The 144,179-nt window shown below is 45.1% G+C and overlaps 1 protein-coding gene across 6 annotated transcripts; it reads left to right on the forward strand.

Moving 5' to 3' along the window:
* Positions 1-43,287: 43,287 nt before the first annotated feature.
* Positions 43,288-118,052, forward strand: mtss1lb (MTSS I-BAR domain containing 2b). 6 transcript variants are annotated; one of them, XM_046349611.1, is made up of 16 exons: positions 43,288-43,842; positions 56,730-56,791; positions 56,997-57,070; positions 99,596-99,680; positions 101,344-101,435; positions 101,787-101,861; positions 102,805-102,813; positions 103,668-103,825; positions 104,297-104,404; positions 104,812-104,909; positions 109,524-109,743; positions 110,131-110,205; positions 110,686-110,835; positions 111,330-111,506; positions 111,933-112,098; positions 112,340-118,052. In XM_046349611.1, the coding sequence occupies exons 1-16, from the start codon at positions 43,774-43,776 to the stop codon at positions 113,113-113,115; spliced, it is 2,394 nt and encodes a 797-aa protein (XP_046205567.1). In that variant the 5' UTR covers positions 43,288-43,773; the 3' UTR covers positions 113,116-118,052. The 6 variants fall into 6 exon arrangements, with proteins under 6 accessions (XP_046205567.1, XP_046205569.1, XP_046205571.1 ...); XM_046349613.1 differs by having other exon boundaries at positions 109,611-109,743; XM_046349615.1 differs by lacking the exon at positions 110,686-110,835 and having other exon boundaries at positions 43,289-43,842.
* The last annotated feature ends 26,127 nt before the right edge of the window (positions 118,053-144,179 follow it).

Raw genomic sequence — 144,179 nt, forward strand, 5'->3', positions numbered from 1 at the left:
TACATATGTAGTGTACACTGCCATGTTGTTTCAATTTGAATAAATACACACACTACTGTATTTTTTACTCCACCTACACCATCTTCTCCAGGAATAATGAGTGTTTAGACATTGTCAATGTGATCCCCTAGTTTTATTCCCGAAAAGGATTCATGCATTGGCCAGGATTCGAACACGGTCCTTCTGGGTTTGAAAGTGCTCCAACTTGCCATTAGAAAGGTGTAGCAAGGTCATTGATGGCAACAAGAAGCGTATGTCTGCAATTATCTTGGCCAAAGGCTGTGCAACCAAATACTAGCTCCGGTGTGTCAATCATTTTGCCCATGCCTTTTCGTGTTATTATCTAAACTAAGATTGTAATCTTAAATTTACAAACAATAAAATAGGTTCTGCAGTGTTGAAAATCCAATAACAAGGTGTGATGACCCAAAGATCATTTTTATTTATGTTGTTTACTTCTTTTAGAAGAAATAGGGAATTATTAAAGAAAATTGCAATGGTGCCCATATAGTTGGCCGAAATTGTGTTATACATCTTTATTATGTTCCCGCCTCAAACATATTTCCATAAATGCATGGGTATGCAAAGTGTGTATTTGCATTCTGTAGGGTACAAGGGAAGGATGGCTGTGTTGTGGAAGTGCATTGCCCCTATCCCGGACCCTCAACTGTTTGTAAACTTCTGCTCTGGTAGGAAGCGGTGGGCTAAAGGTGTCAGAGTTCACTAGTGTCTTACTGCAGTTGAGAAAAGCATCCGCTAAATGATCGTGGGAATAAGGGCTCCGGTGGTGGGGGGCTCTGGCTCTGCACACTGGACAGGACAGGGAAGCTCAACAAAGGACTGTGGTGGGAGCTCTGCTCTCTCTCCCTGCCCCCTTCCCCCCCTCCTTCTCTCTCGCTCACATCTGATTTATGACTGTGTTTAGCAGGCCTGTATCTGTCTACTCTACTCTCTCTGCTCGCATTTCCTAAAGTGTCATCAGAGGTCTTTCAGACTGGACCTATTGTACCCACAGATAGAGAGTCCAGTTTTAAGAATTAACACCCTTCCTTACCCCTAGTCCTTACCTGTTGGTCCTGACCATCCCCTCTGTGGCCTTCGGTCATCCCTCCAGTCTAGACAGATGACAGATGACATAATTGCTGGTCAGAACGCATAGTATAGGGCTACAGGTGACGGATATTTTCACTATTGCCACTTATACATCTGCAGGTGATAGCACCTAGTGAAACGACTCGCTGGTCCAGGTTTGCTGTTTATCATAAGGGATCCTCAGGTTGAATTGTTTCATTATCACAGCAGCAAGGGAAACCATGTCAGGACCCTTAATAGTCTGATGTTTCCACCCTGACAGTGGACCAGCCTCTCCTTGTCTCTGCAGTGCTGGGCTGCTGTCTCCTGTTGTCCTCTCTGTTCATGGGGAGAGGGGGGGTGCATGGAGGTGGCCCCGGGGTGTGGTGAGGCTCACTCAGCAGTCCCAGTGTTCTCTTTTCAGGAGCACACACACACACACACACACACACACACACACACACACACACACACACACACACACACACACACACACACACACACACACACACACACACACACACACACACACATACGCATACGCATACGCATACACATACGCATACACATACACATACACATACACATACACATACACATACACATACACATACACTAATGGGCAATAATGGGCACTCAAATTCACTTCAGTGCACATGTCTAAACATACAGACACATCGTGAGCAATATTCAGTCCTCATCTGACAGACCTATCATTAAGCTCTTAAAGGCTGAGTAGTGCTAGGAGGGTTCCAAGAGACAGAGAGAGGGAGAGAAATATAGAGACAGAGATGTGGACACGCATGCTGATGATGGCCTCCGCATTCTTGCCAGTTGTCATGACGACACTGCACTGCCTCCTTGGCCTAGCTGCATGCCGTAGGATGTGTGTGTGTGTGTCAGGGTGAGAGGAAGTGCCTGGCTGCATGAGAGACACTGTGTTTGTTCTACGAGGGTCTGCTGGTTGGAATGTTAAACTGAGCACTGAGCAGCAGTGTTTCTGGTCTTTCATGGTGCAGACGAGTGTTGGTGTTCTTATGAAAGAAGTCACATCATCTCTGAGCTGATACAGAGACAGAGGGAGAGTGTGAAGGGAAGGAGGTGGATGAAAGGGAGAGGAGAGGAGAAGGAGGGGATGAGAGAGGCAGATGTAGCTGGGGTTGAAAGGAAATCCTGGCTTCAGCATTAAGCTGGTTGGCCTCCACCTCTCTTCCTGTCGGTTAGTAGAGGCTTTATGTCGTTTGTCACGTTCACCTCTAGGAGGTGTGTGTGTGTGTGTGCGCTTGCCTTCCCAGTAAAATGTGAGAAATATTAACTATCCAATAAAGAGAAACATTACCACGAAATGCAGAGGACTTATTAAAACATCATGGCCATAGAGGAAACTCTAAATATCTGTCAATCATTATTTCCCCATGGATCTCCCGAGAGCCATATTCTGTCTCTTTGTCCACATGGGTCTGAAAACAGTCACTCTCTCTCTGTCTCTCTCTCTCTCTCTCTCTCTCTCTCTCTCTCTCTCTCTCTCTCTCTCTCTCTCTCTCTCTCTCTCTCTCTCTCTCTCTCTCTCTCTCTCTCTCTCTCTCTCTCTCTCTCTCTCTCTCTCTCTCTCTCTCTCTCTCTCTCTCTCTCTCTCTCTCTCTCTCTCTCCACTTCAGATTGCTTTATTGGCATGAAATACAATTTGTAATACTGCCAAAGCAATATACACTCATAGAAATAAAGGTGCTATCTACAACCTAAAAGGGTTCTTTGGCTGTCCCCATAGGATAACTCTTTTGAGTTCCATGTAGACACTTCTACATGGAACCCAAACAAGTTATACCTTGAACCAAATAGGGTTCCACCTGGAGCCAAAAAGGGTTCCACCTGGAGCCAAAAAGGGTTCTCCTATGGGGACAGCCGAAGGACACTTTTGGAACCCTTTTTTATAAGAGTGTAGTGGTACAGCATTTCAGTATATATAGTATAATGCAATGCTGCAAATATTACTGCCAGATATGCATATGATTGCCATAGCCTGAGGGACTTCCCATGAAAGTGTCTACATTGTTACAAGTAATACAAGTAATAATAAAAAATTAAAAAATATATTTGCAAGCTATTTTTTTTTTTTATAATATCTTTCTTTAATTAAATGTATTGACTAAAGGTTTCACAATACAACAGCAGTAGTATTAATAATAATAATAATAATAGTACATATAATCATGTATACAGGTACAACACTACTGCTGTTGTATTGTGAAACCTTTAGTCAATACATTTAATTAAAGAAAAATATTATAAAAATAAAAAATAGCTTGCAAATATATATTTGTATTTTTTATTATTACTTGTATTACTTGTAAGTTATATACAATGTAGACACTTTAAGGAATGAATGGTCATGGGATGTCCCTCAGGCTATGGCAATCATATGTATATCTGGCAGTAATATTTGCAGCTTCTCCCTCAACCTGAATTATTCCCAGCTTTACGTCATTAGTCAATGCACATAAATTGGGATTTGACTGAGAGATTTTCTTGAAAAAATATGATCTTATTTGGGAGTATTTCTCACAGTAGAGGAAAAAGTGCATCTCTGTCTCTACCTCCCCTGTCGTACAGTGACCACATAAACGCACCTCTTTGGGTAGCAATGTCTTTTTGTGTCTTCCTTTTTCTACAGCCAATTGGTGGTCACTGAGCTATTTGGTCAGGATCTGTCTCTGCTTTATATCTCTGACTGAGTAAAGATATTATGCCAATTTGTATTCTCTTTTTGAGGGCAAAATAGACATTTAGTTAATTCTGTGTTTTTGTTTCATTTGACCAATTTGTCAAACAGGAGGTTTTCATTTTGTAACAATTTGATTGATTTCCTTTTGTGTTTGGATAATATGGTTGTTTTGTGTTTTTAGCAGCTGACATAGCAGACTCTTTCCAGGGTTCAGCTCTTGCGTTTCCAGCGCTTTGAATTATAAGGATGCATTATTTGGCACTGTCTTTTAGATATTTAGGATCATTCTGCCAAATTTTGTATGTAGATTTTCAATTGGGTTTTTCTTCCATAGCTTATAATTGCAATTACAGGTTGGGTCCCAAACCTTGCTTCCATATAGAGCACTATTGAATATTTTGGAATATTTATTTTTGAGAATTTTCTTCTTATGGAGTAAAATGCTTTGCAGGCTTTTTCTTTTTCTTTACGACATTAACTGCCAGACCAAATTCACCAGAGGCACATATTTTTTAGTCCCAGATAGTTTGGGCATGTTCGACCATGGTATTTCCTCATTTGAAGAAGTGTCTGCTGATCTGATTCCTGGCCTTTTTCTGGGAGATCACGACTTTGGTTTTCTGAAAGTTGATGTTGATTGCCCAGTTGATGCTGTATTCCCAAAGAATGTTACGTTGTTCCTGTAGACCTTGCTCTGTTGGTGCTCTCTCTCTCTCTCTCTCTCTCTCTCTCTCTCTCTCTCTCTCTCTCTCTCTCTCTCTCTCTCTCTCTCTCTCTCTCTCTCTCTCTCTCTCTCTCTCTCTCTCTCTCTCTCTCTCTCTCTCTCTCTCTCTCTCTCTCTCTCTCTCTCTCTCTCTCTCTCTCTCTCTCTCTCTCTCTCTCTCTCTCTCTCTCTCTCTCTCTCTCTCTCTCTCTCTCTCTCTCTCTCTCTCTCTCTCTCTCTCTCTCTCTCTCTCTCTCTCTCTCTCTCTCTCTCTCTCTCTCTCTCTCTCTCTCTCTCTCTCTCTCTCTCCAGAATCATATTTGTCCCCTGACTACAATCTGAGGGAAAATCCCCAGAAGAGGCTGCATGTTCTTTGACAGTGCACTGCTCTTCTCTGCAGGAAGTTGTTTTCAGCCTGTCACTGTCTGAATTGGCCTGTATCTCCATGGGATGTATCTCTCAGGTTTCATTTGGGGATGATCATCCCTTTTGTAGACCGTTTTTAACACCCCTCTACATTGTCTGTGGTGCAAAGTGCAGTAAACAGGTCTCACTCCTGCTAAATATTTGGACTCTGAGGTCAGCGTGACTTTGAGCAGAAATAGGAGACGTGGGTATGGGTAAACAGGAAAACCGCATGTCTCGAAATGTGAACACTTGATTAAGGACATATTTTCCCTCTTCCTAGTGGAGGCTTTGGATCTGATAGAGAGTTTGGTTAGTTTATTGAAGTCCTTATTCTTAAGTGGCATTTAGTGGCTTTTTTCACTCATGGGTTCTAGTATTTGATTTTTCTCCATTTCCACAGTGAATGTATCCAAAGACAGGCTTGAACCTTTCTTTCCCTGTACATACCCTATTTTATCCTAAGACCTGGTTCTTTCCATAGAACCAAATACTAATGTGATGAACGAGATTGTGAAGAGACCGGAAAGGGCAGGATGCATTCTTAAGCTCCTCCACCCCCTGACAGTCAGCAGACCACACCTCTCTCAGTTAAATAAAGCTTGCGGCTGCTGCCAAGGTTATGCTTCAAGGTTATGCTGTGCAATAAGAGACTTCAACTCCTATTGAGTCCTTTAATTAGATGTTTTTGACATTAGAAACTAAAGTTCATTTAATCTATTTCTCCAGGGGCACCTTCCATGTCCTCTAGGCATAGAGAGTTGCCCTAGCAGCCAGGTTAGTTAAGTCCCAGGCCAAAGCCTCCTCAGTCCTCAGTCTGTGTAACTTATTTTCCATGTTTTCTGCTTAGGGTTCGGAACCTTCAGTCACTCCCCGGCGTGGAGGGTGCGTTTCTGGATTGTGTGCATGGAGTGACATCATACTGGATGCTGTCTTACTAACAGTCATGTTGACTTGAGTTTGACCCTGAGTGGATCCAGGAGGAGTTAGTTGATGCTGTCATATAACCTGCTCCTCACCTGCATAACACCAGGACACTGGAGAAGCCAAAGGTCCATCACTGAGCCTTCCCTGGTATGTGGGCTCCATAAGCAAATCAATCAAGATGATGGATAAACTACTTCAAGATGAAATAGGACTCACCTATTCCTTTTCAGTGGAAAATGTCATAGAAATGTGTACCAGGAATTACATAGTTACTAAAGAAGGAATACATATTAGGCATGTTTTTTGGTGATGACATTGTCGCCATCTCTTTCTGTGCAGCTGTGTGTTTTAGCTGTGTCGTGCTGCTCCAGACTCTGAGCTTCTGATGGCAGTGAGGTGGAGGACGTTATTGTCACTCAGGGACACGGGGACTCTTGACTGGCAGATGGTGCCTCTCTGGATCTGGGCTACTGCATTAGCTCTGGCACATGCTACTCAGCACTGTGGGTTTGTATGTTCCTCTTTAAATTCAGGCATTGAGTTGGAGAACGACGGATCTAAGTGACAGAGACATACTGTAGTCATTCCCTGTTAGTGATTTATACCAGAGTTCCCCAACTGGCAGACAACGGGTGATTTAAGTAAAAAAAACAAGTAAAGAATTTTTTTTTTTTTTAACATTTCGGGGACATAAAAGACTGTAAAAACACCAGGAAATAATCTCCAAGTGATTTGAATCTGTGGAATCTGATCCCAAGTATCCCCACGCATTAATAGAGAGACACGTGATCATATACAGATGTAAGCAAGGTTTGAAATTATTATATTTTGTCAAATATTAAATGTGTTTGGCCTTCCTGCGGTCAATTTGCAGTCTACAAATGATTTGTAATTATATTCCAGACCCCCCGACCATCCGCTCAAGAACAAATCGGCCTCCGGCTGAATCTAGATGAGGATCCCTGATTTATACTTTCCATATTAGCAGGTAATGAGAATACAATAACACTGGTAAGTTATTAAAAAAGAGGGAAAAAGAGGACCCGCTCCTGCACTTTCTTGGCGTTGAGTCAGAACTGGGATAATCTGGTTCTACTCTGAAATATTTATTTATTTGATTTACTTCACCTTTATTTAACCAGGTAGGCAAGTTGAGAACAAGTTCTCATTTACAATGAGTTACAATTTACAATTACAAATAGATGTGTTCCACTAACTAAACTGTTTTTCCCTGTGTATTCCAGGGAATACAGGGTCTTTCCCTCTAGTCTCCTCTCTGGGATACACTGACAGAATAACGTTCTCTCTGTGGACCTACTTGGAGCAGCCTCCTCTTCCAGCCCTCAGGAAGTTAAATAGCGTTTCCTCTCCTGAGTGGACACTTAAAGAGGCTCCAGGTTTTCTCACACTAAGAGAGAGAGGGAGACTGAAGAGGATAGCCCAAGGTTGGAGGTTTGCTGCATTAAGATGCATATCATTTCTTAGTTGACTGAACAAGGAGGAAGGTCACAGGCCGTCAAGCTGGCCTCATTAACATGGCTGTGATGGACTGAGAGATGAAGGTGGGAAACACAAGTGAAACACTCTCCTTTTCCTCTGTCATGACGTTGGCCTGGGGGTAGATTTGGGGGTAAATACCTCTTCCCCCCTTTTACCTCTCTCTACCCTACTGATGTTACATTTGCAAAACCTTTGGTTAACAAAGAGATTCTGGGAACATCAGAAGGTGGGGGGAGATTAACTATATTCTGGTAATCTGACCAATTGAACATATGCAGTGGTACTTAATGAATATGATGTCAGTTCGGTTGTCATCTGAGACATTCTCATCAATGATAAGATGACATAAACTCTACAGTGGAAAGTCTACACATCAGAATTATCGGATTCACATGGATTTGCTGTTCAATTTAAATGTTTGAATATGAAATTATTTGTGATGGGATGAAATGTGATTTTAGCTTCTAAAATGTGAGATTTGGGTTTTTATAAGGTAAGGCTCTGCTCAATCAGTGGCCCGCCCCTGTGAAGGGACATGAGCTATATACCTCCTCTCCCTTCCTATATAAAGCCTTGACGACAATATAACCTGCTGTTCCGAGGACGTGAGCATGATGGTCCGATGTCAGAATGGTTCAGATAATAACTACAGAACGAAGCCAACATCAGCGTGAGCTTTGGTTGCGAATGGTATGAACTTTGAACTCTTATTCACTACAGAAGTGATACCTCCTAGCCGTTGAGTTAGCAATAGCAGCTGCATTCGCAGGTTAGGAAGGAACAGACAGAGTATCCCGTCTACCACACAACGACGTTACTACAACGTATTCAATTTACCAGAAGATACATTCTTCAAAGGACAAAGGACTCGGTTTGGCAACACGGCTTTGCATCTACCACCAACCTACTGAAGCACAGCTCAGAGTAAATATTTATTGCATTTTCCTTTTCCAAATGGACAGTAATTTAGATTGCATAATATACTGTATTTACGATAGCACAGCTTCGCCCTTTGTTCCTCAGTCTTCCCGCTCTTTCACTCAAACCCAGCCCTTTTCTTTTGTCTAACCAGCTGTCATATCTGTTCCGCCCGCTAGGGACATTTTCCTTTATGACGTAATTTGTAATCAAGTTATGATTTAATTATGTGTATGTGTAATTCTGTGTGATTAGTTAGGTATTAGGTATTAGGTATTAAGTAAATAAATAATTAAACCCAATGTTGTATTGCTGATTCAACTTTTTAGCCAGGGTTCGTGCAGATAACCAAAAATGGACAACTTTCAGATGAGACTGAATTAAGATGACGATTAATATGGACTGCTATTGATGTAAAATATTACTAGGTCTTTAAGAGTTTATTCGGAAGATAACAGCTCCATAAATATTATTGTGTGGTGCCCCGACTCTCTACTTAATTACATTTACATGATTAGCTCAATCAGGTAATATTAATTACGGAGAAATAATTATATAGAATAGCATGTCATATCACTTAATCCGGCATAGCCAAAGACACGACACCTCGAAACGCTTTGTTCCATACTTGAGAGCTCCTATTAAGTTGTGCTCAGGGATTGTAAAGTGTCCTCTTTACTCTTTTGCCTGTTGTTCTCTATGTCTCCCTGTTGCTCTCCCATTTCTCTCTCCCCCTTTCTCACTCTTAAGATGTTCCCTGCCTCTTTCAATTTCTGTCTACTTTTAATTTCTTTCTCACTCTATTTCTTTGCATGCTCTCTCTCTCTTTTCCTCTCTCTCTCTCAGAACACTTTGATCAGATCCCATGCTCCCATTTGATATCAAGAAGCAGAGATGTATCTAGGCCATGCTGCAGACATCTGAACAAGGTGTTTTTGCTTTTAATTCTACAGCCTTCTTGGAACTTGATACATTTCTGCATCACAACCCACACACTATCCCAAAATGGTGCTGGGGACGATAAGAAAAAAAAGAAGAAAAAAGGCTGTTATACAACGTTAGCTTTCTTAACTCTTCTATGTTCAATACTGTGGATTGGTTGAAAGTAATATGCCAATAGTGAAATGATGCTATGAGAGGCAGTATTGTTCAAATGCCTACAAAGCAGTGGGCATTTGTTTGTCAGTTACCCTCTCATCTCCTCTCATCACCATCTTATTCTCTCTGTCCTTGATCGCTACTCCTGTAACCAGTCCACTTCTATCCACCCTATTCCTCCTGTCTCAGAGACGGATTAGAGGATTATGTTTATATTTTCAATAAAGGTTGTAGACAAGATATAGTTGACATGTTGTCAACAATCTAAGCCAACCAGGTCAGTTTTTCCCCGTGTTGGTTTTGTGTGTGTGTGTGTGTGTGTGTGTGTGTGTGTGTGTGTGTGTGTGTGTGTGTGTGTGTGTGTGTGTGTGTGTGTGTGTGTGTGTGTGTGTGTGTGTGTGTGTGTGTGTGTGTGTGTGTGTGTGCATGCATGCGTGTGTAAGATGAGTTGTGAGGTTGGTACAGTAGGGGGTCTCCACTACTGTAATTCACTGCAAGGACCGTATGAAGTCAGAGCGTGATGTCAGGACAAGCTCCCAACGGCCATCTGAATAGGCCACAGGTCATAACATCTTAACATGTTCCCTCCATCGACAGGCCTACAGTATGTTGAGTCAACATACAGTACAGTACAGGAGACATGTGGAGAATCTATCAACGATACCGCAGAACTGACAGGATTTTCCTGGCATTAGTGAATGGGTTTTTTGGGAATGTGAACGACAACATTTAGTACGTACGTCTGATAATGTGAAACTGGAGAAGACTGTCATTAGATGTAATCGTTCTGGGAGCTTCACGTTAACAGGATATGGCTTCATGTGTGTGTGTTATATTATTTAACAGAGAGAATAACCATCTCAAAATATAACTATGTGTCAGAATTTGGGGGAGGATGAGGAGTGGGGGGGTGCAGTGTAGAAGCTTTGACACCTCTTACCCTTTAATCTGAGATGGCGGCGCATGGGAGCGGGTTGGGTGGGGGGGGGGGGTTGGCAGGCAGCGTATCCCATCTGAGAGGGATGAATCCCAGGAGAGATACCTCAGGAGTGGCCCATCCAGATTAGGGCTTTATCAAAGAAAGGAGCCCAGACAGCACTGCAACATAAAACAACTGACTGGGGGTTGGTTAAATAATTCAGAGTGAATGAAAGTGAAAGATTAATGAGTGCAGTTTCTCTGCAATGCTCCTCCTAGTCTTCTTCCCCCTTTATGTGTGTTGTCTCTGCATCCACTGACCCAAAGTGCTGTCTGTCTCCCTGACTCAAGCGCACTCACACTCCTTATGAGGTGGCTGTATGGAGCTAATGTTAGTAAATACTGTGTTGTTCCTGGCTCGGACATGGAGGCTCAACAGCAGATCTTCCTCTTCAACATTTCAACAACAGTCAGTGATGTGTATTGCAGTGAGCAAAGCCTCGGAGAGAGTGACGCATTCTGTAGCATTCAAGGAAATGTGTGGGTGATTTGCTTAAATAATGGTGCTGAATCACAGATGCCCGGAATATTCTGTGCTTTTGTGGAAAAGAGTGTATATTACATTTACATTTACATTTAAGTCATTTAGCAGACGCTCTTATCCATTCTCAGTATGTTCTTGTTGCTTAATTAAAGCCTAGGCAGATGGCTATTATTATACTTTAGCGTGATTGGTCTACCACTCTGAAATGTCTGCCCTCCGTCAATGCGCCTGAGAATAATTCTTTGGAGAGTCGTGTCCACATGGGCTGACCCTTTACCCAGTCCAATAATCAGTGACCTGAAAGTGAAAGAAACATCTATTTTCTGACCGAGGGGGACACATTCAGGTATCATGCATCATAACCCCATGACTCCTTCCCCAGACTAATTGGCTGGTCAGAAATACATGGTCCCTGTTTAGGTACCTGGACTGGACCAATCCAGACAGTCACACAAAGGGCCAAACCAGGACAGTGACCTGCAGAAAATAGAGGGATACATCCATATTATGTGGTATAGCTGAGTTTCAAAGCACCTGCCGGAGGTGTATTTCTGTGAAAACTCCTGGTTTGCCTGTCTCTTTCTGTTATGCAGGTGAATGAGGACCCAAAAGCGACTTAGCGAAAACAGAGTCTTTATTCCAGTAAATGGCAATAGTAATAATCCTGGTAAACTCAAGAAGAAAACAAAACAGGAAAAAACTTAAATCCACTCGTAGTAACGAGGACAGACTGGAGACTCGACCATTGACTGCAGGTTGCTTCGGGAAGGCACCGACCATAGCAGACTAAGACACCTGCTCACACGCAGCATCTGAAGGAGACAAGACACGACAGGGCGAGACAAGGACACAGCACAGCGAACATCATACAAGGATCCGACAAGGACAAAAGCGGAAAACAAGGGGAGAAATAGGGACTCTAATCAGAGGGCAAAATAGGGGACAGGTGTGAAAAGACTAAATGAGTGAGTTAGGAGAATGAGGAACAGCTGGGAGCAGGAACGGAACGATAGAGAGAAGAGAGAGAGGGAGGGGGAGAGAGAGGGATAGAAAAAGGGAACGAACCAAGTAAGACCAGCAGGGGGAAACGAACAGAAGGGAAAGCACAAGGACAAGACAATATATGACAAAACATGACAGTACCCCCCCCCACTCACCGAGCGCCTCCTGGCGCACTCGAGGAGGAATCCTGGCAGCAACGGAGGAAATCATCAATCAGCGAACGGTCCAGCACGTCCCGAGATGGAACCCAACTCCTCTCCTCAGGACCGTAACCCTCCCAATCCACTAAGTACTGGTGACCACGTCCCCGAGAACGCATGTCCATGATCCTACGTACCTTGTAAATAGGTGCGCCCTCGACAAGGACGGGGGGGGGGGCGAACGGGGGCGCGAAGAAAGGGCTTGACACAGGAGACATGGAAGACAGGATGGACGCAACGAAGATGTCGCGGAAGAAGCAGTCGCACAGCGACAGGATTGACGACCTGGGAGACACGGAACGGACCAATGAACCGCGGAGTCAACTTACGAGAAGCTGTCGTAAGGGGAAGGTTACGAGTGGAAAGCCACACTCTCTGGCCGCGACAATACCTAGGACTCTTAATCCTACGTTTATTGGCGGCTCTCACAGTCTGCGCCCTGTAACGGCAAAGTGCAGACCTCACCCTCCTCCAGGTGCGCTCACAACGTTGGACAAACGCCTGAGCGGAGGGAACGCTGGACTCGGCGAGCTGGGACGAGAACAGAGGAGGCTGGTAACCCAGACTACTCTGAAACGGAGATAGCCCGGTAGCAGACGAAGGAAGCGAGTTGTGAGCGTATTCTGCCCAGGGGAGCTGTTCTGCCCAGAACGCAGGGTTTCTAAAAGAAAGGCTGCGTAATATGCGACCAATCGTCTGATTGGCCCTTTCTGCTTGACCGTTAGACTGGGGATGAAAACCGGAAGAGAGACTGACGGAAGCACCAATCAAACGACAGAATTCCCTCCAAAACTGTGACGTGAATTGCGGACCTCTGTCTGAAACGGCGTCTAACGGGAGGCCATGAATTCTGAACACATTCTCAATGATGATTTGTGCCGTCTCCTTAGCGGAAGGAAGCTTAGCGAGGGGAATGAAATGTGCCGCCTTAGAGAACCTATCGACAACCGTAAGAATCACAGTCTTCCCCGCAGACGAAGGCAGACCGGTAATGAAGTCTAAGGCGATGTGAGACCATGGTGGAGAAGGAATGGGAAGCGGTCTGAGACGACCGGCAGGAGGAGAGTTACCTGACTTAGTCTGCGCGCAGTCCGAACAAGCAGCCACGAAACGGCGCATGTCACGCTCCTGAGTAGGCCACCAAAACCGCTGGCGAATAGAAGCAAGTGTACTTCGAACGCCGGGATGGCCAGCTAACTTGGCAGAGTGAGCCCACTGAAGAACAGCCAGACGACTAGAAACAGGAACGAAAAGAAGGTTACTAGGACAAGCGCGCGGCGACGCAGTGTGAGTGAGTGCTTGCTTAACCTGTCTCTCAATTCCCCAGACAGTCAACCCGACAACACGCCCATAAGGAAGAATCCCCTCGGGATCGGTAGAAGCCACAGAAGAACTAAAGAGACGGGATAAGGCATCAGGCTTGGTGTTCTTATTACCCGGGCGATAAGAAATCACAAACTCGAAACGAGCGAAAAACAACGCCCAATGAGCTTGACGTGCATTAAGTCGTTTGGCAGAACGGATGTACTCAAGGTTCTTATGGTCAGTCCAAACGACAAAAGGAACGGTCGCCCCCTCCAACCACTGTCGCCATTCGCCTAGGGCTAAGCGGATGGCGAGCAGTTCGCGGTTACCCACATCATAGTTGCGTTCCGATGGCGGCAGGCGATGAGAAAAATAAGCGCAAGGATGGACCTTATCGTCAGACTGGAAGCGCTGAGATAGAATGGCTCCCACGCCCACCTCTGAAGCGTCAACCTCGACAATGAATTGTTTAGTGACGTCAGGAGTAACGAGGATAGGAGCGGACGTAAAACGCTTCTTGAGGAGATCAAAAGCTCCCTGGGCGGAACCGGACCACTTAAAGCACGTCTTGACAGAAGTAAGAGCTGTGAGAGGGGCAGCAACTTGACCGAAATTACGAATGAAACGCCGATAGAAATTAGCGAAACCTAGAAAGCGCTGCAACTCGACACGTGACCTTGGAACGGGCCAATCACTGACAGCCTGGACCTTAGCGGGATCCATCTGAATGCCTTCAGCGGAAATAACAGAACCGAGAAATGTGACAGAGGAGACATGAAAGGCGCACTTCTCAGCATTCACGTAGAGACAATTCTCTAAAAGGCGTTGGAGTACACGTCGAACGTGCTGAACATGAATCTCGAGTGACGGTGAAAAAATCAGGATATCGTCAAGGTAGACAAAAACAAAGATGTTCAGCATGTCTCTCAGTACATCATTAACTAATGCCTGAAAAACAGCTGGAGCATTAGCGAGACCAAACGGCAGAACCCGGTACTCAAAACGCCGTTTTCCACTCGTCCCCCTCTCTGATGCGCACGAGATGGTAAGCATTACGAAGGTCCAACTTAGTAAAGAACCTGGCTCCCTGCAGAATCTCGAAGGCTGATGACATAAGGGGAAGCGGATAACGATTCTTAACCGTTATGTCATTCAGCCCTCGATAATCCACGCAGGGGCGCAGAGTACCGTCCTTCTTCTTAACAAAAAAAACCCCGCTCCGGCAGGAGAGGAAGAAGGCACTACGGTGCCGGCGTCAAGAGAAACAGACAAATAATCCTCGAGAGCCTTACGTTCGGGAGCTGACAGAGAGTATAGTCTACCCCGAGGGGGAGTGGTCCCCGGAAGGAGATCAATACTACAATCATACGACCGGTGAGGAGGAAGGGAGTTGGCTCTGGACCGACTGAAGACCGTGCGCAGATCATGATATTCCTCCTGCACTCCTGTCAAATCACCAGGTTCCTCCTGAGAAGAGGGGACAGAAGAAACAGGAGGGATAGCAGACATTAAACACTTCACATGACAAGAAACATTCCAGGATAGGATAGAATTACTAGACCAATTAATAGAAGGATTATGACATACTAGCCAGGGATGACCCAAAACAACAGCTGTAAAAGGTGAACGAAAAATCAAAAAGGAAATGGTCTCACTGTGGTTACCAGATACTGTGAGGGTTAAAGGTAGTGTCTCATATCTGATACTGGGGAGAAGACTACCATCTAAGGCGAACATGGGCGTGGGCTTCCCTAACTGTCTGAGAGGAATGTCATGTTTCCGAGCCCATGCTTCGTCCATAAAACAACCCTCAGCCCCAGAGTCTATCAAGGCACCGCATGAAGCAGCCGAACCGGTCCAGCGTAGATGGACCGACATAGTAGTACAGGATCTTGATGGAGAGACCTGAGTAGTAGCGCTCACCAGTAGCCCTCCGCTTACTGATGAGCTCTGGCTTTTACTGGACATGAATTGACAAAATGTCCAGCAGAACCGCAATAGAGGCAAAGGCGGTTGGTGATCCTCCGTTCCCTCTCCTTAGTCGAGATGCGAATACCTCCCAGCTGCATGGGCTCAGTCTCTGAGCCAGAGAGAGGAGATGGTTGCGATGCGGAGAGGGGGAACACCGTTAACGCGAGCTCTCTTCCACGAGCTCGGTGACGAAGATCTACCCGTCGTTCTATGCGGATGGCGAGTGCAATCAAAGAGTCCACACTGGAAGGAACCTCCCGGGAGAGAATCTCATCCTTAACCTCAACTTGGAGTCCCTCCAGAAAATGAGCGAGCAGCGCCGGCTCGTTCCAGTCACTAGAGGCAGCAAGAGTGCGAAACTCTATAGAGTAATCCGTTATGGATCGATCACCTTGACATAGGGAAGCCAAGGCCCTAGAAGCCTCCCTACCAAAAACTGAACGATCAAAAACCCGTATCATCTCCTCTTTAAAGTTCAGATAATTGTTAGAACACTCAGCCCTTGCCTCCCAGATAGCTGTGCCCCACTCTCGAGCCCGACCAGTAAGGAGTGAAATGACGTAAGCAATCCGAGCTCTCTCTCTTGAGTATGTGTTGGGTTGGAGAGAGAACACAATATCACACTGGGTGAGAAAGGAACAGCACTCAGTGGGCTGCCCAGAATAACATGGTGGGTTATTAACCCTAGGTTCCGGAGACTCGGAAGGCCTGGAAGTTGCTGGTGGCACGAGACGAAGACTCTGAAACTGTCCTGAGAGGTCGGAAACCTGAGCGGCCAGGGTCTCAACGGCATGACGAGCAGCAGACAATTCCTGCTCGTGTCTGCCGAGCATAGCTCCCTGGATCTCGACGGCAGTGTTACGAGAATCCGTAGTCGCTGGGTCCATTCTTGGTCGGATCCTTCTGTTATGCAGGTGAATAAGGACCCAAAAGCGACTTAGCGAAAACAGAGTCTTTATTCCAGTAAATGGCAAAAGTAATAATCCTGGTAAACTCAAGAAGAAAACAAAACAGGAAAAAACTTAAATCCACTCGTAGTAACGAGGACAGACTGGAGACTCGACCATTGACTGCAGGTTGCTTCGGGAAGGCACCGACCGTAGCAGACTAAGACACCTGCTCACACGCAGCATCTGAAGGAGACAAGACACGACAGGGCGAGACAAGGACACAGCACAGCGAACATCATACAAGGATCCGACAAGGACAGAAGCGGAAAACAAGGGGAGAAATAGGGACTCTAATCAGAGGGCAAAATAGGGGACAGGTGTGAAAAGACTAAATGAGTGAGTTAGGAGAATGAGGAACAGCTGGGAGCAGGAACGGAACGATAGAGAGAAGAGAGAGAGGGAGGGGGAGAGAGAGGGATAGAAAAAGGGAACGAACCTAATAAGACCAGCAGGGGGAAACGAACAGAAGGGAAAGCACAAGGACAAGACAATATATGACAAAACATGACACTTTCTATCACAGTTCAACAGCTATCTGTGTTTCCAGTACAGCTGCTCAGTAAAGGAGCTGCCTGCACTGTTGTATGTTTGACCATAGGCTCTATTTATGGCAAAATATGTACGTATCGTCCACATGAACATGCGCTATTGTCTTTGACACATTTGTTTTGTCTGACCGAACATCGTCTGTTTCCTTGTGTATGAGTGATTGTGTTGGGTCTCTGTGTGTGTCTATGAGACTTTATGTGCTGCTAGATGTGTGATATATGAATGAGTTTAGATGTGTACACAGGATGTTAAATTATTATATATTTGTGTCTGCTGCTTGTCTCTGTGTGTGTGTGTGTGTGTGTGTGTGTGTGTGTGTGTGTGTGTGTGTGTGTGTGTGTGTGTGTGTGTGTGTGTGTGTGTGTGTGTGTGTGTGTGTGTGTGTGTGTGTGTGTGTGTGTGTGTGTGTGTGTGTGTGTGTGTGTGTGTGTGTGGTCGCTGTGATACGTCAGTAACTGGGGCAGAACTGATTGCTGCTTATGGCTGTAGGCGAGCACAGACCTACATTCTGCAGAGGGATGGCGGGAGGGAGTGGAGATGGAGGGAGGGGGCAGAGAGAGTGTTTCCTACCTCTTTTCCACTCCTCCACACACTGTCTGACTGACTGTCCAAGGGGTTACTGTCAGAGGGACTTACTGTCGGACTTACTCAGCAGGCAGCGAGAGGGAGAGAGAGAGATGCACTCTTATGTCAATCACAGGGGACACAGACAAACCTATCTTTGCATCTCATATCAGACAGATTGGCAGTACTCCTCCATTTCCAGGGGCGCAACTTTGGTTCTAGAAGTGGGGGGGACATAATAAATAAATATATATTTTTATACAGACGGATAAACACTCTAAACAGCCTACCCGACGCTTGGAGGCGTATGCATGGCCCTAAAGCATACCGTTGCCTCGTTTTGTATCACATTCCAATGATAACACTGGGGGGGGCAAAAAATGCAATTTAAGAATGTGGGGGGGGGACATGTACCCTCCGTCTCCAGTGAAACTTGCGCCCCTGTCCATTTCCATTCTCAGAATTGATAAACAAAACTATGACTCACAGATGTAGCCTACGCATTAAAGATTAGGACAAACAGGAAAGCAGAAAACAGGAAATTTCAGATTCAGAGAACAACAGCTAGACGGTGTAGTTGATGCAAAGAAAAAGGTGTAATAAGAAATTAGCAAAGAAGGAGAGAGTTTATCTGTCCCGTTGTCCCAGGGGACTAGCCGTACGAAGGTGACTCTGCCTCCTGTCCTGTAGCAGGTGTTGTGTCTGTCACCCCCTGGGCTGAGGAAGTCTGTTCATTCTTCCTTGTACTCCTTTCCTTGTGAGTCCCTTCCAACCCAGCCCACGACAGGATGGAACCCATAGCGCCACCTCTCCTACGGTGATGTCACTTCCTGTCAGAGGTTATCTTAGAGGTCAGATGGACAGATGGTCAGCCATAGTAACTTACTTCAGTCTCTCTTGGTGTGTTTAGAGTACCACTCCCATCACTTTTAGATGTGTCAAATCATGTGATATCTTCCCCTCAGAGGAATTGTTAAGTCATGGGTTTTGTGGTCAGCTGGTCTCTGACCTTTCACCCCCAGTATCCTCACTTGCTGTTTGTGTCGCCCTATAATGACTCTGATGTGAGTTACAGATGTCAATACTAGGTCAGAGTTCAGAGAGTTAGTATAGAGATCAAAGTGCCAAAGGTGGTGAATTGGTGGTGAATTACTCTAACTGGCCAAGTTGGAGCCTTTCAAGGTCAATGAGGGGGTTTGTTGGTTGTCTGATTTTGGATATTTCAGGTCCAAATATCATGAATTGAATATCAATTTTCTGGTACAGACAGATTGTTTGAAGAGCTTTTGAACCTGACCGTGATCTCAAATCCATCATGTTTATTACATGGACATTTCTGAAGAATGCATTTGTGACTCACTGTAGCAAAATGTGTAATGGTGTGTTTTTTACATTGGATAAAAGAACAGACTCAGAGCTACAAAATGGAATATCATACACTGCTTTTTTGAGAAACAATGGGAAAGTAATTCTGCTTTGAAAGTTGATAAACTTGAAAACTCACTTTTGAGAAAATGGCCTTTGAATGTTTTGGTATCTAGTGAAGAGCTCTACTTTGTCTACACCCATTCAACATCGTAAACACCCTCTCTACACCCTCAACATCGTTCACACCCGCTTTAGCCCCACCCATCTAATTTCGCTCTTGGAGCGTTTAGAGAGCACACTTGACACTCTGGCGGATGATATGTTTACCTCTGGATAACATGAAAACAGCCTAACCAGCTCTGCTGGCAACAATTTCATTATGCTTTTTTTGTAGATGTTTACTGACACCGGCCATATTCGACACTTTATCTTAAGGAATGTAGCTAGCTCGGTAAACAAAGAACCTAGCTAGGTAAACAATGTGTAAATCACACACGTCACGTAAGCAAATGAGCCAGCCAGCTAACGTTGGCTAGTTAAACAACATTAAACAGTGCCAAATCATGTCTTTACTACCCTGCATGAATATGCTGGGAGCTAACCAACCAGGTTCGATGTTAGCTAGCTAACAGTAGGCTCTAACTAGAAAAGCAAATGGCTCTGGGATACGAATAATAACATCAGCTAGGGAGCCAGCCAGCTAGCGTTCGCTAGCTAGCTGACAGTACACTCTAGCTTAAGACATGTAGTTAGCTAGCTAGGTAAACAATGAACCTAGGTAGGTAACCAACATGTAATATCACACACATCACATAAGCTAACGAGTCTCCTAGCTAACGTGAGCTAGTTAAACAACAATGAACACAGTGCAAAACCAAGTCATTACTATACTGCATGAATATGCTGGGCTCTAACCAACCAGGTTCAATGTTAACGAGCTAACATTAGGCTCTAACTAGAAAAGCAAACGGCTCTGGGATACGAATAATAAGGTCGGCTAGGGAGACAGCCAGCAATCGTTAGCTAGCTAACTAACAATATATTTTAGCTTGAAATGAAAACACTTTCTGTCAAAATTAGAAACGTGTAATGTCAGAAAATGTAGCTAGCTAACCCTAAACTATCTTACCTGTATACATCCTCATGCATGATGGACGTGTCTCCCTGTCACGAATGCCACGGTTGACCTTAGTTTGAAGATGTAATCCGGAGACAAGTGTTTTCTCCGTCTCTTTAGCTATCATACTCTAATTCCACTGATTTGCAAACTTGATCCTCCAGATAGTGGACAGGATTAACAACACATACTGACCAGCTCAAATAGACAGAAGCCCTCCATATGGCAGATCAATCCAAACTCCTCTCTCTGCATGTTTAGCCCACTCATTATCTCAGCCAATCATGGCTAGTGGGAAAGTATTTTTCTGTGGCTTAACCAACATGGCTCGTAATTTAACAATTGTATTCATATTTACAGGTGGCATACAAGTTTGTTATTAAGGCACATGCAAGTTCACATGTTCGAGAAGGCATTTCTGCCCAAAAAACACATTTTGATTTCTTTTTAAATGTTCAAATGGCTCTCCTCTGAAGTTGTGACTTGCGACATACACCTAGTTTCCTGAATCGGGTCACATTTTGTTGACAACAGCATGATAACAAAGTAAAGAACCTGTGTCTTCATAAAGGAAATCTGAAGTGCTTACTTATCCAAAATAAAAATAAAACTAAATAATTCAGCGTTCCTGGCTGGCAGAGGGGAAGTGGGGGACTATATTTTCACAAAACATGTTTTGCTCCCATTTCGAAGAAAGACTTAATCCTTTTAGTGCCTTTTATCGTTCACTCTGTGGGACTAGCAGTGGTACTTGTTGAAACAGATATAGTACATCTCACAAGGTGTTGTAACACACCAAATAAATGAAAATATACACTCAAACAATTACACAAGGAACCTTTGACGTACTGTGTCATTTCACTCACAGTATTGACATAGGCCTGCACCTTCTGATGCGTACTGTGCAGCCGAGACATGCTGGTTGAGTGACTGACTGAGTTGTTAGAATAAGTGGTTGTCTTTATTTCATGGATGATTTTCCATAGCTGCCTAGTGTTGAGGAATAGGAAACAACTGGTTGTGGGTCAATGGGCTTTGGTCTAGTGAGATATAAACATTTGGTGTGCAGACTGTTACTCTGCATTTCTGGTGATGGCTTTCTGTATTGCTCCTGTTTTAACCCCCACCATCACTACCACCACCATCAAACAGGGTTCTGAGGCCCTGCAGGTCTGAGTTTGGAATGTACTAATGTACTGCAATTGTTGGAATTTGGGTGTTAGCAGTAAAGTAATATGGATGCAGTAGTGAAATAGTAACACCACTATTGTCATCCCTTATTTTGAACCATATCATTTACACCAGGTTGAGCATCCCCAGCTGATTTATATGTATACCTAAGACACTATCCTTTATGCATTTTTCTGATTGATTCCATTAGACAGTAAACATAGCGACTGTCACAATAGAGTGGTCCCTCTGTTGTGGGTTGTACTTGCCACTCTGAGTCTGGGGGCTGTGGATTGGTGTGTGTTGTCTGGCTGGCTCTCTAGTGCTGCCTCCTCCAGGGATCCACCAAGCCTTAGAGAGAGGAAAGGAGATGGGAGGGGAGAGGAGAGGGCTGGTTGGGTGACTCATCCTGACCCACTTAACACCGTGAGGTGGGTAAGCTGGGATAATGCTGAAATATGGTAATACAGCCTGTTTCCTACTCATGCAGAAAGAAGGAAAAGGAGTGCAACTGACTCACAACCATATTCTTTTACAATCATTTTCTTGTAAATGGGTGAATGGTTCGAATTTGAAGCCTTTCCTTCTTACCATTGGTTTTGCATATGATACTGTATGTCAGTGTATATCTGAAGCATTATTAAAGTTCCTTGAGGCCCCTTGCTGAATCAGCCTGTATCTTCGCCTCCCAGCAATAGGAATTCAAATGGAAACAGAGGAGAGACACGGAAGCAAGAGCAGAGCAAAGACCCTGTCAAAGTGCCATCTTACTGCTTTCTTCACTCAACCATAACCCCTAATAGGGTTGTGGTAAAACCAGGGAGCAAAAACCATTACATTATAACACATAAACTGCCTCATGAGGACAATAATAATATAATACAGTGCATTCTGAAAGTATTCAGACCCTTTGACTTTTTCCACATTTTGTTACGTTACAGCCTTATTCTAAAATGGATCACATAAAAACAAATCCTCATGAATCTACACACAATACCCCTCAATGACAAAGCAAAAACGTTTTTAGAAATGTTTGCAAATTTATAAAAGTAAAAAACAGTAATACCTTATTTACATAAATATTCAGACCCTTTGCTATGAGAAAGTGAAATTGAGCTCAAGTGCATCCTGTTTCCATTGATCATCCTTGAGATGTTTCTACAACTTGATTGGAGTCCACCTGTGGCAAATTCAATTGATTCAACATGATTTTGAAAGGCACACATCTGCCTATGTAAGGTCCAACAGTTGACAGCGCATGTGAGAACAAAATCCAAGACATGAGGTTGAAGGAATTGTCCATAAAGCGCCGAGACAGGATTGTGTCGAAGCACAGACCTTTGGCAGTGTATCAAAACATGTCTGCAGCATTGAAGGTCCCCCAAGAACACAGTGGCCTCCATCATTCTTAAATTGAAGACATTTGGAACCACCCAGACTCTTCCTAGAGCTGGCCGCCCGGCCAAACTGAGCAATCGGGGAGAAGGGCCTTGGTCAGGGAGGTGACCAAGAACCCGATGGTCACTCTGACAGAGCTCCAGAGTTCCTCTGTGGAGATGGGAGAACCTTCCAGAAGGACAACCATCTCTGCAGCACTCCACCAATCAGGCCTTTATGGTAGAGTGGCCAGACGGATGCAACTTCTCAGTAAAATGCACATGACCGCCCACTTGGAGATTGCCAAAAGGCACCTACAAGATCATGAGAAACAAGATTATCTGGTCTGATGAAACCAAGGCCTGAATACCAAGCATTACTTTTGGAGGAAATCTGGCACCATCCTTAGGGTGAAACATGGTGGTGGCAGCATCATGCTGTGGGGATGTTTTTCAGTGGCAGGGACTGGGAGACTAGTCAGCATTCTAGAAAAGATGCACGGAGCAAAGTACAGTGAGATCCTTGATGAAAACCTGTTCCGGAGCGCTCAGGACTCAGGTTCACCTTCCAACAGGACAACGACCCTAAGCACACAGCCAAGAGGACACAGGAGTGGCTTTGCGACAAGTCTCTAAGTGACCTTGAGTGCCCCAGCCAGAGCCCGGACTTGAACCCGATCAAACATCTTTGGAGAGACCTGAAAATTGTTGTGCATTGACGCTCCCCATCCATACTAACAGAGCTTGAGAGGATCTGCAGAGACGCATGGGATTAACTCTCAAAATACAGGTGGGCCAAGCTTGTAGCGTCATACCCAAGAAGACTTGAGTCTGTAATCACTGCCAAAGATGCTTCAACAAAGTATTAAGTAAAGGGTCTGAATATTTATGTAAATGTCATATTTTTTTTGCTTTGTCATTATGGGGTATTGTGTGTAGATTGATGAGGAAAAAAATATTTAATCAATTTTAGAATAAGGCTGTAACGTAACAAACTGTGGAAAAAGTCAAAGGGTCTGAGTACTTTCCAAATGCACTGTAAGTGTTGCTGGGAAATATCATGGGAGAGATTAATCATAGCTTGTGTGATATCATATTCCATAAATAGTCTGATTGCTAGAGGCCAGTCAGTGACCTGTCTGTGTAGTGTCACAAAGACTGTGGTAACGACCCTCAAAATGAGACTGAGGTTTGCTTTGGCTCACACACTTTGAACCATTTCCCAGAAATTCTTGACATATTAAATCGTTTAATTACTTTTCCCCATCCTTTTAATGCAGTCTTTTAACAGGTTAGGGACATTTGAGGTCTGGAGATGGTGTTTCTGCAGTCAGAATTGATCTGACTCAACTATGCAAAAACGTGTTTGTGTGTAAGTGAATATGTGTGATCGATGTGTATGAAAAGGAGTTGAGTTCATGGGATTTAACTAGATAAGTAGATTTCATGAAGTGATTGATTAGTTGATAGATGATTGGGAAGACACTTCAAGCAGTCTGTAGATCAATGTTTCTTAATCCTGGTCCCAGGAATTCAAAGGGGTGCACATTTTTTTTTTTACCTAGCACTAGACAGCCGATTTAAATTAACTCATCATCAAGCAAGATGCCCCCTCATGTCGTTTAACTGTATCAAGGCACAAGTCGAGACCCAAATGCAGACACAGGAGGCAGAAGATTGGAGTCTTACAATGTTTATTAATCCCAAGGGGTAGGCAAGAGATTGGTCGTGGACAGGCAAAAAGGTCAAACCAGATCAGAGTCCAAGAGGTACAGAGTGGCAGACAGGCTCGTGGTCAAGCCAGTCAGAATGGTCAGGCAGGCGGGTACACAGTCCAGAAAAAGGCAAGGGTCAAAACTGGGAGGACTAGAAAAAGGAAAATGCAAAAAGCAGGAGAACGGGAAAAACACTGGGTGACTTAGAAAACATACAAGACAAACTGGCACAGAGAGACAGGAAACACAGGGATAAATACACTGGGGAAAACAAGCAACACCTGGAGGGGGTGGAGACAATAACGAGGACAGGTGAAACTGATCAGGGTGTGACAAAGTTAAGTTGTGGCTCACCCATAGGCACCAATGCAATAGAAGCTGGGTCTTTTCTGCTTAGTTATTTTTCCACCTGAAAAAAAAGAGCGAGTGAGATGTTTGGCTTCAACTTCTGTTTCTGCATCAAGCTTTGATGATTTGAATCAGGTGTGTAGTGCTATGGCAACATAAAAGATGTGCACCTCTTTGACTTCCCAGGACGAGGATTTAAAAACACTGCTCTGGAAAATTGTCGCGCACGCACGCACATACGTACACACACACATAGCTTTTAATGAGATAGTGAGGTCAAATATATACACAATGTTTAAGTCTGAAACCTAAGACTGACATCTTTGATATTCTAGACATATCTATCTTAAGGGATCTCTATTTAAGAATCCAGAAATTGTTCAAAAAGCATTTTAAATAGACTCTTCATGCTGACAAAATTATATATATAAAATGATGATCATTTGATGGAGGAAAACTATTAAACAGTACAATGTTGCTTTGTTCTAATGTATTTTCCCTTCTTAAACCTAACTAGCAAGTGATTCATATTTCCAATATTTCACTATTGATATAAAGGTTAGGTGTCAGTTCCTGCCTGTTCCAGCACATTCCAACATATTTCTACCACTTGATTAAACATCCATTTAACATCTAGTCCAAATTCATTAGTCAAGTGCTCTCATATTCACCCAGAGCTGAGAGGAACTGGCCTTCCAGGAACTCAGCCTTTTAAAATGTCCAGACGAAGAAGCCAATTCACCGTAACAGAATTCAGAGAGACCTGTGAATATTGATTTATCACAGTGGGATATTGAGTGTGCTACCTGAAGTCTACTTTAACCCTCAAAGTTCTGGTGTTACATTCAGAAGAAAAGATTCCAGATGATGTGTGTTGCTGGCCATTTCCACCTATCATCTCCAACACATGTTCAGACCAGCAGACCAGCTGGCTGGAGTGTTTAAGGACATATTCAATCTTTCCCTATCCCAATATCTTGTATGATGTCCCCACTTGCTTGAAGATTTGTATTTATTTATTTGATTTATTTAACCTTTATTTAACCAGGTAGGCTAGTTGAGAACAAGTTCTCATTTACAACTGCGACCCGGACAAGATAGAATCAGCAGTTCGACACATACAACAACACAGAGTTACACATGAAATAAACAAACATACAGTCAATACTACAGTAGAAAAGTCTATATACAGTGTGTGCAAATGAGGTAAGATAAGGGAGGTAGAGGCAATAAATAGGCCATGGTGGCGAAGTAAATCTAATATACCAAATTAACACTGGAATTGTAGATGTGCAGAAGATGAATGTGCAAGTAGAGATACTGAGGTGCAAAGGAGCAAGATAAATAAATAAATACAGTATGGGGATGAGGTAGTTGGATGGGCTATTTACAGATGGGATATGTACAGGTGCAGTGATCTGTGAGCTGCTCTGACAGCTGGTGTTTAAAGCTAGTGAGGGAAATATGAGTCTCCGGCTGCAGTGATGTTTGACAATTATGAAGCGAGGGCCAGCCAACGAGAGCATACAGGTCACAGTGGTGGGTAGTATATATGGCGCTTTGGTGACCAAACGGATGGCACTGTGATAGACTGCATCCAATTTGTTGAATAGAGTGTTGGAGGCTATTTTGTAGATGACATAACCGAAGTCGAGGATCGGTAGAATGGTCCGTTTTATAAGGGAATGCTTGGCAGCATGAGTGAAGGATGCTTTGTTGCAAAATAGGAAGCCGATTCTAGATTTAATTTTGGATTGGAGATGCTTAATGTGGGTCTGGAAGGAGAGTTTACAGTCTAGCCTGACACCTAGGTATTTGTAGTTCTCCACATATTCTATGTCAGAACCGTCCAGAGTAGTGATGCTGGAGCAGTTGGAGGCCACGGAAGGAGAGTTGTATGGCATTGAAGCTCGTCTGGAGGTTAGTTAACACAGTGTCCAAAGATGTCTACCATTGTTCCTGTACCCAAGAAAGTGAATGTAACCAAACCAAATGACTATTGCCCCATAGCACACACTTCTGTCATCATGAAGTGATTTGAGAGGTTCATTAAGGATCATATCACAGTCACCTTACGCAACACACTATACTCAATACAATTTGCGTACCGCCCTAACAGATCCACGGATGACGCAATCCCCATTACACTGCACACTGCCCTGGCGGAGTGGTGCCAAGAAAATAAACTCTACCTCAACATCAACAAAACCAAGGAGCAAAGACTACAGGAGACAGCTGAAAGTGCCCGCCCCCATCCACATTGACGGGGCTACAGTGGAGAGGGTTAAGAGCTTCAGGTTCCTTGACGTGCACATCACTGAAGACCTGAAATGGTCCTTCCACACTGACAATGTGGTGAAAAACCTCAGGAGGCTGAAGAGATTTGGCTTGGCCCATAAGACCCTCATAAACTTCTATAGATGCACAGTCGAGAGCATTCTGTCATGCTGTATCACCGCCTGATACATATAAAGCACCCGATGTCACAGGAAGGCCAAAGAAATAGGACCTCAGCCACCCAAGCCACGGCCTGGTCACCCCGCTACCATCTAGAAGGCCGACACAGTACAGGTGCATCAATGGTCAGAAAATGTATCAAAACGTTATGAATCGTAGGTTCCAAATGTATTTTGCTCAAATTACTTTATTTCTACTTTCCGAAAATACCCCTCATGTAAGCATGCAATTATGTTAATTTTGCATGCCTAATAACCCCAGGCAATATCAGTAGCCTAGTCATACTGCATGCTGTGTGCAGCTATTCCTATTCCTGATCTGGCACTCTGTGTGTTACCTTCAGAATTCAAATGTTTGTAAAATGGCTTGCGCAATATTAAACTTTATTAGTTGAGTGGCATCCAATTTCATTTGCTAGGTTATGTTTATCAAAAATCTTTTGAAAATTGTGTTTTACTGGAATGAAAGTAGCCTAAGCTAGCGCTGGAGACACAACTCTAATCTGGCTATATACTGTAGGTAGGCTACATGCTACTGACATTGCATGGTTGAAGCGAAAGGAGAAGAGAAGTTCACTCCGATTCCATCAATTTCCAAATGGAATAAACCAGGTTTCCCAAACTGGGGTGCACGTTTTTCTTCGCATTTTCAAACAGTCCATTAATATTTTCCAATCTATACATTTGGGTGAGTTTTTTTTCTCTCACCTGAGTAGCATCGTTTCCCTGCCAAAAATAAAATCAAACCATCTAGTGTTCAGCAAAATAACAACACAATGTCAAATACAGATAGCCTAGTCAAATCATTTACATCTGATCACATTAACCGTTACTCTCTCGCGGGAATTCCACAAACTGTCCATATGTAGCCAAACGTAGCTGCTGCTCATGTTGGTATCTGTACAGATGGCGCAAAAGCCATGACAGGGAGACATAGTGGAGTGGTAACGCACATGCAAGCAGTTGCTCCCGACGCCCCTTGGGTACACTGCAGCATCCACTGAGAGGCTCTTGCCGCCAAGGGAATGCCTGACAGCTTGAAAGATGTTATGGACACTACAGTGAAAATGGTTAACATTGTTAAATCAAGGCCCCTGAACTCTTGTGTATTCTGCACTATGCAATGATATGGGCAGCAACTATGTAACACTTTTACAACATACAGAAGTCAGCAGGTTATCAAGGGGCAAAGTATTGACACATTTCTTTGACTTAAAGACAAAAACAAGCTTAAAGTTTTCTTTACTGGCCATAATTTTCACTTGTCTGATGAGTCTCACACGACTGGCCTATCTGGGTGATGTTTTTTCTCGCCTAAATGATCTGAATCTAGGACTACAGGGACTCTGCAACTATATTCAATGTGCGGAACAAAATTGAGGCTAAGATTAAGAAGTGGCAGCTCTTCTCTGTCTGCATTAACAAGGACAACATACAGGTATTTCCATCATTGTATGCTTTTTTGTGTGCAAATGAACTCAAGCTTACAGACAATGTAAAAGGTGATATAGCGAAGCACCTGAGTGAGGTGGGTGCGCAATTACGCAGGTACTTTCCCGAAACGGATGACACAAACAACTGAATTCGCTATCCCTTTCAATCCCTGTCTCCAGTCCACTTACCAATATCTGAACAATAGAGCCTCATCAAAATTGCAACAAGCGGTTCTGTGAAAATGTAATTTAATCAGAAGCCACTGCCAGATTTCTGGATTGGGCTGCGCTCAGAGTATCCTGCCTTGGCAAATCGCACTGTTAAGAGACTGATGCCTTTTGCAACCATGTACCTATGTGACAGTGGATTCTCGGCCCTCACTAGCATGACAACTGAATACAGGCACAGACTGTGTGTGGGAAATGATTTAAGACTGAGACTCTCCAATACAACCCAACATTGCAGAGTTATGTGCATCGTTTCAAACATACCCTTCTCATTAACCTCTGATTATTCAGCATTTTCGATGAACAAATAAGGTTTTATATTTAAGATGGCTAAATCAAATGATTGATTATTATTATATTATTATTTGAGCCCTGGTCCTGTAAGAGCTCTTTGTCACCTCCCACGAGTTGGTTTGTGACAAAAACTCACACTTATGTTTAATAAATGTATCGTATAGTGTGTGTGTGGCAGGCTTACAATGATGGCAAAAAACAACATTTGAGAGTGCACTGACCCTGCTGCTAGAGGGGGTACACAGCTGGAGGTTGAATGTTTGAAGTGGTACGGGACTATGAGAAGTTTGGGAAACACTGGTCTAAACCATTGATCCAGCCCATGATCTCCATCAGCAGCAGATTTTTCATTTACAATGGAAAAGGAATATGTTTACTCATCAAATTTTTGTGCATCGAATTGTATCGCATTGTACCAAATCGCATTGATTCGTTTCTCTTATCGAACCAAATCGCACCGAATCGTTTCAAACTAAAATGTATCGTTCCTGTGTCGTCTTGGAGCCCATATATCTAGATACGTATTGAATATTCTTGAAAGGGAGAGATGCACATACTGTCTATACACACCATTTTCATATACTCCAGACTCTGACATTGCTCGTTCTGATATTGCTTGTTCTGTTATTTCTTAATTTCTTGTTTTTTTTCCTTCAGGATTTTGGATTATGTGTGTATTGTCATTGTATTTCCAGATATTACTGTACTGCTGGTTAGAAACGTAAGCATTTCGCTGCACCTGCGATAACATCTGCAAATCTGTGTAAGCGATCGATACATTTTGATTCGATTTTCAGACAGGCTTAAGTTACAACTATTCTCCCTCTGAATCCCCTGAAGTCTCTATTTGGAGGATGTGACAGTTTTGTCGAAGTGTGCTCGTGTTAATTCCGGTCCTGACTGTGTAATGCTCCTGTGCTCGTGTCATCATCTGCTCAAAGGAACAGACATGAGGAAGGACGCTTCCTCTAACTCAAGGTTTACTGTGACACTGCATGATATCACAGGAACACTCTCCTTTCCGGTGCCATTCACCAGCTGCTCTGTTGGACTCCTCTATCTCTCTTTAGTTCAACATTATTTTTTACTCTTTGCTCTACAACCATTGATTAAGTTTAAACATGTTTACCTGCAGGTCTCACCATTGTACATGCCACAAATGAATGTGTATATACTGTAATTACACTATGAACCTGTAACTGTCTGATTTACCTATCATCCTACCTCTCCTTAAAGACATGCTCCGAACTTTGGCGACTATTAAGCATTTTTTAAACCTCTCACATTGGGCTGGATGTGTCAATGTGTAGTTCATACATGCATAATCTATGAGCAGAACTGCCGTTTTACCTCAATTAGCCACAAAATCCCTAGCTTTTCTTAAAGCTGTGCTGCGCCATTTTCCCTACATTTCCCCCCACGAGGCCAGACTCCTAGCAATTTGAGTTCTAGCCAATGAGCCTCAGCCCCTCACCATTTGAGTGACAGCTAGCAAGATGCACACACAGCAGAGCGAGAGAGCAATGACGTGGTGTACATATCTGCACATATGTTATAGTAGCAATTTTCAGGGACCACTTTTGGCTCGTGAGTGCTACTTTCAGAACTACTGGATAAAAGTGTTGGAGAATCTCTTTCATCTTAGGAGACAGCCTCGTCATACTTACAACAGACTGTGCACAGGCGGCCTGTGACAAGTCTTTACTCATAATTGTCACTTCCTCTCTCTCTCGCTCTCTGTCTGTCTGTTTGACTGTCATGGGTCCCTGGTGTGTGATCTGTTAGAAACTTCAATAGAATGTGCAGAATAGGTTATCACATTACCCTCCTCCCTGGCCCTGTGTTTTCCACCCTCTGTCCATCTGCTCCCCATAACCATTCAGGGTGGACCCGAAAGGAGGAGAGGAGCAGCACAATGGAAGACTGTAGAGAAAAATAGACTTGGAGAGATGAGAATAAAGCGAAGGGTCAAATTTATAAGAGACTAAATAAAAACAATAAGAAGTGAAGTAAGGACACGAAACAGGCCGAGCCATGCTTGAGCTGCTTGTATGGAGATGTGGACGTTGGATGCTGAAGCCTGGGTATTTAGGGCATACTGAGGAATGTGGCAGAGAGAGGAGAGAGAGCAGGAGGCAGAGAATGAGACCTGCCAGCTCATGGGAGAAGGGAGGTCTGTTGGCTCTCGGTGGACACCAGGACGGCCCCACCATCCCTGACTCCTGTCTGTCATTCAGAGTGAGGGCACTCAATAGTCATGACCCTGTCCTTTAACACTGTATCAGGGGCCCCAGCTTCTGCATACCATGGCTTTACAGCTTGACCGGTCATGGCCAGAGCTCATAATGGCGTATCTCATTACAATTTTGGCACTGAAATTAAATACAGTTGAAGTCGGAAGTTTATATACACCTTAGCCAAATACATTTAAACTCAGTTTTTCACAAATCCTGACATTTAATCCTAGTAAAAATTCCCGGTCTTAGGTCAGTTAGGATCACCACTTTATTTTAAGAATGTGAAATGTCAGAATAATAGTAGAGAGATGTCACGCCTTGGTCATAGTGTTTTGTGTTTCGTTATATATTTGGTCAGGCCAGAGTGTGACATGGGTTTATATGTTGTGTTTCGTATTGGGGTTTTGTATAGGGCATTGGGATTGCGGCTGAGTAGGGGTGTAGCTTAGGTTGGCTGCCTGAGGCGGTTCTCAATCAGAGTCAGGTGATTCTCGTTGTCTCTGATTGGGAACCATATTTAGGTAGCTGGGGTTTCACTGTGTATTTCGTGGGTGATTGTTCCTGTCTCTGTGTAGTGTTCACCAGATAGGCTGTAATTAGGTTTTCACGTTCTGTTTGTTGTTTTTCTAATTATTAAGTTATTTCATGTATCGTCATTTGTTTCATTAAAGACATGAGTAACCACCACGCTGCATTTCTGTCCGACTCTCTTTCGACAAACGAAGAACGCCGTTACAAGATAATTATTTATTTCAGCTTTTATTTCTTTCATCACATTCCCAGTGGGTCAGAAGTTTACATACACTTAATTAGTATTTGGTAGCATTGCCTTTAAATTGTTTACCTTGGGTCAAACGTTTCGGGTAGCCTTACACAAGCTTCCCACAATAAGTTGGGTGAATGTTGGCACATTTCTCCTGACAGAGCTGGTGCAACTGAGTCAGGTTTGTAGGACTCCTTGCTCACGCACACTTTTTCTGCCCACAAATTTTCTATAGGATTGAGGTCAGGGCTTTGTGATGGCCACCCCAATACCTTGACTTGTTGTCCTCAAGCCATTTTACCACAACTTTGGAAGTATGCTTGCGGTCATTGTCCACTTGGAAGACCCATTTGAGACCAAGCTTTAACTTCCTAACTGATGTCTTGAGATGTTGCTTCAATATATCCACATAATCTTACTGCCTTGATGCCATCTATTTTGTGAAGTGCACCAGTCCCTCCTGCAGCAAAGCATCCCCACAACATGATCCTGTCACCCCTGTGCTTCACGGTTGGGATGGTGTTCTTCGGCTTGCAAGCCTCCCCCTTTTTCCTCCAAACATAACAATGGTCATTATGGCCAAACAGTTCTATTTTTGTTTCATCAGACCAGAGGACATTTCTCCAAAAAGTACAATCTTTGTCCCCATGTGCAGTTGCAAACTGCAGTCTTGCTTTTTTTATGGTGGTTTTGGAGCAGTGGCTTCTTCCTTGCTAAGCAGCCTTTCAGGTTATGTCGATATAGGACTCATTTTACTGTTTCCTCCAGCATCTTCACAAGGTCCTTTGCTGCTGTTCTGGGATTGATTTGCACTTTTTTCCCCAAAGTACTCTCCTTCCCGAGCGGTATGACGGCTATGTGGTCCTATGGTGTTTAAAACTTGTTAGGGAAGTGCTCCCGCTGTGGGAACATCAATCAGTGGAAATCAGTGGAAATTTCAAGTGTGCCACATATAGATTTTGATAAAACTCAAACTTTCATTAAAATTGACATACAATATACTGAATTAAAGCTACACTCGTTGTGAATCTATCCACCAAGTCAGATTTGTAAAATGCTTTTCGGCGAAAGCATGAGAAGCTATTATCTGATACCATGCACCCTCAAAATACTGCAACGTCACCTAACACGACAGATTTTGCGTTAGCCGTCGCAAACCAAAACGCTGAAATAAAATATTAAACATTCATTACCTTTGACGAGCTTCTTTCTTGGCACTCCTAGATGTCCCATAAACATCATTTAGGGTCTTTTTTCGATTAACTCGGTCCATATATAGCCTAGATATCGATCTAAGAATACTGTGTGATAAACGGAAAAAAATAGCGTTTCATAACGTAACGTCATTTTTTAAAATTCAAAAAGTCGATGATAAACTTTCACAAAACACTTCGAAATACTGTTCTAATGCAACTTTAGGTATTAGTACACGTTAATAAGCGATAAAATTCATCAGGAGGCGATGTAATTTCTTTTGCTGTCCATGTATAAAACATGTCCGGAGAGAGCTCGATCAAAACATCCGGTCGGAGACCGGAGGGAAGGAGTTCCCTTGAACCGGTTAGACCAAGAATCAATTGCGAATCAAATGACAAGACTCTAGACAACGTGTGGAAGCTGTAGGCAGTGTAACCTCGGCCCTATTTAATTCGGTTCACTTTGAACAATTCCTTGAAGTCGCGGAAGGATATATTTTTCCATTTTCAGTAAATAGATTTCCCTGCACTTTTCGATGAAACGCACGTTCTGTTAAAGCCACAGCCGTGATTTAAACAGTTTTAGAAACATCTGAGTGTTTTCTATCCACACATACTAATCATATGCACATGACTGTAAGTCGCTTTGGATAAAAGCGTCTGCTAAATGGCATATATTATTATTATTATTATTATATGCATATACTATATTCCTGGCATGAATAGCAGGGCGCTGAAATGTTGCGCGATTTTTAACAAAAAGTTGCGAAAAGCTGCCTGAATTCTCTACTTCCTTAACAGGTTTTAAACTTGCGTACTATTGTTTGTACAGATGAACGTGGTTCCTTCAGGCGTTTGGAAATTGCTCCCAAGGATGAACGAGACTTGTGGAGGTCCACAATTGTTTTTCTAAAGGTCTTGGCTGATTTCTTTAGATTTTCCCATGATGTCAAGCAAAGAGGCGTTTGAAGGTAGGCCTTGAAATACATCCACAGATACACCTCCAATTGACTCAAATGATGTCAATTAGCCTATCAGAAGCTTCTAAAGCCATGACATCATTTTCTGGAATTTTCCAAGTTGTGTAAAGGCACAGTCAACTTAGTGTACAGTGAAATATAAGTGAAATAACCTGTCTACAAACAATTGTTGGAAAATTACTTGTGTCATACACAAAGTTGATGTCCTAACCAACTTGCCAAAACTATAGTTTGTTAACAAGAAATTTGTGGAGTGGTTGAAAAACAAGGTTTAATGGCTCAAACCAAAGTGTATGTAAAACTTCAGACTTCAACTGTATATAGGTCATAGACATAGGTGTAACTCTGAATTCATGGAACTGTTATAGCTTTGTGTTGTGTTGTTTAAAAGGCTATCCCCTTCAGCAAACCACTATACAACTATACCTCTAAATTAATATTTACTGTTCAATTCAATAGCAAAATGAGTGCTTAACTACCATGTATTTAAAATGTATGTTATTACATCCATTTTTATCACATCAATACATTTTAATATAATGGTGCCGGAGGGGATGGCTTCCGTTTTAAGGGCTCCTAACCAACTGTGCTATTCCATGTATTTTTTCCCAATGTTTGTAACTTTTTTGTACATAATGTTTCTGCTACAGTTGTTATGACCAAAAAGAGTTTCTGGACATCAGAACAGCAATTACTCACCATGGACAGGACACTTTTTAGTTGTTAATGAATCGGAGGCGAAAGATTTACAGCTCCTCCCGGACCAGGCCCAAATCCCAATCATTCGTATGAAGAGGAGGCGCTGATACAGGGGGCGCAGATCCAGGTGCTTGGTGAGAATTCATCAGCAGTGGATAGTATGTCTTTACCATCCGTCTTACTGGCTGTCATGACTGTACACGAGAATCCAAATAGGTCATATGATTCATGTCTCCCTCACCAACACTCATCAAAGGAATGCCCTTTGTTTCAAGAGATTTTTCCCGCCAAAATTCTAACATGTACAAAAGCGAATACTGGAACAATATTTAGAACATAGAATGTGGGGAATGGTCAGAGGGGATCTATAGAACACTAATGTCATTTTGTTTGTTATTTTGTGATGTAATTTGAACAATTATGAAAGTGTTTTTGTTAAGAGAGGGATGTGATTTGAGAAACTATAAGAGATAATTGTTTTTCATCACTTTGTAGAAGTGACAAGTCACACCACCGAGTGAGGTCAGAGAGCATGTCAGCCTGACAGAACCGCCCTTTCGAACAAACTGCATAAATTATGAGTCAAGAAATGAACATACTAGACTAGAAAAGTGTCAAGTTGCAGCTGCACGTTTAAAGTGGTTTGAACTTTGAATAACATCACGAGGTACAAATGATAAACTCACCTCCTGGACACTGGTATGGCTGTCCTAAGTAAAGTATCTTCAAAAGAGAATTTAAGTAGGACCTGCTCAAACTGTCATATTAAGCGACTCTCATCACCCAACTGGGAACCATCGATATGGCTGTCTGGCCTATCTTCAAAGAAACACCTTAAAGAGTGAATGGAAGGAAAATAAACATTGTAGTTCTGTTCAGGACTACACGACAAGTCACCGGATATCGGACAACTACAGAGATGAACAACAGTAGAATACTTTTTGTTGTTGTTTTTAAATATTTTTTTGCCCTATTTCGTGGTATCCAATAAGTAGCTGCAACTCCCGTACGGGCTCGGGAGAGACAAAGTTACGACAGAGCCTGGGCGTGAACCCAGAGTCTCTGGTGGTACAGCTGGGAGACCCAACAGTAGAAGACTTGTTGGAACCCTTTTGGACAATCAGCCTTACAAGCGTGCCCAACTCCCTTTCCAAGGCTGCCCTGTCCCCCTAGAGAGATCCGGCGAACCAAGCCATTTCAAGTAAATACATACATGATTTCTTATTCAAAGTGGGAGGTGGTTTGTGTGCAAAGTATATGGTTACTGTAAGTGAGAGTAGTTTCTGAAAGTACCAATGTTAAGGGTCTCTGTCCTTCTCCCTCCATCTCTTTTGTAACAAGCAACCACGTTGTTGTCATTCTGCTAGGGACCTGTTTTTAACGTATTAAGTGTGTATGTTTATTCTGTGTTCCCATTTAATAAGCTAGTAAATAAATCATTAAATACATTTGTGTAGTACTAAAACATAAGTAAGGCTTGTGTTTTTGCAGATGCAAGGAGGTTACGACCGTTTAGAATGATTGTCATGTTTGTCATTTATTATCATGTCTTGTCCCTGTGCTCCCCATGCTATTCGTTTCCCTCTGCTGGTCTTATTTGGTTCTTTCCCTCCTTCTATCCCTCTCTCTCCCCCTCCCTCTCTCACTCTCTCGCTCTCTCTTCTCTCTATCGTTCCGTCCCTGCTCCCAGCTGTTCCTATTCCCCTAATCATCATTTAGTCTTCCCACACCTGTTCCCGATCCTTTCCCCTGATTAGAGTCCCTATTTATTCCTTTGTGATCCGTTCCTGTCCCGTCGGTTCCTTGTATTGTATTCACCATGCTGTGATTGCGTTTCGCCCTGTCCTGTCGTGTTTTTGCCGTGATTGTGTATCACCCTGTCCTGTCGTGTTTTTGCCTTCATCAGATGCTGCGTGTGAGCAGGTGTCTCAGTCGACTACGGCCTGCGCCTACCCGAAGCGACCTGCAGTCTGTGGCCGCTTCTCCAGTTGTTTCCCCTCTACAAGTCTAGAGGATTTCTGTTATTCCGTTTTGGACTTTAATAAACTCTGTTTCTGTTAAGTCGCTTTTGGGTCCTCTTTCACCTGCATGACAGAAGGAACCGACCAAGGAATGGACCCAGCGACTTCAGACGCTCGTTACACTGCCGTCGAGATCCAAGGAGCCATGCTCGGCAGACACGAGCAGGAATTGTCTGCTGCTCGCCATGCCGTGGAGAACCTGGCTGCTCAGGTTTCCGACCTCTCTGGACAGTTCCAGAGTCTACGTCTCGTGCCACCTGTTACTTCCTGGCCTGCCGAGCCTCCAGAACCTAGGGTTAATAACCCACCTTGCTACTCCGGGCAGCCCACTGAGTGCCGCTCCTTTCTCACGCAGTGTGAGATTGTGTTCTCTCTCCAACCCAACACATACTCTAGAGAGAGAGCTCGGGTTGCTTACGTCATTTCACTCCTTACTGGCCGGGCTCGAGAATGGGGCACAGCTATCTGGGAGGCAAGGGCTGATTGCTCTAACAAATTCCAGAACTTTAAAGAGGAGATGATTCGGGTTTTTGACCGTTCAGTTTTTGGTGGGGAGGCTTCTAGGGCCCTGGCTTCCTTATGCCAAGGTGAACGGTCCATAACGGATTATTCCATTGAGTTTCGCACTCTTGCTGCCTCTAGCGAGTGGAACGAGCCGGCGCTGCTCGCTCGTTTTCTGGAGGGACTCCACGCAGTGGTTAAGGATGAGATTCTCTCCCGGGAGGTTCCATCAGATGTGGATTCTTTGATTGCTCTCGCCATCCGCATAGAACGACGGGTAGATCTTCGTCACCGGGCTCGTGGAAGAGAGCTCGCATCAACGGTGTTTCCCTGCTCCGCATCGCAACCATCTCCCCTCTCTGGCTTTGAGACTGAGCCCATGCAGCTGGGAGGGATTCGCATCTCGAATAAGGAGAGGGAACGGAGGATCACCAACCGCCTGTGCCTCTATTGCGGAGTTGCTGGACATTTTGTTAATTCATGTCCAGTAAGAGGCCAGAGCCCATCAGTAAGCGGAGGGCTACTGGTGAGCGCTACTACTCAGGTCCCTTCATCTAGATCTTGTACTACTATGTCGGTCCATCTACGCTGGACCGGTTCGGGTGCTACATGCAGTGCTTTGATTGACTCTGGGGCTGAGGGTTGTTTCATGGACGAAGCATGGGTTCGGAAACATAGCATTCCTTTCAGACCGTTAGACAGGCCTACGCCCATGTTTGCCTTAGATGGTAGTCATCTTCCCAGTATCAAATTTGAGACACTACCTTTAACTCTCACAGTATCTGGTAACCACAGTGAGACTATTTCTTTTTGATTTTCCGTTCACCGTTTACACCTGTTGTTTTGGGTCATCCCTGGCTAGTATGTCATAATCCTTCTATTAATTGGTCTAGTAATTCTATCCTATCCTGGAACGTTTCTTGTCATGTGAAGTGTTTAATGTCTGCCATCCCTCCCGTTTCTTCTGTCCCTACTTCTCAGGAGGAACCTGGCGATTTGACAGGAGTGCCGGAGGAATATCATGATCTGCGCACGGTCTTCAGTCGGTCCCGAGCCAACTCCCTTCCTCCTCACCGGTCGTATGATTGTAGTATTGATCTCCTTCCGGGGACCACTCCTCCTCGAGGTAGACTATACTCTCTGTCGGCTCCCGAACGTAAGGCTCTCGAGGATTATTTGTCTGTGTCTCTTGACGCCGGTACCATAGTGCCTTCTTCTTCTCCGGCCGGGGCGGGGTTCTTTTTGTTAAAAAGAAGGACGGTACTCTGCGCCCCTGCGTGGATTATCGAGGGCTGAATGACATAACGGTTAAGAATCGTTATCCGCTTCCCCTTATGTCATCAGCCTTCGAGATTCTGCAGGGAGCCAGGTGCTTTACTAAGTTGGACCTTCGTAACGCTTACCATCTCGTGCGCATCAGAGAGGGGGACGAGTGGAAAACGGCGTTTAACACTCCGTTAGGGCATTTTGAGTACCGGGTTCTGCCGTTCGGTCTCGCCAATGCGCCAGCTGTTTTTCAGGCATTAGTTAATGATGTTCTGAGAGACATGCTGAACATTTTTGTTTTTGTCTATCTTGACGATATCCTGATTTTTTCTCCGTCACTCGAGATTCATGTTCAGCACGTTCGACGTGTTCTACAGCGCCTTTTAGAGAATTGTCTCTACGTAAAGGCTGAGAAGTGCTCTTTTCATGTCTCCTCCGTTACTTTTCTCGGTTCCGTTATTTCCGCTGAAGGCATTCAGATGGATTCCGCTAAGGTCCAAGCTGTCAGTGATTGGCCCGTTCCAAGGTCACGTGTCGAGTTGCAGCGCTTTTTAGGTTTCGCTAATTTCTATCGGCGTTTCATTCGTAATTTCGGTCAAGTTGCTGCCCCTCTCACAGCTCTTACTTCTGTCAAGACGTGTTTTAAGTGGTCCGGTTCCGCCCAGGGAGCTTTTGATCTTCTAAAAGAACGTTTTACGTCCGCTCCTATCCTCGTTACTCCTGACGTCACTAGACAATTCATTGTCGAGGTTGACGCTTCAGAGGTAGGCGTGGGAGCCATTCTATCCCAGCGCTTCCAGTCTGACGATAAGGTTCATCCTTGCGCTTATTTTTCTCATCGCCTGTCGCCATCTGAGCGCAACTATGATGTGGGTAACCGTGAACTGCTCGCCATCCGCTTAGCCCTAGGCGAATGGCGACAGTGGTTGGAGGGGGCGACCGTTCCTTTTGTCGTTTGGACAGACCATAAGAACCTTGAGTACATCCGTTCTGCCAAACGACTTAATGCCCGTCAAGCTCGTTGGGCGTTGTTTTTCGCTCGTTTCGAGTTTGTGATTTCTTACCGTCCGGGTAGCAAGAACACCAAGCCTGATGCCTTATCCCGTCTGTTTAGTTCTTCTGTGGCTTCTACTGATCCCGAGGGGATTCTTCCTTATGGGCGTGTTGTCGGGTTAACAGTCTGGGGAATTGAAAGACAGGTTAAGCAAGCACTCACGCACACTGCGTCGCGCGCGCTTGTCCTAGTAACCTCCTTTTCGTTCCTGTTTCCACTCGTCTGGCTGTTCTTCAGTGGGCTCACTCTGCCAAGTTAGCGGGTCATCCCGGTGTTCGAGGCACTCTTGCGTCTATTCGCCAGCGCTTTTGGTGGCCGACTCAGGAGCGTGACACGCGCCGTTTCGTGGCTGCTTGTTCGGACTGCGCGCAGACTAAGTCGGGTAACTCTCCTCCTGCCGGTCGTCTCAGACCGCTCCCCATTCCTTCTCGACCATGGTCTCACATTGCCTTAGACTTCATTACCGGTCTGCCTTTGTCTGCGGGGAAGACTGTGATTCTGACGGTTGTCGATAGGTTCTCTAAGGCGGCACATTTCATTCCCCTCGCTAAACTTCCTTCCGCTAAGGAGACGGCACAAATCATTATTGAGAATGTATTCAGAATTCATGGCCTCCCGTTAGACGCCGTTTCAGACAGAGGCCCGCAATTCACGTCACAGTTTTGGAGGGAGTTCTGTCGTTTGATTGGTGCGTCCGTCAGTCTCTCTTCCGGGTTTCATCCCCAGTCTAACGGTCAAGCAGAGAGGGCCAATCAGACGATTGGTCGCATACTACGCAGCCTTTCTTTCAGAAACCCTGCGTCTTGGGCAGAACAGCTCCCCTGGGCAGAATACGCTCACAATTCGCTTCCTTCGTCTGCTACCGGGTTATCTCCGTTTCAGAGTAGTCTGGGTTACCAGCCTCCTCTGTTCTCATCCCAGCTTGCCGAGTCCAGCGTTCCCTCCGCTCAAGCGTTTGTCCAACGTTGTGAGCGCACCTGGAGGAGGGTGAGGTCTGCACTTTGCCGTTACAGGGCACAGACGGTGAGAGCCGCCAATAAACGCAGGATTAAGAGTCCAAGGTATTGTTGCGGCCAGAGAGTGTGGCTTTCCACTCGCAACCTTCCTCTTACGACAGCTTCTCGTAAGTTGACTCCGCGGTTCATTGGTCCGTTCCGTGTCTCCCAGGTCGTCAATCCTGTCGCTGTGCGACTGCTTCTTCCGCGACATCTTCGTCGCGTCCATCCTGTCTTCCATGTCTCCTGTGTTAAGCCCTTTCTTCGCACCCCCGTTCGTCTTCCCTCCCCCTCCCGTCCTTGTCGAGAGCGCACCTATTTACAAGGTACATAAGATTATGGACATGCGTTCTCGGGGACGGGGTCACCAATACCTAGTGGATTGGGAGGGTTACGGTCCTGAGGAGAGGAGTTGGGTTCCGTCTCGGGACGTGCTGGACCGTTCACTCATCGATGATTTCCTCCGTTGCCGCCAGGATTCCTCCTCGAGTGCGCCAGGAGGCGCTCGGTGAGTGGGGGTACTGTCATGTTTGTCATTTATTATCATGTCTTGTCCCTGTGCTCCCCATGCTATTCGTTTCCCTCTGCTGGTCTTATTTGGTTCTTTCCCTCCTTCTATCCCTCTCTCTCCCCCTCCCTCTCTCACTCTCTCGCTCTCTCTTCTCTCTATCGTTCCGTCCCTGCTCCCAGCTGTTCCTATTCCCCTAATCATCATTTAGTCTTCCCACACCTGTTCCCGATCCTTTCCCCTGATTAGAGTCCCTATTTATTCCTTTGTGATCCGTTCCTGTCCCGTCGGTTCCTTGTATTGTATTCACCATGCTGTGATTGCGTTTCGCCCTGTCCTGTCGTGTTTTTGCCGTGATTGTGTATCACCCTGTCCTGTCGTGTTTTTGCCTTCATCAGATGCTGCGTGTGAGCAGGTGTCTCAGTCGACTACGGCCTGCGCCTACCCGAAGCGACCTGCAGTCTGTGGCCGCTTCTCCAGTTGTTTCCCCTCTACAAGTCTAGAGGATTTCTGTTATTCCGTTTTGGACTTTAATAAACTCTGTTTCTGTTAAGTCGCTTTTGGGTCCTCTTTCACCTGCATGACAATGATGATATGATACGAGGTTGTGATTAATAAGTGGACTGTTTATAATGTGATAGGTAAATAACTTTTAGAGTTTAATTCGGGAGATGGTAACTCTTTAAATAACTGCTCTCGTGGTGCCCCAGATCCTAATGAGTTAATTGTTACATGATTAATTTAACTGGGTAACAATTAAACATAGTTAGGTAATTAGATAAATAACATTCTTCAAATGAATGTTAAAGTCAAGTCATGAGATGGCGAATGCGCAATCACTGGAGAATAAATTGGATGAGCTCCATTCAAGACTATCCTATTAATGGGACATTAATAACTGTAATATCTTATGTTTCACTGAGTCGTGGCTGAATGAGGACATGGATAATATACAGTTGGCTGGGTTTTCCGTGCATTGACAAGAAAGAACAGCAACCTCAGGAAAGACGAGTGATGGTGGTCTGTGTCTATTTGAGTGTGACCTCTAATATTAAGGAAGTCTCAAGGTTTTACTCACCTGAGGTAAAGCACCTCATGATAAGTTGTAGCCCATACTATTTACCAAGAGTTGTTATCTATATTTTTTGTAGCTGTCTATTTACCAACACTAGCCGATGCACGCACTAAGAGCACACTCAATGAGTTGTATAAGGACATAAGCAAACAAGAGAATGATCAACTAGAGGTGCTGCTCCTAGTGACGGGGACTGTAAAATGCAGGAAAACGTATATGCATTTGACCTCATTTCTACCAGCATGTCACATGTGCATCCAGAGGACACATACAAAGCTTGCCCTCCATTGGCAAATCTGACCATCATTCTATTGTCCTGATTCCTGCCTAGGACGCCAGCATCCCGGAGTTGCCTATTCACTGTTGATGTTGAGACTGGTGTTTTGCGGCTACTATTTCATGTATTTAATTTTTTTTTTTTTTTTTCATCAAACACTATAGAAAGCATATTTGTTGATCCTGTGGTGTTGTGTAATAGCCATATTGTGTGAAATGCTCTAATGAATTGATCCAAAGCAGCTGAGCCATCACAAAGCCTTTGTGCGCTGGGGAAAGGCTTTGTGATGGCTCAGTTGTTGTGGATCTATTAAAAAACAACAACAATGGGGCCTTGAGTAGCTTTTTGGATGATTAAAACTAAACAAACAAAAATATGCTATCTGTGACAAACCTGGTCGTTAGACCGTGATTAATTAGACTACAGTGTACTATCTGAATTCATATTCATACCACTGCATAACTATATTATAATCATCTCACCCGTTCTTGGATAGAGAACATTATCCGGTCATACAGTATGCACACAGTCAACCCTCCTCTGTATTAGAAATTATGTTTGCTCATTCCCTGTGCCTCATTCATTGACATTGTGGTAGGCATGCGCCCCCATGCCATTGTTTGATGGTATATACATCTATTTGATGTTTCTCTTCTATCGCACTGAAATATTTGATGGGCTCGTGTGTTATAGTGGGTCTGTGTGTGTGGGGGGGTCTGTCTGTGTGTGTGTGTGTGCGCGCGCGCGCGTTCCCCCGCACGCATAACCCCTCCCTCATAAACACCACCTCCAAGTGACAAGAGAGTTGTCCGGCCCCTTTCAATTCCCATAGATCGAATTACCGGCTCTGCTCACTCCGCAGCGCAGCCCCACTGCCTCTGCTCCAATCACGGGCAGCCTCGCGCTCCCCTGGTAGGTCTACTCACCAACCTACTGTCTCACATTTTGATAGATCACTCCGGAGCTATAAACGCGCATCAACACAACTCGATTTTTCCTTGCTACCCGAAGATGAGAGTGTCCATCGCGGTGCCCTCTGCATGCTTTACCTCCTAACTCGGGCTCTAGACCCGCAGCTGGGACGGGAGAGAGAGCAACCTCTCTTTTCTCTCATCATCACTAACTTGGTGTTCCAAGGACACGGGGAGCGAGCCGACAGTCGACGACAATAATTGTACGGTATTTGTGTATCCTTTCTCATTTAAGCAAACTTCCTCATCCTGTCTTTCACGCTGGGCACAGAAGCAGAGAGAAGAAGAAGGCTCCGCATCGCTATTTCTACCGTGGAAATACATTTTGGTGGGGTTTTGTGCCCTGTCCGTATTTGGTGAACCCTGGATATAGTGAACATGGAGACGGTGGAGAAGGAGTGCGGGGCGTTAGGTGGACTATTCCAGGCGATTGTCAATGATATGAAGGTAGGTCGGGCATCATTATCGCTCGCAACATGTATCTATTATTTTCAAAAGGGGATGATCTGCCAGCATTTGTGATCTGCTTGTTTTCACCCTCGAGGACATGGAACCGTTATTCTGTCACAGTGCGGCGATAGGCTACCTACCCAGCCAGCACATACTTGATAGTAACTTCCCCCAGCAAGGTTTGCGCATTTGTCGCGTCATTGCTTTGGAAATGTTGCTTTGACATCTACTATAATTGAATCCAATTGCTCGATCACCATTGCATGTGCTTTGTGTGTGTCAGAGCGTTGGTTTACTCTGCATAGATCAGGTTAAACCTAGTCATCGTGTAGGCTATGAATCCATGTGTGTGTGTGTTAGGGTAAGCATGTGTGTGTTAGGGTAAGCATGTGTGTGTTAGGGTAAGCATGTGTGTGTTAGGGTAAGCATGTGTGTGTGTGTTAGGGTAAGCATGTGTGTGTGTGTTAGGGTAAGCATGTGTGTGTGTGTTAGGGTAAGCATGTGTGTGTGTGTTAGGGTAAGCATGTGTGTGTGTGTTAGGGTAAGCATGTGTGTGTGTGTGTGTGTGTTAGGGTAAGCATGTGTGTGTGTGTGTGTGTGTGTGTTTTAGGGTAAGCGTGTGTGTGTGTTTTAGGGTAAGCGTGTGTGTGTGTTTTAGGGTAAGCGTGTGTGTGTGTGTGTGTGTGTGTTTTAGGGTAAGCGTGTGTGTGTGTGTGTGTGTTTTAGGGTAAGCGTGTGTGTGTGTGTGTGTGTGTGTTTTAGGGTAAGCGTGTGTGTGTGTGTGTGTGTGTGTTAGGGTAAGCATGTGTGTGTGTGTGTGTGTTAGGGTAAGCGTGTGTGTGTGTGTGTGTGTGTGTGTTAGGGTAAGCGTGTGTGTGTGTGTGTTAGGGTAAACATGTGTGTGTGTGTGTGTGTGTTAGGGTAAACGTGTGTGTTAGGGTAAACGTGTGTGTTAGGGTAAGCATGTGTGTGTGTGTGTGTGTGTTAGGGTAAGCATGTGTGTGTGTGTGTGTGTTAGGGTAAGCATGTGTGTGTGTGTGTGTGTTAGGGTAAACATGTGTGTGTGTGTGTGTTAGGGTAAGCATGTGCATTCGAAACACGATATGGATTATAACCATATGGATAATTTATGACTGAAAAAATGTGGATGTATTCAGCTTTTATTAACACAAAATAAATGTATGTTAAACTGTCAGATTTAACCATGCGATTTGTCACATGCCCCATGACCCCCCCCCCCTCCGTGCTGTAGATGAAAAACGGCTGTTATAGGCTGTGTGAGAAAGATAGCCGATGTTCTGCCTCTTGTAGAAAGCAGCACCATTGATTTTCTGCCAAGCTGATTTTTAAAGAGACCGTGTGAGCCAAGCATGAGATCCTCGACAGTCATCATGCGTCCAGCAGTGCACACCACTGTGTCTGTCTGAATGGCTCATGGTGAAGGCCTAGCCTGCTGTATGGTCTGGCCTTCTTCTCTGGGTAGTCTACTGGCTTCACTGCGAGCCAGACTCCTAGCTACACCCACTGTGACTAACCAACAGATTATTTGGCGTACTTAGTATGTGGACAGTATTACTCTTTGAACAGGAAATCGTAGCGCTGACTTGGGACCAGTAACACGACTACCGTTGTTGCCATCTCATCATCTGTGCCTTTCTTTCCACTGTGTGAGAGATCATGGGTTTGAAGCTACGTCCAGGGATTTCCACGTCATCCGAGTCCCAGTCTCATGTGAATAAGATTGAAGTGAAGCTGGTGTTCTGCATGGTTATTATTCCTGCACGGACCATCTATCTGTGTGAACATCACAGGGTTTTGAAGGAGCTGGGGACACGTCAAACGGCAACCTCGGATTAACAACATCCTAAACTAAGAACCCGTGACACCCCCTGGCCCCCACTCTCATGGTTGCATCGCTCTTTCTCTCCCCCACATCCCCCATTTTTCTGTCTCTCTCTCTCTCTGTCTCTCTCTGTCTCTGTCTCTCTCTCTGTCTCTGTCTCTCTCTCTCTGTCTCTCTCTGTCTCTGTCTCTCTCTCTCCTGGACACTTTCATCTCATGAATTATTTAAGACACATTTCCCATGGTCTTCATCTGATCTCTTACTCCATGATGGAGGATAATAAAATATGGGTCAAACAGTAACTTCAGCAGCATCCATCCTCCTTTGGTCACTTGGAGTCTCAGGTTGGCCATTGCAGTAGTCTTAAAATGTTTTTAATTGTTTATTTAACCAGACAAGTCAGTTAACAAATTCTTACCGGTTAACAGTGTGTTAACTGCCTTATTCAGGGGCAGAATGAAAGACTTTTACCTTGTCAGCTCGGGGATTTGATCCAGCAACCTTTCGGTTACTGGCCCAATGCTCTAACCACTAGGCTACCTGCCACTCCAATAGTCTTCAGTGGGTGTCCCCACAGCAGAGTGAGATGCCACATGGTAAGATCTAAGCTATTGGCTGACTGCCGTGTTCTCATGTAACCCCAGACAACCTCATGACAACCTCGTGACAACCTCGTGACAACCTCGTGACAACCTCGTGACAACCTCGTGACAACCTCGTGACAACCTCATGACAACCTCATGACAACCTCATGACAACCTCATGACAACCTCATGACAACCTCATGACAACCTCATGACAACCTCATGACAACCTCATGACAACCTCATGACAACCTCCAGACAACCTCATGACAACCTCATGACAACCTCCAGACAACCTCATGACAACCTCATGTTGTCACTAATGACCCACCTCTCAAAGGACTGCTGTTGTTGGTGGCAGACGAGAGGAAAACACACACACACACACACACACACACACACACACACACACACACACACACACACACACACACACACACACACACACACACACACACACACACACACACACACACACACACACACACACACACACACACACACACACACACACACACACACACACGAATGGAGACCCTAGGATGCCCTGTTGTTGGACAGAGATTGACATGCGAGGAGGGCCTCAGCTATTTGTGTCTTTATGGCTGGCTATGCTTAAGATGTTATTTGCACTAGACATACCAAAGTTTAGTGATGCTGTCACAGTAGTTAACAGTAAATTCAGTGCGGTCATGCTATCTCTGAACAATGATTATCCTCTCCAGCTGATATGTGCCCCCATGACGGACGAAGACAAAAACATCTCTTCACTGAGCAATGAAATGCAAATATGTTGAATGATGCACTATAGACTTAACTCATTGAGGAATGCAATTCCTTGTCATGTGTGATGGGTCATGTTTACGAACCCATGCAATTGATCCATGTCCGAGTAAAGTGTTTCAACTGGAGGATGTATCCCCTCCCTCTCTCCCTCACGGTCCCTTTGTTGCAGGGGGATTGACACCCCCATAGGGCACGCACAGTCACTTCTCATATGTGTCTCCTCTCCTAGAATCACTGGCTGTCTACCAGGCTTTCTCTTCGTTCACACTGCAGTAGACATGCCCAGTAAGTACCATAGCTGGCAACACAACTGCACTAAAGAGACAGTCAACAATATGTAGTCAGCCCACCTCTGAATTGTTTGGTACAGTGCAATACAGCACAGTGCCATGATGAGCGAGGCTGGAGGCCTCTCTGAAATTAGCATACAGTACAAGAGTCAGGTGTTTCACTGAAAGGAATGTACATTACAACCACAATGACATGAAAGAGACTCTCGTCTCACCCTCTGTTCTCCAGAGAGAGAGCCCCCCCCACCGTATGGTATAATGTGTAAGAGAGAATGTATAGGGGGGGGGGGGTGTAATCCCCCTTTAAGGAGACACAGACGAGTATATATGTGTGTGACTTACATACACAAGCTGGGGGGTGGGCTGTCTGGCAGTGTAGGCGACATCCCTCCGGGCTATGTGAGGTGATTTGATTTGAAAGCACAGGAGGTCACATTCTTGGTCAGCTTGTCTCTCTATAGGCTGGCCCGGTGTATGCTGACCACTCGCTCAGTGCAGTGCCAGTAGAGACAGACCGAGTTAGGGGGTACCTGGGACTAGAGTGAAGACAGGAGGCAGGAGAAGTCCATAACGTGGCCTGTTTGCCAGCTGGACTCATTGTAGATTATGCCTGTGGGACGGTTGAGCTAACGTAGGCTAATGTGATTAGCATGAGGTTGTAAGTAACAAACAAAATAATCTCAGGACATAGACAGATCTGGTATGGGCAGAATGCTTACATGCTTGTTAATCTAATTGCACTGTCCAATTTACAGTAGCTATTACAGTGAAGGAATACCATGCTATTGTTTTGAGGAGATTGCACAGTTATGAACATGTATTAATAAACCAATTAGGCATATTTGGGCAGTCTTGATACAACATTTTGAACAGATATGCATTGGTTCATTGGATCAGTCTAAGACTTTGCACATACGGGTACACTGCTGCCATCTAGTGGCCAAAATATAATTGCGCATGTGCTGGAATAATGCATTATGGCCTTTCTCTTGCATTTCAAAGATGATTGTACAAAAAAGTAAATAAACGCATGTTTTTTTTGTATTGTCTTTTACCAGATCTAATGTATTAATTTCACATTTCTACAAACTTCAAAGTGTTTATTTTCAAATGGTATCAAGAATATGCTTTGGTATGTCATTTTAGGTGAACAAAAAAAAATGTTTGGATCCTTAAACAGATGAATGTGGGATGAACCACAAAGCTTGTGCTTTCCAAAAGACATGCATAGTCTTGACAGTTTCTTCCTTTGACTTACAGGCACAATATGTGTGTGTGTGTGTTGTCTGGCTAACCTGTGGAGATCCCACAGCATTGCTCAGAGGGCTTGTTAACAGCTGCACATGTGACCCATTTCCGGACACCTTTGGGCCGAGAGGCAGAGGACCAGAGAGGACATCCATCCTCGTCCATCCTCGTGACTGTGTGTCCGTGCTCCCCCAAAACATTCATCCCTTTCGTAGGGGCCATTGATGCCACGACAACGTGCAGGGCCCTGGCTCAGGGCCCTGGCTCTCTAAATGAGCACCTGTTCTCTTGTCTCTCGTTAGGCTCATTAGAGACGAATCGACTGGTTTCAGATTGAGAAATCATATTGGGACAGTGCCAGGTGTTCGCAGTGCAGGCTTTGTCGGGCCTGTCAAACTCATCTCATCACAGTCATTTCTTGACTGTAAAGCCACTCAGCGCGTTGATATTCATGAACGGGGGAACGAAATAGTGTCAAATCAATATTTTTTTGACCGTAAAAAAAAGATCAAGCTACTGGAGGAACAAAATCCACTGTCCTCTCATGCAGAAGTATTTACTATGGTTTTCCATTCACTAGACACCTCGATTTTACTATGGGGCTTACTGACAATGTTTGGTTTGGGTCCAGGCAAAAAGGAGGATGATGCTTACCCATGTCCTCAAGGACACCCCAACCTCAAAGACACATCTGCATTCCTCACTGTCTCAGCATGATGGACAGCCATCGGTGAGCATCCCCACCAATGAGAGTGCTACAAAATGCTACCTGCTTTTCAATCACAGACCTGCCATGTATTTTAATGCCACTATATACAGTACCTCAGAGTGGTGGCAGTCAGTCACACAGAGAACCTCCAGTCAGGCGTCCCATCTCAATTAGGCTGAGTGGTGCGACCACAGCCACGACGCAAATACAACTGTGGAGACCTGGGACAACTAGACCGGGGATGGAGAGCGAGGTGGATGACTAGAACAAATAAGGGAGATGATAGTAAGAAAGATTGAGAGCATATGAGACAGATTGAGAGAGAATGAAAAGGCACAAAGTGAGAGAGACCGGCTGATATATTGAGAGAGACGGACATGGAGGAAGAAGCTGTGCCTCTCGTATTAAGTGATTTCCATGATTCATTTCTGCAAGGCTTCAGGTTGCTGTGGTAAAATGGTGAAGAGGGAGATTATTCTCCCCCCCCCCCCTCCATCATTCATTCATTCACACCAGTGAGTGAGATGTACTGTGTGGGTGGGGATATGAGATTGAACCAAACCTGCTATTTTTATCAAGAGCTTGGAAGGGGCTTGACACGACCTAGACACATTGAACAGCCCAGGCCCCAGCCAGTCAGACCCCTATAGGCATCAACCTCCACCGGCCATCCCTTTGGGTACCTTAACTCCCCCTCTAGGAACTAGAAATGAGTGGGAGCATTGGGTCTTACACTTCCCCAGACATCACAAACAGATAAGGTCAAGTTCAGGAAAATGTAGCAAATGTTTTCACATATTTTAAAATGCTCAAGACATCAACAGAGTCTATGATTAACCTTGTCCCATGGCAGAAAGGTTGGGCAGAAAGGCTGGGCAGGATAGTTTTGTTTTTATTACGATGTTTAGATTAGTAAGATCCTCTTCCTCATAAATTATGCAACACAGTCTTTCAACTTGCTGCCTGTATCCTAATGTCATTTGAGAGCAATGATTTGCCAACATGATGTAAAAGTAACCTAAGGTGCATATTTGTGTATCTATCCTCAGATAATGTCAATCTGGAGAGAACCCAGCAGTCTGCTTAGTTGGTGTGGAGCAGCAACGGTGGAAACCGAGTTGGTAGTATTCATGTACAGTTCAGGGGATGGAGAAGGCTGGATCCAGAGGTTATTTGTGACCGACCGGCTCGATTCGGTCTTGTGCAGTTGTTTTTTTACATTGGATAAAAGTAGACTCCGAGCTAGAAAATGGTATATCGTACACTATAGTTGAGGAACAATGGGAAAGGAATTCTACTTTGAAAGCTGATAAACTTGTAACTTCACTTTTGAGAAAATGGCCTTTGAATATTTTGGTATACCTACTGGAGAGTCCTTCTTTGTCTACACTCATTCAGCATCGTTCACACCCTGCTAAGCTATAGCCCTGCCCTTAAACTCAAGAGTTTTGTCAGATTGTCCGTTTTGTAAATTCAGAGCGTTTTGCTCTCTGAGCATTCCGAGCGCACACTGGACGCTCTGGCCGAGGAGTAGTGTTGATCTGAGCGATCTGAGCGTTCTGTCCTAACAGCAGTCAAGCACCCACGCTAACTGGCTAACGTTTGCTAGCTTGCTAGCTACTTCCAGACACAAATGAGAGAACAGCTCACTAACCATTTTTACTCTCCCCAGCAGAGCTGGGTATCCAGCAAGCAACTGTGCTGCTAGCAACAATTTAATTACGCTTTTTTGCCAACATTTACTGACATCGGCCATATTCAACGGGTGTTGAGCGTTTGTAAAGTCGTCAGTTATTCTGCGAGAGCGAATTTACCAGCTACGTCTATCAAGAGATGTTGCAGTGACATCATAAACATTCTATTGAAATGGTTACTTGCATAGTGGAGTCTTTTGTTGTTAAGATATGTGGCTAGCTACGGTCAAACGGCTCTCCTGCGAAGTAGTGACGCGCGACATACACCTATTTTCCTGAAACAAGTCACATATTTTGGCAATTCCACTGTAACGGAATTTTGCTTTAACTCAGAATTTTCACTTTAAATTGTATGCCAAACAAAAACCACCAATTTTCAAAGTTTAACAGACCATACCACTCTATGTACAAGGACTACTTTGAACAATTTACACAGAACATTTCACAAACATATTTACTGGAAGAAATGTGCAGAAGCAAAGGTCACCTTTAGTTTATGCAACCACGTTTTCCAAAAACTATATCGATATATAATTCCACACTGAGGTTTCAAAAATATTGTGAAAATTATGATAATGCCCTTTTAATGTAAGAGCTGTTTGAAAAGAGTGCCTGTAATGTTCTGTTTTGGTGGGATGGAGTTTTAGCCTACCTGATGACGTCACCAGGTGGCACATTTGTTAATTGACCAATAAGAAATATTGTTCTAAACCTCTGCCAATAACAGCTAGTTTTCAGTTTTGCCTTCCCCACTCCCAGACAGTCCTAGCTAAATTCTTGTTTGAGAAATTGGTCTTTGTTTTCAAAAAAAATGTAAAAAAATAAACAAAAAATCTTAACAATCACAGTAAGGTACTTAATTGTTATCCAGACGTTGATATTGAGATAATAAAAAAAGTTTGCATTGACCTTTTACATTTTCAAAGATTAAGATTCAAAGATGGCTGCAGTAAAATGAGGTGTCAGCTATGACATGACAGTTATTGAACTACAGTCAGCTATGACATGACAGTTATTGAACTACAGTCAGCTATGACATGACAGTTATTGAACTACAGTCAGCTATGACATGACAGTTATTGAACTACAGTCAGCTATGACATGACAGTTATTGAACTACAGTCAGCTATGACATGACAGTTATTGAACTACAGTCAGCTATGACATGACAGTTATTGAACTACAGTCAGCTATGACATGACAGTTATTGAACTACAGTCAGCTATGACATGACAGTTATTGAACTACAGTCAGCTATGACATGACAGTTATTGAACTACAGTCAGCTATGACATGACAGTTATTGAACTACAGTCAGCTATGACATGACAGTTATTGAACTACAGTCAGCTATTAATATGACAGTTATTGAACTACAGTCAGCTATGACCTGACAGTTATTGAACTACAGTCAGCTATGACCTGACAGTTATTGAACTACAGTCAGCTATGACCTGACAGTTATTGAACTACAGTCAGCTATGACCTGACAGTTATTGAACTACAGTCAGCTATGACCTGACAGTTATTGAACTACAGTCAGCTATGACCTGACAGTTATTGAACTACAGTCAGCTATGACCTAACCCCTTGAGTTATTGAACTACAGTCAGCTATGACCTAACCCCTTGAGTTATTGAACTACAGTAGGTGAAGTGGAATTACATCCAGTAACATAATTACTGTAGCGCAACTACATCATGGGTCCCTGATGTGTACTAAACACAAATGCATAATTATGGATATGAAAAGCATTTGCTTCATGGTGATGTATCCTGAATAGGTTTGGAAAGGTAGACATATGCAATATCCTGCTTTTGCATATATGGGTATTATTCTACACACGGGCTATTATTGTAATGAGCTCCGCCCCCAAACAAGACCACATTTGGTTGGTCCGGACCAGACCAAATCTGAAACTATCATAGACGTCCAAAATTGTGAAACATAGACATCACAGTAGAGCACAGCACAGAGTTCTGTACAGTAAAATAGGTATGTTCAGTACAATAGAGTACGTTATACTGTACTCTACCTTAGTGTGCTCTACTATACTGAACTGTACTGTACTGTTTTCCACTGTACTGCACTGTATTGTACTGTACTCTCCAAACTTGTGAAACACAGACATTTATGACTGGTTCAGATTTGGTCTAACATGAGGATCTAACATGAGGATCTAACATGAGTCCCATAAGAATAGCTCACAGGCATTTTGAGATTCTGTACAGTATCTATCCTCCGGTAATGTTGAAGTTACTGAGAACTTGCTCCAATCCAGTGTTTTCTGTTCCTATCAGTAGTGGAGACGTTATATTTAGTCCTGAAACGAGACATAACACTCAGGCTACTGAGGGGAGGATGACTCATAATAATGTCTGGAAAGGAGCTAATGGACTCAACCACATTGGAACCCAAGTGTTTGATACCGTTCCACTGATTCTGCTCCAGCCGGTACCACGAGCCCGTCCTCCCCAAGTCCGGTACCACGAGCCCGTCCTCCCCAAGTTAAGGTGCCACCAAGTTTGACTGAACATTTCCGTTCAAGCAAACGTATGTCATGCGCATTGCCTGCGTCCAGCACTCCAGCTGAACACTGATACACTAAAGCCCTGGGAGGAGTCTACTTTCCTGGATCTAAGTAGCAGGAGCTCCCCTGATCTGGAGATTATGAAACACCATGTAGTAGACTTACTTTTGTACGTGTAGCACTGCTTCCGATTACTTACTTAATTAAGCTTAGGCGTATGCATCTATTAACCCTTTGCCCTTGCCTGTCTGTGCCCTGTCCTTGTTCCGACAGCCTGTGAAGGGGCTTCTTAATAAGCTAGGGGCCCACTATTGGTTCCTTGTCTCATACAGTTGCTGTAGAGGGAATGTATACAGTATTCGTTGCAGCACATCCAAAATGGGAGCTATGCTTTTAGCGTAAAGAACTGTGAAATTAGCCTCTATTGCATGGATGTTTTATTTCTCGTTAAAAGTCTGAATTGGCCCGATTTTTTTTAAAGAGCTGAAATTGGACTAATCCACTCTTGAATCTGTGGTTCATGTCATCCTCCAGAGAACAAAGGAACAAAGTGATGAAGCTGTGAGCTTTTCATTCAATCAAGTAAATGTGTTTGGTTCGCTAAACACCAGAACATAATTCTAGTCCACTGAGCACAGATATTGGCCAATGGACTGTCAACTCACTGGAGTGTTCCACAGAGTCTAGCTAGCCCATCATGTAACCGATAACCTTTAACATTTTGAGGGGTTAGCGAGAGCTGGTGGAAGGGAAAGATGATGCGCTGCATGTCTAGGGGTAGTCAGGCATGACTACCCCTAGACATGCAGGGGTAGTCATGTGGAGTTTTCTGTGTGCTGTCACTACTGTGAGGATGTCTTTACGTGCAGAAGAGGAAGCGGTGATGCAATAGCATGTTATCAGTAGCTGAGTGGCCTTTGAGGAGAACACCGCTCCAGACTTCCAGCTCCAGATGATTATTATTATTATTATTATTATTTACTTTGTATTTTTTTCCCTCCCATTTTCTCCCCAATTTCGTATTATCCAATTGTTAGTAGTTACTATCTTGTCTCATCGCTACAACTCCCGTACGGGCTCGAGAGAGACGAAGGTCGAAAGCCATTGTCATCAGGGGAGCTCCGGTCAATGCTGTAATGTCATGCAATGTGGATCCTGAGTGGCACAGCGGTCTAAGGCACTGCAGTGCTAGAGGCATCACTACAGACCCAGGTTCAATCCCGGGCTGTATCACAACCAGCCGTGATCGCGAGTCCCGTAGGGCAGCGCACAATTGGCCCAGCGTCGTCCGGGTTAGGTGAGGGTTTGGCAGGGGTAGGCCGTCATTGTAAATAAGAATCTTAACTGACTTGCTTAGAAGAAAAATGATATTCCTTCCTTTTTTTTTGTCCTTACTCTGCATTATCAGTCTGCCTCTGGGTTGTTTTATTTCTTCTGATAATGCACCTTTAATGGCTCTGTTTTTCCGCTTGATTAAGCTAAAGGGAAAATAGCCTGCTCCCTTTACCTGGGAACCATCCAGGCGGATGGATGGATTGAGAGCGGTACTTATCCCATTGTTTGTGGGTCATGTTGCAAGTCGAGTAGGAGTGAGTGAGGAGGATGGGAAATAAAATATCCCCAGGCCTACAATGAACCTAATAAACAATCGTTACACAATCGGGCACCGCCAGGATCCCCTCTATTTGATTAGAATTCCCCAATATGTTAATGAGGGATGGGCTGGTGTGGTTGCAATGGAGAGGAGGCGTCGCCCGCTCCGTGTCTCACATTTATCTCCCAAGGCCTCTCCTGATAGACGTCAGGCTTGCAACATTGCAAGATTAGAGCACTTCAAACACAGACTGGGGACCGCAGGGAAATGCGGCTCTGATTTCAGACCAAATTAACGGACATCAAACACCAGGAATGAGACGTCAGATCAAAGAGCGAGACGCCCCCGTGACATCCCTGCTCCTCCGCTCCGGTTGGGTCCTTGCATCCTTGCTCCTCTCTTTCCCGTCTCCCTCTCTCCCATTCCCTTTCCACCGTATCCCCCTTTTTCTCCAGTCTCTTTTTTTTTGTCTTTTCCTCCCACGATCTCCTTGGTTCTTATCCCCTCTCGCCCTCTCTCTCCCTGGATGCTGGGGGTTTGGAGACGGCGGGGGGGGTACTTGCTTCTGGAGATCTCTAACTCCCCAGCTGTGCAGCTGTGCTGTGGAGTGAGGTTTATTTCAGCCCTATGATCTGCTGCTCTCAAGGCCGTAGCGTCTGATAACAAAAGGCAGAGAGCGGCACGGAGGGCTGGACACACACTCTGCCCTGCAGGTAGAAGGGATGTTATAGTCCACTTGTAACACCATGTACTCACAGGAGGTTGGTGGCACCGTTGTGGAGGACGGGTTCGTGGTAATGGCTGGAGTGGAATGGGTGGAATGGTATCAAATGCATGGTACACATGGTTTCCATGTTCCAGGTGTTATTATGAGCCATCCTTCAGCAGCCTCCACTGCATTTACTACTATTTACCTTGTGGATCATTTGCTTGTGATAATGGGGAAAGAGAAAGGACACCTATATAGGGGGCAAAAGAAGAAGAGAACTTGACACAGTCATTTTGGGGTAGAAATCTAGTGTTTGATTTGCGTTGCCATTCATTGCTTCCTTTGATATCTGCCGGTGCCAGGGGCTGGTGGAAACAGAGGATGTGTCGCCCAATCACAGACAGTGATGACTCAGACCAGGGAACATGGCAGACATTTTTGTCTTCCTGCCTGTTCACCGTAACATTATTTTACCTGGAATATTCTGCTCCTCATGGGAGGTGCAATGCTACACGTGAAGTGCTCATTTTATATTACGCTCTTTGAGAAAAGGGTACCAAAGGGGTTCTTCGGCTGTCCTCATAAGGAGAACCATTTTTGGTTCCAGCTAGAACCCATTTTGGTTCGAGGTAGACTTTTTTTAATCAAAAAGGGTTCTTCAATGGGTTCTCCTATGGGGACAGCTGAAGAACCCGTTTAGGTTCTAGACAGCACCTTATTGGAGATAGCACCTTTTTAGTGTCGTGCTCAAACGCAAGTCTAGAGCATGTAATGTTGACTGGTGTTGTGAGTGAAAACACAGAGGTCAGACCTGTCAGATATTTGTACAGACAATGCACTAGTCTTATTGCATAATGTCCTAAAATATAGATTCTAACGTGTCCCTTTTATTCCCAGTGTTCATACCCCGTGTGGGAGGACTTCAGTGCCAAGGCCACCAAACTGCACTCCCAGCTCCGGTAAGCCCCAGCCACTGTCCTGTGTGTACTAGAGCGGTACCCATCAATGAGTATCCCAGCCAGTGCCATTGATAACAATGTAATCCCCCGCTGTCTGTTCAGAGGCGCCAGATCTGCTGACTATGTTTGTTTATGTTGAAATGGCTGTGTTTTGTGAACTGGTGCCAATCATGTGTCTGTTCTGTCTGCTCTGCTCTGCTCTCAGGACCACAGTGCTGGCGGCAGTGGCCTTCCTGGATGCCTTTCAGAAGGTGGCGGACATGGCCACCAACACCAGAGGTACGTGAGCTTCCAGGTGTGTGTGTGTGTGTGTGTGTGTGTGTGTGTGTGTGTGTGTGTGTGTGTGTGTGTGTGTGTGTGTGTGTGTGTGTGTGTGTGTGTGTGTGTGTGTGTGTGTGTGTGTGTGTGTGTGTGTGTGTGTGAGCTCGCTCTGAGGATACGGGAGTTGATGTGTGTGTGTGTGTGTGTGTGTGTGTGTGTAGAGTAATGTACGTTTTGCATGAGTGTGGGGATGAGGGTATCCCAGATGATTTGGGTTAATCTTTTGGACGGCAGCCTTTCCAGAGGAGGATAGACAGACAGATTTGTGATTAGAGGATCACTCCTCCTGTTGTTGTGAACAGATTGTTGTGCATCCAGTTAAAGAATCCACATCAGCTCTACTTGGACATGCTTTAATACATTTGTTTACTGATTTAAAAAAAAGAGTTGCGTTTGATACTGTGCCTAAAGTTACATTCTCTAAGAACTTTGAAGAGGCTTCATCCCTGAATTAGCTGTGTTTAGGGAGCAGAGATGGAGATGAATAGAGCATCATCCCGCCGGGTAATGTGAGGAGTGGAGAACAAAGGCTTGGTTTATGGTACAAGAGAGAGAAGATATGGCAAGAGTCTGGGCAGCAGGGTTCTTTTTGGCTGGGGGCTCGGGGCAGTGTTAGGAGACTGTGCTGAGCTCCTTTCAGAAGACTTACTAGGGGGAACACTCAGCCTTGTTTTACGGCATGAGCAGATGGACAATACAGACTGTAGGTCTAATAGTGAAGTTACATTTTCTAGGGATATGGAATGCTGGATCTTATTGGGTGTGGCTGTTGTACTGTATGTGTGTATGGTGTGTGTGTGTGTTTGTATTTGCCTGTGCATGTGTGTTTGCCCCCCTTCGTGTGTGTGTGTGTGTGTGTGTGTGTGTGTGTGTGTGTGTGCGACCACACCAGGCTTTGGCATTTTTACTGAGCTGACAGGGTTGGGTGCTTCCTGTCTGGCCTGTAAAAGCAGTGAGGGGCACATCCTAATGATCCTACATCCTCCAGAGACCACAGGGGCCCACCTAGGGCAGGACACGCACACACACACACCGCCGGGGACAGAGGGAGGAAGTACATGATAGTGTAGGAGAGGAGCTGTAGGAAAGGAGAGCGAGAGAGATGGGAGGTTCTTCAAGGACACAACAAGATGGAACAATGTATTATGTCAGAGACGGGAGAGGAAGGAGATGGACGATAATGTCGTTTTTTAAAATCTTCTCTTTTTGTTGTAGTAGAAGAGTGTGCGGATTCAGCAGTAATGTATAGAGTTGAGAACTCTCCAGTGCGCGCGTGTCTGTTATTCCTTTGTGGGCGTGTCTGCATGGCTGCTCAGTTGTGGCCGTGACTGTGGCATTAGCTGTGATTATTGGAGACTTGTGGTGGGGACCGTGGGGGCACCGCTGTTGGTCAGAGACCTGTGGGCTCCACATGGCTCATCCATGACCCCCCCCCCACACACACACACACACACACACACACACACAGCAGACAGGCACATCTGTACAGTATGTTTATCTGCCACGTGGTCCAACACGCTGCAGTTCTCCTGGTGATGGAGGAGGTGTGTGGTAACCACAACATACAGTAGAGTAACCGTTCTCAATGCTGTGACTCTATACGAACGCACAATTATCCCTCTGACTGCCTTGTGTGTTCTGATAGGCCTTCCTCATGAATGAAACCAGTTCAATGGTGTGGTGTCTCTTAAGTAATTGTCTCATCTGGCCATTTAGAATGTGTGTGTGTGTGTGTGTGTGTGTGAGAGACATTACAGTAACAGGCTCTGTCTGTCTGTCTCAGCCCCACAGGGTGAAGACTCTCTCTTTCTCTCTCCCTCTCTCTCTCTCCCTCCCTCCCGTGCTCTGTTCTCAGACATACAGAACATAGAAATAGTTGGTTTGAGGTCCGTGTGACAGAACACCAGCCTCTTCTCTGAAGGAGTGGTGATGTTCTGCGGTGTTAGGTTCTATGACAAAGCAAAGAACAAGCCTGAGGTCCATGTGGAGCTGCTGAGGCCAGTTCCCTGCTCCATAGCCATGCTGGTGGCGTAGAGGCAGTTGCTTTGCTAAACCTGATTTTGATCCCCACAGGTCCAGCTGTAACACATCCAGATGTTCTGTAGAATCCTGTGTGTGTGGGCAGAACTGCTCAGATCCAGCTGGGATGCATATAGGTGTTCTGTAGAGTTGTTAGCCCCTGCTCGCTCCAATTGGTGCTGGAGCGAGCACGGGCTAACAGGCCCTTTGTAGGCTTCTTCTCTGAGGAGACTGACCGCCAACTAACAGACTGCAGGATCAAACAGGCTAGACTGGACCGCAGACAGGACCTAGAGGGAGGGAGATATGGAAGATATGGGTACTGGGTACTCTGCATGTTGAGAGTAGAGAGCGGCGATATGAGGCGAGAGAAGGAACTATGAGTGAAGGAAAAAGTGTCAACTCCCCGACAAGGGGCAAAGTTGCGGAGAGGAGTTTGTGTTTTTCAGATGTGCCCCTCTGCCCTCACTACCTCACACTTTCCCCAGAGCAAAACATTGGGGAGGGGAGGGAGGTGGGGGCAAACAAACAAACACAAACCAGGCTTTCATCTTGCTGGTGGGGGGGGCTGCTGTGGTCCGGGGTTGGTGGTTTGGGGTAGGGTAAAGGGGGGGGCATGCTTCCTGTCTCTAATAACCTGTCCTCTGCCTCTCATTGAGCAGCCTTTTACTCCTCATTCTCCTCCACCCAGCTGCTTTCCCCTTACACATTCACTGTTCTGTTCTCTTTCTCTCACACACAGGGGTTACCAATTATTTTGACTGCACAGTCTCTTTCTTTTCCAAAACAAATATAATTTGCCAAACCGTCTCGTGGAATGCTACTCATTGAGAGCTATAATAAGTACCAGGGTGAGACATGACCACTGAATGGCTGAATTATTGATGGCCACCACTGACATTGGATGCTGTGTGTAGAGTCCTTTTCGAAGCTGATAGCCTTTTTCTGTCACATAAAAAGCTTAATTCATTTCAGAGAATACAAATGACAAAAGCTTTTTTGGCTCATATTCTGTTCTCTTTCTCTCTCCATTCTTGGCCCCCACAGTAGAAGCATTAAAACCTGGGGCTATCCCAAAAGCCTCGCTACCCACAAAGTAGCCTGGTCATAAAGAGTCCACTCAGATGTGCTCTGCGCAAGATGAGCTCGTACACGACTTCATCTGGGTGTTTTACGGCCTGCTTGCATGAGTTGAATAGGAAGGCCTATAATGAACATCATAAATCTGATTCATACGCTAGGGGGCAAAAAGACTCCCCCTAGAAGGCAGAAAATACATGGCTGCCAGCTCAGCAAATGGTAGCGTGGAGCCTAATGGAGGGAATGAGGAGCAAAACGGTGTGTGTGACCTCTAAAGATTTTGTATTTGTTTTTATTTCTCTCTACCATATTAATATTATCTTCGACGCTAAATACAGGCTGACATTGGACAGTCACTCAGCTCGTGAGCATCTAGTCAAAGACATCACAAAATGTGGAACAGGGAGCGTTTTTGACTGCTTCAGCTGTTAGACATCTCATTTCAATGCCCAAAGCTGATACCCAGTGTAGCTAGGCACCATTATATCTTTCAATAGCGGCTTGGTGACTGGAATGCACTTAGACTGACGTGAAAATGAAGAACACATTAATTTGCAAAGAAAGGGATGATCACAAAAGGCACAGACTGGGTCTGTGTCATTTGGTTTTGAAGGGAGAAGGCATTTGTCTGCTGCTGTTGCTGCTGGCTCAGATCAAGACAGAGAAGGATATTGTGAAATTGTTTCTGGAGCGAAAGACTGGGAGAGAGAACAAGAACAGAACATTCTGTTGGCTGGAGTCAAGTTGAAGATGGGACCCTGGAGGGTGTTAGCCTGTGTGTGTGTTGACCCGGACATGGCATGGAGTGTGTGTGTGTGTCTTGACTGGGACATGGCATGGAGTGTGTGTGTGTGTCTTGACCGGGACATTGACCGTGTGTGTGTCCTCAGGCCATGTTAGAGCCCTGGTTGTCTGTTCCTTCAACACTCCACTCCCTGGGCTACACAAGGACCAGTTAATACTGCTGGCATGATCAGCTGTCCTGACTCAGCTCCTCCATGGCACCCCCCTCTAGGGAACATCGACTCCCTTGTGAGAGCCTGAGGCATCGATGCCTGAGGCATCGTCCTGGGCAGCTCACCCTATTATCACAGCACAATTAAGACGGAGACTAAACACGACCTTCTCACGGACCCACCAGGGATCATTGTCGCAGCACCCGGGTGAAGAAGAAACAACAGTGTTACACTGTGGGTGAGGACCGCTCTCTCATACAGACTAAATAAGCCTGTCGTAGATTGGTAGTGTATTAGTGTGTAGTACGGCTGTCAATGCAAAAAACACATTTCTTTCAGCTCTTTGACTCTTTTTTTGGACACATTGTAGCTATACTTTGCATTCTAATCGGTGGAACTGTATCAAATACATGGTTTCCATGGTTTCCATGTGTTTGATGCCATTCCATTCACTCCGTTTCAGCCATTATTATGAGCCGTACCCATTGGTTAGCAACTTATCCGAGGTTAGTGAGTGCTATGTTGAGGCGAGGAGGTGATGTGGATATTCTTTAGAGGCCATGATGACCTTTGACTCCTCGTGGGTCAGACCAGACATGCCCCCCCCCCAGAGGGCAGTAAAGGAATGAGCAAGAATCACAGGATTCTAAGGAAAGACCACTCTCCTGTCCCCATAGGTTGATTGACTCTGTGTTTCCTGGCTTTTGTTAGTGTGTAGCTGCCGTGAGAAGTGCTGATGGGTGTTAAATGTGGGGGGGGAGAACAACGTGTGCGTGTGTTTTTAAGATGGGTGTACACCACACGATTTCTGTTCCCTGATTTAGCTGTCCTAGACACGTTTTTCATACCGGAGACAAAATCCCCAATGTCGTTGCCTACTCTGGGGAGCACGACACTCGTTTTCTTTTAATGTGAGCGGGTCAGAGACTTAGGGTCACCGATCCTGATATTTTCAAACGTGTTTGATTTCACCGGCAACAGATCTGCGACGCTCTTGTAGTGTGAGATGTGCAACGACACGTTTTGAGAACGGTGGTTTCAAACCACCCAGGATGTGTCGACTCTCCAGCAGAGGCCATGCCTGCCACTCGTATGCGTTTGTACTTCATTAACCAAAGCCAAAGTGTCAAATCGTTACAGCTCTGTAGTTCACGAGCGAGATGTTGTTCAAGTCAAAATGTCTTTGCTCGATATTTCAACTCCGTGTGGCGACCGCGAATGTCTGCTGTGAGGCTGCTTCTGAGCCACAGATCGATCTAGCTACTTTTAACTACTTTTAACTATCTCATCACCTCGTTGCTTTCGTGGGACGGCATGGTGAAGAATCTTGTAGTGCGTGTCCCCCCGTCTGTGCCAGATCGTTTAGTGTGCTCACCACTGCGTTGGTAAGACAGGAAGAAGCTACAGGAACGCCGGTCGTGTAAGGCTCAGCAAGGTTAGGATTTTGAAAGTCGTGTAGTGTACACCCGGCCTTACTGTGTGTGTGTGTGTGTGTGTGTGTGTGTGTGTGTGTGTGTGTGTGTGTGTGTGTGTGTGTGTGTGTGTGTGTGTGTGTGTGTGTGTGTGTGTGTGTGTGTGTGTGTGTGTGTGTGTGTGTGTGTGTGTGTGTGTGTGTGTGTGTTTTAGTGGTCTTTCTCCATGGAGGAACAGTCTGCTGAGGTTGGTGGGATTTCAACCTCCAACGCTCCTCATAGAAACATAATGGAGACAGGAAGGAAGCCAAGCATGCATTGTGGTTGCAGCAGTGGGATATCTCTCTCTCTATCTCTCTATCTAACGATTTTGACAGAACAATATGGTCAGCATGCTTGCTATAATACATTAATCCCTGTCGGATAGGGGGAGGCGGGGCAAGGACTTGTCAATGGCAACTGAAACATGCCAATCCTTTACCAAGTGACAGATCTGGAGGATTACTGTCTCTTGTCGCTCGATTGAATTCAAGGGGCTTTATTGGCATGGGAAACGTGTTAACATTGCCAAAGCAAGTGAGGTAGATGATATACTATTAAAAAAAATATATAAAGACATTACAAATGTCATATTATGTATATATTCAGTGTTGTAACGATGTGCAAATGGTTAAAGTACAAAAGGGAAAATAAATAAACATAAATATAGGTTGTAGTTACAATGGTGTTTGTTCTTCACTGGTTGCCCTTTTTTTGTGGCAACAGGTCACAAATCTTGCTGCTGTGATGTCACACTGTGGTATTTCACCTAATGGATATGGGAGTTTCTCGCTCTCTGTGCTTTCAATCAACCAACCAGAGAAGAGGTGGATCGCAGGCCCAGTTGCCAAGCAACAGAGCGAGAGCGTGATGGCAGAAAAATAGCTGTGTTGCCAAGTGAGAGGAGTAATTTGAGAGATGACATCCACTATTTTACAATAGATAGGTCGGCCGTGGTGAAATGTAGAATTCTAAAGCGATATGAAATAGGGATTGTGAATGGTCGGTCTGAATAGAATGTTCTTGATTACTGGGTGTTTATGGATAGTAACCTCCAAGGCTCCAACCTCAGTGTGTACAACCTGCTTATAGCACCCTCTTATAGTCATTGGTTTTGGTTTAGTGCCTTTACTGATTTGAAAGCCAGACTGGAAGGCAGACTGGGGCTGAGCCTGGGGGCTGGTGAGGGGAGATGTGGGAGGAGGATGAGTGGCGTGTCCCAAACAGGTCGCTCTCTCCCTCTCTCTGTCTCTCTGTCTCCCAGCAGCAGTCTCTTCTCTCATTAAGAGGAGACTTGGCCTTGGCTTGGATGTGTTCTCTGCTTCCCACTTACATAGAGCTGGCCTTGTGCTGGCCGCCTGAGGGACAAAGGAGGACTGTGACACCAGGATGTGTCCTCACAGAGTGGCCGGAGGGAGGGAGTGAGGGAGAGCGAGATGACCATTGTTACTGTGGCTTCATTAAAGCCAATAATGTTGTTTTTGTACCACTCTCTCCAAAACAAAAGGCAATCTCAGGAAGGTGGAGATGGCCTACATAGAAGGGGGAGAGAGAGAGAGAGAGAGAAGACCGAGAGAGAATGGAAGAGTTGTTGTGTGTGAGGTGAGTTAGAGAGGGATAGAGCGAGGTTGTTTTGCTTGCTGTTAGCTAGTAGGCTTTGTGTTCCGGTCCGTGTGTTTTTGGCTGTCTCCCCGTGTGACAGTGTGTGTTATACAGCACGGCCCCAGGTTGAGCCGCCTTTAGGCTGGGGATGATTAGTTCACCGCTGGGCCTGGTTGATGCAGGCTGTTACCCCGTCAGGTTTTATAGGGTTGGTGCTGTTAGCTCCTCTCAGATCCACGGTTAATACAGGGCTGAAAGGGTCAAAGGCCATGTTTATTATCATGTCTTGACCTCTTTTAACCTCATTGACAACCGCTTGTTTTTAGGTTCCAGATCCTTTAATTGTTGTGTTCTGTCAACAAATGCTGAATAATGCCAATAGACACAATCCTAAGAAAATAATCAACTTGAATTGTATTTCGGATCAAGCCAATGAGGTCACGTGGTCATTGCGGAGAGAGACTGTCTATTGTGTTTGTGTTGCATGGACATTGCCTTATCGATCTGTCCTACATCCAGGTCAGCTTGATCAGTGGAATAGAAAGTGTTCAGTGTTCAGTCATGCCTGACTGCTGTGGGCCAGTGTCCCGTCTCCAGCCCAGCCCTGCCTAGTCCAGACCAGGCCAGTCAAACGGCAGCTTCCCAGCCTATGTGGGTTATGGTGGCTGGCTAGACAGGGGGTGGTGGTAGGGTGGGGGGTGAGGACAGTGTATGGATAGTAGGTTATGGTGGTGGCTGGCTGGACAGGGGGTGGTGGTAGGGCGGGGGTGAGGACAGTGTATGGATAGTAGGTTATGGTGGTGGCTGGCTGGACAGGGGGTGGTGGTAGGGCGGGGGTGAGGACAGTGTATGGATAGTAGGTTATGGTGGTGGCTGGCTGGACAGGGGGTGGTGGTAGGGTGGGGGGTGAGGACAGTGTATGGATAGTAGGTTATGGTGGTGGCTGGCTGGACAGGGGGTGGTGGTAGGGTGGGGGGTGAGGACAGTGTATGGATAGTAGGTTATGGTGGTGGCTGGCTGGACAGGGGGTGGAAGTGGTAGGGTGGGGGTTGAGGTGTGTGTGTGGATAGTAGGTTATGGTGGTGGCTGGCTGGACTGGGGGTGGAAGTAGGAGGTAGAGAGTGTATGTGTGTGTGTGAAGGATCAGACAGGCCAGGCCAGGCCAGTACCAGGGTAATCCAGGGTATTAAGTGTTAGTAATCATGCGTGATCTCCCTACTGCTGCTGCTACTGCTGGCTCAGCTGGTGCTATCATCACTCATTTCATTAACCCTGCTCTCTCTGGCTGCCTGCATTCTGTCTGTCTGTCCGTCCACCTGCCTGCCTGCCACACTCACTCCGCTCCTTTCTCCCTCTGTCTTTCTTCCCCACTCCTTACTTCCTGTTCGTTCGACACCACGCCTGTAACACACACACATACACCGTTTACACCTTCTATTTCTCTACTCCACGTTTTACACACAGAGGCTGGGTGTTGGTTCGGAGGCGCTCCTCTCTGCCCATAAAGGGAAATTTCGAGACCAAGGCCAGTTGTGCCTATCGTCCTTCACCCCAGCCAGTCCCCGAGGCCTCTGGGAAAGGGGGACCAGACCACACCAGCACAGAGCACTGTCCATAAATGTCTGAATACACTAAACAGTCTGAGCGATGGGCATCAGGTGTTTCTCTTAGGTGGCCACAGGGAGAGGAACTGGTTTCCGTAATGGGGGCTGTATTTTGGGGAGTGAAGGGATTAGTTGGTGGGTACAGTATGAAAGTGTTTAGACGGTGTGTAAAAAGGCGATCGTCGTATCTCCTTCTATAGCTCTGTCTCCGTCTGCCTCTCTCGTCTCTGTCCCTAAGGACAATATTTATAGCTGCTTGATCTCCTAAATGGCTGTCTGTTTTTCTCTGCTCCCCCTTCTTTTCAACCAACACTCCATCTTGGTCTCCATTCCTGCTATTTTCACCCTATCGTTCTTCCCCTCTGTTTCCCTTTCGTATCCACCCTTCTCTCCGTTCACCCCCCTCCCCTCCTTCCTCCCTCCCGCTCATTTTAAAGCCATTAGTGTGTGCTCACATCTACGTAGCTATTCCTCTGGTTGTGTTGACATGGCAACCGTGGCTTTATGTTATGATGCAGATGTAGCGGCTGGGTAGCACTCTGCCTCGCACGTCTTTCTGACGTCTCTCTTGGGAACCTTTGTTTCCATTTGTGACACAGCATTTGTCATAATACGCATTTGCTCTTTTGTTGTTGTGTGCACTGTGATTTGATTTTTGTCACTGTTTTTGTTGTTCTTACTGGTGAACCAAATACAACAGTAGGCCTTTCTTGTTCTCTTGTCTCTCTTGCCCTGTCTAAGCTCTGCATACCAGTCCTTAGTCATCATTGCAGAGGGCTAGTTAGTCTTCCTGCCCTTCATGCTCTAGTCCAGCCTGTCCTCTCTGGTCTGTGTGGAAAGGGAGCGAAGCAGACTCGCAGTGTGGGGGCTCTACTTTTACAGGGGACTGTTTTGATATGTGCCGGTTGTTTGGGAGGGAGATTTTAACTTCGCTGTGGAGGGGAGTGAGTCAGGGAGAGCGTTGGTGTCGGTAACCCCTCTCACACCCTCAGGGGAGTCGGGGAGCTCCTGAAGTGGAGATGAAGAGGAGTTGGGAGGCAATAGAAAGTCCTCCTCCAGGGGGGTAGGAGGCCTGGAAAGGCCCTCTTTTCTCACTACTGGTGTGTTGCCATTGTCCCGCAGTGCTTTAAACGCAGAACACGAAAGGTCAGAGGGAGCTGCTGTTCTTCAGGCCTGATGAAATGATTAGACTGGTCTGGAGAGCTAAACTGTTTCCCACAGCCTGTAGAAAGACTCTGGAGGGCGGCCAGCCAGGGGCTGCTTTAAGCCGGTCTGTTCTCAGGGACGCTGCCTGGCCCCCTGACCTATCACAGGGGAGCTGTGAGGGGGCGGAGCTAAGGGTTCTGTTCTGCTTGTTCTGCCTGTGTCTCTGACTGCTGGATGTTCTGGTGTGAACTGTTACTAAATCTATCCTCTCTCTCTGCTCTCTCTCATCTCTCTCCCCTGTGTGTGTGTGTGTGTGTGTGTGTGTGTGTGTGTGTGTGTGTGTGTGTGTGTGTGTGTGTGTGTGTGTGTGTGTGTGTGTGTGTGTGTGTGTGTGTGTGTGTGTGTGTGTGTGTGTGTGTGTGTGTGTGTGTGTGTGTGTGTGTGTGTGTGTGAGAGAGAGAGTCAGCTGAGATCTGATCCTGCTCGACTTACAGTTCCTTCGTCTACAATTTTCTAGTTAATTTTATCATTCCGTTCTCTCTCTTTCTCTCTCATCTATCTCTGCTCTGCCGAGAACAGCCTATCTCTGCTCCTTGTCCATGTTTGACAGGAAGAGTGATGGAGTCCCTAACCCAAACGTCCGTTCTGTCTCTCTCATCTTCATAAAATTCCCCAGTGCCCTGGCCACATTTTTGGTATGACGCATGCTGGATGCCTGGGGTGACACCAAGGGTCGCGAGGTCATGGGCCCACAGAGACATACACAGAGGACACAGGATGAAGACACTATCCGGGAAACCAGCAATTATTTGCTCTGCAGTGGATGATACAGCATAGTTTTGTTTATGTGTTTTGCTTATGTGTACGATAGTCCAGGTTTTGATTGTTTTGATAATTCACTGTGAGCCCCTCCCTACCCACACTCTCTGCACAACAGACCAAATGGGATTAGAGGACATTGCATGTTTCTATGATACAGATGGAAAAAGTGAAATGATGTCTCAAGCTCTGTTATCCAGCCTTATGCTGTGATGGTGAAACGAGATGTGTGTGTGTGTGTGTGTGTGTGTGTGTGTGTGTGTGTGTGTGTGTGTGTGTGTGTGTGTGTGTGTGTGTGTGTGTGTGTGTGTGTGTGTGTGTGTGTGTGTGTGTGTGTGTGTGTGTGTGTGTGTGTGTGTGTGTGTGTGTGTGTGCAGTGGAGGTGATATGTCAAAGATGTGCCAGTGAGTGTGGAAACGAATTGAAAGTTGGAGCGACAATGTTAGTATTGCTCCTTGGCACAGTGCCCCGTGTAAGAGCCTCCTTAGGCTCCGGCGTTGTATGTCCCTGACTTACATCCTGTATTAGCCTACTGTGTTAGCGCAGTCAGCAGAGTGTCTGGGCCCTGGGCCGGGTCAGCCAAACACCCACCCACCTACAGTACAGCCTCTCCTCCAGCCTCTCCTCTCAAATTGTGTGCGTGCACGTGTGTTTGTGTGTACCAGTCATGAACATGTGTGTGAATCCATGAGGCATTCAGGTATTGTTTGGGTCATGGAAAGATTTACATGAGGTTTATGGCAGATTATGAGAGTTAATGGTGGGATTTCCATAGCGCTAGGGTGGTAGTTGTAGTGAAGAGAGTGTGTGTGTGTGTATTGTTCGTATGTAATCCTCTTTCCGATTTTCCTTGTGTGGCCGCGGATCTGTTTGTGTGTGTGTGTGTGTGGTCTGGTTTCACTATCCTTGTGGGGACCAAATTTCTCACAGGGATAGGAACATTTGGATGGACCCCACAAGGGAAAAGGTTATTTTAGGCTTAGAGTTTAGGTTTAGGGTTACAATTAGGGTTAGATTTAAGGTTATGGTTAAGAGTTAAGGTTAGGTTTAATTTTAGGGTTTGGGGTTAAGGTTAGGGTGTAGGGTTTTTCGGGCCCCACAAGGATAGTAAAACAAACGTGTGTGTGTGTGTGTGTGTGTGTGGAGAGGGCGGGGCATCGTGCCTGTAAGCTGCTCTAGTCCTCCTGCTGGGCAGATGGCATGTTACCGTAGGAACCATCTGTACAGGTGTGTGTGTGTGTGTGTGTGTGTGTGTGTGTGTGCAAGCATGTGTACGTGATGTGGATGAACACGTATGTGCTACCGTCCATGAATAGAACACGCTACCTGTGTTTAACATGCAGAGCGTGAGGCCATTGTGCCATCATGAACAATCAGGTGTGTGTGTGTGTGTGTGTGTGTGTGTGTGTGGAGAGGGAAACATACAGAATGATGACACCAGAGAGGTAGACTGAAAGAGAGGCTAATAATGCATTGGATCTGATGTTGTCGTGGTGTGGTTTCTGCTTTAGGCAGACTTGCTGTACATTCATGTTCTGTTGCAGTACTAAGGCTAGGGAACAGTGCTCCACCCTTAGGGGCAACACATATAATGTCTAACGTTTAGTTATGCACTACATATGTAAATAATATAGACTTACTTGGACGTCTCGGCGGACTACCTCTTGGGAATGTTGACGTGTGTGAACGTTTTAATTGTGTTCGCCGTGGACTACCTCTTGGGGATGTTGACGTGTGTGTGTGTGTGTGAACGTTTTAATTGTGTTTGCCGCGGACTACCTCTTGGGGATGTTGACGTGTGTGTGTGTGAACATTTTAATTGTGTTCGCCGCAGACTACCTCTTGGGGATGTTGACGTGTGTGTGTGTGAACGTTTTAATTGTGTTCGCCAGCGGACTACCTCTTGGCTGTTGGCATGTGTGTGCGAACGTTTTAATTGTGTTCGCCAGCGGACTACCTCTTGGGGCTGTTGGCATGTGTGTGCGAACGTTTTAATTGTGTTCGCCAGCGGACTACCTCTTGGGGCTGTTGACGTGTGTGCGAACGTTTTAATTGTGTTCGACCGCGGACTACCTCTTGGGGATGTTGACGTGTGTGTGTGAACGTTTTAATTGTGTTCGCCAGCGCGAGCTAACGTTAGTAAACATTCACGCGCTCTTCCCCTTGTGAAACGTGCTTCAGGCTATAGCTTCCTGTCTGTGTCTGTTTTTGGTTTCCCACCCAACATTACATTTCTAAAACGTTTTGCACTCCTGTCCCTGATCTGGTCTGAGATCTCACGTGATATGCAGCGTGTTTGTCCCCAGCTCCTTACCTGCTCCGACAGAGAGCTCGCCCCGGCTTCACGCCACAGACTAGGTTAGCGTTGATTGAGTGGCATTAGCCAGGTAATACAAGTGTTCTTTTGCACCGCCAGAGGCTCGTGTCGCTCTCTGTGAAGGGCCATAGAGAACCGTTTTGACACTCTACTGGTTCTATTGGTCCTCAGCTGATCAACGTTCTTGTCCTCAAACGGTTTACATGTTTCATACAGATTGTCACCCTGGAAGTACATGTTAGCACTCAGTGGAGGGAGCGGGAGGGATACAGGCTTGTTTTTGTGATTTAGCTGTTATCTCCCTATTGGGTGGGGGGGGGGGCTCACTTTTTGTTCCCTTTATGTTTTATTAAGTAACTGTGAGTTAGCCGATTTGAGGCCCTTCATAAGGCTGGATTGGCTCTGCTCAGAACCAAGAACCACAGGACCAACCCACTGGACAAAAACTGGTTAAATCTACGTTGTTTCCACATCATTTCAGCCTCCCAAATCTGTGTGAAGATGTTGAATCAACGTGGAAAACTAATTGGATTTGTGAAGAATAATCAGCATAAGGGCATTTCATCTTTTTTTTCACAGAATTTTTTTTAACCTAAATCCAATGACATGGTGAAATGTCTTGTTGATTTCAGGTTAGTTGATAACTCAACCAAATGTAATTCAAAACTAGATGTTGAACTGACTGTCATTCTTATGAAGCCAGTGGGTTGTCATTCTTTTCCACACGGTCAGCACTTCTCTTCTCCAGGTGGTCTGGTTGCAGACAGATGTTTCCACCCCCTCCCAGCAGTCCCCCTGAGCAGCAACCTGGGAATCCTAGTGGAAGTCAAGTTCAAGGCCTGGATATCTGGAGAGACGACAGGACAGGAAAGCAGCCCCCCTTTTCCTGTTGGAGGCTTTTCTCCCCACCCACCCAACCTCAGGGACCTTGACAGGAGAGGAGAAAATAGGAGAGGAGGGGAGAGGAAAGGAGAAGAGAGGAGTACGAGGGAGGGCAGTAATGGGTGGAGATTTATCAAAGTAGCAGGACTAGAACTGCTGGTCTGTACAGGAAGTGGACAGGCTAATAATCAATCCCATGGGCTTCCCCTCAGAGCCGAGCAGTTTGTCTCTTGTGTGGCATTGCAGTGTGGATACTGAGACCAAGCCCGTCAGACCAGATTTTACTGGTCATGTTCCTTGGTGTCAATATATACCTTCCTGGTAATATAGGTCTAACTTATCAGAAAATTAATTTCCGGGTACTGACTACCGACTAAAACTCTGCTGCTCTAGTTAGTATTGTTAGTATTGTGTACACCACTAACTAAGCGATGGCTGGGCCCAGTGGCCTTCTCAGCTTGTAAATCTGGAAGGTGTGTGTTGAGTGTGTGCTTAGTCCCAGCAATGTAGTAACCTTACATAGCAGTCACACATGCACTCAAACACACATTCACAAACTATATACACACTGGGGGTGGAGTGTATAAACGCAGTTGCTCACATATCTAGCCCACACACAAGCTATGTAATCTTACCACTATTAGACACTGGGGAATCACTTAGTGTACTTGTCACGGCAGTGAGTGTCTCAGTGCTACTTAGAGATCATGTGTTGTCTGAAGCCAGAGCGGAGCGTGCGGTTAAATCGTTAGTGTCCTGGGGCCAACACTCACGTTGAACTGTGTTCACTAACGTCAGACATCAGAGATGTTAAAAGGGGGCTAGTTATAGGGAAAACAAGTAAAAAGAAAGAAAAAAAAAAGTTTTTAAGAGTGCTTTACTGATGTGGAATGAAATCTCTTCTAGTTTGGAATGATGGAAAGTGGGAATTAAAGGGGGAGAAAGAAGTATGCTGTGGTAAGAGAGATTTGAAATGAATCTGAATTTATCTGATCATTTCTTTGACATAAAAGTCCCCCTCCTGTCATGGGAGTGGGTGCGTTCCAGGGGAAGTATTGTTTGGGGAAACTTTTCAATAGCATTTGTGGAGGCGATACGATCAGAGCCTGAAAGTTTGGCGCTTTCTTTGCGATGGAGATTGTGAGATCACGTCCTGTGGGCCTTGTTTACATAGCCTACTGTACACGCAAAGAGCCTCCACCGCTCTAGCCATGAAGTCAAAGGCTTTCCATAAATACCTTGGCATCCATCCGTGAGAGAGAGAGGAAATGAGAGGGAGCGAGCTAGTGAGGCAGAGTCCTGTTTCTCGTTCTGTAGTGGCTGTAAGGGGATAGCTTTCCTCTCGCTTTCTTTTTCCTTTTCCTTGTAATGGTTGTAATGAGTAACCCGTCTGGTTGGGCAGTGGCAGTGGTGGGGTATTTTTAGCAGTAATACTGTCCCCTGCCAGGAACTTCCTTTTTGGAGTAAATATGGAGGGAGGACTTTAGCCCAGTCATCTCCCAACCCTCCCTTAGACCCAGGAGACACTTTAAATGCTCTTTAATCAAGTCCAGAGAATGTCATGCTTTCTCAGGCACAGCTGATTCCACTCTCCTCCATGGCCCCGGCACTATTCAGAATCCGCCTGCCGATTGGTCCACTGGTCGAAGGATGTTGGGAATGCACCAATGGACTTCCTCCGCTCTTGTTTTCTAACATTTTAAGCTAGCTCTTTGAAGTGATGGCCACCAGCCAAGCGGCCTCCACTGCCCTCCGTATGCCTAGTGTGTACAGCTGCCTGGCAGGTATCTTCTCTTACACACTGTGCTGCTCTGGACGTGTGAACATGGCCAGCCACTGTTTGGTCAGGGAGCCAATGATGTGTCTCCATTAGTCAGCCTTTTCTTAAGCCACCGTGTAACCAGATCACCGTCTGACCCTTAACCCCAGACCCCACAGCGCCAATCATGCTGTCTTCCTCTCTGTCAGCTAGAGAAATAAAACACACTGAGGCAATCATCTCTTCAGGGAGAGGGTACAGCTTGGTTAGGAAACACAGGTCTGATTCTGCAGTGACTATAACCTGTTTGCCATAGACGGGCTTTCTCCTAAGAGAAACCGTGCTTTAATCAGCATTCAGCTCCCACGGTTTGTTTTAGGGGAGATTAGCTTTTGGGGAGCATTTGTTATGCCTCCACTGAAATGGCCTTCCAATGAACTGGCCTCCATTTTTAGATTGCCTTCCAATGAAATAGCCTCGCGCTGAAATGGCCTGCCAATGAAATGGCTTCACTCTGAGCTGACCCTCCTAATGAAACAATCTCGTGTTGGAACATTAATACAGTCAAATACACTTCCTCCCATAAGGAGTCCTAATTAGGACCTCTGAACACACAAGTACTTGCCGACTGATAGTGGAGTGTAGGCTTTATCACTTTGTTAGTGAGCAGGCTATGTATGTCAACCCATCTTGGACTATGTATTTGGGTATTTGATTAGGGTCCCCATTAGCTGTTGCAAAAGCAGCAGCTACTCCATGTCTGGCGGGGTAAGTGTGTGTGTCTGAGCTGTGTGTAAGTTGACTATGCAAAGCAATTTGGAATTTTGAACACATTAGCGTTTCTTATAAAAAGAAGTAATGTGGTATGGGTTGGCCATGTCTGGGCCTGGTTCTCTTCCCCTTCGCCTATCAAAAGCACCATCAATATTTCATGTGTGAGATGGTTTTGTCTCAGTGCTTCAGAGAGATTAGGGCTCTGACCCACTTACAGCCTGGTCCCTGGTATAGACTGCTCTCTCCAGCCAGGCCTGGCAGCTATTTCATCCCAAGGTTTGGGGCCCTTTGGGTGGGTGGTCAACAGGGGATGTAACTCAAACTCTTCCCCCTTACTGAGTCCTCTGGCAGGGTGGGGGGTTAACAACACGTGTTGTAGCCCCACTAGATTCCTGTCCTGTTAATGATGTCTGTTTTGTGAGGAACTGATGGTCCGTGTCCAGGTAATTGGGCTGTGTGGGTATAGCTGGAGCCCAGCATTTCAATTGATAGTGATCTCAGGACAGGCATCTAGGCCACTGTCCTCATCACGCAGGGTCACAGTGTGGGACTATTAGATAGGGGTGTCGTGGTACACTGAGTTGTATGCCATAGCCTCTTGAGTAAATCTGAGCTGATTAAAACATTTAAGGCTATTCCGTTAAAACAACTAGAGCTTATGCGCACGTTGTAATCACAATTGGAATCTTAATTGCCTCATTTCATACTATCCGTTTGTGAGGAGCAGCCGGGAGCTAGTTCTGTACGATGGCGAGTGGTAGGGTCGATAAACCAGAATAGGTGGATCCTCCATCATTGTTTAAATCTCCAGTTTGGCTGGAGATTTTGTCTTCACAGCAGATTACAATGGCGATGGACAGAGAGAACATTAACAGTGCGTCGCCACTGCTCAACGAGAATAGCCAATGCAGCTTGTTGTTCTCGGCCTGTCACAAGTCATCAACGAGGTACTATCATAGAGCCTCCGTGTGTGACAAAGCAAGTTAGGAGATTATCTAATCAATAAAAGATTAAATTAAAATGATGGAATTAATAGCTCAATTAGAAAGATGTGTTACAATGACCGAGAGCAAACAACATGTAGGCTGCTACTTAATCATCTGATTGGAGGCGTTGTTATTTATAACTGTAGGACAGGGAGAAGCCGATTACAGCCTCAATGTTTTTTTTTTTTTAACCTTTTATTTAACTAGGCAAGTCAGTTAAAGAACAAATTCTTATTTTCAATGACTGCATAGGAACAGTGGGTTAACTGCCTGTTCAGGGGCAGAACGACAGATTTGTACCTTGTCAGGGGTTAGTAACCTTCCGGTAACTAGTCCAACACTCTAAAAACTAGGCTACCCTGCCGCCTTTCTAGCTAGTTAATATAGCTAGCTTAGCTAAAAACAAGCTTCTCCCTGTTTGATGCAGTCAAGGCAGGTACTACGTAATCATATTGGATGATAAATAACCTAGATCCTAGGTATGACAAGCTAGAAGTTAGTCTACTAGCACGAGTAGGCTTGGATGGTTGGTTGCTATCTGTCTGTCTCTCCCTCCTCCTTGCTCCCCGTGTCACTCGCTCACAGTACACACACAGCATGTCTCTCCCTTTATCACTCAAGGTTAATAAAGTAGCTTTACAACTTTTCTGCTGCTTCCCTCACTCGGATTCGGCCGGGTCTGGATCTGACCAGGTCTAGACAGAACTAGTCTCGATGTCCTTGGGTCTGTTTGGAACTGGTCTCTATATTTGGAAATAATTTGATGCATATTGTGTTCAGTTGGGAAAGCCCCAGGTTCATTTTGGAAGGAACTGTGAAGACCTCTACTTGAGAGGTCCAAAATAACAATCCTTGTCACAACAGACAATTCCAGGAACATTGTGACTGCTGTCACAGAAGCAGGACTTGGGCCACAAATAGGGTGCTTTTTAGTGTTGTCTTTTGCCAAATAAACAAAAATGTACTAAAGTAACCGTTGGCAGTTCATTTTCCCACTGTACTGTAACCTAACCGTGACCACACAACCACAATATGTAACCAACCCTGGGTTTGATAAACCGTTACATCCCTAATACTAGTGCATTTGTGTGAGTATGTATGCGAGTGTGCATGTATGTGCGCATATGTGACATCGGCGTGTCATCTCCATATGATAAATCAAGTGGATGGGACGAGGAAAACAATGATGTGCTGCTGCTCAGCTAAACACACTCTCACCCACTGCCTACATCCACCATTCACAGAGTATGTGATCCCAGATAGCCAATGGCCACCCTCTGCCCTGTCTCCATGGTAACGCAGTGACGGAGTTAACACTGGTGACAAGAAGTGAAATTGCCCAAGCTTTGGCTTCTGTGTTTTCATTTACATTTGAGTCATTTAGCAGACTTAGCGTGGGGTCCGTGGCGTAGTTGGCCACGGACCGCAGCGTGGGATGGTGTTGTGACTCGTGAGTCACGTCTGACTCCCGAGGCTGACCTCACAGCCCAGCAGGAACATAGTACACAACCAGTCAGCACTCAGCTATGGTACTCTACTTCTCTGTATCACTGCTTCTGCTTTCAATTTACAATGTTCCTGAAAAAACGACCAATTCCAAATGAATCAACACAGATGTCGTGGAGTGATGTCTTTATATAATAATGCCTTCGGGTTCAACGTGTGCCGTTCGGTTGTAACAACTCAAGGAGTTTTTTAGAAGAAGTCTGTTTAGAGCACAAACAGACTCAAAAACGATGTCCGTGGCCAGCACCCTACGCCTTACATTCAAGGCTTAGGAACGATGGGACAAATGGAGCATGGCTCGCATCACTGAAGTTAAAATATCCACCAATGAGGGTTTATGTTTTTTATTTTAATTTCATTGATTAAAAACGATTAAGTTGCACCCCAACCCAGAATTATCCCTCGCTTATGAGCAACCCCATCCAAAGAAAAGGCGAAGGTTAGCCCAGGGTTACTCAGATGACCTCCACTATTGACAGCGACAACGTTCAACCCAACAACCAAGACGACAAGCCTTGTATGTTTATGCCCAGGCTTTTAAATCTATACTGCATTTATTGCTGTTGTCCTTGCATCATCTACCAAGCCACTAGTACTAAGTGTACTGTTGTCTCTAGCTACTGTTAGCTAGCTAGAGGGACAGCTGCTTTTGTTTGTATGATCTTGTACTTAGCCATAGTAGTAGTACAAACGCTGTTCCCACGCTGTCATTGATGCCATGGTTGCCCTTAGTTTGAAGATGTAATCCTGAGACAGGTGTTTTATACAACAGCCTTCTGTGTGTTTTCTTTTTGACTTGGCCATCTTTTATTTTTTTCCTTAGCCATCATACTCCAATTCCACTGGGCATTCCACTGATTTCAAAACTTGGTCCTCCAGAAAGTGGAGATCAATACTTTTGCATTTCTACTATGTGATATCTTTAAAAAAAGCCACGTTAGAAAGGATTACCTACACATACTGACCAGCGCATGTTATAGACAGAAGTGTGCTACATGGTAGACCAATCCGAACTCATCTCTCTGCATTTACACCCCACTCATTACCTCAGCCAATCATGGCTAGCGGGAAGGTTCCTGCCTTTGTCCGTGGATAAACCGACTAGGCTCGTAATTTATTTTTTAAATTTGTATTTACAGATAGCATACACGTGTGTTATTAAGGCACATGAAAGTTCACATGTTCCAGAAGTCATTTAGGCAAAAATACATATTGATTAACAAAACGAATGTTTACGTTCAGAAGCTTCTCCTGTGAAGTAGTGACGTGTGACATACGCCTAGTTTCCAGAAACGAGTCACATATAGTCTTGATACTGATGAAGTTCAAATTGAACCTCACAATAGATCTTAGTTGATGATTCTGTGTATCAGATAGCATGGCCAGTAAGATAATCTCATACTAGATTGACAAGTTGGAGGAGGTCACAAGAGACCTTATCCCATGGCTTCCTAGGGAAACCATTCAGGCGACAGCTTTGAAAAAAAATACATACTCCTTAGCCAAATACATTTAAACTCAGTTTTTCACAATTCCTGACATGTACAATCCTAGTAATAATTCCCCGTCTTAGGTCAGTTAGAATCACCACTTTATGTTAAGAATGTGAAATGTCTGAATAATAGTTGAGAGTGATTTTATTTCAGCTTTTATTTCTTTCATCACATTCCCAGTGGGTCAGAAGTTTATATACACTCAATTAGTATTTGGTAGCATTGCCTTTAAATTGTTTAACTTTGGTCAAACATTTCAGGTAGCCTTCCACAAGCTTCCCACAATAAGTTGAATTTTGGCCCATTTCCTCCTGACAGAGCTGGTGTAACTGAGTCAGGTTTGTAGGCCTACTTGCTCGGACACGCTTTTTAGGTTCTGCCCACAAATATTCTATAGGATTGAGGTCAGGACTTTGTGATGGCCACTCCAATACCTTGACGTTGTTGTCCTTAAGCCATTTTGCTGCAACTTTGGAAGTGTACTTGGGGTCATTATCCATTTGGAAGACCAAGCTTTAACTTCCTGACTGATGTCTTGAGATGTTGCTTCAATATATCCACACAATTTTCCAAAGCACCCCCACAACATGTTGCTGCCACCCCCGTGCTTCACGGTTGGGATGGTGTTCTTTGGCTTGCAAGCCTCCCCCTTTTTCATCCAAACATAACAATGTTCATTATGGCCAAACAGTTCTATTTCTTTTTTCATTAGACCAGAGGACATTTCTCCAAAAAGTATGAACTTTTAAAGGCACAGTCAATTTAGTGTATGTATGTAAACTTCTGACCCACTGGAATTGTGAGACACTGAGTGAAATTATCTGTCTGTAAGCAATTGTTGGAAAAATTACTCGTGTCATGCACAAAGTAGATGTCCTAACCGACTTGCGAAAACTGTATTTTGTTCACAAGAAATGTGTGGAGTGGTTGAAAAACGAGTATTAATGATTCCAACCTAAGTGTATGTAAACTTCCGACTTCAACTGTATATCTAGGAACTCGCTAGATTCAATGCTTCGATCTGGACCGACTGTTAGCCAAGATTCTTGCCTAAGAAATGATAAAAGCACATCAAAATCATGATGACTGTACCCTTGTGTGTAATGTTTATTCCCTGCTCTTTGAGTTGATTGCAGGCTGTCAGCTCTTTTTTTTTTGCATAGTTGGTGCTTACACAAGAATTTGCCTCTATTTGAGTCTGCACGTACAGGCACCTTTTTTTGCTGAGCTGACTGTAATTCTAATCTTCCTTGAACTGTGCCACACATCAGATGCACTTTCCTCCCTATTCTAGTTTGCCAGCTTGTTCACCATGAACCTCAATGTAATCCTGGTAGAATGCCTTGTATTTTTCATAACTCAGATCATCACGGTTTTGATGTGGCTCCGAGTTCCTTCCATCAACTGCACTATTTTCCCTGCTCTGTTGTTCTTCTGATGGAGAGGCATTGTATCACTGCTCCGGTAAACTGTTTTTGAGGAGAAAGAGCGGTTTAGTAGGAGCCTTGACCAGACTCTAAAGGCTTTGAGATGGGTGATGTGGTATTTCTGGAAGCGAAGAACTACCAACAGCCATTGAACTGCCCTCATACTCATCCTCTGCCTTGTAGTGCCTGACGTTTATCTAATTTAGACGCTTAGGCTCAAGGTTCTTGGATGTCCCTGCTCATACTAATAATGTTTATTCTAGCACCTTATCTCAAACTCAAGGTAGCTTTACATCATAAAAAGCCTGGACAAATAACATTACACAAGTTCAAGAAAACATCACATGCAAAATATCTCAAATTGATTTTATGGTTGTAAATAAAATTGCTAGCCACTCTAATACCATTCACAAGATAGCTGCTGCATGGCTACAGAACTTCCCTAACCCTGCAATACACGAGCAACCGACTGTTTCGATGATGCCACTGCCTCGCTCTGTTACCCAAGCCGTCTGTTTTGGTTTGTTGACTCTCTGACTGGGCTCAACCAACCTCTGCTTTCAGGAAAGCCTGCATGTCTCTTGCACAAAACTTTGCTGGTTTTATTACACAGGCTTCTGTGCTTTTATAATTTCTTAGTTCTTCGCCATCCACACCCTCGGAGAGAATGAAGTAGTTAGACATGGTTGTTTAGCTAACGTCAGGCCATCGCTGTCATGTCATCTACCCATTCCGTTAGCTTAGACAGATGCGGCTCGACCCATTAAATAATATTTTTTGTACGAATTAACCTGAACTTTTACTTGCTAGCTACTATAGCTAGCTATCTCCTGGCTCCAATGTAAACACAGCTTAACTGGAAAACGGAAACCGGCTTCTGCTATGAATGACAAGGAAGGTCATAGTTCATGAAAGTGGTGAATAGAATAACACCTAAGAATATGGTTTTAGTGTACAGTTTAAACGCATGTCGGAATGTTATAGGCTGACTGGTTGACCTCTACATGGCTCAGAGATGTCCTGTCACGGTAGTCTGGCTGACACCTAACTTGAAGTCCGCCAAGCTACTGTCGCGGTACATCCAGAATGGAAAATGAACCCTGACATACAGGAGAAAGCCTTGGAGACGCCAGTCTATATATATATCTCAAATTTACATGAGTAACCAGTCACTGCTGTGTGAACTGACCTAGGACCAGATGCTAAGACAGAGGCTCTTCCTGTTCTCTGCTCATTCCTCAGCTACTGATTGACCTCGGTTCAGTCGCAGAAGTTTAATGCTCTGGGTGTCCCATGTCGCCCTGACTACGTTCTCAGCCTGCTCTCCATTCCTAGAATACAGCCCATGCCATGCCATTCCATCTCCATTTAAAATGGAGTGCACATTCCCAGCTCTCCCCTGGCAATTGAATAGTCCAGATCAGTGGGTAGGACTGTCTGGCCAGCTATTCAGCACAGTACAATCTAACTTGACGTTCTTGGTCTCGCATTCGATCAGTGAAGTTAGACATTAGCTTATTTGGGGTAAACTTTTTTGAACCCAGATAAAGGGTAGGCTTTAAGCATGTAGGCTTTAATCATGCAGACAGCGTTTCTCAGACAGTCGAAATCATGAATCAGCTGGCATCGTTTTTATGGATGTATACAAAGAAATGTACATTGAAAAAAGGTCAAACTAAACTAAATGCAGCTAGTTTGCAGTTTTACAGCTTCAGTTTGAAGTGATTGTGTGTTATTTAACCTTTTCACACGTTCACATTCTTAGATCTGAATGTTACTACATTTGTCTTGTGGTTTTTATGGAAAGTTTCTTAACGTTGTCAGAACAATTTGAGAACATGACTTTAAATAGAACCATGAGGAAATGTGTCCTACAGGTGATGCTGAAGTACTGACATTCTAACAGAAGAACGCTGTTTCTTAACGTTCTCTGAACTATTTGAGAACATTCCCAATGTCAAACCAGTGGAAGAACTTTCCTAGAACATTCCCAATGTCATACCTGTGGAAGAATAGAACACCAATGTTGGAAGAGAACATTCCCAATGTCATACCTGTTGGAGAACATGACCAACATTTTAATTGAATTTAGCCAAGTTTAAACTTTTAGGAAACGTTCTGTTAAAGTAATGAAATGCCAACAAATACTCTTTTTTTATTGTCAGGTTCCTTAATGTGCTGAGGATGTTCCAAAGCAAAGCCACTATCCAGCATCATTCCCAAATAGTAGTGGTAGGTTGAATGCAAAATGAAGATAGGACAAATACGCTCTCGCCATGTGGAAACATGGTTCTCAGAACGTTTTGAGCTAGCTGGGTACTGTGAAACGCTCTCATCATTGTACTGATTGCACTGAGTGCGTTCGTACTCCATTCTGTGGGCTTCAAGGCTACTACATGTATGCAGTGAGCCTGTGTTCCCTGTGCAAGTTGTGTAAGGTCTGCTGCAGTGTCAGTCATTCATTTTATTTCCACGCTGAAGTGCTACTAGTGATTTCTGAATTTTGTCCATCCTCCATTTTCCTCTGCATTGTGTGTGTGTGTGTGGTTCAGGCTATATTCGATCCACTGCAGCACAGTAACATGTTATCCATGTTTCAGTATCTTGTGCCACAGTATGCATGAATCCAGTCTGGTGTGTAATGACGACGGTGCTGTGTTTTGGGGCCGCGGCTCACAGGCATGATGGACACATGCTGGGATAGGAATCCAGGCCTCCATGAATGATTCTGTTTTATGTGCTGCTGCTGCAGTCTCTCTGTCTCGTTCGCTTTTTCAGTCTTGCTCTCTCATCTCTCTCTCGTTCTCTCTCTCACACTTTATCTCTATTTATTTATCTGTCTACTCCTCCCCCCTCCACCTCTCTCTCTCACATCCCTCTCACATTGTTGCGATGTCGTGGGCTGATCACTCTCTGCCGCAGACGGCGGTAACCCTGGCAACCAAAGTCACACCTGCCATGGCAATACCCTCCTCTCCTCATTATCCCACTCAAGCCCAAAAGCTCTGTCATCCCTACTCTGTCTCCTCCTCCACTTCCCCTCACCCCTTTCCCATCTTCTTCATTGCCCTTTGTGCTCCGCTCTGCCTCTCTGGATGGAGTTCTGGGAGAGAGGTGTGTCTACGTACTACACACAAGGGCCGGCCATTAGCAAGACTTGCCATGCTAGTGTCTCGGTTTTCCCCTATGACCCATGGAATGCTGTACCAGAGTAGTATGGAAGTGAGGAGACCTGTCTCCAGGGACAGGCAGTCTGTGATCTATGGCACAGATACACCATGTCTACAAAGTATGTGGACACCCCTTTAAATTAGTGGCCATGCTAGGAGGATGCTACCTGCCCGAATGCATAATGCTAACTGCAAAGTTTGGTGGAGCTGGAGCTGTTTTTCAGGGTTCGGGCAACACCCCCTTAGTTCCAGTGAAGGGAAATCTTTACGCTACAGCATACAATGACATCCTACATGATTCTGTTCTTCCAGTTTTGTGGCAACAGTTTGGGAAAAACCCTTTCCTGTTTCAGCAAGACAATGATGCTCAAAGTGAGGTCCATACAGAAATGGTTTGTCGAGATCCATATTAATGCTCATGTTTTTGGAATGAGATGTCCAACGAGCACATACTTTTGGTCATGCAGTGTATGTTCTAATCCTATGTTGACACATCTCTCATCTCATCTGTCCATCTCTTTGATCTGGGCCAATGGCTCAGGACTCTAGACATTTTATACGTGGGCCATCGTGGGTATTACAGATCAGGACCTGCGTGTGTGTTTTGTGTACATCTTAGCTCAGATTGACCAGGGATGAAAAGGCTATACAGTACGGGTATGGTGGATGTAGGAAGGTGCTTAGTCTATTGGATGTGTAAGCAGTTTTATGGAAAGGTGTATCTGTCTATATATTGCTAGACATGAGTGTGCGTCTGCGAGGCTCAATATCCCCTTGCTGGTGAGTTGGCTCCAGTACGTGGGCCCGTCATGTCAGCGTTGTGATTGCTCATACAGGGAGTGGCCGGTTCTCTCTGCTCTGCCCTGGTGCTAATGTTTGGTGCGTTAGTCAAAGTGCGTAAGTGCGCGGCTCCGCACATCAATGCATGTGGGTGTAATGGTGTGTGTCTGTATTGGTCCTTGTGTGTGTGTGTGTGTGTGTGTGTGGGTGTGGGTGTGGGGGTGTTGAGGCTATGCTGGCAGGGCACCCGGCTTGGTGAAGAAGCCCTGGTGAAGCCATGTGGGCCTCAGAGGGGTATATTGTGGAATATGCTGGGCCAGCCTGCCTGAGAACTAGGCCAGACTGTTAGACAGACTGAGCAGCCAGGATTCCACTGGGACATGCCCATCCAATCATAAGGGACAGAGATGCACTTTGTCTGACTGAGATTACACACAAACTAGGTGATGAAGGTGCAGAGAGAGTTGAGAATACCTTGGCTGCTGGGTCATAGTCCCTGTGATTGCCTTATTCCCACTCTGAGGGTTGGGAGATTCATAATGCATGTAGTAATGTATGATTACATCATGAGGCACCTGTCTGTACTTCTGAAGTTCTAGATCTGTCAGTGTGTATAAGCAAGAGGGCCTAATGTGTTCTGTATCGTGTGTGTGTGTGTGTGTGTGTGTGTGTGTGTGTGTGTGTGTGTGTGTGTGTGTGTGTGTGTGTGTGTGTGTGTATGGTCTCTCAGTACCAGTGTAATCATGTGTCTCCCAGCAGGATTGTGACTCATAAAACAGGACTATTAAAAGTCTCCTCATCCTCCAGAGGCAGGCTGGGGTAATTAGTACCAGAGCAGAGCGCCCCCCAACTCTTTCATTCATTAATGCCGTCCAAATGGTATTTACCAAACGACTTGTACATGACTCACTCACACTCCCTCCTTAGATACAGGAAGTAACAGGATGTACAGTGGATGAGTCTGTCAGATGATTCCTCTGTGGGATCACAGGTGTGTGTGTGTGTGTGTGTGTGTGTGTGTGTGTGTGTGTGTGTGTGTGTGTGTGTGTGTGTGTGTGTGTGTGTGTGTGTGTGTGTGTGTGTGTGTGTGTGTGTGTGTGTGTGTGTGTGTGTGTGTGTGTGTGTGTGTGTGTGATGCAATAGAGCGAGTGAAAGGGGCTGACGAATCCCCCTGCAGATTTCATCCCCTCCTGTTGCCATGGAGATGCTCTGGTGGGAAGGCCACAAAGCCTGAGGCACAGAGAAAAGGAAAATGCTTGTGTGAGTAAGAGAGAAAGAGAGAGAGAGAGAGGAAGTGGTGATGGTGGACTATTATTACTGAGCAGAAAGTCTAAAGAGGCTCATTGATATTCTCTGGGAAAGGAAAGCAGCCCTTGCTGGGTGTGTTCGTGGTAAACAGGCCTGCTAGAGGAGCTCTGTCTGTCCCCAGTCTGTCTGTCTGTCTGCCCCTCTCTCACTCAAACACTTGTTTTTTCTCTCTCCTTCTCTCTGAGTGAAGGGGTTTGTTCGGGGGTGATGGGACGCCCACACCGCTTTCCACCCCCACTGCACTAGAATGATTTCATTCTGGGGAAATCGGCCATCCCTTTCACCCTACTTACCTGCTCACCATAACGATCAGACAACAAACCCTGTAAATATCGAAATTAACACCTAAAACCACATCACTCCCTCCTTCACGTCTGGGCAGCTCTAGTGTAAATTGACGGACTATATGGGAGGGGAAATAGGCTGTGTAGAACTCTCCCATGACTGTATGTGTGAAAGCCTTCCTACTCTGTGAAGTCTTAGCCAAGTGGAGGCAGAGATGGGCTGAGTAAAAATGCCGAGGGCCAGTGAGTTTGGCTCAGATGTGTGTGCTAAAGAGCCATTTTCTGCCCATGCGGTAATCACTAAATTATGAATGTTGAGTTTATGACACAGTATGCTGCAGTCACGGCATGGGTGTGTGTGTGGGTATAAGCTGCTTGTGTGATTAGCACTCAAGTAGAGTGTGTTGTGAGTGAGCGCTCATGCAGTCGGTGTGTGTTAGGCACTTTTTATAAGTTGGTGTATGTGCATGGCATGCATTTGTGTGTGACCTATTTTCCCCATCTCTCATAACAGAATGCTGATTGCGGTGTTGTATTAGCTGTATTATGTCTTAGGTCTCTCTTTATGTAGTGTTGTGTTGTGTGTGTGTGTGTGTGTGTGTGTGTAGAGCTGTGCAGACATTGATTGGGTTAGTGTGCAAATGAGGAGAGGAGGTCTGACACAAGGGAAGGGTCAGTCACAAAGGCAGGCTGGGCCATCCTCCCTGATCTGTCACACACACTTCTCCTGGATGGGATAAATATAGAGCCTCAAATAAGACTATCAGATCCAGGGTTTTAAAGTGGAACTGACACAATGTGAACTACTTTGCAGATATGAAACAAACAGACAATCATAATATGAGTCAAAAATATTGAATTTCCAGTTTATGCTATAAAACAACTTTTATAAGAGGTTTTAAATATAGGTTATATTTGGTTCAACATTCCATGTCGTACACGGATGCATTGTTAGCTGAATAGATGGATGTGTTTAATTGCATGATCAATATCATTCACCAATACATTTCTTCGAAGTCCAACTAATATTGCTATCAGGTCGTAAATCACAGCTGGCCTGGGGTCTTTGTTTGCTGCCTCCTTTCGGGATGCACCGTTTCAGTTTCAATGACTCAATATTTTGGACAAAAAATGGACTGGCTGGGAATGTAATCATTGCCCTTGCTAGTTTGATTATATTGACAAGTCAGTCATAACGTGGCTAATATGCTAGCATATCTATTTATGTAGCAAGCTAAAACACAGAGCCTAATGTTTAGGTAGCTAGTGGGTGGGTGACCAGACTTTTTCAGCTAGAGATGCAGGTGTCATTTGGTTAGCTAGCAAGAGATGTGAATCGCCTTGCTAGCTCGCTAGCTATGCTAAACTACTGTTATACAGTTAGTACATTTCTTGTGTTCGTAAATTCGCTCTGGCTAGCTATCTACTCTGATTTTAGAGCACTCTGGTCTAAGTGTGCCAGAGTGCACAATAACTAATGAAGCTAACAGGCCTCTCATGTTTTTAAGTGGGAGAACTTGCACAATTGGTGGCTGACACTGTATGTGCAGCAATCCAATCAAGTGCATTTTGTGACTTTTGCCAAATGCGTTCCAGTTATGTAATGTCACGCTGTTGCAACTGCCTGTAAACACACAGTCCAGTTCAAAGTGTATGATGACAGGCACTTGTGGCAAATGGCTTGTTTGCGTATAGGCCTACTCTAGCTCTGAATGTTCTGGGCGAGAGAGATGTTTTATTTACTGCAGTGTCTAACTGTCCAAATGCACGGCCGCTTTCCCACTCTATATTGCCGTCGAATTTTCACAAATGCCTTCGTGTACTTCATTTTCAAACATTCTAAGAATTGATGAAAACGTAATAATGACAAAGTGCATGCTTGTCATAAAAATAAGTGTAATTTCTTTCTACACACAATACTCCATAATGACCATAGTGAAAACAGAAATACCTTATTTAAATAAGTATTCAGACCCTTTGCTATGAGACTTGAAATTAAGCTCAGGTGCATCCTGTTTCCATTGATCATCCTGGAGATGTTTCTACAACTTGATTGGAGTCAGCATGCCAGAAATGTAATTGAAGAAACCATAGAATCTAACCACATTAGGGAAAATTGGAAAACACTAAACCAACAAAACTGGAGTCCACCTGTGATAAATGCAATTGATTGGACATGATTTGGAAAGGCACACCCCTGTCTATATAAGGTCCCACAGTTACAGTGCATGTCAGGGAAGAAAACAAGCCATTAGGTCAAAGGAATTGTTTGTAGAGCTCCGAGACAGGATTGTGTCGAGGCAAAGATCTGGGGAAGGGTACCAAAAAATGTCTGCAGCATTGAAGGTCCCCGAGAACACAGTGGCCTCATCATTCTTAAATTGGAAGAAGTTTGGAACCATCGACTCTTCCTAGAGCTGGCCGCCCGATCAAACTGAGCCCTGGTCACGGAGGTGACCAAGAACCTGATGGTCACTGACAGAGCTCCAGAGTTCCTCTGTGGAGATGGGAGAACCTTCCAGAAGGACAACCATCTCGCCAATCAGGCCATTATGGTAGTGGCCAGATGGAAGCCACTCTTCAGTAAAAGGCACATGGCAGCCCGCTTGGAGTTTTTCAAAAGGGACCTAAAGGACTCTGACCATGAGAAATAAGATTCTCTGCTCTGATGAAACCAAGATTGAGCTGTTTGGTCTGAATGCCAAGCGTCACGTCTGGAGGAAACCTGGCACCATCCCTACGGTGAAGCATGGTGGTGGCAGCATTATACGGTGGGGAGGTTTTTCAACGGCAGGGATTGGGAGACTAGTCAGGATCGAGGAAAAGTTGAACGGTGCAAAGTTCAGAAAGGTCCTTGATGATAATCTGCTCAGGACCTCAGACTGGGGTGAAGGTTTACCTTCCAATAGGACAACGACCCTAAACACACAGCCAAGACAACGCAGGAGTGGCTTCAGGGCAAGTCTCTGATTGTCCTTGAGTGGCCCAGCCAGAGCCCTGACTTGAACATCTCTGGAGAGGCCTGAAAATAGCTGTGCAGTGACACTCCCCATCCAACCTGACAGAGCTTGAGAGAATCTGTAGAGAAGAATGGGAGAAACTCTCCAAATAAAGGTGTGCCATGCTTGTAGCATCCTCCGCCAAGAAGTCTTGAGGCTGTGATCACTGCCAAAGGTGCTTCAACACAGTACTGAATAAAGGGTCTGAGTACTGAATACACATGTAAATGTGATATGGGAAAGGGTACCAACAAGTGTCTGCAGCATTGAAGGTCCCCTAACTCTAACCCTATTTTTTTCTGTTTATAATAAATGTACAAACATTTCTAAAGTGTGGAAAACGTGAAGGGGTCTGAATACTTTCCGACTGCACCGTATATGAACAGATTTGAATAAGAGTTCATGTTGTTAAAATCTGTCAGTTCCACTTTTAAGTCTCTGCCTAGGCCAGTGGTTCTTACCCTTGTTGGAGGTACTGAACCCCAACAATTTCATATGCGCATTCACCGAACCCTTCTTATTGAAATAAAAATCCAATTCAAAACATATATTTGACTGGTGCACAAAATAAACCGTGCATCAACATCACTGTGTTCAAAGAACAAAATCATCAAAACATTTTCACACAGATTATCATTTTCACACAAAAACAAAAACATAATAATGAATATTTACTGCAAATCAGTGCGACTTCTGCTGTTGCCTTTCAGAGACCAGTTCAGAAATGCGCTGCTTCACCTTGGCAAGTGCCACTCTCATGTCATTTTCGCAACAAAGTCTGTTCCTTTTCTTCGTTTTTATGTCCAGCATCCTCAAAGGATTGCTCGCAAAGATATGTTGTAACAAACGGTATGAAAATCTCCAGAGCTTTCTTAGCAATAACAGGGTACGTTACCATTTGTTGACACCAAAACGTTGAAAGCGTTGTTGTTCTGAAGAGTTGCTGTTGAACCTGGCTCTGCTGAATTTAAATGATTTCATCGAGGTATTCATCATTGACATCTGTTGTCTCCTCACTAAACGTGAACGGCTGTCTCACCCATGCTGGATATGACTTTTTTGTAGGGAAGTATCCGTCGAGACTTTGCAAGCTCATCTAAGTGCGTGGCAATTGCTTGCTTCAGTTCAGCGGATACAGAAATGTCTCCGATTCGAGATACATCTTCGATCTTACTTACACAGTCGTCCAGCAGGGGAAAGTTTGCGAAGTTATTGTTCTCTGTTCGTCGTTTCCATAACGGTAGCTTTTTTTTGAAAAGCCTTTAGGTTTTCCTCCGCTTCGATGATGTTGACTCCACCTCCCTGCATCTTTTGATTGAGATGATTGAGAGCTGCGATCATATCGGCCATGTACGCTAAAATGAGAATGAACTCAGAATTTTTGAAGCAATCTGCATGACAATGTTGGTGCTCTTGCAAAAACAGGGCTAATTCCACACGCACGGCAAAAACACGATTCAGCACCTGTCCCCGGGATAACCACCTAACGTTAGAATGGTACAGAAGGATCTCGAATTCAGAGCCCATTTCTTTACACAGCTCACTGAAGATGTGATGCCGCAGAGCACTAGTTTGCACATAGTTCACGCATTCCACTACAATTTTTAATACTTCTGCCAGTTTGAGGCAAGGTTTTTTTTGCCAACGCATGCCTGTGCCGAATCCAATGCGTAACAATGATGTGTGGTGCATCGGCTTTCACTAGCGCACCAAAACCAGACTTTCTTCCCAGCATGACTGGAGCTCCGTCCGAACAAACTGCAGAAACCATATCCCACGAAAGATTGTTGTCTTTGAAGAAGTCATCCACAAGTTTCTTCACATCAGCTGCCTTAGTTGTTGTTGTAAGAGGCTTACAAAATAAAAATGATTCCTTTATCACGTCGTCTTTCACATAGCGCACGAATACAGCAAGCTGGCTTAGATTGGAAACGTCTGTGGTCTCGTCGAGTTGAAGGCTGAATTTTGCCGGGCTTGAAATCAGATCTGCAACTACTTGAGCCAAGATGTCTTTGCTCTTGTCCTCTATTCTGTCGCTGATGGTGTCATTTGAAAGAGGAATTTGGGATAACTTCGGCCTCTTTTCCCAACATGATATTCGCCATCTTCAACACAGCTGGTTTTATGAGTGTTTCACCAATGGTGTGTGGTTTGCCCTGCTTTGCGATCAGGTAAGCAACTTCGTACGATGCTGTGAGGATCAGTTTGTTGATGGGTACAAAGCCGAGAACAGGCAAGAGTAGCCTTTCCATCGAATATGGCTCTCTTCACCTTGAATTCAGCGAGCGTTGTGTTCTTGTATTTTCCATCTCCATGCAGCTTAAGGAAGTATTCTCTTAGTTTTGCCGGTGCTAGACTAGAATTGCTCAACTTGGCATTGCAAATCATGCAGTTAGGACACTGACTCCCATCGCGTTCGGTTATACATGTAAATCCATATTGTACATATTCGTCCGACCACTTTCTTTTTTTGCTCGACATAGTAAGTATGAAGGGATTAAAATATTAAGAAAGAAATCACAAGACGTACCATCACCACAGTCACAAACTGAGCGCATCAAATTCCCTGCAGCACAGATAGGCCAAGCGATGTAGCGTGATCACCTGCAGCCAATGATGGTCAAGCGGAGCGTGTCATCACGAATCATATGAATCGGATGTTTGTCTTGACCTCCGCCGAACCCCTGAGACTGACTCACCAAACCCCTGGGGTTCGATCGAACCCAGGTTAAGAACCACTGGCCTAGGCGCTAGAATGTTCAGTATTTTTTTCTTTCTCACCACAGTCCCAATGTCCTTTCCCAATGGAAAGCTTGAAGCTATTTTCTGATCAAATGCTCTGAGTGTTGTGACTTGCATGTGAAGGGCTGTGGGCCTACTGCGGCCCTGAAAGCAAACATTTCTAAAATGTGGAACATTTCCAGGAGCCCCATAAAGAGTCATGGGATAGCATGTGAAACCACAGCCACCCACCTTGTGACAGAGCAGAAAATGGCTGGAAGAGGTTGTGACTGAGGACGGGAGGAGGTGGAAGAGGAGAAAGGGAGACACCCAGTGATCAAGAAAGATCCAGCACTGATAAGCAACAGTCTATTAATCCATTGCCAAAGTGATACTATGATACGGATGTGAATGTTGGCTTATTTTCATAAAGTAACACTTTCGAGTTACTGGTATTAGATAGGTACTATTATATTAGGTAGAGAGGAGTGGAAGTTAAATAATGTTCTGCCAGAGTGACCTTAGCAACAGACAGCCCCACTGACAGTCACGAGGAGTGCTAGTTCTGCATTGTCACGGCAACCAGCAGGACTGTCAGTCTGAGGGGTGCTGATTGATTTGGAAAGGGAACGAAGGCAGGGAACGAGGAGCCTGTGTCTGCGTGTTTTCTTCTGACTGTGTCTCTCCAACAAGCGGAATGGAAAAACAGTGTTCTTGTGCATTAACCACACGCTCCTACCTGCATTGCTGTCCTCAAACTGAACCCACCTGCTAGAAAGGCTTGCTGTGCCTCCACAGAGGTCTAATTTGGGTTTAAGCTAGTGAGCAGTATTGGAGTCTTGCCAGGCAACTGGCCGTATTTATTCACTTATTTCCTAAAGTTCATCAACCGTGCAGACGGAATGAAAATGAGGTTCTCACTTGTTCACTCACTGTCTCTCAAAGACTGACGAATGGGAACATTTCACACAAAGGACAGGATAGTGTTCATAACTAACACGACAGGGTGTTTTTACTAGTGGGCACACCACCTATAATGCAGCCTCCGTGGCAGGTCAGTGACCCTCCTGTGTCCCAGGGTGGGAGAATGGCAGAAAAGAAGCTAAGCAATGTCAGAAAAGGCAGAGCGAGGGATGAGAGGGAATAGAGGGATATCCCACGGGGAGTCCCCGTGGAGGAGGGTGGGGCGCCCACAGCAGGGGCTGTACTAATTACACCTTCTTTCCTGTCACACACACGGAGAGAGAGGGCTGAGTGGCAGTGCGGAGAATGATTCACGAATTGAGCATGTCCATATCCCACTGCCATAGCATGCAGCCTACTAAGTTCCTACTGCATTTATTTCATATGCAAACCCTAACATGCATCCAAAGATGAAAAGTAGTGTGTGTGTGTGTGTGTGTGTGTGTGTGTGTGTGTGTGTGTGTGTGTGTGTGTGTGTGTGTGTGTGTGTGTGTGTGTGTGTGTGTGTGTGTGTGTGTGTGTTTTGATCTACTGCTCTCCAACCAGTGAATTCATCAGGGCATTAATAGAGCTCCATAAATATGCAGTGCAGACTGGCTTGGCTTCCTCCTCTCTCCCAAAACGTGCTTCACCTTAACTTATCCCCATGGTAAGAGTATGAGACCTGAGATATGTGTGTTAGTGTTTTGGACTGGCAGTGGTGTATTATATGAGATGGTGTGTGGTATGTTGTTTAGGCTGGTTGCATACTGCAGTATTTTACAGGGAGCTGTGAATATGGGGTATGTCTGTTTGTGTGTCTGTCTGTGTTTGTTGAGGCAGTGGGTTGGGCAGAGACTAGCAACAGTGTCTGGGTTGGTTTTCTGCTTCTGCGGTCGGCACACGTGCCTTATCTCCAGGAAATACACTTGAGGAGATCTGGGAAACCCCTAGCAGCTGTCCCACAGAACAGATGAAAAGACCGGGTCAGGAATCGGGATGTACGATTAGCAACCGGGATTGCACGTTCACACACTTCCCTACTGCTACGGAGAACACGTGGCTGGAGGTCTGATGTCTCGGTGTGGTATTGAATCCCGTTGAGTCCTATTGCTGTTTGTTTAGGCCCGAGTGTTGATTCCACAGGTCAGAGTCTGCAGGGGCGTGTGGATGTTAGCTGTTAGCACCACTGTGTGTGTTTGAACAGTGGCCACTCCCTCTCGGTGGAGACTTGGCTTATCCTCTCTCATCTGCAAGGAAATACTCCAGGCTGTCATGACCCCGACGTTCCCTCTTTGATAAATCAGGAAAGAAGAAAAGAAGTCCCATCCTCAACTTCTACCATTCGATAGCCTCACCGAGGGAGGGGAGGAGAGCGAGACGTGTAGTACAGTCGTGGCCAAAAGTTTTGAGAATGACACAAATATTAATTTCCACAAAGTTTGCTGCTTCGGTGTCTTTAGATATTTTTGTCAGATGTTACTATGGAATACTGAAGTATAATTATGTAACCAATGGTTGGGAGAAGTTGCTCTCATTCTTTATTCATGGCTGTGTTCTTAGGCAAAATTGTGAGTGAGCCCACTCCCTTGGCTGAGAAGCAACCCCACACATGAATGGTCTCAGGATGCTTTACTGTTGGCATGACACAGGACTGATGGTAGCGCTCACCTTGTCTTCTCTGGACAAGCTTTTTTCCGGATGCCCCAAACAATCGGAAAGGGTATTCATCAGAGAAAATGACTTTACCCCAGTCCTCAGCAGTCCAATCCCTGTACCTTTTGCAGAATATCAGTCTGTCCCTGATGTTTTTCCTGGAGAGAAGTGGCTTCTTTGCTGTCTTTCTTGACACCAGGCCATCCTCCAAAAGTCTTCGCCTCACTGTGCGTGCAGATGCACTCACACCTGCCTGCTGCCATTCCTGAGCAAGCTCTGTACTGGTGGTGGCCCGATCCCGCAGCTGAATCAACTTTAGGAGACGGTCCTGGCGCTTGCTGGACTTTCTTGAGCACCCTGAAGCCTTCTTCACAACAATTGAACCGCTCTCCTTGAAGTTCTTGATGATCCAATTAATGGTTGATTTAGGTGCAATCTCACTGACAGCAATATCCTTGCTGTCAGTAAGCCCTTTATGTGCAAAGCAATGATGACTGTGTTTCCTTGCAGGTAACTGTGATTGACAGAGGAAGAACAATTATTCCAAGCACCACCCTCCTTTTGAAGCTTCCAGTCTGTTATTCGAACTCAATCAGCATAACAGAGTGATCTCCAGCCTTGTCCCCGTCAACACTCACACCTGTGTTAACGAGAGAATCACTGACATGATGTCAGCTGGTTCTTTTGTGGCAAGGCTGAAGTGCAGTGGAATCTTTTTTTTTTTTTGGGGGGGGGGGGGTTCAGTTAATTTGCATGGCAAAGAGGGACCTTGCAATTAATTGCATTTCATCTGATCACTCTTCATAACATTCTGGAGTATATGCAAATTGCCATCATACAAAGTGAGGCAGCAGACTTTGTGAAAATGTATATTTGTGTCATTCTCAAAACTTTGGGCCACGACTGTAGACTGTCATGCTGAATTGTATTAGCAACCTAAAGGTGTCTGTAGGTGTCTGTAGCCTGACAGGATGTGTGGTTGAGGAAATCAGTTGGGGGGGGGGAGAGATGGAGGGAACACGAATGCCACTCTGTTCCTGCCTGTCGTTCTCCGTCGCCCTGCTCTATCGCTCTTTCCTTCTGCCTTCCTCTCTCTCCACACTCCCTCTCACACCCACCCAATGCACCCACTCCTTGCTGTCTCCTTCTCTCCCTCCACCTTTCTCTCTCATATCAGCCTGTTCCCTCACCATGGTGTTGGTTGACTAAATGTCATGGGAAAAATCAATATGTGCTGGCTCCCTGTGGGTTCACTGCGGGAGGGGAGCGTTGCAGGGAGGAGGGTTACAGGCAGGGAGGCTAACAGTAAACACAGGCTGGCTGTGCTGGGGTTAGGAGCAGATGGGGATGACAGCAGACTACACAGAGGAGAGGAGTTCCTTTCAGGATTAGTTCACTAGATGTCTCTATTAGGGGTTGACCTATAGCTAAACAAGTTATAGTGACTGAGCTATTGGCTGCCCATGCTGTACAAATACTGTGGGGGTGGGGGGGGGGGGTCCATCACAGACTGGCAGATTAAACATGCTTAATTTTACTCACATTCGTCACCTTTCTATATATACAGTGGGGCAAAAAATTATTTAGTCAGCCACCAATTGTGCAAGTTCTCCCACTTTAAAAGATCAGAGAGGCCTGTAATTTTCATTAACGGTACACTTCATCTATGACAGACAAAATGAGGGAAAGAAATCCAGAAAATCACATTGTAGGTTTTTTTAATGAATTTATTTGCAAATTATGGTGGAAAATAAGTATTTGGTCAATAACAAAAATTTATCTCAATACTTTGTTATATACCCTTTGTTGGATATGACAAAGGTCAAACATTTTCTGTAAGTCTTCACAAGGTTTTCACACACTGTTGCTGGTATTTTGGCCCATTCCTCCATGCAGATCTCTTCTAGAGCAGTGATGTTTTGGGGCTGTTGCTGGGCAACACAGACTTTCAACTCCTACCAAAAATGTTCTATGGGGTTGAGATCTGGAGACTGGCTAGGCCACTCCAGGACCTTGAAATGCTTCTTACGAAGCCACTCCTTTGTTGCCCGGGCGGTGTGTTTGGGATCATTGTCATGCTGAAAGACCCAGTCACGTTTCATCTTCAATGCCCTTGCTGATGGAAGGAGGTTTTCACTCAAAATCTCACGATACATGGCCCCATTCATTCTTTCCTTTACACGGATCAGTCGTACTGGTCCCTTTGCAGAAAACAGCCCCAAAGCATGATGTTTCCACCCCCATGCTTCACAGTAGGTATGGTGTTCTTTGGATGCAACTCAGCATTCTTTGTCCTTCAAACACGATGAGTTGAGTTTCTACCAAAAAGTTATATTTTGGTTTCATCTGACCATATGACATTCTCCCAATCTTCTTCTGGATCATCCAAATGCTCATTAGCAAACTTCAGACGGGCCTGGACATGTACTGGCTTAAGCAGGGGGACACGTCTGGCACTGCAGGATTTGAGTCCCTGGCGGCGTAGTGTGTTACTGATGGTAGGCTTTGTTACTTTGGTCCCAGCTCTCTGCAGGGTATTCACTAGGTTCCCCCTTGTGGCTCTGGGATTTTTGCTCACCGTACTTGTGATCATTTTGACCCCACGGGGTGAGATCTTGCGTGGAGCCCCAGATTGAGGGAGATTATCAGTGGTCTTGTATGTCTTCCATTTCCTAATAATTGCTCCCACAGGTGATTTTCTTCAAACCAAGCTGCTTACCTATTACAGATTCAGTCTTCCCAGCCTGGTGCAGGTCTACAATTTTGTTTCTGGTGTCCTTTGACAGCTCTTTGGTCTTGGCCATTGTGGAGTTTGGAGTGTGACTGTTTGAGGTTGTGGACAGGTGTCTTTTATACTGATAACAAGTTCAAACAGGTGCCATTAAATACAGGTAATGAGTGGAGGACAGAGGAGCCTCTTAAAGAAGAAGTTACAGGTCTGTGAGAGCCAGAAATCTTGCTTGTTTGTAGGTGACCAAATACTTATTTTCCACCATAATTTGCACATAAATTCATAAAAAATCCTAGAATGTGATTTTCTGGACTTTTTTCTCATTTTGTCATTTTGTCTGTCATAGTTTAAGTGTACCTATAATGAAAATTACAGGCCTCATCTTTTTAAGTGGGAGAACTTGCACAATTGGTGGCTGACTAAATACTTTTTTGCCCCACTGTGTGTGTGTGTGTGTGTGTGTGTGTGTGTGTGTGTGTGTGTGTGTGTGTGTGTGTGTGTGTGTGTGTGTGTGTGTGTGTGTGTGTGTGTGTGTGTGTGTGTGTGTGTGTGTGTGTGTGTGTGTGTGTGTGTGTGTACCACACCGAGACATCAGACCTCCAGCCATGTGTTCTCCGTAGCAGTAGGGAAGTGTGTGAACGTGCAATCCTGGTTGCTAATCGTACATCCCGATTCCTGACCCGGTCTTTTCATCTGTTCTGTGGGACAGCTGCTAGGGGTTTCCCAGATCTCCTCAAGTGTATTTCCTGGAGATAAGGCACGTGTGCCGACCGCAGAAGCAGAAAACCAACCCAGACACTGTTGCTAGTCTCTGCCCAACCCACTGCCTCAACAAACACAGACAGACACACAGACAGACATACCCCATATTCACAGCTCCCTGTAAAATACTGCAGTATGCAACCAGCCTAAACAACATACCACACACCATCTCATATAATACACCACTGCCAGTCCAAAACACTAACACACATATCTCAGGTCTCATACTCTTACCATGGGGATAAGTTAAGGTGAAGCACATTTTGGGAGAGAGGAGGAAGCCAAGCCAGTCTGCACTGCATATTTATGGAGCTCTATTAATGCTCTATTAATGCCCTGATGAATTCACTGGTTGGAGAGCAGTAGATCAAAACACACACACACACACACACACACACACACACACACACACACACACACACACACACACACACACACACACACACACACACACACAGCTGCACATACACACACACAGCTGCACACACACAGCTGCACACACACACACAGCTGCACATACACACACACAGCTGCACATACACACACACAGCTGCACATACCTAGCTAGACACCTAGCTACACGCAGAGCTAGACACCTAGCTACACGCAGAGCTAGACACCTAGCTACACGCAGAGCTAGACACCTAGCTACACGCAGAGCTAGACACCTAGCTACACGCAGAGCTAGACACCTAGCTACACGCAGAGCTAGACACCTAGCTACACGCAGAGCTAGACACCTAGCTACACGCAGAGCTAGACACCTAGCTACACACACATAGCTAGACACCTAGCTACACGCAGAGCTAGACACACGCTGGCCTAATTTGTTTCCCAGATGTGAGCCTCTTTTTCTCCCTCATCTTGTTGATCTCTTGTGGATGTTGTTATGAGAGTGAGAGAGAGAGGAAGTTCATAAGAATATAAAACCGGAAGAGAATATATTAAAAGGAGGGAAAACAAACAAACACACACAGGCTGTTACATTCTTTCCCCAGCAGTTAGCTCTTTAGAATGTGTGCGGAGATCCCTCTCAGCACTGCCTCTTTCTCTCGCTTTCTCTCCTTTCTCTTTTTGTCACTAGGTATCAACCTCTCTCTCCCACTCTGTTTCACTCTCCTGCGCTCTCTCAACTTTAACTTTCAATTTCAAGGTGCTTTATTGGCATGACATTAGGCACTATTTCATATTGGGGTTAGAAAATGCCACCACTCCTTCCGTATGGGGGTGTGTGTGGGAGGACGGTGTAGGGGTTAGGGGGCATTGCCCTGGGCTGGATTAATACATGGTTGCTGGGTAATTAAGCACTACGGCTCGAGGGGGTGTGGTAAATTGACCATATACCACGAACCCCCAAGATGCCTTATTGCTATTATAAACTGGTCAGCAACGTAATTAGAGCAGTAAAAATAATTGTTTTGTCATACCCGTGGTATACAACAGCTGCCAGCCAATCAGAATTTGTGACTTAAACCACCAGTTTCTAATTATGAATAGACATTCTCTGTATTTTAACAGTGCGTGTTCACGGAGACTGGCCTTTTAGTCTCTCTCTGTCTCTCTGCAGTAATCACTGATTTGACTTTAGGCATCCAAGTGAAGGAGGGCCCAGCAGTACAGAAGGCAGATGGCTTTACCGGCATTGTTAATAAGTCCTTAGTTTGGTTCATCTCTAGACGTCATTTGGCAAAAATTACTTTCACAAATGAACAAGTTTCCCCCCCCTTCTCATTTGTCCCTCTCTGTATGTAATCAATGTGTATACATTTGAATACTAGGAGTCCATCTCTCTCACCAGTCTTATAGTTATGACTTCACCAAGGTGAGGCCAAGGTCACAGGAGCCCCAGATGGGTGATGGCTGTACCGATGGGAATGGGGTGGACCAGGGGGCAGGATGCTCGGATTGACTCAGATAGGATCCTGCTGTCTCTCACTCTAGGTCACTCCCATGGTGTGTACACACACAGTGTCAATGAGCGACTGGGAGACGGGGAGGACTAATATGATGATATGACTTAGGTGAAGGAGCTGGCTTCGCTGCACTTAATCTGAGGTTGAAGAGTCTGCTTGTCCAACAGGAGTAATCAGACGGAGTTGGGGCAACCCCTCTCCCTCCCACTGGGGCACGTGTAGGGACAGGGGTGTAGTCCGAGCCAACCCTGGGTATAGGGAGAGGGAGGGGTGTGGATAGGGTGGGGTTTGACCAGATAACCCCTGAGCACCAGGATTAGGGAGTAGAGGGTTAAATCCCGTCGGAGCTAAACCCCTTGTACGCTGTCAAGAAATCTGGGTGAAATCTGGGTTCAGCTCTCTAGAGCCATACCTCTGTCAGCACTGGTGAGATTTAACCCTGATGTTAGAGGCTATCAGACTAAGAGATTGCATGTATTAGATACTAGAACTCCAGATGTGACTCTTCCTACTCGCATATTATCTATCATATTGCCTAGTCACTTTACCCCTACAGTATGTACATAGCTACCTCAATCACCTTGTACCTCTGCACATCGACTCGGTACGGGTACTCCCTGTATATAGCCATGTTATTTTTATTCGTTATTCACTTTCTATTTATTCTTCGTGTCACGATTTCAATTTCTGTTGTCTTTTAATTCTGCGTTGTTGGAAAAAAGACCCGTTTAAGTCAGCATTTCACTGTTGGTCTACACCTTGTTGTTTACAACGCATGTGACAAGTAAAATTAGATTTGAATTGGAGTGCTTGTTTCTTCACTGGAGTGTATACTCTGAGGCTCTTTCTAAGCCAGTAATACCGGTGGTTGCTTGGCTCCGCGTCTTTGGAAGCAAGTGAAGTGGCCCGCTCAGAGTCCGCGATCAGCTTTTTCCAAATGTTCTTCCTCGGCTAAAAATAGCCTGATGTTTATCCGAGTTCCAGGTTACTCACTCAGTCTCACTCTCACACACACACTGCGTAGGCCTCTGTCCTTGATATCTTTACTTGGACTAGGGCAGGAGTGTGTATATTACCTCCAGGTTACTCACTCAGTCTCACTCTCACACACACACTGCGTAGGCCTCTGTCCTTGATATCTTTACTTGGACTAGGGCAGGAGTGTGTATATTACCTCCAGGTTACTCACTCAGTCTCACTCTCACACACACACTGCGTAGGCCTCTGTCCTTGATATCTTTACTTGGACTAGGGCAGGAGTGAATATTAAACACACCTCAGTGGGCAGTCTGTTTGGTGGTCTGTCTGGCTTGCCGGTCTGCAGGATACATTACGCTGACTGACCGTTTCCCCCCGAGGGTTTCCCTAACCTCCTCTGCGTTGTGATCTCTTTCAGGCGCCACCAGAGACATTGGATCAGCTCTTACCAGGATGTGCATGCGGCATCGCAGCATCGAGGCCAAACTGCGCCATTTCACCAAGTAAGTCCCTCCCTCTTACACAGGCATCCTCCTATAGGCCTGGCTCTGTCCCTGCTGTCACTCCGTTGGTGGGGATTGGTCCTGTGAACTGTCAGTCACTGCTCTGTGTAAACCGTATCTTTGACGATGGTAGCCAACAATAATGAGTAGTAGCTGTCATCCCATCCATGTTCAAACAAAACTGACTCTTTGTTTTTGGTTCAGAAGCTACAACCGTATGGAAATGCGAATAGGTGGCAGGTCTAAATGTACATTTATGTGGCAGACACTCTTATCCAGAGAGACTTACAGGAGCAATTAGGGTTGTGCCTTGCTCAAGGGCACATCGGCAGATTTTTCACCTCGTCGGCTCTGTGATTCGAATCAACAACCTTTTGACGACTGGCGCAACACTCTTTACCGCTAGGTTACCTGCCGCCAAGACTCTCTTCACGGTGGGAGAGGGAATTCACACGTGTCATCCTCCACTGAGTGAGCTACCGGTCATGGGTTTTCCATGTAAATCTATCCCAGTGTTTGGGTCGGGTCTGTGGTAATGTGGAAATAGCAGTGCAGAACACTTGTGCGTGTGTGATTTAGACACAAGATCACCTCAGACTGGTTATTCTACACACTATCTAGACTGGAACCCTCTCTCCCTAAAATGTGTGATGCAGACAGGAGACGGAGGGAGGAGAAATCTCCCCATCCTCCATCTTCCTCCCTCCATCCCCTCTCCCCAAATCCCAAGCACCTCATTATAGGACGTCTGTAGACTCTTCTCTCGGACACGTAGGCTAAATGAATGGAACCACGAGCAGCAAGCAGCCCGCTCTGTTCTAGACCACACAGTAAATCTCAAAGAAAGGAATCCATTATATTATGTCTGCAGTCTCGAATGATTTATTTTCCAAATCAGAAGCTATTAACAACATGGTGGTGTCTGTGGTGATGAGGATGGTGGTGTCTCGGTGGAGGGTGTTTACATTCCTAACAAAGCATTTCTGGGAGCAAACGTTTTCTGACCCTGTGGTGGCACATCAACACCGGTCTCCTAACCCGTCTACTTTGCGCCACACTATAAACAGGGCTGGAGTCCACATCAGCACTGTGCTGTCAGTCTGTGATTGGTCGACCTGGGAGACTGCCGTTTCCACACTCCACCATGGGACTCCCAGCTCATCCTGGAGTGATGGGGGTGTGCAGATGTGTCACATACCAGAAATAGTGAAGTGGGACGAGCCACGAAGGAGAATTTATATAACCGCTTTCCCTTTCTAAAGATCTCATACCTTAGAGCGTATATTTTCCATGGTTTCATAAGAAAAACATATCATTTTTAGAATTCATCACGGCAAAGACTCATTTTGTCCACGTGTTCCATGTGACGTGTGCCAGACGAAGCCACATTGTTACATTTTAGATGGTTAAGAAAATCATTATAGCCTCCCGAGTGGCGCAGCGGTCTAAGGCAGTGACTCTACCTTCGCCTCATCCCGAGCCCGTTAGGGAGCTGCAGCGATGAGACAAGATCGTAAATTGGATATCACGAAATTGAGGAGAAAAAGTGGGTAAAAAGAAATACCCCCCCCCCCCAAATAATAATCCAAGTAAATCGTTATTATAACCGTTAATTAACACACCCGTTGTACCTCGCGCTTTCTCTTTCCCTCTGTCCTCCCAGTGCTCTGATGGAGAGCTTGATCACTCCTCTCCAGGACAGGATTGAGGATTGGAAGAAGACCGCCAACCAGCTGGACAAGGACCATGCCAAAGGTGAATAATAATATTATTGGATTGGATTCATATGGTGCCTTTCTACTCAAAGCGCTTTACATAATAGTAAGGGGTGAAACTCGCTTCATCCACCACCAAATGTGTGACACCCAACCTGGGTGATGCATGGCAACCGTTCTTGTGCCAGAGCGCTCACTGCACATCAGCGAGCATGGTGGAGAGGTGAGGAGTGATGTATGGCAAGTAGGAATGAGGGGGGATGACTAGGTGGCCATGATGAAAACATCATGATGGAGGTGGGACACAGGCAGGGTACCTCTGTCCAATCAAATTCCCCTCTGTCTCCGCTGTCCAAAGTGGATGACGTTCTGTCCCCTCTCTCTCCTCCAGAGTACAAGAGATCTCGTCATGAGATCAAGAAGAAGTCCTCAGACACCATGAAACTGCAGAAGAAGGTCCGGAAAGGTAGGCTGCTCCTCTTCTCTCTCTCTCTCTCTCCGACTGACAGCTAGCATGGCTGAACACTCCAAACTGCCCTGTCAGGCGATCCAGCGCTCTATCACAGCAGGTTGTGCATTTTGTTTGGGCTCGATAACTATAGGTTAACCCAGGCATTCTCTGTTACGTAACGGTCTCAGCTGTGGCTTTCCTTCAGCATGACATTACGGTAGTACTAGAAGTAGTGCTGAAAATGTCAAGGTCAAATTCTCAAGGTGAGATCCTTTGCCAAGGCATTCTGACTATCTCAGTGTTTTTTTGTGTTTTTTCTTTTTAAGCGTTTGACATAGCTGACGTGTGTTTGCAGATTGTTGACGATTACAGTTTGGTCTTTAAAAGGACCATCTCCTCAAATCACTACAGAGAAGGGGTGAAATGAGGGAAGCCGCAGTGAGGGAGGGAGAACATAGCTCCAGTCCATGTTAGTGAAGACTGAGGTTATAGAGCAACACTCTCCCCTGGTGGTCAGGATGATAATGACAGGCCTTCCCTCATTCGCGATAAAACAGTTCACTCTGATCCAGCAGCCAATAAATACTGTTGTCTATTTAAGGCTGTTTCTAGACAGTTGCCAGGCAGATGCAAGAATCTAAAATGATGAACTGAGGTGTATTTAATCTGAAAACCGGTGGACATTGATGTTTGGGTCGAATTGGTGTTGATTTGGCTGCAACTGTGTTTTTGCTCTAACCGTGCGCACTTTGGCTGTGAACTGAGCTGTGATGGCTTCCTTGTACTAACCCTAACGATGAGCTCAACGATCTCTGCTCTCTCTCCTTTACCCCTGTCACCCCTCTGACCCTCTATATGTCCCCCAAATTCCTCCTCTCAACCATCTTTGTTGTCCCTTCCTCCTTTTTCTCTCCCCTCCTTTCTCCCTCTCTGTCTGTGGTTGATTTCCGTTCTGTAGAAATCCAGGGTAAGTATGTGGTTCTCGTCCCACAACACTGCTATGCAATGCTACAGCTTCTTCTTTACATGTATTTTGTGTAGAGGGGCTTCCCATGACCAAAAAAAAGGACTATTGGGAGACAGTAAATGGCTACGTGATTTACATCACTATAATGCATTTGGCCTGATACACTCATCTTCAGGTAGTTTTGCCCGCTAGCTGCAACCATTAAACGTCTTCTTTCTGAGCCCTCTGGAAAGCTGCCCTGTGACATTTGTGACTCCTGCATGACTTGTTGTTCTAAAGTTCTTTCTGCTTTCTGCTCACAGCACTGGTTGCTGTTGACTTAAGACCCCCCCTCCCTCCCCCTCCTTGCTTCTCTACCATGGGCATCTCTGACACTACTCCCTGCTGCATGACTTAACATTACAAGACATTTTGAAGACACTTTCATTTGTTCATTTTTTTTTCTCCATTATTTGGTTTATCTCATGTAGATGCTGTGCCAGTGTAGTATTTGTAGATCATTCTGTCCTGTGTCCATGGTGTCTGTTATTGGCTTGGGGGACCGAGAAGGGAGGAGGGGAGGGGCGACATTTTGTCCCTTCAAGCCCAGACACACCACACATTTTCTAATCTTTTCTTTCTCTCCTTCTCCTCTCTCTTGTGTGTCACACTTGTGTTTTCCCTTGTGACCTCTGTTACCCTCTTCTCCTGCTTTTGTCCTTCTACCATCCTCTTCCTCGTCCCGCTCCCTGCATTCTCTCTCCATTCCCAATCCCCACCACTCCCTGTATACTATGTCCCTGCCCTCTGTTTCCCTTTCCCTGCTCCTTGTTCCTGTCACCCTGTCCCCTGTGCTCTTCCTCCTGGCTTCCCAGGCCGAGGGGACCTGCAGCCCCAGCTGGATAGTGCCATGCATGATGTGAATGACATGTACCTGCTGATGGAGGAGACAGAGAAGCAGGCGGTGCGCCGCGCTCTGGTGGAGGAGAGGGGACGCTTCTGCACCTTCATCGGCTTCCTGCAGCCTGTAGTGGTAAGACTGGAGGAGGGGAGGCAGGGGCTGTATGGGGAGGGAAACACCAGGGAGCTGGGGTGAGACATAGGACCAATCCCTAATCGTCCCGTCATCCCTACGCTTTATGCACTTGTGGAGATCTGAGAGGTTTTGATTGGTGCAAGCAATATGGTAAAACTTCCATGGAGCCTATCAGAGGGTGAGATGGAGCTATTACCAGGTTGCTCATACCAATCAAATCCTATCATGTGTTTAGGGGACAATTTGGGATTGGGCCAGAGTGAAGATGAAACGGGAGGAGGGGAGACTTGTCAGGGGCTGAAACCTAACTTGGGGGGGGGAGCCAATAAGCCACCAGCTAAAATGTATTGACATTGCCCTCTAGTGTTGAGTCTAAGCTGAACAGTTGTAGTCATTCACATAAGGCCAGCGCTATTGCCATAAATAATAACACTAACTGACTGAAATGAGTCTCGTTGTTTTGATCAGAATGGAGAGATTGCCATGCTGGGAGAGATCACTCACCTCCAGGCCATTATTGATGACCTCACTGTGCTCACCACTGATCCCCACAAACTGCCCCCCGCCAGCGAGCAGGTGCCGACGCTCTCTTCTAAGATATATTTGTATTATTTTTAGTCTAGTATTTCAGTATAATGCACACAGTCCCACTGTCTAGACAGAGGTCATGAAATGCTAGGTGGAACAGTGCTTGTGTGATAGAGTGAAATGTGCCATAACAATAATAGCATCATAATGTGTACCAGCAAGCAATATTCTATTCATTTATCTGAATGTGATAAAAAATGTCTGTTTGTACAGAGTTTGATTAGTAATGCCTAGGAATTCCAATAGGGGAAGCATGCAGTTTACCAACTCATGCATTACAACTTAAGCTAATGCTAATGTGTCCGTGTGAATCGTTGTCATATTTCCCGCCTTTCAGGGGTATAACACTTACATGGTGCCGACTGGTTTGTCCTCGCTCTCTCTCTCTCTCCCAGGTGATCAAAGACCTGAAGGGTTCAGACTACAGCTGGTCCTACCAGACCCCTCCCTCCTCCCCCAGCAGTTCTGGCTCCAGGAAGAGCAGCATGTGCAGGTACGAACCAGAGGGAGACAGGACACATGGACTAGAAATACAGACATTTGTATTGACCTGGATTCATTTGATTTGATCAACAAAGGGTGGGGGGTGGGGGGTTCTTTGTTTTGATCCAAGGTGTGTGGATGATATGTTGTTGGCTATGTGAGTGTGATCATGCGGTGTATCTGACAATAAAAGGCGACAGGGAAAGTGTCAGTGAGAGGTGGCGATCAGATATGTGTCGTGTCTTAGTAAAAGAGGCGCCCCTGCATGGCTGCACACGTCTGTCTGTATGAGGGTCTACTGAGCGTCTGTCTGCTGGTCCATGTGTCTGTTGTCCTACTGTGTCCTCTGTCCTCAGTTTAATCACAGATGGCACCATATGGCTTGCAACATTCAAAGCACTAAAGAAAAAAGTTTTTTTTTCTCTCTTAGTGATGAAAATTACAACTTAAAACAGACTTGTTTGATGATAACGAATAGCACATAACATTTGTTAGTATGTAGAGTTTTTTTCAAAATAATCCCTGTTTCCATGTGTGATGAAGTGGGACACTTATTAGGTCTGAAGTGGTGTCTTCTATTGTGAAGAAGTATCTCTCAGGCTTGTCACGATAGTGCTCTGATGGGTCGCTTGTGTCACTGTCTGGGAGGCCATGTCTTTGGGCATGCCAGCAACCCTGCCCTGTACCCTGTGTGTCTAATCTACCCATGCTTGGTTCTCACATGGTCTTAACTTGTCTTTCCATGTTTCCTCCTCCTCCTCCCTTCCCAACCCTCTACCTCTGACCCCCTCCTCCACCCTCAACATGTCTATCCCCATCCCTGCATGTGTGTCTCCCAATCTCTCCACTCCGCATTCACACTTACCCTTGGTGTTCTGTGTGTTTGGCCTCTTCTCTATTTCCTGTGGTTTGATCACTTCCTTATTCCCTGTATTTGGTGTTCCTGTGTGTTTGGCCTCTTCTCTATTTCCTGTGGTTTGATCACTTCCTATTCCTCTGTATTTGCACGGCCTCTCTCTCTTCCTGTGTGTTTGGCTTCTCCGCTCTGTGCTTCCTTCCCCCCTATTCTGGTTGGGTTCCCCTATTTCACTGCTGCTGCTTTCTACTTTCAACTTCAACTTGGAAATGTCCTCATCTTAACCTCTGACCATCATATAAACCACCCGTCTCTCTCATATGAACTCTGCCCATCATATAAACTACACGTCTCTCTCATATGAACTCTGCCCATCCTATAAACCACACGTCTCTCTCATGAACTCTACCCATCATATAAACTACCCATCATATAAACCACACGTCTCTCTCATATGAACTCTGCCCATCCTATAAACCACACGTCTCTCTCATGAACTCTACCCATCATATAAACTACCCGTCTCTCTCATGAACTCTACCCATCATATAAACTACCCGTCTCTCTCATATGAACTCTGCCCATCATATAAACTACCCGTCTCTCTCATGAACTCTACCCATCATATAAACTACCCGTCTCTCTCATGAACTCTACCCATCATATAAACCATATAAACTACCGTCTCTCTCATATGAACTCTACCCATCCTATAAACCCATCATATAAACTACCTGTCTCTCTCATGAACATATAAACTACCCATCATATAAACTACCCATCATATAAACTACCTGTCTCTCCATATGAACTCTACCCATCATATAAACTACCCGTCTCTCTCATGAACTCTACCCATCATATAAACCACACGTCTCTCTCATATGAACTCTGCCCATCCTATAAACCACCCGTCTCTCTCATGAACTCTACCCATCATATAAACTACCCATCATATAAACTACCCGTCTCTCTCATATGAACTCTGCCCATCATATAAACTACCCGTCTCTCTCATGAACTCTACCCATCATATAAACTACCCGTCTCTCTCATGAACTCTACCCATCATATAAACTACCCGTCTCTCTCATATGAACTCTGCCCATCCTATAAACCACACGTCTCTCTCATATGAACTCTGCCCATCATATAAACCACACGTCTCTCTCATGAACTCTACCCATCATATAAACCACACGTCTCTCTCATGAACTCTACCCATCATATAAACCACACGTCTCTCTCATATGAACTCTACCCATCATATAAACCACACGTTTCTCTCATATGAACTCTACCCATCATATAAACTACCCATCATATAAACTACCCGTCTCTCTCATGAACTCTACCCATCATATAAACCACACGTCTCTCTCATATGAACTCTACCCATCATATAAACTACCCATCATATAAACTACCCGTCTCTCTCATGAACTCTACCCATCATATAAACTACCCGTCTCTCTCATATGAACTCTACCCATCATATAAACTACCCGTCTCTCTCATGAACTCTACCCATCATATAAACTACCCGTCTCTCTCATATGAACTCTACCCATCATATAAACTACCCATCATATAAACTACCTGTCTCTCTCATATGAACTCTACCATCATATAAACTACCCATCATATAAACTACCCATCATATAAACTACCTGTCTCTCTCATATGAACTCTACCCATCATATAAACTACCTGTCTCTCTCATATGAACTCTACCCATCATATAAACTACCCGTCTCTCTCATGAACTCTACCCATCATATAAACTACCCGTCTCTCTCATATGAACTCTACCCATCATATAAACCACCCGTCTCTCTCATATGAACTCTACCCATCATATAAACTACCTGTCTCTCTCATATGAACTCTACCCATCATATAAACTACCCGTCTCTCTCATATGAACTCTACCCATCATATAAACTACCTGTCTCTCTCATATGAACTCTACCCATCATATAAACTACCCATCATATAAACTACCTGTCTCTCTCATATGAACTCTACCCATCATATAAACTACCCATCATATAAACCACCCGTCTCTCTCATATGAACTCTACCCATCATATAAACTACCCATCATATAAACTACCCGTCTCTCTCATGAACTCTACCCATCATATAAACCACCCGTCTCTCTCATATGAACTCTACCCATCATATAAACTACCCATCATATAAACTACCCGTCTCTCTCATGAACTCTACCCATCATATAAACCACCCGTCTCTCTCATATGAACTCTACCCATCATATAAACTACCCATCATATAAACCACACGTCTCTCTCATATGAACTCTACCCATCATATAAACTACCCATCATATAAACCATCCGTCTCTCTCATATGAACTCTACCCATCATATAAACTACCCATCATATAAACCATCCGTCTCTCTCATATGAACTCTACCCATCATATAAACCACCCGTCTCTCTCATATGAACTCTACCCATCATATAAACCACCCGTCTCTCTCATATGAACTCTACCCATCATATAAACCACCCGTCTCTCTCATATGAACTCTACCCATCATATAAACTACCCGTCTCTCTCATATGAACTCTACCCATCATATAAACCACCCGTCTCTCTCATATGAACTCTACCCATCATATAAACCACCCGTCTCTCTCATATGAACTCTACCCATCATATAAACTACCCATCATATAAACCACCCGTCTCTCTCATATGAACTCTACCCATCATATAAACCACCCGTCTCTCTCATATGAACTCTACCCATCATATAAACCACCCGTCTCTCTCATATGAACTCTGCCCATCATATAAACCACCCGTCTCTCTCATGAACTCTACCCATCATATAAACTACCCGTCTCTCTCATATGAACTCTACCCATCATATAAACTACCCGTCTCTCTCATGAACTCTACCCATCATATAAACCACCCGTCTCTCTCATATGAACTCTGCCCATCATATAAACCACCCGTCTCTCTCATATGAACTCTACCCATCATATAAACCACCCGTCTCTCTCATATGAACTCTACCCATCATATAAACCACCCGTCTCTCTCATATGAACTCTACCCATCATATAAACCACCCGTCTCTCTCATATGAACTCTACCCATCATATAAACCACCCGTCTCTCTCATATGAACTCTGCCCATCATATAAACCACCCGTCTCTCTCATGAACTCTACCCATCATATAAACCACCCGTCTCTCTCATATGAACTCTGCCCATCATATAAACCACCCGTCTCTCTCATGAACTCTACCCATCATATAAACTACCCGTCTCTCTCATATGAACTCTACCCATCATATAAACTACACATCATATAAACTACCCGTCTCTCTCATGAACTCTACCCATCATATAAACCACCCGTCTCTCTCATATGAACTCTACCATCATATAAACCACCCGTCTCTCTCATATGAACTCTACCCATCATATAAACCACCCGTCTCTCTCATATGAACTCTCCCCACTGCTTGCTCTGCTCCTCTGGCCGATACATCACTGTACCTCACTACCATCAATCTCCCTTATTTTCCCCTTTCCGTCTCACTTTATCACTCTCTCCCCATATCCATCTCTACACACCATCGTTCAATTTCCTACCTTCTCCACCTCTTACTTCATAAATGTGGTTTATATGATATCCCCATACCTTAAACACTTCCCTTCACCCTGTCTGACCCTCTTCCCTGCCCCCTCACCACCCTCTCACCCTGGCCCCACCCCCCGGCAGCAGTGTGAACAGCGCCCACAGTAGTGCCTCTCGCTCCTCCGGAGGCTCTCAGACTCACTCACCCAGTTCGTCCTATCGCTACCGCAGCCTGGCCCAGCCGCCACCAGGGAACGCTCACCGCCTCAGCAGCGTCTCCTCCCACGACTCCGGCTTCATATCACAGGACGCCAACGTCTACTCCAAGCCTCCCTCGCCCATGCCCTCTGACATCACCAGCCAGGTATGACTGCCGTCACAGATATGTATGGTGTGACTGCCGCCGCGGATATGTATGGTGTGACTGCCGCCGCGGATATGTATGGTGTGACTGCCGCCGCGGATATGTATGGTGTGACTGTATGGTGTGACTGCCTCCGCGGATATGTATGGTGTGACTGCCGCCGCGGATATGTATGGTGTGACTGCCTCCGCGGATATGTATGGTGTGACTGCCGCCGCGGATATGTATGGTGTGACTGCCGCCGCGGATATGTATGGTGTGACTGCCGCCGCTGCAGTGCTGACACGTAGCTCCGCCCCCTCCTTGGTTTTATTTCCTCCACTCTTCTGCCCGACGTCTCTTGGTTTTGCACTCATTCTCCTTCTTGACCTCTCTACCTTTCTGCAGAAGTCATCAAGCTCCGCATCCTCCGAGGCATCCGAGACCTGCCAGTCAGTCAGTGAGTGCAGCTCTCCCACAACGGTAAGTACAACGGCTCCCTCGCTCTCCTGTCCCAATGTGTGGATCTCCCGTTTCTTTCATTCTGTCACACGATTAACGGACTTTGAAAAAGAATGTGAATACACTATAGCCGTGCTCATTTTAGTTGTCTGGGTTTTGCGTACTGTAATGTTTTGCCGTAAACGGTGTATGAGAGAAGCTGGTAAAACTGACCAGCTGGATTCTCTCCCTAAGTATGTGTACTTCATCAGCCCAGGGGAACTTGTGGTCATCTGCTCTGTCACCGCTGATTTCTTGTCTTTGCCCTCTTCTGCTACTCATACACTTTGTGTGTGTTTGGGACTGCAGATGCACGTACTTGCGTGCATGCACCTGTGTGTTTGTGTGTGTATGTATGTATGTACGGTATGACCCAGAGGTCACATCACAAAGGCTCCTCCCATAAGCCTTTGGCGTTGATGGACGCTCTGACGATCACGATCTTGTCTCTCCGTTCCGCAGTTTGGCTCGTCCTTCGCTACCTTCCGTCCTGCTCTCTCTCACACTGGCTCCATCAGGCCTCTCTCTGTCATACTTCCTGCGTCCCCACCCTATAACTGCTCCCCTGGATCCAACACTACCTCTCCCACATCAAAGGTTCCTTGCTGGAAGGTTTGTTTTCATCTGCACACTTTACTTTGCAATTTTTGGTTATTTATTTTTTTGGTTTGTGTTTTAATTTGTGCTTCTTGAGTTAACGCTTATTCACCAGATTTTTCTTTTCATTTCACCATCTGCTTAACTCATTCATGACTTCATTACTTTGCTCCCTAACCTGTGTGCCTTTTGTGTTGTCGTTGGCCAACAGTCTCACCCCCTGGTATCAAATCTCATGTGTGATGATTTGCTAAACTGAGCAGGCAATGGGTGGAACCCATTTCACCTTTCGAAGTCTCACAAACTCAAAAGGCTTCAAACCAATAAACCCACTCATCAACTTGGCCCAATACCAAACACTCACTCGCACACAATGAGGAATCTCCCCGCCCCCACACTGTACCCAGATGAAAGGCGTCAAACTGCTGGATAGTGGACGGGTCTCTCCCATTAGAGAGTTCACTCTGTTGCTTTTCACTGCTTCTTATTAACCACCCCCACCTCTTCAGGATTGGTCCAAGGCAGGTTCTTATGAGCAGCCATTGGCTGCCACGCTTCAGCGGCGGAAGGAGCCCCTGGATAGGCTGAGGGAGAGCGAGGTATCCCCGGGCTCCCAGGGATATGCTGGTGCTCACCCAGACGATGTCCAGAGGCCCCGAATGACCCCCGCCACCATCGCGGCCAAGGTAACAGAGATTTACCTCACAATGGTGTGAATACAAGACACATTCAGCTATATCACAACTGTTGTATTTTAACCCCAAATTGGATTTTGGTGGTTATAGTCTGTCCGTTGTGCTTGGTAGTGGTCCCGTGCTCCTACCGTATGATGTGTTTTCTAAGGCAATTGATTGCGATAGGGTTAGATCCTAGATTGCAATACGATTCTGGAAACCTTGAACTTAGTTATCATCCTAATCATGCGTTAGTCCCGTGTTAGTCCACTAGTCACGTGTAGCTCAGTTGGTAGAGCATGAAGCTTTCAGAGGAAGGGTTGTGCGTTCAATTCCTATGAGGGACCTGTATGAAGAAAAGTACTCTGATGTACGCGCTCGAAGTTGCCCTGGATAAGAGCGTCTGCTAAATGACAATGCGTTGTTGCTTCCTCCCAGCACGGCGAAGAGGTGTCTCCAGCAGCCAGTGACCTGGCCATGGTCCTGACCCGTGGTCTCAGCATGGAGCAGCAGAAGAGCAACAGGGACTCCCTGCAGTACTCTAGTGGCTACAGCACCCAGACCACCACGCCGTCCTGCTCCGAGGACACTATCCCCTCTCAGGGTACCACTCTGACCAGTACACTCCTTCTCTCGTAGAGTAAACACCAATACATACAGAAGTCAACCTCACTTACATTAACCAACAGAGAATGCACTCACTGTCCTCTCTCAAGGTAACAGGCATGTACTATACCCACTCACAACTTAAAGAGTACACACATCCCTTTACTTGGTAGCTCTCCACCGAGATGCAACACTCTGAATAGCACACCACATCCCTCCCGTCTTTCTCTCTCCCCCAGGGTCGGATTATGACTGCTACTCTGTGAATGGAGATGCCGAAGGTGAGGCGTCAACTGACTTTGACAAGTCCTCCACCATCCCCCGCCACAGCAACATCGGCCAGAACTACCGCCGCATGATCCAGACCAAGAGGCCGGCCAGCACCGCTGGTTTGCCCAGTGGGGCCCAGGGCGGAGTGCCTGGAGGGGGAGGGGGCATTGGGACCCCTGGGACTGCCACCATCCGCCGAACCCCATCCACCAAGCCGGGTGTGAGGCGCACCCTGTCCAACGCGGGCCCCATCCCTATCCGCCCCCCCATAGTGCCAGTGAAGACACCCACGGTGCCTGATGCTCCTGGGGGGTACCCCGGGCCTCCGGTACGTGTGGGCAGTGAGGAGTGCGTGTTCTACGTGGCGGATGACTCCTCCCCCAACACGTTGGAGTATGTGAAGGCCTCTCCCAAGCGTCTGAGCCTGCCCAACACAGCGTGGGGGTCTGGGGGAGCGATGGAGATGAGTGTGTATGTCCAGCACGGCTCTGAGGAGGACCAGATGATAGCCGCTAACCGCCACAGCCTGGTGGAGAAGATAGGAGAGCTGGTGGCCAGTGCCCATGCCCTTGGGGAGGGACAGTTCCCTTTCCCCAACCTTCCTGATGACCCCCCACCTGGCCCGGCCCCCCAGCACGACCCCCAGGCCACCGGGTCAGGCACCGACGTGCTGGTGTCCATCCGCAGGGGTGTGCGGCTCCGCAAGACCGTCTCCAACGACAGGTCAGCGCCCAGGATTTTGTGATGGTCCACAGCGGAGCGGAGGGAGCGCAGCCTGCACCCACCGTGGTGCCCCAACCACTACATACAGTACTGACACTGTAGTAAAGAAGTGAATATGACAACAGAAGATTACAAAAAAAAAGAAGTTTTAATTAGAAGTAAATGACAAATAACAATAATAATGCTGATAATGAAAAAGTAAAGGATGAATAATAATGACAGGCTCTGACCACTATAACTCTGTCGTGTCTGGGCGCATGTTTGTTTAATTAGCATCACCATGGGATCCTCAGACTGTATATAGAGACTCTGTCTGGACTGACTGCCGAGAGAGAGACTGTTTATAGGGACCTGGACTTCCAGCCACCCTCTCCACCTCCTCCCACAACCCCCTCCCCATTCTAGAGTAAAACAGAGGGAAGCAGGTGGCGGAGAGACAGATGAAAAGTGGGGTCAATAGGGGGTCCCATCTCTCCCTTTAGCTCGGGCCACAAGGCTCTGACAATGCACGGTTAGCTTTAAACCATGGCTAACCGTGTGTGTGTGCGCGCGTGTAAGAGGTGGGCAGAGTTCTGCTGCAGGTCAGCCGGTTGTATTTGAGGGTGGGGCTTCTCTCCTCTGTGTCGTTTGTTGTTACCCTCACACGGGGCACACACTGGCTAAATCAACGTCGTTTCCACATCATTTGAATGAAATGACGTTGGACCGACGTTGAATTGACGTCCGTGCCCAGTGGACTGTTGTGACATTTGATTTCCTGTTCCCACTGTATGAGAAGCTACAAAATGAAGCCAGGCGTATATATTTTCTAAATCCAGAGAGAACATGTTAATAAGAAATGGAGCAATACATGTGTTTTATTTCCTGCTTGCGGAGTGGAGGAGAAACAGAAGCTGTTATCTTAGGTTTAGGTTCTCTTTTTTTAACTTGCAGGCAATCATCAGGCATGCTCAAGTACACATGACAGTGGCTGTCTAACTCTGGCCATAGGCTTTTCTCAAGTCCTGGCCTGATGTGTTTAAAAAAAACAGAAAAATCCTAGAAAACTGAAGCACTTTGAAGGTTAGTTTCTAGTGTGACCACTAGGAGTCAGTGTGGTCACGCTATGTGATGAGACGAGGGTGCTGGGGGACTGAGACAGTTGGTTGCCATGCGGTGTGCTGAGTGCGTGCCACAGACCAGTGAGTGAAGCAGTTCAATTGGTGAGAGAATAGGAAGATCGAAAAAGGAAGTGATAAAGAAATGTGGGAAATGGGAACGGAAGGTTACGCCATTGGAGGCATGGTTATGTACAATGGGTCCATGCTGAAAAGGTTGAATTCCCCCCCCAAAAAAACAGATTTATAATGTAGATCATAACATTTGTGTAAAGAGGGGGATGGTAAGCTGCTGTACTAGTCATCACCTGTTGTGAGTCTCTAACATGAGATCCATAGCTCATGTGAACCATGTGCAGCCTTACTCGGGAGCTGGCTTTGCTAAAGACATTAGAATGAAAGTGACTATAGCCAGAGCGAAACAGTGTGGATGATGTAAGGGGTTGCCAGAAGAAGGCGGATATTTATGTTTACAGAGTTAGCTGGAAGAGAGTTGCTGCAGCGCAGAGAGATGGAATGAGCATTTCACTGCCTGTTCGTTCATACTGTAAGCCCGAGTCGAGAGTCAGACGCACAGGTGGAAGTCAAGACTAGAAACTGTATGAATATATAGTAACCTTTCGTAAAATTATGTTGCCATATTTTTGCAATAATGTTATGCTGTAGTCTTACTTTTGTCAATGAAAAAAAAAATAATTCCAGAGAACAATGAATCAGTGATATAGGATCTGAGCAGGCAGAGAGAGCATTATTCTGACCGTTGTACTGTAGGGTAGTGATGAACTTCATGGATGTCTGCCCAATGCTCCCTAGCAGTGAATGTTGATGTCCTCACCTTGACGACAATGACCTTTACAAAATGTATCTCGATGCTTATATTGTTAAAAAAAAAGTTTTTATTTATTTTGCTTAAATAGAGCACTGTTTTAGAAATGCCTGTGGCTGTTTTAAAGCGAGGGTCTGCTTTGAGAGGATGAGAGAAACACCTGGTATTGTAGAATATCGCTCATCTGCTGGAGTGCTGAAATGGTACTTCCGTAAGGGGCTCTGTAAGAGGGTATGTGTGGGTGGGTGTGACGTGGAGGAAGGGGAGAGACCAGCAGTCTGGTGGGCGTGGCCCAGGGTGAATGTGACCTCCCGTGTCACAGTGCATTCTCGACCAGAGGATGCTCATCCAGAGAATGTCTGCAAAGCACAGGTCAGAACGATGTATATTTATATATACATATATACATACATATACTGTTTAAGAAGTTGAACACTAATTGTACAGGTCAAATTGCTAGAATTAAAAAAAAAGTTTAACTCACTTTACTTCACATTACTGAAGAAATGTTTACTGTCTTTAACTGTGCAGACTTAACTCTGGCAATTATTCTGTTCCAATTTCTTGTCATGCTTGAATTACTCTGCTTCATTCTGATTGTGTGTGATGCTCCTTACCGTTCCCGAGACCCCAACTACGTAACCGTCACTTCTATCAGATCATTAGAGCGAGAGAAAGACAGGATGTGGCACAGAGACAGACAGACCGAGTGAGACTGGGCCGTTTGCTAGTGTGTGTTAGACTGAGAGGACCCCTACAGAGGAACTACAGGGATGTCAGTCTTGGTTGTCTCTCTGCCTGGGATGAGGTGACACTCTAAGACCCCATGGTGGATGACGAGCAGTCACCTCACTCCCTCACACCCCCACAGCTGGGCGGTCTCTGGGTATGTGAAGGCCTCTCCCTCTTTCCTCACCATCACTTGCTTCTTGTCATCTTCACACTGGGCAGAGATGTCAGTTTAACATCTAGTTTCGATTTACATTTGGTTGAGTTTTCATCTAACAATAATTCAACATTAAATCAATAAAAAAATGTATGTTAAAAGTTGGGTGCGAAAAAGACGGATGCCCTGGTGTTGATGACTTTTTGCACATCCAATTAGTTTTCAAAGTTGATTCAACGTCAACGCATAGTTTTTTGGGGGTTGGAATGACGTGGAAACAACGTTGATTTAACCAGATTTTGCCCAGTGGGCTACCCCCACTTATACTCTCAATAAATGAACGTGTTTCTTTTTAACCTCTTATCCACCACAACCCCAACTTCTAATAGCAACTCACTCCATAGCTTGCCTCAGCATCAGCTCTTAAGCCAGAAAGCCAGAGCCAAACTCCCAACAGGACTTTGACTGAAACACTTTCCCACTGGGTGCTAATGCAAGGACAGGGAATAACTGTGTCGTCACATAAAATGCTAGTTTCACATTAGAAGAACAACACTTCCATGAGAACATGATATGATGTCTCATGCTGGCTGGATTGTAGCTAATGAAATCATTTAAATTAAACCTTAGCTTCACTCTAAGTGAGTGTTAATTTGCGATAAGTGCCCATGTGACTTCTCTCTCTCAAATCGGGTGAGTTGTTTGTCTGTGTATCCTGCTGCACTTACCACGGGTGGTGTGTCCATAGTGTTAGCGCTGTCGTGAGGGGAATGGAGCAAATGGGTTGATGGGAGTGTTTTAGCATAATACACTTTTCTCTTCATGTCGAGTGAGGTTTGCACAGTGCTGTGTAGAGATGTATTTTTCACTTCCGTGTCTCTGCAAAACAGCCTCGGCCGCAAATTACACTTATTTAAATAGCTTTTTGCATACTTATGCAGATCACTTTCACAATTTCAATAATAGAGAAAATGTGCTTTCATTGCCTTGTGAGTTTCACTGTGTGTGATTTAATACTCCCCCCGCTAAGCTATATAGAAATAACAATGGAACTCATTCATAATGTAGGATACTGGATATGTAACAGCAGTCTATAGGTCTCATTGGGTCTCCATGATGCTTTGCCTAACACAGGTCAACCTGTCCTCCCCTCTTAATCCTGGATAAGAGCTTGGTTAATCAGCCTTATTACTGTAGTAACATTAGAAAGTGGATGACTGTATGCCTTTATAGTCTAGGCTGGTGTTAGTGTCCGACCAGTGCGCACAGCCGTACTGTGACCTTGCAAATCACTTTATGCCGTTGTAAGGTAGCCAAACAGCCCAAGCTCCTCTTCCTTTAACTAGCTTATAATTCATATGTTCAAGCATATGTCAGGGCAAAGATTGAATCAAGCTGGGTAGCTGTGGGGTGTAGGTCATGTATGGAGGTTATACTGTACGTGGTCTAGGAGTAGTGTGTTTACATTGTCTTTACGTTGTGTCTTCGTGCTCATGAAGTATGCCCTGACGTATGTTGAGGATCTGACACTGATGGAGAAACAGACTCTGCCTCGACTCAAGGTGGCTACACGCCCACTCTCCCACCCACACAGTCTGTCCCCGTCTATTTAAAAAGACCAACCAAGTCACCCCACAACGATGTCACCATCCGTTAACTCAACTCTGTCAGCTCCTGAGATGTAGTCCAGGCAGGGAGGTGACGACTCGCGTTTCCAGGTGCCATGGTAACAGACCTGAATGTCTTATCACTTGTGGATTCTCTGTGGTTTCTTCGCTCTTCCTCTTCCCAAAGCCCAATCCAATATTAAAGCTAAACCAATGCATCTATGAACATGACCCTTGCCACAGTTTTTATGAAGTCATTATGTTCATTACGGTATTGTGAAGAGATATGTGCGCAAATGTTTTTTTTTGTACAAAACCCCCTCCAATGGAGTCACGTAACGCTACAGGTGCTGTTTTCTGTCTTCTAATTTCTCTCCTCTTCTCTAATTTATTGTGCCCTTTTCTCCAAGGCTGTTTTGCCTCTTTCGCTGATAAGTTGTTCTTTTTATATTATTCATCCTTTCAATTTGGTTTAGTCACTGCTAATGTAACAAAACGCACTGTGATGATTCCAGTATTAATAAAATATGTACTTAAACTGTGCACGAGTTTGAGAGACGAGTCCTTCATTTGGTATTTAAAAATGTGTTTTAGCGGAATAAACAGCTCTCACTGTTAGAGGTTGAGAGTTGATAGGTGGAGCCAAGCCTTTGTTCCGTGTTTGGTCGACAGGGGGCGCCAGAGATCTGCTAGGACTAACACAGGATGCTTTAGAACTCAGCAAGACAGATTCTGATTACAGGAGGGGGATGTCTGTTGGTAGCGCCAATTGATGCGTGTATGTCACCCAAAACTTCAATTAAGTTCAGCAGTAAGTCTAGCCTCCTGTGCCAACACGATGCTCAGTGTAGCTTGAAATAACAGAATGACCAGAGGGACAGAATACTGAAGTGTTGGTCTGTCTGGTTTATTTGGTATACATGTCACCCCAGTGTTACTGCTAGGAGATCATGCAGAAGCTCATCACCAGCAGCATACCACTGCTGGCTTGCTTCTGAAGCTAAGCAAGGTTGGTCCTGGTCAGACTCTGGATGGGAGACTAGATGCTACTGGAAGTGGTGTTGGAGGGCCAGTAGGAGGCACTCTTTCCTCTGGTCTAAAACAAAGCCTCAGGGCCGTGATTAGAGACACTGCTCTGTGTAGGGTGCCATCTTTCGGATGGGACGTTAAACGGGTGTCCTGACTGAGGTCATTACAGATCCCATGGCACTTACCGTGAGAATAGGGGAGTTAACACCGGTGTCCTGGCTAAATTCCCAATCTGACCATCACGGTCCCCTAATAATCCCCAGTTTACAATTGTCTCATTCATCCCCCCTCTCCCCTGTAACTATTCCCCAGGTCGTTGCTGCAAATGAGAACGTGTTCTCAGTCAACATACCTGGTAAAATAATGAATGAATTAAAAAAATCCTGGACTCCACGAGTTTGTGACGTCAGTACATGGGAAAAAACCAGTCTGTCTTCATTAAACCACTGACGGAACAAGGACGAATCCCCTTTACTTAATGTCATCTCCCTAGCCACCATTTAAACCACACAAAGGGAACTTTAATTAAAAATAAGTGGGGCACAATTAAGCTGAGAACGCCCGACTTTGAAACTCATGGGGACTTGGGGGGCCTCCGCCTGAGTGAGACTATGGGGTTTCATGTCTGCTGTTCTTTGCTTCCCATTTTGTTGAAACTAATTAAATGTTTAAAGGTACAAGTTGAGCTTCACTAATAGCAAGCTGGTGGAGGAGATATTGAATGAGTTATTTCGTTGTTGTAGTTTAAGACCATGCGAGGGGGAGTAATTGTGGGATGCTTTGTCAAAAAATATTTTACAACTACATTCAAAGTTCGCGACAACAGGCTTTTTGCCAGACTTCAAACTTACGTCTCGCCTACTACTTCAAATATCACAACTTGAGGAACATAGAACAATTCGAGTTGTGAAATCAATGCTGCATTGTGTCATGCATATCAGTAATACAGTCCACACCCTGCAAGTTGACGTCTTTCATCACCAAACCTGATCAAGCGAGACACTTTGTTTACTTTTTCAAAATCTTCTGTGGTCTCATTCATAAAACGTCTTAGATTTATACTTGAACTTTGTCGTAAGATCATTTGACGGCGTGCTTACATTCGATTCATAAAAGATACTGAGCATAAACTACCTTGCTTACGCAGGTTCTAAGAAGCCATTTTTAATTTACGCACCTGTGATCTATAAATCTCAAATTGACTTAGAATTGATGGCACCTGAACGTGCCTTACAATCAGCGATTCCCTCTTATAGAATGCTAGCACAAATGAGGGTTTGGTCAGGAATAGCCATGGACCAAAAGAGAAAAGCTAACCTTTCGGACTTCGCGATCACGGCTGTGGTAGGAGATTGAAGACAGGCAACACGTCTTATTCGGTGGACTTAATAGTGGGTTGATGAAGCCAAACGGGTATCTTGGGAGTGTGTCGCCGCTGCAGTGAACGAGGTGGGGCAGCAAGACAGAACTGTGGCTGATGTGAAAGAGAAATGGTCTGACCTTAAACTGCAAGGGGGAAAAAAAAATAGCCATACATAACCGTAGCATTAAGGCAACGGGAGGGGGGCCTGGCACGCCGGAGCTCTCCCAAATGGACCAGTGCATCGGGGCACTCATTGGTTAAAGCGCATACACTGGCACATACCGATGGTTTTTTAAAGGTGTTTCTTCTATTTGAGCTCTTCTGCTTTATTTTTCATATGGTTTAATCCCAACTTTTACATCGTTTAGCAGTAACATCGGAAACGGTGAAGTCGGCACGCGAATCCCTTACGACTGCATCTGTAATGTCTGCTTCCAACTCTCAAACATGTAGATCCCCAGAACGCAGCTCACTTTGCAGATCACCTGAATTCTGATCACCTGTTCACACACCTGTATGTCATTATCACACACTATTTAGTTCAGTTCTTTGCACCCCATTGTGCGGTATTATTATTTTTTGTGACACTTCTATTCGGAGCTCTGTTTTTCCCCGCAATCTAAAGCCTCCTACTTTAGGATATACTGTTATCAACCTGTTGCCTGATCTCCCAGACGATGTTACTAGCCTTTTCCCTGCTTGTACTGTTGATTTTTTTGGACCCCCTGTGTATGGCCTTCTGCCTGCCCCTAGACCCAGCTCCCTGCCTCCTCCTGTGGTCCTTTACAAAAAAACCTGCTTCGCCCTGCGCTTGAAACCAGCTGTCTCCCATCGTGTTCATTACAGCATCACTGGATAACGGTAAGTAATTAAGAGAATGTGTAACTGTGGTTGTCAGTAACTTTTATACAATACACACTGATTTTATTTGAATTCTCATAGAAATGGAGGAAGCTGTGTTGCAGCCCGTGCCGTAGGGTTGAGGGTGGCCCCTCCACCCAGGGAGAAAGTGCGTGAGGCTCCCAAATCAGCAGGTGCTAAATGTTTGGCCACAGGTGTGGAGGGTCTGTGTGCCGGTTCCCAATGGAATGTTTGGCCACAGGGGTTGATGGTCTGTCCACGTCTACAGTTTGTGTGTTGACCACCTCAGTCCTGCAATCCCAGGAAGTTTTGAACGCATTGGTTGGGCAGATTGTGACTGAAGTTGGAAGAATTACACAGGGTTTTACTTCATTTACATAATGCAATTGATGAATGTTTTCCAGTATGTTAATTAATTAAAAAAAACCTATGCTTTGTATATTGTCTGTCATTCTGTTTCTTATCGCAAATCTCTGAGCTCCTACCTCCTTCTCACTGCATCAGCTGGAGCAGGTGCTCCATTGGGTGGTGGGTTATGAGGCTCTTGGGTGTCTCTTCTACTCTCCATGCCTTAGGGCTATGTTGTGGCTCACACCACATGCCAGTATTATGCGTGTCACCTTTGACTGGGGAGGGAAACCATTCATTAAACAGGCATACCTTTTTTATATTTAGGTTTGAAATTGCACACTCCAATGTTCTTGTCAAACTTGCACTACAGTTACTGAGATGTCCCCTTAATCTGTTCACATTTCATGGCAATGATAGGACTTAGCTGATTCCATTGGTGTACACTAGCATTGCTACAAAACTTAACAAGCTTCAAGGTGACATCTCAGTAACTGTAGGGCCAAGTTAATAACTATTTGGCCAGAACCTTGGTGTGCAATTTAAATAAAATGTTGGTATGTTGCAAGTCGACTAATTTGTTTTCTATTTTTATTAAATGAAGTTACCTTCTGGCTTGTAGAGGAGTTGTCCACCTGATGCCTCTAGGCAATGACACCTGTCATTCAGCAGTCTGATGGTGTGCACTACAACCAATCTTGCTCTGCTGTGGGCCTACTCTGCTGTGGTGCAGAATGAACAAGTCGTGCGTGGAGCATACATTGAGTAGTTGCACATGGGCATCGCAGATCTGAAGACTTAACATATACACTACTGTTCAAAAGTTTGGGGTCACTTAGAAATGTCTTTGTTTTTGAAAAAGCATATTTTGATAAAATTTATCAAATGCAGTGTAGACATTGTTAATGTTGTAAATGACTATTGTAGTTGGAAACGGCAGATTTTTTTTTTAATGGAATATCAAGAGGCCCTTTATCAGCCACCATCCCTTGTTCCAATGGCATGTGTTAGCTAATCTAAGTTTATAATTTTAAAAGGCTAATTGATTATTAGAAAAGGCCAGCATGCCAGTCGCCTCTTTACTGTTGATGGTGAGGCTGGCGTTATCGGGTACTATTTAATGAAGCTGCCAGTTGAGGACTTGTGAGGCTTCTATTTCTCAAACTAGACACTCTAATGTACTTGTCCTCTTGCTCAGTTGTGCACCGGCGCCTCCCACACCTCTTTCTATTCTGGTTAGGGCCAGTTTGCACAATTCTGTGAAGGGAGTAGTATACAGAGTTATAGGAGATCTTCAGTTTCTTGGCAATTTCTCGCATGGAATTTCCTTCATTTATCAGAACAAGAATCGACTGACGAGTTTCAGAAGAAAGGTCTTTGTTTCTGGCCATTTTGAGCCTGAAATCAAATCCACAAATGTTGATGCTCCAGATACTCAACTAGTCTAAAGAAGGCCAGTTTTATTGCTTCTTTAATCAGTACAAGTTTTCAGCTGTGCTAACACAATTGCAAAAGGGTTTTCTAATGATCAATTAGTCTTTTAAAATTATAAACTTGGATTAGCTAACACAACGTGCCATTGGAACGCAGGAGTGATGGTTGCTAATAATGGGCCTCTGTACGCTTATGTAGATATTCCATTAAAAATCTGCCGTTTCCAACTACAATTAGTGATCTACAACATTAACAATGTCTACACTGTATTTCTGATCAATTTGATGTTATTTTAATTGACATAAAATGTGCTTTTCTTTCAAAAACAAGGACATTTCTAAGTGACTCAACTTTTGAACGGTAGTGTACTGTACGTGTTCATCTACAGACGGTGCGCGTAAGGCAATGTACGCGCAGTCAACTTCACCTATGACCCCTGGGAAATTCAATGAGCGGACAAACTTGGTTTTATGTGCCTGTTCATCAGCTGTAAATGGGAAACAAATGTATCTCATGCTACATGCACAATACGCTGTAAATGGGAAACGAATGTATCTCGTGGACAATACTTGTAGAATCGGCTCGATCACTTGTGGCAGGATGCGGCTGAATGATATACCTGATTACAGCAAATCAAATCAAATCAAATTTTATTTGTCACATACACATGGTTAGCAGATGTTAATGCGAGTGTAGCGAAATGCTTGTGCTTCTAGTTCCGACAATGCAGTGATAACCAACAAGTAATCTAACTAACAATACCAAAACTACTGTCTTATACACAGTGTAAGGGGATAAGGAATATGTACATAAGGATATATGAATGAGTGATGGTACAGAGCAGCATACAGTAGATGGTATCGAGTACAGTATATACATATGAGATGAGTGTGAAGACAAAGTAAACAAAGTGGCATAGTTAAAGTGGCTAGTGATACATGTATTACATAAGGATGCAGTCGATGATGTAGAGTACAGTATATACATATGCATATGAGATGAATAATGTAGGGTAAGTAACATTATATAAGGTAGCATTGTTTAAAGTGTCTAGTGATATATTTACATCATTTCCCATCAATCCCATTATTAAAATGGCTGGAGTTGGGTCAGTGTCAATGACAGTGTGTTGGCAGCAGCCACTCGATGTTAGTGGTGGCTGTTTAACAGTCAGATGGCCTTGAGAAGCTGTTTTTCAGTCTCTCGGTCCCAGCTTTGATGCACCTGTACTGACCTCGCCTTCTGGATGATAGCGGGGTGAACAGGCAGTGGTTCGGGTGGTTGATGTCCTTGATGATCTTTATGGCCTTCCTGTAACAACGGGTGGTGTAGGTGTCCTGGAGGGCAGGTAGTTTGCCCCCGGTGATGCGTTGTGCAGTCCTCACTACCCTCTGGAGAACCTTACGGTTGAGGGCGGAGCAGTTGCCGTACCAGGCGGTGATACAGCCCGCCAGGATGCTCTCGATTGTGCATCTGTAGAAGTTTGTGTGCTTTTGGTGACAAGCTGAATTTCTTCAGCCTCCTGAGGTTGAATAGGCGCTGCTGCGCCTTCTTCACGACGCTGTCAGTGTGAGTGGACCAATTCAGTTTGTCTGTGATGTGTATGCCGAGGAACTTAAAACTAGCTACCCTCTCCACTACTGTTCCATCGATGTGGATAGGGGGGTGTTCCCTCTGCTGTTTCCTGAAGTCCACAATCATCTCCTTAGTTTTGTTGATGTTGAGTGTGAGGTTATTTTCCTGACACCACACTCAGAGGGCCCTCACCTCCTCCCTGTAGGCCGTCTCGTCGTTGTTGGTAATCAAGCCTACCACTGTTGTGTCGTCCGCAAACTTGATGATTGAGTTGGAGGCGTGCGTGGCCACGCAGTCGTGGGTGAACAGGAGTACAGGAGAGGGCTCAGAACACACCCTTGTGGGGCCCCCGTGTTGAGGATCAGCGGGGAGGAGATGTTGTTGCCTACCCTCACCACCTGGGGCCGGCCCGTCAGGAAGTCCAGTACCCAGTTGCACAGGGCGGGGTCGAGGCCCAGGGTCTCCCAGCATGTCTTCCTTTCCAGATTAGGTGCTAAATCTGCGCACAAATCTAACAGAACATTTCTTGGGAGACCCCTGGATCATCACGTGCAAAAAACAGAACAGCCATGGTTACTTTTTTTCTAATTTGACACACTATTTATAGAACATCGCATTCTGTTTTTAATTCAAAAACACTTTTTGTCTGCCAATTAATTAATCTCACCTTTAATTGATAATTCCTAACAAACTGTTCATAAAGCTAATGCATAGTTCGCCACAAGCTTGGACACGTAGGCGCCCCAAACTGCAATACCCCTACATAGCCAGCTAGAAAATAAATCTAGACTTTGCGTAGAGATAACATCATTTCCACGTCAAAGTAAGGTTTTATAAGTAACTATTTATACGTGGTTTTCTGCGTAAGTCATACTTAAAATCAAAATCGCTCAAAAGTCAGTTTTTATAAATGAGGCCCCAGGTGTTTTTCTGATTAACTTAATTCATATGCTACATTGCCAACTGTGAGGTTATCTACATTGAGAAATACTATTTTGTTTTTTAACTTCAACTGATGGTGTTCCTACTTTGGATCAATGTCTCATAAGTGCAGAGCAGTAACAACAGTTTCTTACTTGAGATAATGGTTCAGATGTCTTGTAGGCATACGCATACCTAACCTCTCCACACTGTTGCTACATATGTCTCTGAGCTCCAGACAGACATTAAAAAGATCATAAACCAGATATAGCATCTCTTCATGACAATATAGCATCTCTTCATAATAACACCCTGCCCTACAGGCTTTCTGGCTATGGAATGATAAGAGGCATAATTAAACTCCCAGTTTCTCTTAAATAGCAGTTGGCTCTCAAAGCTGTCCAAGTTGTTGTCAGTTCTTTCAGTGCCTGCCCGTCTCTCTGATGTAGAAGGCAGTTTTATCTGTATGGTATGTCTCTCACATTCTCCATTAAAACACGTTATTTTAGCCCATTTGAGACACACACAGACAGACACTTTTATCATCCTGACAAAATGAATAACAACTGGCCCAGCCACAAGGCCACAGAATGATATGGTGCATCAGGACTTATTATAATGGTTCAGGATAAAATCATGTTTAAATGTATACATTATTGAAGAAGAAAAGCTAGAGAAAGCAAGGTTGAGAGATGAAAGGAAACCTTGAGTGTGGAAATCGGAAAAGATGACAGAAAAATGTCAGGCACTTTTCTGCCTTTTCTGTTTGTCACAACACAGTTGTCATGCTAGCAGAGATTGGTGGCTGTTTTCCCTGCAAGTCCTTAAAATATTAATATAAAACAATGGAATATATTGGCTCACTGTGAAACTAGCAATATGCCTTATCTTACTGAAAGTCTAAAAGAGATGCATGGGGATAGGAAGAAGAAATGGCGTGCACTGTGCACATAGGTTGTGCATCACAGGGAGAGTGACTGAATTATATAGGGAGAGAATGGAGGCTAGTATGTGAAAGGTGGAGCGGTTTACATACAGATGGAAGTAGAGAGGAAAGAGCGCAAGAGGAAGAGTAAGGTTGTAGTCAGACAGTGGAGGAATCCTCCAGTGCAAAGCTATGGCGGCCAGTCTGAAGACAGAGAAATGAGTGCGCTGACATCCCATCATCACCTTCCTCTCTCTGCTTTGCTGGCTGCAGCTGTCATGAGGCTCGGAATGGAAAAAAAACAACGTTTTTTGTGTCTTTTGCAAATCTATAAGAGCAATATACCGTAACTTCTGCCCTGCTCGATATAGTTCACACCATAACCCAGCCCCTATATCAGGGTCTGACTGGCTTGTCACTTTGTTATTATGTGGTCCACAATAATACCCTTGCTCTGTGTCTGGTGGGCATCTCTTTTTCAAGTTGCTCTCTGTGTGTGTGTTACTCTGACCTCTTGTCACGCCATCTTACCAAGAGTATTGCCTAGGAAGGAAGTCATTGTCAGCTGGTCAGATCTCTCAGGTGTGACATGCCACCACCTCTGGACTGAGCAGTCAAAACATCTCTCTTCTCACCTCTCCCTATTGTCCACAGGCAATACACTCGTGTTCAACCTTATCCTCCCTTTCTCGCCTTGCTACACAATTCCTTCCATCCTTATCCACATCTCTCTCTCTCTCTCTCTCTGTCTCTGTCTCTGTCTCTGTATCTCCTCTCTCTCTCTCTCGCTCTGTATCTATCTCACTCTCTCTCTCTGTCTCTCACTCTCTCTGTCTCTCTCTCTCACTCTCTCTGTCTCTCTCTCTCACTCTCTCTGTCTCTCTCTCTCTCTCTCTCTGTATCTATCTCTCTCTCTCTGTATCTATCTCTGTCTCTCTCTGTATCTATCTCATTCTCTTTCTTTGCCGTCTCGCTTCCTTTCATTCCGTCTCGTTTCCAGTGTTTTTTCTCTTTCCCCTCCCTTCATCAGTTCCAGAATACATGGTTTCATGTGCATCTCTTGTTTCCAGATAAACAGCTTGGCTGGTCTGACTGCTAGCACAGCGGCCCACAGCAGCTTGCCTCTAATTAATTGTAGCTAATGAGGAGCATCATTTGCATATCAATACTCCCTCCCTGTCCTGTCCACACCATACCGTGTGTCCCTGGTCACTATGCAGCTAGCGCAGCTCACCTCTCAGCTCTCAATGAGGAAGAGGAACCCAAGTGTTGTGACTCCCAAGCGCCTTTAATTAGATTAAATTCATCTTTAACTCTTCATTTTCCACTTTCTCCCTGTTTATATTCCATTCCTGTGCGTATTTTCTTTGTTTGGTTGGTTCAGCACTGGTATTGAAGACCGTAATGAAGGGATATTGTCAGTGACTACACATGGGCTTTGAATATTTCTTGAAACATTGATTTCATATAGAGCATGCTACATTGGCTATGTGACGCCGTCTCCCTCGTGGAGAGCCCACTGTCAATAGCACCGAGCCAATGCCGAAAGGCTGCAGCTGATCAACCGGCAGTCATCTCTCAGTCTGTGAGTGGTGTTCTGCTCTATACCCTAGCCATGGGGTTAGTGGTTGAGTGTGGCCACAGCCGCTGTTACAGTCCGATTATGAGATGAGCGGATCTGAGGCCTCAGCCTCTCTAAAGCTGACGAGCAGTGGGAGACTCCTCATTGGGTGAGCAAAGTTTTCACAAGGCTCCAGTGAATACTGAGGCCAATGGGCTCTCATTGCCCTCTTGAGGAATGTAGGGTGTTGCTGGAGTGACGTTACTTTATCCACTGGTATCTATCCAAGCTGGAGAAAGGACTGCCAAGCCACTCGACTACAGAGGCTGACCTCTTGTCTGGCAGAAGGATAGGACCTATCATTCTTTTAGTTCTGATTTACTGGGAGAACATAATGAAAAACTGAATGAATTAGCCTCTTATCTCATCCAAGACTTGTTTTCTGAGTGTAATTAAGAAGTGTTTATTTGGACACCGTTTACTTTACAAGTAGGTAACGTGGCTAATTGGATTTATGTTTAAGTTGTGTGCACTGCAATTATGTGTCGTTTTTCAAGTCTCAGAAGTGTGAAAGTTGGCGACTCAAATTACAGACTTGAGATAAAATGACGAAGTATTTAGTGGTTTTGTAAATGCAATAATAACACTAAAACGCCCATTGAAAGACATTTAGAATTGGGAAGACATTTAAAATTGTCACGCAATGAATTGTCTTATAAACACACATTTTCCTCCAGCAACAACCAGCTGAGGAGCTGCAGGAGTAACCCCGCTTAAAATAGGCTCTGTTTGCTGTGCGCGTGTGACAGTTGGATAAATAAGATACGATGACTAACGAAATGCCAATTTAATCCCATTAAATTATGCTAATTAAAATATATCCCAATAAGCATGACAGTCAAATGTATTTCTATTAACTGGTATTTCTATCAATGATTAAAAAGCATCATTTCTGGGCCTCCCCGGTAGCGCAGTGGTCTAGGGCACTTTGCAGTGCTAGCTGCAGAGACTGGGTTCGCATGACTTTCGACCTTCGTCACGGGAGTTGTAGCGAAGAGACAACAATTGGATAACACGAAATTGGGGAGAAATGGGGGTAAAAAAAAAATATATATATTTTTTAAAGCATTAGTTCTTTAAATATGTTTTTTCTCCCAGGCATTTTGGCCGGCAACAGTTTTATTTTCCTGGCTTTTCTTTTTTTTTAGGTTAGATTAATTGGAGGTGTACCTGTGGATGTATTTCAAGGCCTACCTTCAAACTCAGAGCCTCTTTGCTTGGTATCATGGGAAAATCAAAAGAAATCAGCCAAGACCTCGTACATTTTTATAGACCTCCACAAGTCTGGTTCATCCTTGGGAGCAATTCCAAATGACTGAAGGTACTACGTTCATCTATACAAACAGTAGTACGCAAGTATAAACACCATGGGACCACAGAGCCATCATTCCGCTCAGGAAGGAGACGCATTCTGTCTCCTAGAGATGAACGTATTTTGGTGTGAAAAGTGCAAATCAATCCCAGAACAACTGCAAAGGACCTTGTGAAGATGCTGGAGGAAACGGGTACAAAACTATCTATATCCACAGTAAAACGAGTCCTATATCGAAATAACCTAAAAGGCCACTCAGCAAGGAAGAAGGCACTGCTCCAAAACCACCATAAAAAAGTCAGACTACGGTTTGCAAATGCACATGAGGACACAGATTGTACTTTTTGGAGAAATGTCCTCTGATCTGATGAAATGAGAATGGAACTGTTTGGCCATAATGACCATCGTTATGTTTGGGGGAGAAGGGGTAGGCTTGCAAGCTGAAGAACACCATCCCAACTGTGAAGCACAGGGGTGGCAGCATCATGTTGTGGGGGTGCTTTGCTGCAGGAGGGACTGGTGCACTTCACAAAATAGATGGCATCATGAGGGAGGAAAATTATGTAGATATATTGAAGCAACATCTCAAGACATCAGTCAGGAAGTTAAAGCTTGGTCGCAAATGGGTCTTCCAAATGGACAATGACCCCAAGCATACTTTCAAAGTTGTGGATAATGGCTTAAGGACAGCAAAGTCAATGTATTGGAGTGGTCATCACAAAGCACTGAGCTCAATCCTATAGAAAATATGTGGGCAGAACTGAAAAAGCATGTGTGAGCAAGGAGGCCTACGAATCTGACTCAGTTACACCAGCTCTGTCAGGAGGAATGGGCCAAAATTCACCCAACTTATTGTGGGAAGCCTGTGTAAGGCTACCTGATACATTTCACCCAAGTTAAACAATTTAAAGCCAATGCTACCAAATACTAATTGAGTGTATGTAATCTTCTGACCCACCGTGAATGTGATGAAATAAATAAAAGCTGAAATAAGTAATTCTCTCTAATATTATTCTGACATTTCACATTCTTATAATAGTGGTGATCCTAACTGACCAAAAACAGGCAATTTTTACTAGGATTAAATGTCAGGATTGGGATTTGGCTAAGGTGTATGTAAACTTCTGACTTCAACTGTAGATGACTACCCAACACCACTAGAATAGTTATTTTCTGTTATTATGTAGGCCTATATATTTGTTGAGTCCAATTAATTCAATTATTATTCTAATAATAAAAATCATTTTAATTTTGCAAAAAATATTATTTTCACGTTGAAATAAAGTTGAATAAGGCTGGGTGTAGACTACACCTAACCTAATTACAGGTTAGGAGTTCAAACAGGTGCAGTTAACACAGGTAATGAGTGGAGAACAGGAGGGATTCTTAAAGAAAAAATAACAGGTCTGTGAGAGCTGGAATTCTTACTGGTTGGTAGGTGATCAAATACTTATGTCATGCAATAAAATGCAAATTAATTACTTAAAAATCATACAATGTGATTTTCTGGATTTTTGTTTTAGATTCCGTCTCTCACAGTTGAAGTGTACCTATGATACTTCTTCTCCCCACTGTGGTGTACTAGTGTGTATATTTTCTCACTTGGATGGCGTTTTCTGAAGCTGAAGCTTATATTGTCAGGATGGGTAACATACTTTGTAGGTACACAATAATTACAAGTAACTACCCCTAAAATGAAGCGCATCTTGAACTAGCTAAATCCTGTGTAACACCTAGTAATTGTAATGTGCATATGCAGATATTACATGTACTCTGGTGTACTAGCGTGTCTATGGTCTGACTTGGATGGTGCTTCTAGAAGCTTTACAATTAGGGCCAGGTTGTCAGGATGGACAATGTACTACATGAGCTCACTTTAATTACACGTATGTACCCCTCAAGAGACACATAATTTGACCTAGCTAAATCCTGTGTAACACCTAGTAATTAGGTGTTATGCAGATTTTACATGTAACTCTAGGGTGTGCCTCCCACTTGAGGGTAACATCCACTTGCGGACGACACCCGTATGGTAGACCCCCGTCAGTGAGGTTGACCTACATCTTATCTCAATCAAATGGTATCTTTTGGGGGGGAAAGTGCTAGCAACAACATTGATGTGGAAATGTTGAAGTGTGCATTCACGGGTAGGTAATTAGAGCCTACGAAATCTTGGGAAACTCAGCGCATCTGGCCACAACAGATAAGATCAAATGTTATTTGCCACACGCAAAAAATTTTTTGCCCACATCTATTTTTCCTGTAGTTCACAATCATCTCCTTTGTCTTGATCACGTTGAGGGAGAGGTTGTTGTCCTGGTCTTTGAACTCCTCCCTATAGGCTGTCTTATTGTCAGTGATCAGGCCTACCACTGTTGTGTCATCAGCAAACTCAATGATGGTGTTTGAGTTGTGCCTGGCCCAGCAGTCATGAGTGAACAGGGAGTACAGGAGGGGACTGAGCAAGCACACCTGAGGGGCCCCCGTGTTGATGATTAGCGTAGCGGATGTGTTGTTACCTACCCTTACCATCTGGGTGCAGCCCGTCAGGAAGTCCAGGATCCAGTTGCAGAGGGAGGTGTTTAGTCCCAGGGTCCTTAGCTTAGTGATGAGCTTTAGGCACTATGGTGTTGAACGCTGAGCTGTAGTCAATGAATAGCATTCTCACATAGGTGTTCCTTTTGTCCAGGGGTGGCGTGGAGTGCAATAGAGATTGCATCTGCTATGGATCTGTTGTGGCAGTATGCAAATTGGAGTGGGTCTCGGGTTTCTGGAATAATGGTGTTGATGTGAGCCATGACCAGACTTTCAAAGCACTTCATGGCTACAGATGTGAGTGCTATGTGTTGGTAGACATTTAGGCAGGTTACCTGAGTTGGGTACAGATACTAAGGTGGTCTGCTTGAAACATGTTGGTATTATAGACTCAGTCAGGGACAATTGGTCAGCGCATGCTCGGAGTACACGTCCTGGTAAATCATCTGGCCCTGCGGCCTTGTGAATGTTGACCTGTTTAAAGGTCCTACTAATATTGGCTACGGAGAGCGTGATCACACAGTCGTCCGGAACAACTGATGCTCTCATGCATGTTTCAGTGTTATTTGTCTTGAAGCTAGCATAGAAGTAATTTAGCTTGTCTAGTAGGCTTGTGTAACTGGGCAGCTCTCGGCTGTAATTTTGAAGTCTGTAATAGTTTGCAAGCCCTGTCATATCCGATGAGTGTTGGAGCCATTGTAGTACGTTTCAATCTTAGTTCTGTATTGACGCTTTGCCTATTTGATGGTTTGTCGGAGGGCATAGCGGGATTTCATATAAACTTCTGAGTCCTGCTAGAGATCCGGAATCTAGAAATGAGTTCAAATGGATTTAAGTTTCCCTACATCAAAGTCTCCGGCCACTAGGAGTACGGTCTTAGCACCAGTATCAGTGTGTTGTGGTAAATAGACAGCTATGAAGAATATAGATGAAAACTCTCTTGATAAATAGTGTGGTCTAAAGCTTGTCATGAGATATTCTACCTCAGGCGAGCAAAACCTTGAGACTTCCTTAGATTTCGCGCACCAGCTGTTGTTTACAAATATATATAGACCTCCATCCCTTGTCTTACCAGAGGCTGCTGTTCTATCCTGACAAAAAAGAGTAAAACCCGCCATTTGTATGTTATTCAGTCGTCGTTCAGCCACGACTCGGTGAAACATAAGATATTACAGTTTTTAATGTCCCGTTGGTAGGAAATACGTGCCCGTAGTTCGTCTATTTTATTATCCAGTGATTGTATGTTGGCTAATAGGACCCGATGGTAAAGGCAGATTACCCACTCGCAATCGAATCCTTACAAGGCACCCAGACCTACGTCTCCGATATCTCAGTCTCTTTCTCCTGCAAATGACAGGGGTGAGGGCCTTGTCGGGTGAATGGAGTAAATCCTTCACGTCCGACACGTTAAAGAAGAAATCTTCTTCCAGTACGGGGTGAGTAATCGCTGTTCTGATATCTACAAGCTCTGTTTGGTCATGGTCATAAGAGATAGTACGGGGTGAGTAATCGCTGTTCTGATATCTACAAGCTCTGTTTGGTCAAAAGAGATGGTGGCAGAAACACTATGTACAAAAGAAGTTACAAATAGCACAAAAAAACACACATAATAGCACAATTGGTTAGCGAACCGTAAAACGGCAGCCATTTCCTCCGGCGCCATTATTACAACCTTGTGATAGTTATTACTGAATCGGATCCATCTGAGAAGAATCAAAACACTAAATTGGTGAATGTAGTGGAAACTTGCCCATTTGTAACAAACATGGCTGTTGTTACACATCTGTAATTACAGATTGCAATTACCACCAGTTACATGTTATTACAATGTAACTGAATTATTAGAATTAACTACACTGCTTGTTACAGTGTAATTACACATGTAATTGCAGTGTAATAAGGGCTCCTTACCATTACGTGTTACCGAAACGCTTTCAAATTATAATTTTCTTAACCTAAAGTTAATGGAGGATATGTCTCTAGTATTTAAACTGCAGCTCAAGTCTCTGAACCCTTAACTTAGACAAAGTTTAAGGGCCCCCAAACAACTCTATAATCACCCATTTTATGGAAATCTCAGTAAAATATCCCATATCTGTGACAGTTGTGATAGCAACTTTTAAGCTTAGAACAACTCGTTTTAAATATCATAGCTGGTCTTTTTTATAAATATTTTCTTTATCATTTTCACCCTTTGCCTGATCGTCTGTTATTTTTCTGTTTTGGGGAAAGCTTTGAACAGATATCATCCCATCCGATCTGTCACTCTGATAGGGAGCAGACTGCTAGGATAATTGTTATCACGGTAATGAGAAGCCATGCTCAGACAAGATAGGGAACTTTATTAACAGTTGCCATGAAAAAGTGACATTTAGTCGCCTTCAATGGCCACAAAAAAAATGGTTGAAATAGAGAAATGATATTGAGAAGCTGATTAGAGAATTAGGCATGTTTTCACTGACAGTTTGCTATGTTTTATTTATAGAATATTTATGGAATATCATTGTTTCTTGAGGAGTGAAAGCTTGTGATTAATTACAATTAATTGGGAGAAAGTTCAACTTGGTAAGACCTCATTAAGTTTAGGTGAAGTGTGGACAATGGAGCCAGAGATGAAATCAGCATCATACCCCTTTACAGTCTTGTCATTCTTATCCTCTTTCTTTCTCTGAAACAATAATCCTGCTCCTATTTTCCTTCCTCCCATTTATCCTTTTTTTCTCCTCTCATTCTTTTTCTCCACCTTGTTTTCTCCCTGCTCTTGCCTTATTTCCCTCCACCCACCTCATCTCTCTCGTTTCCTCTTCCTCTCCGCCTACTCTCTTTGGTGTAAAGCCCTCTATGCCACTTTACAGCAGCCTCCGCTGATCTTTTTAATCTTCTTAGCCAATTTGCATATTCTCGCTGTAATTTTATTCAACACATTTCTCCCAGGTTGCATTTAAATAATACAAATCCATTCTATATTTGTCAACTGTGAGATTATATTATATTTATGAACATAATTGAATAGATTCCAGCCCTTGGAAGATGGAGCCAGAAGACATTGGAACAAGAGAAACATCTGGAGTCCCACTTTTCAACTCTTTATTAATCATTCTGTTCAAAAGAGTCCAGCCCCATCTCAGACCCAAAGTTAATCTTTTCAGCCCTTGTTGGCCACTGCCTCTACTTCTAATGGGGTCACATTCACAATTAATGAGAGTCTGTACAATCATCTTCTCTCATTTGATAATGCTAATCATAAAGGGGATTAATCAAACAAAGGGCTGTTACCTATTTGAGATGAGGACGTTAGTAAAATGGGAACGAATCTGACAGAGGGAAGAGAGAATAATATCTATGGAGTAGAAAGCGTGGCCTTTGGAAACCGATATCCGACTTGTTTCCTTTGACACAATGTTGTGCTTAATACTGGGGTAATTCATCCGTTACTTTGAATCCTGGATTACTTACTCTTCACGGGTGGAACTTTTATGGCATAGTGATGCCTGGAATCCATAGATTGAAACACTTCATCCGATACAGGCTTTTGAAGTTGATGCTGAATTATCAGGCAATCATTACCCTCTCACACTGAGTCAGAGACCCCAATCTATAGCAGCAACAACCCCTCACCCTTCCTTCATATAGTCAAGATCACAGCAATACTGCAGTACCTTCTAGCCTGATGCACCCCTCTCCTATAAAGTACATCCCCTCCCACCGTGGGCTCACTTTATTGAGTGAATGATCAAGGGATTGTCGTTCTGATGAGCTAGTAATTCTCCTCAGTTCCATTTATTTGCGTGATTGGTTACTCTCCTCTTGTAAGGCAAGTAAATCTTCACCAAAGCAAGGTAGATATGTCTTTGACCAGAGATTGAGAAGTAGGTTACAGTTTAAATGGCAGAGATACAGTAGCTTTCATCTAAGTAAAGGAAGCTGTGTGATTCATGTTATAAAGTAAAAATGTATTTTTATTCAATAAGACCAGAATGGACCACATCATACAATATAGGCCTAGTGCCCCACATGGACAAATAGTACAGTTTACTATAGAATAGTACAGTACTTACTATAGAATTCCATAGTAAACTGTAATATACTATATCACACAGTGTAGTGTCCTTCGATCATGTGTAGTACATACTGTATAATGTTGTAGAATACTACAGTAAATACTACTGTAATATCCACCCAACCAAAAACTGGACCTAGCTACAGTAGCACATAATGTTCTGAGAACCTTATGCTTATTAGAGCTTGGTGAGAGCGTGGTTGTTCCATGCTTATTTGGCATAAAACATTCTCACGACTTTCTGGAAATGGTGCAGGATAATTGTTTGACTTTGGAACATTCTCAGCACATTTAAGGAACTTGACAAAAAAAACTTTCATTACTTTATTAACAGAAAGTTTCATTGGGAATGTTCTAGGAAAACTGGTTTGCTCAAAGTTCTTCCACTGGTTTGACATTGGGAATGTTCTAGGAAAGTTCTTCCATGGTTACACTGGTTTGACATTGGGTTCTAGGAATATTTCTGGTTTGATTGGGAATGTTCTAGGAAATGTTCCACTGGTTTGACATTAAATTTTGGCAATGTTCTCCACTGGTTTGACATTGGGAAAGTTCTTCTTCCACTGGTTTGACATTGGGAATGTTCTAGGAAAGTTCTTCCACTGGTTTGACATTGGGGCTAGGAAAATGTTCTAGGAAAGTTCTTCCACTGGTTTGACATTGGGAATGTTCTAGGAAAGTTCTTCCACTGGTTTGACATTGGGAATGTTCTAGGAAAGTTCTTCCACTGGTTTGACATTGGGAATGTTCTAGGAAAGTTCTTCCACTGGTTTGACATTGGGAATGTTCTAGGAAAGTTCTTCCACTGGTTTGACATTGGGAATGTTCTAGGAAAGTTCTTCCACTGGTTTGACATTGGGAATGTTCTCTAGGAAAGTTCTTCCAGTTCATGTGACTGGTTTGACGTTAAGAAATAATGTTCTAGGAAAGTTCTTCCACTGGTTTCTGTTCCACTGGTTTGGAAAGTTCTTCCACTTTTCATTAGTTCTTCAGCATAACGTGTCCTAGGAAAGTTCTTCCAGTTTGTTTCTAGGAAAGTTCTTCCACTGGTTTGTTGGGAATGTTCTAGGAAATTATTCATTGGGAAGAGAATGTTAAGAAAACATTCCATAAAAAAAACCACAACATTTTAGGAATGTTCAGAGAACATTTTAGGAATGTTCAGAGAACATTCTAAGAGTCTTATTTAAAAATGTACATTCCGTTGTTAGGACTATAAGAAAATCATCTATAAAAATCACGAGAAAACTTTCAAAACATTCTAAGAATGTATTTTTGAAACGTATACATTCCAGCATCAAAAAACCTCTATCCTCTATCTTGTTAATTAAGTGTGTTCAGGTGTGTTGGCCGTGCACACTAATTGGCCAAACTTGATCTTAATGACTGCTTGTTTCCTATGAAATGGGGTCAGTTTGAATATGCAGCTTTGTATGCGTTAAAAAAGGTAGTGGAGTGAGGCTCATGTTTTCTTTGCGACTTGCGGTACCTCTCCGCGTTTCTAAATCAATAGTTGGAATCCTTACTACTTTGATTGACTATGCAGCAGTTACACTCCATATGCTTTGTGTAGTTCACCGGACAGATGTTGCTCTTCGGTTTTGTGATGAAACAAATGTGTGGTTGAATGTATTCTTCCACTGTGTCTTATTGTCTCGGCCTTAGGCCCATATTTCACGGTGCCAAGGCATATGAACGAAAAGGTTATAGAGCAAACAGTATAATTATCACAACACATAGGTTCTAATATAGTTTTTTGTTTCTGGATTGGCTAACCCAGTGATTTTACCCACACACCACGATTGATGCTTTGTCTTGTAAGTTAACTTTAGGGTCTACACTGAGTGTACAAAACATTAGGAACACATTCCTAATATTGAGTTACACCGCCTTTTGCCCTCAGAATAGTCTCAATTCATTGGGGCAAGGACTCTACAAGGTGCCCAAATCATTCCACAGGGATTCTGGCCCATGTTGACTCCTATACTTCCCACAGTTGTGTAAAGTTGCTGGATGTCCTTTGGGTGGTGGAACATTCTTGATACACAGAGGAAACTGTTAAGTGTGAAAAACCCAGCAGTGTGGCAATACTTGACTCACAAACCAGTGCGCCTGGGACCTACTACCGTTCAAAGGCATTTCAATATTTTGTCTTTCCCATTCACTCTCTGAATGGCACCCATACACAATCCATGTCTCAATTGTCTCAAGGCTTAAAAGTCTTTCTTTAACCTGTCTCCTCCTCTTCATCTAAACTGATTGAAGTGGATTTAACAAGAGACATCAATAAGGGATCATAGCTTTCACCTGGATTCACCTGGTCAGTCTATTGCCCCTTTCAAACATATGGCGCCTTGAAAGCACTCGGACTACGGCATATTTGTTTGTCTGAAAGGGTACACTATGTTTAAAAAAAATGCGCCAAGTAACCTACTCTGGAGTTTCGAAGAGCGACAGAACGGGCATTTAACTTGTCTGTAAGCAATGCTGCTTCTGAAGCGGGACTAGCGTCCATCACTAGCCAACCAGAACTGTCAATCAAATGATCTCAAGCTGCCTGCACACAGCCTGCCTACCTGCTGTCTGCGCACAGACCCTTCACTCCAAACTAAAATACTTTGAAGTTTGTTAAATACAATTACTTACCAATACATTTAGTAGAAGAAAAAAACACATCTACCTACCCTACCATAAAAAAACACATCTACCTACCCTACCATAAAAAAACACATCTACCTACCCTACCATAAAAAAAACACATCTACCTACCCTACCATAAAAAAACACAACAGCACATCAATAACGTTTATTTTTGTCAGGGAAGCAATACTAAATATTCTATGCCGGAGCACAATCCTACTGTCTGAAAAGGGTACAGACGCTTCTGATAACACACTTTTTATTTTCTAATTGTCTGAAAGTGTTACATCCTGATCTGTTTCACCTGTCCTTGTGATTGTCTCCATTGTCCTCCTGACTCCGAACCCGCCTGCCTGACCACTCTGCCTGTCCTGACTCCGAACCCGCCTGCCTGACCACTCTGCCTGTCCTGACTCCGAACCCGCCTGCCTGACCACTCTGCCTGTCCTGACTCCGAACCCGCCTGCCTGACCACTCTGCCTGTCCTGACTCCGAACCCGCCTGCCTGACCACTCTGCCTGTCCTGACTCCAAACCCGCCTGCCTGACCACTCTGCCTGTCCTGTCCTGACTCCGAACCCGCCTGCCTGACCACTCTGCCTGTCCTGACTCCGAACCCGCCTGCCCGACCACTCTGCCTGTCCTGACTCCGAACCCGCCTGCCCGACCACTCTGCCTGTCCTGACTCCGAACCCGCCTGCCCGACCACTCTGCCTGTCCTGACTCCGAACCCGCCTGCCCGACCACTCTGCCTGTCCTGACTCCGAACCCGCCTGCCTGACCACTCTGCCTGTCCTGTCTTCAAGTCTGCCTATCCCCTTGTACTGTTTGGACTGGGATCTGGTTACTGAACCCCTGCCTGGCTTGACCTCGAGACTGGTACTGTTTTGGACTCTGCATGTCCCCGACCAACCTTTTGCCTACCGCTTGGTGTATTAATAAATATCGGAGCTCAACCATCTGCTTCCTGCATCTGCTTTTATGTCTTGCCTTTTGTCCTTATAGAAAGGTTATCAATTGTCGTTATCGACCCATTACTGTAGTGGCGTCCTATGTATGAAAAGGGTATACAGTGCATTCGGAAAGTGTTCAGACCACTTGACTTTTTCCACATTTTGTTACATGACAGCCTTATTCTACAATGTTTTCAATTTTTCCTCATAAATATACACACAATACCCCATTTTTTTTTTTTTTTTACTTTATTTTACTAGGCAAGTCAGTTAAGAACAAATTCTTATTTTCAATGACTGCCTAGGAACAGTGGGTTAACTGCCTGTTCAGGGGCAGAATGACAGATTTTGTACCTTGTCAGCTCGGGGGTTTGAACTTGCAACCTTCCGGTTACTAGTCCAACGCTCTAACCACTAGGCTACCCTGCTGCCCATAATACCCCATAATACCCCATAATGACAAAGCAAAAATAGAAAACTAAGTATTCAGACCCTTTACTCAGTACTTTATTGAAGCACCTTTTGGTAGCCTCAAGTCTTCTTGGGTATGACGCTACAAGCTTGGCACACCTGTATTTGAGGAGCTCTGTCAGGTTGGATGGGGAGCATTGCTGCACAGTTATTTTCAGGTCTCTCCAGTGATGTTTGATCGGTTTCAAGTCTGGGTTCTGGCTGGGTCACTCAAGGACATTCAGAGACTTGTCCCGAAGCCACTCCGGCGTTGTCTTGGCTGTGTGCTTAGGATCCTTTTCCTGTTAGAAGACCCAGTCTGAGGTCTTGTGCACTCCTGAGCAGGTTTTCATCAAGGATCTCTCTGTACTTTGCTCTGTTAATATTTTTCCTCGATCCTAACTAGTCTCTCAGTCCCTGCCGCTGAAAAACATCCCCACAGCATGATGCTGCCACCACCATGCTTCACCGTATGGTTGGTGCCAGGTTTCCTCCAGACCTGACGCTTGGCATTCAAGATAAAGAGTTCAATCTTGGTTTCATCAGACCAAAGAAGGTGCCTTTTGGCAAACTCCAAAAGGGCTGTCATGTGCCTTTTACTCAGGAGTGGCTTCCGTCTGGCCACTCTGCCATAAAGGCCTGATTGGTGGAGTGCTGCAGAGATGGTTGTCCTTCTGGAAGGTTCTCCCATCTCCTCAGAGGAACTTTAGAACAGTGTCAGAGTGACTTCAAACTTCTTCCATTTAAGAATGATGGAGGCCACTGTGTTCTTGGAGACCTTCAATGCTGCAGACATTTTTTGGTACCCTTCCCCAGATCTGTGCCTGGACACAATCCGGTCTCTGAGCTCTACAGACAATTCCTTCGACCTCATGGCTTGTTTTTTTCTCTGACATGCACTGCCAACTGTGATACCTTAAATTGACAGCTACATGACTTTCAAAATCATGTCAAATCAACTGAATTTACCACAGGTGGACTGGATGATCAATGGAAACAGCTTTAGGTCCCTGGAATCCCTGGTGATTGAATTCTCCTCTTTCCTTTCTATACGATCTGACAAAAGTGATCTCAGGCTATTTGATTTTCAATAGCAGGAAGAGCAGCTCAATTCCCAGAGCCTGCACACTAGAGGGACATGGGTATCCAAAGAGAAAGACTGTGAAGGAAGACCAAGGAGAGACTACTGATATGAAAGGTACCACAAAGCATGGGGTGGGTTGAAAGTTGCAAGAAGAGACGGTACAAAATGTGGAAGTGAAGTGAGTAAGGACAGGTGTATGGAATGGGGGAGGAGGGAGGGCGGAGGGAGGATGGTAGAGATGGGATGGATGGGGGGGTATGTTTTCTGTCAGGTGAGATTAAATGGAATTCAACACCTCATTCTGTAGCCTCATTCTATCTGAGACTGTTTGATTGTTGGGTTATTATAGGCAGAGCTTTCATCACTCCTGGCGGCAGGGGATTCGACACAGATGTCGAAGAATGAAAATGTTGTGTGTGTGTATTTATATTTGTGGAGAGAGCTTTTGTGAAGCTCTGAGGTTTTGATCCTGCATGCCTCAGTGCTTGGACATTTTTTAAACAGTCTAATCTCTCTGATTTTACATTGAGTCACACAAAGGAGCAGTCAGCTAGTCAGTGTAGCACTGATAACAGTGGGGGTGGCTGTGTGTGTGTGTGTGCTCATGGGCATCTCTGTGTGTGTGCCTGCAGGCTGTGTTGTTTGTGTTATGGTGTGTTGTGTGTGAGAGAGTGTGCGTGGTGTGTATACAATCCCTTAATGCAGGGCTCCCCTGTTGTAGGTCCCTGGTGATTTAAAAAAAATTGTTTTTAGAAACTCCGTCACGGTCTCAACTTACTGTTGAGAGTTAGAATAGTAGAATACACAAGGTGCAATTTCTAAATTTGGTTGTGCATCAGCAGTTTTTTGCTTGTTGGCGCCCCCCCTTGGGTTGTGCCGTGGCGGAGATCTTTGTGGGCAATACTCGGCCTTGTCTCAGGATGGTAAATTGGTGGTTGAAGATATCCCTCTAGTGGTGTGGGGGCTGTGCTTTGGCAAAGTGGGTGGGGTTATATCCTACCTGTTTGGCCCTGTCCGGGGGTACTGTCCAGGGTACTTTGGCCCTGTCTCCTGACCCCTCCTGTCTCAGCCTCCAGTATTTATGCTGCAGTAGTTTGTGTCGAGGGGCTAGGGTCAGTATGCTAAATCTAGAGTACTTCTGTCTTATCCGGTGTCCTGTGTGAATTTAAGATTGCTCCCTCTAATTCTCTCTTTTGGAGGACCTGAGCCCTTGAACCATGCCTCAGGACTACCTGGCATCATGACTCCTTGCTGTCCCCAGTCCACCTGGCCGTGCTGCTGCTCCAGTTTCAACTGTTCTGCCTGTGACTATGGAACCCTGACCTGTTCACCGGACATGCTACCTGTCGCAGACCTGCTGTTTTCAACTCTCTAGCGACCGCAGGAGTAGTAGATACTCTTAATGATCGGCTATGAAAAGCCAACTGACATTTTACTCCTGATGTGCTGACTTGTTGCATCCTCGACAACTACTGTGATTATTATTTATGAACATCTTGGCCATGTTCTGTTATAATCTCCACCCGGCACAGCCAGAAGAGGACTGGCCACCTCAGCCTGGTTCCTCTCTAGGTTTCTTCCTAGGTTTTGGCCTTTCTATGGAGTTTCCGAGCCACCGTGCTTCTACACCTGCATTGCTTGCTGTTTGGGGTTTTAGGCTGGGTTTCTATACAGCACTTTGAGATATCAGCTGATGTAAGAAGGGCTATATAAATTAATTTAATTTGTTACGTCAGTTACTGACAGCCACACAATTAGCCAAGTCAGCTAACACTTTTTAGATTAATTTACCAATCTAGCCAGCTATCTAAATTTAGCTTTCATGGTCGAATTACCGACGGGTGGCCCCTTTGATTTTGTTAGTCACTCTCACTCAGATACCAGATTAAAAACTAAGATGTCACGGTCGTCCTCCTCTTCATCTGAAGAGGAGAGGCGAGAAGGATCGGAGGACCAAAATGCAGCGTGATATGTGTTCATGTTGAATGTTTAATTAAAGAACTGAACACTGAAACACTATACACAAACAGTAAACAAAATAACAACCGTGAAGCTAATGCGAACCGCGCTGAAACAAGCCATCAACATAGACAATCACCCACAAACAACCCAGGCTACCTAAGTATGATTCTCAATCAGAGACAACTAATGACACCTGCCTCTGATTGAGAACCATACTAGGCCGAAACATAGAAATACCCCAAAACATAGAAAAACAGACTGCCCACCCAACTCATGCCCCGACCATACTAAATAAATACAAAACAAAGGAAATAAAGGTCAGAACGTGACAGTACCCCCCCCCAAAGGTGCGGACTCCGGCCGCAAAACCTTAACCTATAGGGGAGGGTCTGGGTGGGCGTCTGTCCGCGATGGTGGCTCTGGCGCGGGACGCGGACCCCACTTCACCATTGTCTTAGTCCGCTTTATTGTCCGCCTCTGTGGCTTTCTAACCACGGCCACCCTTCTCAATGACCCCACTGGACAGAGGGGCGGCAGCTCGGGACAAAGGGGCAGAAGCTCTGGACAGACGGGCAGGGGCTCTGGCGCCTCTGGGCTGAGGGGCTCTGGCGCCTCTGGGCTGAGGGGCTCTGGCGCCTCTGGGCTGAGGGGCTCTGGCGCCTCAGACTCCGGCAGCAGCGCCGGACAGGCGGGGGACTCCGGCAGCAGCGCCGGACAGGCGGGGACTCCGGCAGCAGCGCCGGACAGGCGGGGACTCCGGGCAGCGCCGGACAGGCGGGGGAGCAGCGCCGGACAGGCGGGGGACTCCGGCAGCAGCGCCGGACAGGCGGGGGACTCCGGCAGCAGCGCCGGACAGGCGGGGGACTCCGGCAGGGAGGAGACAGCGAGACAGCCTGGTGCGTGGGGATGCCACAGGAACCACCTTCAGGAGGCTTGGTGTTAGGAGGAGGCACCTGAAGGACCGGGCTGTGGGGGAGCACCGGAGTGCAACCTTGGCACCACTTCCCCAGGCTGTACAACTACTCTAGCCAGGACCCTCCAGAGTGCAGGCACAGGTTGAACCGGGCTGTGGGTAAGCACAGGAGATCTAGTGCTTACTACATGCACCTCTCCCTTAGGCTCCACTCCCACATTTGCCCGGCACGAGCGGAGCGCAGACAGAGGACGCACTGCACCCTCCCAGCGCCCCGGAGACACAGCACGCAGAGCCGGCGCAGGATACCATGGACCAAAACTGCGTACTGGCGACCAGACCCGCTGAGCAGGCACCATACGCCCTGGCTCGATGCCCACACTCGCATGGCACTTTCGGGGGGCTTCCCTATAGCGCACCGGGCTATGGGCACGTACTGGCGACACCGTGCACTTAACCGCATAACACGGTGCCTGACCAGTAATGCGCTGCTTATAATAAGCACGAGGAGTGAGCTCAGGTCTGCTACCTGGCTTAGTACCACACCTCGTCTGCCCCCCCCCCCCCCAAAAAAAAAAATGTGGGTCTGCCTCTCGTACCTGTCGCACTGCCGTGCTGCCTCCTCATATCGCCGCCGCTCAGCTTTCGCTGCCTCCAGCTCTGCTTTGGGGCGGCATTCAGTATC

This window comes from Oncorhynchus gorbuscha, linkage group LG05 (genome assembly GCF_021184085.1).
Source record: "Oncorhynchus gorbuscha isolate QuinsamMale2020 ecotype Even-year linkage group LG05, OgorEven_v1.0, whole genome shotgun sequence".
NCBI lineage: Eukaryota > Metazoa > Chordata > Actinopteri > Salmoniformes > Salmonidae > Oncorhynchus > Oncorhynchus gorbuscha.

What these genes read in the sequence shown, in the direction of transcription:
- mtss1lb (XM_046349611.1), top strand. Translation starts at nt 43,774, where the DNA reads ATGGAGACGGTGGAGAAGGAGTGCGGGGCGTTAGGTGGACTATTCCAG. An exon ending in CATGGCCACCAACACCAGAG is followed by an intron (nt 57,071 to 99,595) that starts GTACGTGAGCTT and finishes GATCTCTTTCAG; the next exon opens with GCGCCACCAGAGACATTGGA. An exon ending in GCTTCCTGCAGCCTGTAGTG is followed by an intron (nt 103,826 to 104,296) that starts GTAAGACTGGAG and finishes TGTTTTGATCAG; the next exon opens with AATGGAGAGATTGCCATGCT.